Below are 144,179 nucleotides of genomic sequence, written 5' to 3' on the forward strand. Positions count from 1 at the left end.
TAGAACGTAATACCCGCGATAAGTGAGGGAATAAGTAGTAACTTCTTCCTCCGCCCCAGTCCCCACTTGCTTTCACAGTCAGAAGCAATGCAGCTCTATTTTCCCCAGTGCTGGAACCACAAGCTACACGGTCTGGTTTGGGGGCTGGGATTGCTTCTCAGGTTTAAACTGTATGACTGTGTTTTTCGCCATGGCTGCTGCTAGCTGTGCCCACCTGCTGCACTCCTGCCAGCTGCACTGCTTCTAACCTTGCTTCCTGCAGAGCACCACCCCCACAGCCACTGCTCTGCTCCTCTTTCTCTCCGTCCTGGCTCTGCCCCTCCTACCTTTTGGGCTGATTATTTCTTCTTTTTTTCTTTGTTGAACTTCCCTGTAATTTCTATTTTGGGGATTTTCTGGGTTTTTTTTTTAAGTTTTGAAGTGGTTGTAAATTTCTTCTTAATTGTGAGGAGATGCAGCGTGTGTGTTTATGCCTCTATCTTGGCCAGAGGTCTGCAGAATTTCTAAAAAAAAAATTTTTTTTAATGTTACTAGGTTGTATCTTGGGAACATATTTTAAATTCTTATGGAAATCTTTTTCAGAAACGATTTTCTAAATAGATTTTTCTGTAAAGAAAAATGAAGTAAATGCTCACTTTCTAATTTTTGATATTATTAATTGATACTTATGTGTTAATATGACTTGAATACCTTAGTTAAAATTACAACTCTTCTAAAATCCTGTCTGCCCTGCTTTATACTTTTCCACAGCACACATCACCATTTAAATATATATATTTTACTTATTGTCTTTTTTCCCCCATTCCCATGTAAGCATCAGAAAAGTAAATATTTACATCTGTTTTTATTTACTTTTCATTGCTTTAGTTTCAAGACATAGAACTTTAACTGGTTCATAATAGGCACTCACTAAGTGAAAAGATGAGATCCTAATACCCCCATTTGGGCTGTATGCTAAAGACATTTTATAGCTCAAGTGCAGACTATCTCTTAGATCCAAAAACATTAAGTGAAGACTTGTCTTCTAGGTCCTGATACACAAAAAATGCATCTCCTAACCTCTACATGGTAAACGGAATTCTAATACGATATTACTAAAGCTGTAATATAGGTCATTACAGAAGCAGAAGCAAGTGGAAGAAAGGCAGAGAAAGAAGGAATAGTTGATAGTATCTGGGAGCTTAATAGAGAAAAAAATTAAAATTTCCTCAGTTTGAGCTGCAGTGTAGGGCAAGGAGAGCAGAAGACATAAAGGAATAAGCATTTGTATTTAGGATATTGCAATTTCTTTGAAGTCGTTGGGAAGGTGGCTATTTGGATGTTTTAAGAAATGAGGTTACAGGGTGAAAAAGGTTGAAGGTTTAAGGCCTTTGTCTGACATTTGAGAGAGTTTGACCTATATATAAAGGGCCAAAGGCACCCATTATTTTTTGAGGGGGTGAGGTTTGTATTCATCTATGAGATGGTTAGTCAAATGTGGCCAAAAGAAAAGACAGGAGAGAGGCTCAGGAAAAACAAAAACAAACAAACAAAAATACCCCCTAGAGATAGTAAGTACAGCATGTTATGTACGGTCACATGGAAAAGCCACTAGGTGGTCAGAAAGCAGAAGACAGGTTTAGGCTATGACCTATATTAGCATTTTCAAGGAACAGGTAAGTCAAGGCAGAGTAAATAGTTTAGGACTGACTAATCTGAGTTATTTTGGTGTGCTCTAAGCTCTAAGAGTAATGTCCAATTATCTAGCACCTGACCCTGGGGTGCTTAAGGAGAGGAGTATCGCCTCCTAGGGTGCACAGGCCTGATAGAGGAGACATGGGTCTGAATTGTTTAGTTTTTATATCAAAGATATGGTCCCAGCTGGGCACTTTGCTGTTACTAAAAATGGGCTTGCCCAAGAAAGGGAAGTCTCTTCCCAGTCAGAAAAGTTTTTTACAATGTCAAAACAATCTTGAGTATATGTACCATTTATTGTGTTCAGAGATCTTCAAAAAAGGTAGATTACTAAGTGGGTGTGTAGCATTAGAGTCATGGTGACTATTCTCATTAATATCCCTGACATCAGGACCTGTTGGTCAGGTTACTGTTCCCAACACAACATTTTATGGGCTGAAAGATTATTCTTGAGCCATACTGCTATTCTTTCTGATGTTACCCCAGCCCTTCTAGAACTGTTTTTCCATACTATACTACTTTATTCAAATCTCATGAAGAAAAAAACAACAACACTGGCTTTAGGTATCCACTTACAATCAATAAAAATTAATAAAATAGCAGCTAACATTATCAAATGTTTGCCACATGCAAACATACCTTATCTCATGTAGTCCTCACAACTCATCAGATAGGTCCTATTCTTAAGTTTCACATTTTAGAAAACTGAAGTATTGATCACATGCCCTTTGGTGAGGTTTTTACCTCCCAGTTTTATTCCATAAAATGAGAAGAAAGAAAAAAGAGAAAAAGTAAGGGAAAGTCCCTAGGCATAGATGTGCTCTTTCTTGAACTCCTTTTATAGCATTAGGTCATTTTTTAGCTCAGAAAACAGAGGCTCAGGAAGTGGGACCTTGAATGAATTACAAGATTGGTCTTAAATTTCTGGTCAAGATGGCAGTGTAGGCAGACATGGCTTGCCTCTTTGCACAACCACAACAAAGTTACAATAAAAATATAGAACAACCATCACTCAGAACGTTCAGAAACTGAGTTCAATGGAAGTATGACAACTATAAAATTGAAGAAACCACATCCATCAACATGGGTAGGAGGGGCACAGATGCAGAACGAGCTAGTTCCTCGCCAACATGTGGTGGATAAAAATTCAAGAGGAATATCTCGAGAGCAAGGAGTCCCAGCCCTACACCAGGCCCCCCAGCCCAGGAAGATAAGTCCCCTCAAGTACCGGCTACAAAAACCAGTGGCGATTGAGTCTGTGGAAGACATTGCTGAAGCCCCAAGCAGTTCCTCTTAAAGAACCCACACACAGACTCACCTACTCAGACTCACCCCTGCTGAGCTCCAGAACCAGGGTAGCAGCTTGAAAGGCACCAGTGGCATACAAGGAGAAACTGAAGTGTCTGGCATCAAGGCAAACAGAAGCCACCATCCCTTTTTTAAACCCTCCCCTGACACAGCTGACAAGGTGGTGCCACATCTGATGCTCCATCAATCCAGTTAACACTGTCTGACCTGCCTTACAGATATCGAGAGACTCAAACCCACGCAACTTATGGGCCTACCCAAACTGCTATTCCATATAAATGGCTAGTCTTGGTTCATGCTTCACAACTTCCTAAATCATATCAAACAAGCAACAGCAGGCCTCTGTGAGTCCCAGGCCCACCACTAGCAGCAGCTGGCCTACATGTGCAGCTTGGCTTTGCCTGGGAAACTCCAAGCCCAGTACAAGTTGCAGCCATCTCAGATTGCTTTATAGCTTAGGCAGGGTGGCCCCAGGAAAAACACAGCTTGAGGCTGACCTTGGCCATTTGGGAACCCCAGGGCCAGGGCACCCAGTGGACAGCTACAGACCATGTCTGGGCACCACTATCCTGAGCCTGCACACCTGGTCCTCCATGGAGGGTGGAAGTTGGTCATAAGTGGTCACAGCCAATCCTTGCAGCTGACTGGCCTGGTTAAATCCTTCCCATTGAATTGCCAATAGCAACCAAGGCTCAACTACAAGAGAAGGGTGCACTCAAATCACATGAAGGGCACACCTCGAGTACCCAGCTTGGGTGATAGGGAAGGCTGTGACACTGTATCCTACAGGATACCTACTATGTTAAGCCACACTACTAGTGTTTTGACACTACAGAGTCAAAACAACTCTACCTAATAATAGAAACAAATACAAGAGGCTGCCAAAATGAGGATACAAAGAAATGTGGCCCAATGAAAGAACAGATCAAAAATCCAGAAAAAAGAGCTAAACTAAATGGAGATATGCAATCTATCAGAGGCAGCATTCAAAACACTGGTTATAAGGATGCTCAAGGAACTTAATGAGGACCTCAACAGCATTAAAAAATCCACTCAAGAACAAAGGAGACACTAAATGAAATAAAGAACTATTTATAGGGAAACAACAGTAGAGCATATAAAGCCAAGAATCAAAAAAGATATGGAACTTAAGGAAGCAGGAAACAACCAATCAGAACAAGAAGAAAAGAGAATCCAAAAATTGAGGATGGCATAAGCAGATTCTGGGACAACTTCAAGAAGTCCAACATTTGCTTCATAGGCGTGCCAGAAGGAGAAGAGAAAGACCAAGAATTTGGAAATCTATTTGAAAAAATAATGAAAGAAAACTTCCCTAATTTGGTGAAAGAAATAAATATGCCAGTCCAGGAAGCACAGAGAGTCCCAAACAAGATGGATGCAAAGAGGTTCACTCCAAGCACATCATAATTAAAGTGCTAAAGGTTAAAGATAAAGAGAGAATCTTAAAAGCAACAAGAAAAAAATAAGTTAGTTACATACAGGGGAGTTTCCATAAGATTGTTAGCTGATTTCTCAAAAGAAACTTTGCAGGCTAGAAGAAATTGGAAAAAAGATTCAAAGTCATGAAAAGCAATGACTTTCAGCCAAGATTGCTCTACCAGCAAAGCTATCATTTAGAATGGAAGGGGAGATAAAGAGCTTCCCAGACCAGAAAAACTAAAGGAGTTCATCATCACCAAACCATTAATATATGAAATACTAAAGGGACTTATTTAAGAAAAAGAAGATCAAAACTATGAACAATAATATGGCAAAAAATACAAATCTATCAACAATTGAATCTAAAAAACAAACTAAGAAACAAGAAGAACAAAGACAGAATCATGGATACAGAGAGCGTTTTGATGGTTGCCAGATGGGAGGCAGGTATGGAGGAATGGGCGAAGAAGTGAGGGGATTAAGAACTACAAATAGGTAGTTACAGAATGGCCATGGGGATGTAAAGTATAGTACAGGAAATGGAGCAGCCAAAGAACTTATATACATGACCCATGGATATGAGCTATGGTGTGGGGTGCTGGGTGAAGAGGGGCAAAGGAGTAAAAATCAGGACAACTGTAATAACATAATCAATAAAATATAATATAAAAGAGATCAGTCTCATATGATAATTTATTACCACAAAATGTCCAAATGTTGAAGTAGAAGAGGACCCTGGTCAAATTCTTTCACTGAATAAGGAAAACAAAGTCTCAAGAGGTATAGGGATTATTTTCAAGACTACATGTCCAGTTTTAAAGAAGAGTTCAAATTTCAAGTGAGTCAGGACAACTTTGGGTTTTGGTGGCTAATCTTATTATTATAAAGAAAAACAGAATAAAAGAACAAAGAATCAGGAGAAAGTGGACATTAGAAACACAAAACATGCATTTGCTATGGTCTCTTGGGCCCAGACATGGGTTTTGCAGTATTGTAAAATAGGGGTTATGATGGGAATAACATGTGGATATTAGGCTAGAATTACTGCATGAGTACCATGTGGATAGGTTATTTTTTTTAATTGTAATGCAAAATATTCAATATTCATTTAGTGCCCTCTGCAGTTCTCCTCAGTATCAACTTACTGTGGGTGGTTTCTTTTGGTGTACCCTCTCCCTTCATTTACCAAAAATCCACTTCTTGCATTCATTTCTCTACCATAACCAGGAAGCTAGTATCTTCTTTTTATACTCTGGGCGAAAGCCTATTCTGCAAGAGGATTACAGCCCGCTTCATTCATACACACACACACACACACACACACACACACACACACACGTGTATATTCATTGAAAATTTAGAAAATACAGAAATTAAAGCAAAACTTAAAAAGTCAACTTTAGTTCCACTACCTAGATACAAATACTGGTAGTATTTTACTGTATTGCCATTCAGTCTTTTGGAGGACTTTTTTTGTAACACACGCATACACACACACAGATACAAAATTTAAAAAAAAATTAGTTGGGACCAAACTATATATATTATATTATTACTTGTTTTCACTTAATGATGTATCACTACTGCTTTCCTATGTTATAAAATAATCTTCTAAAATATTATTTTAATTGTCATTTATGTTCTATTATTGTCTAAAGTACCAAAATTTACTTGTATCACTATTGCTTTCCCATGTTATAAAATAATCTTCTAAAATATTATTTTAATTGTCATTTATGTTCTATTATTGTCTAAAGTACCAAAATTTACTTAAATCTTTCACTAGTATTGGATATTTGTGATGCTTACAGTTTTTTGCTAATAAAAAAAAATGACACACTGAATGTCATTAGAACCAAGTCTTTGCACACATCAATGTTGATTGTTTACTCAGTATAAATTTCTAGAAATAGATCAAAGGTAAATATATAATTAAGCACAAATACATAAGAGTGTAGTTAAGCATTTTAATATATACTGTAAAATTGTACTCCAGAAGGTCTGTGGAATTTTATAGTCCCATTAGCAATATAGAAAAGCAAAAGCAAAATGTGTATGTGTATTTCTGTATGTTTGTGTTTGTGTGTCTATAATGTGTGTGTTTATTCTAGTAAGGTGAAATACTACTTAGCTGGAGTAACTTTAGCTGCTATAATAAATAAAATGTAAGATTACAATGGTTTAGCATAATAGAAATTTATTTTTTGCTCATGTTCCTAGTTGAAGATGGTTTTCCTCCATGGAGTGATTTAAGAATTCAGATTCTTTCATCTTATGGCTGAAAATTTTCTTTTCTTTCCTTAAGATTTTATTGATTTATTTTTAGAAAGAGGGTAAGGGAGGGAGAAAGAGAGGGTAAGAAACATTGATGTGAGAGAAATATTGATTGGCTGCCCAATGCAACCCAGGCACATGCCCTGACCAGGAATTGAACCAGTGGCCTTTTGCTTTGCAGGATGATGTCCAATCAGTTAGGTTTGTGTCCAGAAGAAGGGAAGAGTCAGGTGGACCAGTTCAAAGCCTTTATTGAAGGATGTTCAAGCAGGCAGCTGAATCTGAGCAGGTAACAGCAGCAAGGGAAGGGGTAGAGGGATTTTTAAGAGCAAGGAGCAGACCCCCAGGGAAGTGAGTCACCCTGCTGGTCAGCTCCAGAGTCCAGGATGTAGGTGAAACAGCAATGCCCTCTGGTTAGGGACGGTTGCTGTGGGAACAAAATGCCCAGGAGATATATGGCCCTTGTTCCTGGGAAATGCTCAAGGTGAGAGAAACCAGGTCTCAGCAGGATGCTGGCAGCTATGCCTCAGTTGCCTCTGATAATAGAGAACTTCATGATTGGGTACATGGCCGGTGATGGATACCTTCTTTGTTTTAGCACAGGTGTTGGCTCAAGTCCTGTGAGACTGTGAGCCACAGTTCCCAAGAACACAGTGACCGCTAACCATAGCCTGTTTTGCAAGTCCTGACACAGGTAGCAGGTTTCAGGGTGGGCAACATGGGGTCTCTAGCCCTAACACAACCAACTAAGCCACACTGGTCAGGGTGTGACTAGGAATTTTCTAGTGCCTCATCAGTGTTGTATCCACATGGTGGTTGTACAGAGAAAAGAGAAAGCATGATGGAGGCACACCCTCATATTCCATTGTTAGAACTCAGTCACATGGTCAACCTAACTGCAAGGAAATGTGGGAAATGTACTCAGAAAGAATTGTCACAGTGGCCAAAAATTATAAACCTAAGTAGAACAAAAATCAGATGCATGGAATAAAATAACCTAATGCTGACTATATTTACAGACGAGGCCAGTTGCAGTCATTAGCAATTTCCATGCACAAATTGAAGTTGACCTGTTTAATTTTAATTAAGCCAATTTAAATTCTCTAAAAACTTTCCACCTGCGTATATGCAAATATATAATAGGATTCTTTATAGCAATTTAATACTTAAGAAGTCCTTCCCATTCATATCATGTTGCCAGTTTTTCAATATAGTACATTTATGTAATAATGAAAAGATGTTAAAGGCCTAGTTAAAATAATCATGCACAGAGCATGACTTTTCATCTGACAAGATTTAGTTTACTTATCTGGTGTAGTGTTTAGAATAATACCCAGGCAAATTTACAGGTTTATGGAGCAATAATGAAGGCTGTCCTTTGATAACATAGATGTGTTTCCCTTTGTTCTCTTTGAAAGACAACCCATTACTAACCATGCTTGGTTAGGCAGGTCCCCACAATTCCAGCCTCATCAGCTGTGCCGCCGTGTTCTCCAGGCAGGTATCCCAGTGGGTCTCCTCTTTCTTACTCCAGACCTCATGGCAGACTCTCTCCAAACCACATGGCTTCCCCCGTACACACCAGACCTCCTAGCCAACTCCCATCTACCCCCTTCCAGACCATGTGGCTTCTCTCGCTATACTCTTGGCTCCTAACTTTAAATACTGACCTGGAGCACCATACATTATTGTTATGAAAAGTATCTTAAGCCTATCATCCACCCTGTTAACTGGGGGCAACATAGCTTCCCTTGAGGAAAGGCTCCGCTATCACCTGGTCATTGCTATGAAAAGTATTTTAAACCTAACATCCACCCTTTTGCCTGGGGGCAGCACAGCTATTATCTAGCTGTCAGCTTGCCAGATACATTCAAAGTACCTTAAAAGCTGTATTATCTCCTTTCTCCATCCCCAAAAGCAGGAGCTCCGGGGACTTTGGGGACCCCTCCCCCGCTCTGTTACAAGAGGAGGCCATATTACAAGGAGACATTAGAGGAGTGTTCAAAGGAGTGTAGGAGACATAGGAAATTCAAGATGAAGTATACTGTTGGAAGGCATGTCAAGACCTGTATTAGTTATCTATTGCTGCAAAACAAGTTATCCCAAAACTAAATGGCTTAAAATTACAATAAATATTTATTATCTCTCAGTTTTTGTGGGCCAAGAATTTGAAAGTGACTTAACTGGGTGTTTTTGGCTCAAGGTTTCTTAAGAGATTGCAGTTAATATGCCAGTTAAGATGCCAGATTGGGCTCTGAAGGCTTGGCATGTGCTGGAGGATCCAATTCTAAAAAGGTCACTAACATGATGCTAATTGTTGGCATAAGGCCTCAGTAGTTCTCCGTATGGGTCTCTCCATGGGCTTCCTGAGTGTCCTCATGACATAGTGGCTGGCTTCTCCCAGAACAAATAGTCTAAGATGGGGCAAGGTAGAAGCCACATGTCTTATATGTCCTAGCTTAGAAGTCACACACCATTATCTCTGCAAAATACAATTGTTTCACATGTGGATGGAGAAGAATTAAGGTTCTGTGGAAAGTAACCTCACAGGATGATCTGATCATAAATTCCTAACTGGGCAACTCATGCTGGGTAGTCACACTCCAGGCATATAACTTTTTAGTAAAGATTTATCTTTGCCTTAAGCAAGCCCTTTCTATTGTTTCTGTGCATACAGGTTAACACACCTTTGAAATAAGCATAACCACCTTCAAGAGAGCACATATTCTTCACTATCTTGTAATCCAATCCTTGCCTTGCTCTCTCCCAGCTCCTTATAAACTTCCTTAAGTTCTTTCATTAATTTCAATGCATAGAAGAAGACACAATACTGTCATTCTCTGGAGTATTTGAGATCATGTGCCCCAGTGTGCCTTCAGTTTGGCTCAAATACTCAAAAATTTTGTACAGATATGTATATTTTTTAAGTCAACACACAGATCAACCCTATTCAGTATAGGAGTGGACTATATATGGACATAAATACCATGAAATGGGGCTCATTGGGGATCTTCCTGAAGGCTGGCCACCACAAGGCTCTGATAAGGGGAATGGTTGGTAAGTTCAAGCAACACAAAGAACCACAGTGTGATTATAGTAGAATTATGAGGTGGAGCAAAGAAAGAGACAAAGTCTGAGGGGAACTGAAGGTTATGTTGACTTTATAGGCCAAAGTAGGGACTTCCAGTTGTCACTGAGTGAGAGGAAAAGCTATTGAAAGGTGGCAAGATAACTTATTGAATCATTAAATTCTGTTTGTTCTTCCAACATTTTCTCTTCCCACCTCATCCATTCTCTGCCTCAGGACTTATATTAGGCAGAAAGCAGAAACAGCCTAAGGTTAAGGAATTCTGCTGGGTTCGAGGAAACCTAATCTCTAGGTTCCCTTGAGGAGAGGAGGAGGAAATATTGCTTTAAGAAGCCCCAGGCTGGGAGAACATGTTCTCAGAGGTACTGAAAGCCATTTGCAATCCTGGGCTTTGGCTTTGCTCCCTTGCACACTAGGATAGCATGAGAATGACTATGGGCACCTGGGAGGGGAGAATTGAAGCAGAAGAGCCTCAATTTATGAGGTGAATGAATTAACAATAACGAGAGTGGCAATATGTCAGACCCAGGATCTTTGCATATGTCTTTTTGGGAGCTAGGTCCCCAAAGTCATTGAAGTTGAATTTCTCACCAATCTGGTAGGAGATAGGCTCATAGTAATTAGCAAGTTGAATTAAAGGAATGTAATATTTTGTGCTCACTTTGGCAGCATATATAGTAAAAAAAAAGGAACAGAGAAGATTAGCATGGCCCCTGAGCAAGGATGACACACAAATTCATAAAGCATCCCATTAAGAAGGAAATATAGTAATCTTAGTCACCTCATTTTATGCACTGATGTTACAGAAACAGGGGAGTCCAAAAATCCCCAGAGCTTGCAGCTGGGGGATGGGGAGAAGTAAGCAGCTTTTCAAATGCTTCCACATGCCTGAGGCTGGTGGCTACTGTCTTTCTTATGCGAATGGCTTTAATGCATCCAAAGCCTCAGGCAGATGGGAGGAGTCTTGAACCAGGGGATGGTATGGAAAGCACACAGAGCCTACGTAAGGTTCTGTGAATGGTCAGAACTGTTTGCAACGCCAACTGCGTCAGATGACGCAGTCAGGGATATATAAGCAGCTGCAGACATTTTAGCTCAGGGTCTCTCAAGCTCTCGTTTGGACTCCCTCAGACTCTCGCTCTGAGACTCTCTCTGGCTCTCGCTCGTGCTCTCACTCTGAGACTCTCACTCTCTGACTCGGGCTCTCACTTGCGCTCTGGCTCTGGCGCTCTGACTCTCTCTCACTCGCGCGCTCGCTCTCGCTCTCGCTCGCTCTCGCTCTCTCATGTGCTCCCTCCACATGGCTTGGTGAAGGGGCCTTCTCCATGTGGCTTGGAGAAGGGGTCTCCAGGCTGCTTTAAGAGGCTCTTGCCATGCAGTTTTGAGAAGGAGAGAAGATCCACACAGTTTGCAGGAAGAAGGCAGTTTGCAAGGAGGCTGAGAATCCAGGTGGTTCTGCATTGAGAGCTGGAGGGCACCACAGCACAGAAAGGACCTCCCCAATCAGGATTGAATGATTGGCAGCTTCTGGTAAAGCTGAACTGTGTTTGGAAAGTAGGGAAACGGTTTCTCTGACTTTCCTAAAACTAGCCTGGTTTGGTAGTGGGGAGGCAAGGATATGTGTTTGTGGGTGTTTTAAAGAGCATAAGACTTAACAACAGAAATCCGCAAATAACTAAATCTATATAACTGTTAAATAAACAATTCTTTTTCTTTTCACTAAACTCTGGTATTGAGAGTTATAATTTTGGCGGCGGGCAATCGGGCCCCTAACTAAAGAGCCCGTGGGTTTGTTTTCAATTGGAGCAGCCCAGGGGTTCTGTAACACTGATATTAATTTATAACACATAGCTAATGTGGTTTACCTAATTTCATCACTGTTAATGCTTGCTGATTGGGACTGAGATAAGGTTCTTGGCTTGCCTGTACACATACCACATTGGCACGGACACTTTGAATTCAGCTAGATTTCCATAAGAGCAGTTCATCTCTTTGTCTGCATTGTTGTAATGAGATGCCTAGTCTGCCTTTTTTTTTTTTGGTAACAGCTGAGTCTCTTTAACTTGGGCTTCCCAATGAAAGTACTACAGATGTTACCAGATTGAAGGGGTCCATTTGCTTGTGTGCATCAAAGCCCTGTAAGACATAAACAGGAGTTCGGAGCAAAGAAAGTAAGGGTTTATTAAGGAGATGGCACCATGCCTGGAGTCACAGGTACCATGCCTGGAGTCACAGGTACCTCATGCTCAAAGACCTGGCTCCCCGATGGCTTCCAGGGGATGAGGTTTATAGGGAAAAAAATCATTAATCATGATGACTAAGGAGTTAGGGTTGTAGTCTCTACTGATTGGTTAGTGCTAGAGTAGGAAGTAATTAATCATTGCCTCTGGTCAGCCACAGAGTTGTTCTGTCCAACTTCACTAGGATTTGTTTTGTGGAATAGTTGAGCTTCCCTGGGTCTGGAACTAAAACATGACTGAGACTAAAATTTTGTCTTTAGTTTGATTGGAAACTCTGTCTCTATAGTCAATAGACCCAGCACCTTGTTCCTAAGACTTCTAGATGCTGACCAGAATCTCATTGTCCTGAGGGCTTAAGGATTAAGTAAGGGAGAGGGAGGTGAGTGAGTCAGGTCTCTGAGTGAGGCCAGTTTGAGTCAAAGGAAAAAAAGTCAAAAGAAAGGACAAGTTAAAGAAATAAGGTTTCTGTGCCATTACACAGACATCTACCTAAAAATGACAACTTAGAACAAAATGCAGAACTCTGGGTTACAGAAAGCCATCTTTGATGTCCATACCCACTCTAGAGAGGCATTCTTGGGTCTGTGGATGGAGCATTGATTGCTGTACCCTCTGCAGTTATATTATCATTGACTCTGGCTGGCCAGTATAGCAGAGGCTCAGAGTATACTGATGAAGACAGCTGAGAAGGTGACGGCTACTTTTATGGGTCATTGCATGTTCTAGGAAATATTTTCCATGTTTGTACTGGTGAAGGTTATTGACATTGAGCTGCCTGGATTCACTAGCGTTGATGAATGACTTACACTTGGGAGGAGGAGCTTGATGGCTGTTAAGTCTGGCAAGAACTTTCAGAGATATTGATGGAAGGGTAACAGAAACAAGTGGCTGGATTGTCTTATTTGACATAAGAACCTGTGTGTTCTTTGTTGCAGGTTGTGTTCCCAGGGAAAACAGTGAGAATCTGAGATTTGCAAGTAGGGAGTTTATGGTGGGAAGGGCTGCTCTCTTAGTATAACAGCAATGGGTGAGTGAGGGAAGCAGGGATAAGCAGAGGTAAAAAATAAATTACTACCCAGTCACAACAAAGACCTCAACTGTTCACTTAAGGAGCACTGGAACGATAAATTATCCTGATCGAGACAAGGGCATCTTCATTCCCATCATCCTCCCACCCCATTTTTAGGTGAGGGCTGCCTCCAGGCCAGTGACCTTGGATGAGGCAGCTCTCTGGTGACTCAACTAAGAGCCTTCACTACTCCCAGTAGCTAGAGAAACAAGGGCTGTATTCTTGAGAATTGAGCACAGGGGGAAGGGAGAGATGGATCTTGCAGCACACAACCACATCCACCACAGTCTTTTTCATGTTGGAAAAAACAAATGAGATGTTTATTATAAATTTACAAAATTAGGCAACCCAGAAGACAAAGGAGACCTCTAGGCAGTTGATGTACTAACCATATGTAAAACCTAACATTATTCAGGATTCAACAATAATTGTGTTTCCCTATAAGCCTGTGGCTACCTCAGAAGCAGACACATTGCTCTTACTCTTGTGACTCCAACATAATTGCAATATGTGTTTTCTCTCTGTGTGTGTCTCCCTCCACCAGGCCTCCATTACAACTGTTTACTCTTTCCATTGTTCCAACTGCTCTTCTTTTTGCACTCATGTATTCCTGAGAGAATCTATTTGGGTTTATGAGTTGCCCTACAAAATAGATTGCCGCAGTTGGATTGATTTAGGGGCAGGGCTGCCCCAGCCTATAAACTGGTTGCCAGTTGGTCAATGAATCAATGTTTAATATCAGTAAATATATACCAAATACATAGTATCAGAGATGTTTCTGGTGGTCTTTTCTTTTGGGGGAAGGGGAGCTTAACCTTTATTTTTGTATGTTTCTTATTTTGGATACTTTCAAATATCTATGAAAATAGAATGATACAATAAACTTCCAGGTACCTATCATCCAGATCCAGCAATGATAAATTTGTGGCTTATTCTGTTTCATCTATATCTCTTCCTCACCCCAGATATTATGAACTAAATTCCAGACATTATACCATTCATTGGTAAATACTTTTGTGTGTACCTCTAAAAGATAAGGCATATCCTTTCAAAAACATCACCACTGTGGTAGATTATATATAATCCACCCACATTTTTAACCACACCTTCTATTGAGAGGTGGAGCCTAATTCCTGTCACCTTGAACCTCAGCCATATTGACTTGCTTGACCAGTAGAATGTAGCAAAAGTATCATTCTGACATTTTCAAAGTTAGGTCTTAAGAAGCCTTGAAGCTTCCATCTGGATCTGTTGAGACACACACATTCTCTGAGAACCCTCAGCTTCCACATAATGTCTGACAACCATATAACAGCCACACTGAAGAGGCCATTTGTAAGTGCTTTCCTCAAAAGTCTCAACTGAGCCCAGGCTTTCATTCTTCTCTCCAAAGCATAAGACATATGAATCAAACCACCTTGGACCCTCCAGATTTTCCCATCTTCCAACTGAATACCACCAAGTGATTTCAGGTGCTGCCACACGGAGCAGAAGAATCATACAATTGAGCCTTGCTCAAATTCCTGAACTACAAGGTTTTGAGTTTGCAGTTTTGAGCCACTAACTCTGGGGTTATTTGTGATGTTGAAATAGAAAAAAGTAAAACAATCACAAAACCATTTCATTCCTAAAATAATTGCAATAATTTCCTAAAATATCAAATAGCCAGTGTTCAAATCACAAATAATCTTTATTGTCTCATAATTTTTTTTTAACATTTTGCTTCAACCTGGATCTAAGTCTATACATGGCAATCGAGTTTTACATCTCTAAAAATCTTTCAATCTATGGTTTCTTCTTCCTTTATGCCCCAAACTTTTTGTTTACAAAACTAGATTATTTGTCTTCAGAGTTTCCAACAATCTGGATTTTAGTATTATTTAATATGTTCTCATATCACCTGTGTTTTCTGGCACCTGTGTTTTAGAGGCTTTGTCAGTTTAAAGTTTTAATTGTTGCAAAGCTGTTTCATAGGTGGTGTTGCATACTTCTCTCAGGAGATACATCATATTAGGTTGTCTCTTGTTTTGTGATGTGAGCAGCTATTGACAATCATTGCCCAGATCCATTAATTAATTTGGAATTAGCTATTACTATATAAGAAAGGATCAAAGAGTCTCAGCAACATATAATAAGTATTTATTTAGCTTATTTACCATCACTTGCATTTCATCTTGTTGACCAAAGCAAGTCATATGGCCAAATCCAAAGTCAAGATGTGGCAAAGTAGTTCTGCCTTCATTGACAGGTGAAGAGGAGGCTCCAGGCCAAAACACTCTTTTCAACCTTTAGGAATTTATCATAGGCAATTACAAGGCTTTGCCTGGCAGGCCTTTTGGGGGAGCAGCTGTCATTCCCATGTCAGGCTCAGTAGCAGGTACATTATAGTTAAGGACTCATGCCCCAACCAGCCATGCTCTTATACATGCTCACATTCCTAGCCTAGGTGCCTCTATAAGAGTTTTCTTTGAGACTTCCAGCCAAGATGGAGGCATATACAGACATGCTGCATCTCCCTCCACAACTGAGAAGGAATACAACTATCTCAAAACTAGAGACAACCAGAAGTTCTGGAAAATCGAACTGCATGGAAGTCCAACAAACAAAGATATAAAGAAGATATACTCATCCAGACAGGTAGGAGGGGTGGAGCCGGGGCGGAGAGGACTCGGTGAGGTGGTGGCAGCAGCGGCGACAGCGGCAGGCCGGCAGAAAAAACAGTTACACATTTTAAAAAGTTGGGAGGGACACCTGGGGAGCATTCCCAGCTCCTCACCAGACCGCGCAGCACATGGTCCCAGCACCATCGAAAACCAAGCATCATTGCTTTTGACTGTGCAAACCAGTGGGTGTTGGGGCAGAGGCAGAAACTGCCAGTCTATCAGCAGAGTTCAGTTGTTTATAGGACTCCCATAGTCCTAGAACATCTGCAGACCCATCCACTCTTGGAACGAAAGCCAGAGCAACAGCTAGAGAGGCACCAGTCCCATACGGAAGTGGGAGAAGTGCCTGGAAAAGGGGCGATCACTGGGTAAGTGGCATTGTTCCTTCTCTGACCCCTCCCCCACATACAGCGCCACAATGTGGTGAAACAGGTCACCCGTTACTAATGAATCCCTAAGACTCTGCCCCTTACAACATAACAGGAGCGACAGCTCTACCTAAGACACAGAGGCAAACACACACAGGAGACTTCTGGCCAAGATTGAGGCCTAGATTGGCACGCTCTGTCTCCCTTCACAGCTGGGAAGGAATACAACTACCACAAAACCAGAAATTACCAGAAGTTCCAGAAAATAAATGGGAGTCCAACGTATGAAGTTATAGGAAGTGGTGCTCATCCGGACGGGCAGGAGGGGTGAAGCCAGGGTGAAGAGGTCAAGCTGTGCTGTAGGCAGCAGCAGTGGCGATGGTGGCGGGACAGTGAAAATGCCACAGAGTGGTGAGAAGGATCTCCTGATTGTGACGAGTGCACGGGGTTCTGCCCCCTATAATGTAGGAGGTGTGACAGCCCCGCCCAGGAAGCAAAGGTAAACAAAACTGTCAGGATGGCACAGATCATGACAGAGATCCTGGTGATGCAGCTGACCAGACAGCAAATATCTAATCTAACTGACCAACAGATAGATAATCTTTCTGAGGCTCAGTTCAAAGCTTTGGTCATAAAAATGCTTACAGACCTAACAGCAGATATTAAACAAGATGGGGAAGAAATGAAGGCTAGTCCTGCTGAAATGAACAAGAACACATACAAAACTAGTCGTGAGGGAAAGAAAACCAGGGATCAAATCAACAGATCGGAACATAGGGAAGGAACAAACGGTCAACCAGTGCAGAAAGAGGAAATGAAAAGTGAGAGAAATGAGGAGAGGCTCAGAAACTTATTGGACAGCTATAAGCAGGCCAACATCTGAATCATAGGGCTGCCAGAAGGTGAAGAAGAACTAGAAATTGAAAAATTATGTGAAAAAGTAATGAAGCAAAACTTTCCTAACGTGGGGAAGGAAATAGACTTACAGGTCCAGGAAGCACAGAGAGTTCCAAAAAACTGGACCCAGGGAGAACCACTCCAAGATACATTATAATCAAAATGTCAAAAATTAAGATAAAGAGAGGATATTAAAAGCAGCAAGAGAAAAGAAGGGAACTATATACAAAGGGGTTCCAATAAGACTCTCAGCTGATTTCTCAAAAGAAACTCTGCAGGCAAGAAGGAACTGGCAAGAAATATTTAAAGTAATGAAAAGCAAAAACCTACAACCGTGATTTTTCTATCCAGCAAAGCTGTCATTCCGAATAGAAGGGCAGAGAAAGTGCTTCCAGGACAAAGTAAAACTGAAGAAGTTCATGAGATGCAAACCACTGTTATATGAAATGTTAAAGGGACTTGTTTAGGAGAAAGCTAGGGAACCAAAACAAAGGCAAACTAAGTAGGCAACGAGAGAGGGAAAAGAATTATAGGTATGGGGAACATTATGGGGGGAGGTGAGCAGAGAGGGGGAAGGGGAGAAAAGGAGGGAGATGGTACAGGAATTAAGAAGCATAGTAGGAGGGAATGAAGTAGACAGGAAGATGTTGAGAAGAACTATGTGCACAACCAATGGGCATGGAGGGAGGGGTGTCACTGGGTGGAGGGGAACAAAGGGAAGGGAGATTGGGACAACTGTAACAACATAATCAATAAAGCATATTTTTTAAAAAAGAGTTCTCTTTATTGGGGACCTCAGCTGAGGCACTTCCCAGGCTCATTCTCTAAGTTCTCTTTATTGGGGCTTTGGCTGAAGCATTTTTCTCCACTTTAACTCAGTATTCTTGTACTCTGAACCTTTCCCTTCCCTCCCTCTACCCAGTTCCTGTGTCCACACTCTACAAAGTGCCAGGAGCATTTTTTTCAGAGCTCCTCTGAGGAGAGATGATTATCCCTATATGTAATGCATTTACCACACTCTAGTCCAGTGTTGTTTCAGGGGGAAACTGGAACTCTGGGGAGCTGGTGGCTTTCTCTTTTCTTTGCCTGTATTACTGCAATAAGTGAATAAGGCTTAACTGTTGCTCAATAGGAGGGCATTGCAACATTACATAAAAAATGTGTGGTTACTGAAAGGATTGTAGAATTGGGTCAATAATGCAACCTATCAGAGTGATATTTCATTATTATTCTTCCTTTATTAATTAGCCAGTATACTTCAATAAAAAGAAACATGCTAGTCTTTCAAAAATAGTTAGATTCTTATAATTTAGAAATTGTAAAGTATTTTTTTTTAATTAACATGGATTTTAAACATATTTGGTACTTCAAAACTTATTGAAATTACTATTCTGATTTTGCTCAAATTCTCATCTTTTGCTAGTAGGAATTTTGTAAAATTGCTTCTGGATCTTTTTGACATGACCATGTAATCTTTGATAGCTTTTTTTCTTCTAGTATGATAGTATGCTCCAGACCTGAAATTAGGCATTCAACACTTAATTTTATGATAGGGAGACAGGTCTAGTGATGGAGGTTCAACTTAATTTTTAATGTATCTGAAGAGTTTACTTTTAGTTGTTGAAAGATTAAGTAATTTTGTTATGAAGACAACTTATATATGAAATAGTCTGTAAAAATTCAAATTGTTTAATATGGTGGTGTGATTGTTTTCACTGTATTTCCAAAGGAAAGCCAAGCCATGTTTAGAGAGGGCTGACTTCAGACTCTCTTTGAGGGAAGAAGATCACCACCATGTGTCATGTCAGTTTCATCTCTCTTCAGTCAGAAACCGAAGCAACATGACATCTGCTATAGATACCAGAAACTGGAATTTATTGGCTTTATCAAGCCCTAAAGACAGCTGCTACTTCTCTCCTGTAGTCAAATATATTTCATTCATTATTTGCTTTGATTCAGTATGTACCAACTGAGTTCTAGCATTGTGTAAAAGCAACCAGCTGGGCTCTGTGTAAAATATAGAAGAAATAAGTTAGAAAAATAAAATATATTCCCTGATTATACTGTCAAGCTAGAGACAAGATTAATTCAGGAAAAACTAGATTATGATGCAGGATAATATATAATTATGTGTTCAAATAAGTGGCACTAATACTTATTGCTACAGGATTTCGGAGAAGAGAGAGATTAGTTTAGCATGATTTGAAATGGATTTATGGAGGAGTTGTTCGTGGACCCAAACCCTGAAGAATGAGTGTTATTTCCATGGGCTGCAAAGGAAAGGGGTAGAGCAGTTACAAAGGTGAGAGTAAAAGTGACATGAAGCATAGTGCAGAAGCTAGCCACCTAGGCTAGGGAGTTGGGCAGATACATTTGGAACACATAGGCCAGAATCAGTCTCTCGGCAAGTCTGAATGTTAGGCTGAAGAGATTAGATTTCAGAGAAGCATCTGTGCCCTTCATCTCAGCTGCCAAGGTTTTTGCTATTAACCAGTTGCTAGCATATTTGTTTGTGGAAAAAATCCAGGCATACAATTTAATTAGGAAAAGAACTATCAGAGATTGAAATGGTAAGGGAAATATATGCAGAGTAGAGACTTAAGTGAATGGCAAGAAAATGAGGTAGTGAACTCAAAGAGGGGAATCTACTCATATATTTAACAAAAATTTATTAAATACATGTATGTTCATGTCATGTGCCAGGCACTAAGTAGAGAGAAAAGCATTATTCATTATGAACTTATTAATGGCCTAAATAATTGAAGAAGAATCAATACCTTGATGTAGATGACTTAATCATTTAATCCTTAGGAATAGAATTTCAGGCTATGAAATAGTTTAATAGAGAAGGTATTTTTTGTCACAGATGCCTTTCCTATCCTCTCGTATGATCCCATGTGTTTGGGCACCTACTCTTCCACCAATGTGCAATGCCAAACTTGAAAAGTGAATGAAACTCCTGGCATTTAAGAGCTTCCAGGAGGATAATGGAGCAGTAAAAGCAAGACTTCTGAAAATTTGAGGAAAATGGCTTTGACAACATTAACTGCTGGCCAGCTAATCTGGAGCATGGGGCTTCTTTAAGAAAACTTGTCAGGGAGAATGTGTCATGCATTCAATCCATCAATGAATATTAATTTAGTTCCTTTTATGCTTTAAACATTGATGGATAATGGGGATGCAGTGGTGAATAATATAGAGAAAGTTCTTGCACTCATCGAACTGATATTCTGGTAGAAAACAAACAAATAAATAAATATGTACTGTATTTTCAGTTAGCGGTAAGTGCTATGAAAAAAAATTTATAGTCAGGTAGGAGAAGAAAGAATGATAAGTAAGTGGGAATAAAGGAAGCATACCTCAACATAATAAAGGCCATATATGAGAAACCTGCCACCAACATCCTATTCAATGGCAAAAACTAAAAGCTTTCCCCATATGATCAGGAACAAGATAAGGGTTTCCACTTCTACTCAACATAGTTATGGAAGTTCTAGCCACAGCAATCAGACAAGAAAAAGAAATCAAAGGCATCCAAATTGGAAAAGAGGAAGTAAAACTGTCCTTATTTGCAGATGACATGATAGTGTACATAGAAAACCATATAGGCTACATCAAAAAACTACTCGACCTAATAAGTGAATTTGGCAAAATAGCAGGATACAAAGTCAATATTCAGAAATTGAAGGCATTTTTGTACACCAAGAATGAACTATCAGTGAGAAACTAGGAAAAAATTCCATTTATATAGCAACAAGAAAAATTAAGTACCTAGGAACAAAACTTAACCAAGGAGGTAAAATAACTTATAAAACTCAACACACAGACACCACAAATTCCCAAACCAAAGAATTAAAAAATTCAAGGCAAGGACATGAATAGACACTTCTCCAAAGAGAACATTCACATGGTCAGTGGACATATGAAAAGGTGCCCAATGTCACCAATCATCAGAAAAATATAAATTAAAACCACACTGAGATATCTCCTCACACCTGTCAGAATGGCTATCATCAATAAATTAATGAACAACAAGGGCTGGACAAGATGTGGAGAAAGGGAACCCTAGTGCACTATTGGTGGGAATGCAGACTGATGCAGCCACTGTGGGGGCATGGGGAATGAGGGGATGAAGGAAGGAACTGAGCAAAAAGGTAAGAGGACTCATGGACATGGACAATAGTGTGGTGATTCCTGGTGGGAGGGGGTACAAGGGAACTAAATGCTAATGGGAAAAAAAAAGATTAAATTAAAAAGGAAAAATTTAAAAAGTAATTAAAATTAAAAATAATTTAAGAGTAGGTTACAGATACCATAACTCTTTACCCTTTCTTGATGAACAAGGACATTGTCTTCCATAACTAAAGTCAATAAATTTAACTTTGATACCATATTGACCTCTAATGTACAGTCTATATACAATTGCACCAGTTGTTCCAATAATAGTCTATGTAGTGTTTTCCCTTCTGAACCATTGCATTGTGTTTAGTTGTCATCTTATAACGTATTTGATGCTACCCCTCTCTTCCCATCTCTATAGTCAGAGATGTTATATTAAGATATGGGTCTTTTCTTAAGTCACTAAATACAAATTATTCAGCACCTGTTAAGTGATTAGAATTTTATTAGGTCAGAGTGAGGAAAAAAAGAAGTAGGGATGAAAGTTCCTTTTGAGTCATCTCTTGGAAAGACAATATTTACATTTATGAAATGATTAGGCTATAGGACACAGAGAGGGGGGAGCAGGAAAAGAGGAAGGAGGGAAGGAAGGACAAAATAAGAAGGGAAGGAGGGAGGAAGAATGGAAAAAGTAAGAGACAGGAAAGGAAAGAGGAAGAAAAGGATGGAAGTAAAAGAAAGAAAGAAAGAAAGAGAGAGGGAGAGAGAGAGAGAGAGAGAGAGAGAGAGAGAGAGAGAGAGAGAGAGAGAGAGAGAGAGAGAAAGGAAGAAAGAAAAGGAGAGAGTAGGGAAGGGAGGGAGAACTACTTAGCCCACTGTAAGGGCAGAGTTAGCCTACAACTCTTTGTGCTGGACCTATATTTCTCTACCGGCTACCAAAGTAGGGGTACAATCTAGTCACAAGTTTTTAAAACTCTCCATGTGATTCTACATTGGTCCTAAGATTGATACTTATTGTACTAGAATCTGAAAACATTACAGTAAGCAAAACCTGCTGACATGACCTATTTCTGTTTGCAGCTTTGAGATGTCCAAATAGATCTAAAACACTTCATTCTAAGTTAGTGTCCCCAGAAGGTAGAATCCTCCAAGGAGGATTTAATTTCCTGTTCAGCAAATCTGGGAGTAACATATTTCTATTCATTAGACTGAGATATCTCAACCTCAGGACTATTGACATTTTGAGTTAGGGCTATTTTTGACACTATTGACATTCCTAGTTAGGGGACTGGCCTGTGTATTAAAAATATTCAGCAGCACCCCCTGCCTCTACTCACTAGATACCCGTAGCACCTGCCCCAAAATATCTCCAGATGTTGACAAATGTCTTTGGTGGGAGGGGTTAAACTCAGCTCATTGAAAATCACCATGTTATTCTGAGGTTTTCTATAGCTGAGCAGAAACTTTTTAGTTTGATGTAGTCCCATTTGTTTATTCTTTCCTTTATTTCCCTTGCCCTAGGAGATGTATCAGTGAAAATATTACTGTGTTGAATACCTGGAATTTTACTGCCTGTGTTTTCCTCTAGGACTTTTATGCTGGCATGGCTTTTGTTTAAGTCTTTTATCTATCTTGAGTTTATTCTGGTGTATAGTGTAAGTTGGTGGTATAGTCTCATTTTTTTGCATGTCCCTGTCCAGTTCTCCCAACACCATTTGTTGAAGAGGCTATTTTTATTCCATTTTATGTTCCTGCCCTCTTTGTGAAATATTAATTGACCAGAGACCTGGGATTATTTCTGGGCTCTCTATTCTGTTCCATTGATCTATATGCCTGTCATTATGCCAGTACCAGGCAGTTTTGATTACAGTGGCCTTGTAATATAGTTTGATATCAGATATTGTGATTCTTCCTACTTCTTTCTTCTTTCTCAAGATTACTGAGGCTATTTGGGGTCATTTTTGGTTCCATATACATTTTTGAAATCTTTGTTCTAGGTCTCTGAAATATGTCAACTGTATGGAAAAACATATTTGCCAATGATATCTCAGACAAAGGTTTGATCTCTAAAATATATAAAGAACTTATACAATTCAACACCAGGAAGACAACAATCCAATTAAAAAATGGGCAAAGGACCTTAACAGACACTTCTCCAAGGAGGACAGAGGGCCCATAGACATATGAAAGGATGCTCAACATCACTAGCCATCAGAGTTGCAAATTAAAACCACAATGAGATATCACCTCATATTAACAAATCAACAAACAACAAGTGCTGGCGAGGATGTGGAGAAACGGGAACCCTATTGCACTGTTGGTGGGAATGCAGACTGGTACAGCCACTGTGGAAAACAGTTTGGAATATCCTCAAAAAACTAAAAATGGAACTTCCTTTGATCCAGTGATTCCAGTGCTAGGATTATACCCAAAGAATCCTGAAACACCAGTTCAAAAGAACCTATGCAACACTATGTTCATAGCAATGCTATTTACAATAGCCAAGTTTTGGGAACAGCCTAAATGCCCATCAGTGGATGAATGGATCAAAAAACTATAGTACATTTACACAGTGGAATACTACACAACAGAAAGAAAGAAGGAGCTCCTACCTTTTGCAACAACATATATGGGACGGGAGAGTATTATGCTTAGTGAACTAAGCCAGGTGGCAAAAGACAAATACCATATGATCTCAACTAATATAGGAACCTAATGAACAAAACAAACAAACAAATAAGCAAATTAGAACCAGAGGCATGAAAACAGGGAACAGTCTTACAGTGACCAGAGGGGAGAGGGGAGGGGGAGAAGGAGGGAAAGAAGGGGGAGGATTTAGTCAAGGAACTAGTATGCATGACCCATGACGATAGACAACAGGGTGGGGATTGACTGTGGGAGAGGGGAGAGCGCTGGGGTGGGCAGGTTGGGGGGTGTAACGGGGGGAAATGGGACAACTGTAATAGAACAACAATAAACCAATTTTAAAAAGTGAAAGAAAAGGAAAGAAAATCACCACGTTAGACTGTACTCCTCAGGAATAGGGATCATTTCTGATTTATTCGCTATGGTGCAGCAAGCAGCATAGCTGGCACAGAGCAGATGTGTGATAAAAAGCAAGGTAACGAATCAAAGCACCAGATTTCTTCTAATTTGCTCTGTATTTCTATTATGTTTTTGTTGAATATCTTACAGATATTTCCAGACACTAAACGAGGAAGGGTCACATTGGCTCCATGTAATATTTATGATGAAAAGACATTTCAATCTAGCATGTTATGCAATTAGTTTTTTAAAAATCACTGTTTCATTTATTTAAGGAAAAGGATCATTGACAGTTTAAGTCTGGCAGAGAACGTGGGGAGATGAAGGCAACTGACACATGTCACTGGAAAGAGAAGGAGCTTTTCTAGAATATGCGGAGGTGCTGGTGTTAGTGACCCTGGAGGAGTGATCAACTTGGTCTGTAAGGAAAATTGAAGGGTCAATCATGCAACAAATGCATGTTGTGAAAAACAGTCTTTTAACTGGTTTATTTTTGTCAAACAAGAGAGGTGTGGGAAAATTGTGTGCATATAAAATCACCACACTTAAAATACTGTCTCCCGGTGTCGGGTGTTGGTAGAGGGGGAGGCTGAGGGTGGAGGACAGGGAATATATGGAAACTCTGTACTTTCTGTTCAGTTTTGTTGTGAACCTAAAAATGCTCTTAAAAATAGTCTATTGAAAAAAAAAATACTGTCTTAACATTTGCTAAAATGTTAATGCTTAGAGTAGTGGACTCCAACCACATTTTTCAAAATTTCCTATTTCATATGTTCTTCTCATACTTAATGATCTCAAAAATCACTGTTTCAGTGATAACAGCTGCTTCAAGGAAACAATGGAGCAAACTCCCAGAAGGAGGAAAAGCTGAAGTTAAGGTCATTCCAAGATGAGGACTTTCTGAGAGCTTTGGCTGCTTGGTCTTCTCACCACCCACAAATTTCTGATTTTGAAAGTCCCTAATTTGTATCTTAGTTGAACTGCAGTTCAAATGCACTGAAAGCACAACACAGAGGACTTTGGAAGGTGAAGCAGCATTTTAGGTATTTTTTATTTTGCAAGGCATAGCTTTAAAAATCTACCCTAACAATATCCACATATACAATAGCTCACTGCTTATTTGTGAGGCAAATTAAGAAAATTTTCAACAGGATTCATATTTTTCTACTTGCTGCGAGGCAGTTTTTGGTTGCTAAACCTTATCCGTAGTTGGTTCTTAACTCACCCCATTTCCCAGCATTGAATAGCACTTCGGTCTACTTTGCCCCATATTAACTTTATTTTATGGCTCCCCTGCCACCAGCCTAAAATAGCTGATGGTCACTTGTTCTATCTTTTATATTCTCTAGTGGATCTTATAGATAACATACAGAATTCTGAAGTAATACATTACAGAATACATCATAAATTCTAAATAATACAATACAGAATACTTGCCATAGTTCTTGTTTAGTTTTTCCATTTCTACATGCTCAGCCAATTTCATTCATTCAAGAAATATGTGCACATTTTGAGAACTGTTCTAGGCATGAAAGACACACAGATTGTCTCTGCTTTAGGGATGATATTTAATACTCTTCCTGTCAGTACCACATCCAATTTATCAAGTTCTATTTTCAAAATCTATCTCAAGTCTGTCCATTTCTCTACTTTTTCATGATTGCTTATCAAAATGAAGACAATTTCATTTCTCTTAGGGACCTTACAATAACCTTCTGATTCCTCCTTTTCCTCATTATCCACCATTCTGTTCATTCTTCATATGGCAGCCTGAGTAATTTTTAAAAGAATATTACCCAGAATATTGTCACCTCCTTGTTTAAACTTGATCAATAGCTTCCATTGCACTAAGAAGAAAATTCAAACTTTGTACCAAGACACTCAGGACTCTGTATGGTGGCTGCTACTTACCTCTCCACTTCTAGTTAATACTTCTTACCTATCAAAGCTTTATCCACACCTGGTCTTGTTTTTTAAACTCACCTATTACAGTATTTCCTCCATTGGATTGCTCTCCCCACAGCTATTCACATTACTGGCTCAATCTCCATCTTCACAACAAAAGTCACCTCCTTAGACAGACCTTCCCTGACAGATCCATTGAAAACTGGCCTCTCCTAGTTATTATCACATCTTCATGTTTATTTCTCTCAGAGCATTTATCACAATCTGTATTTACTTATTTATATATTTGTTTGCTTATTTATTGCTTATCTCCCCCCTCTACAAAATAAGCTCCAAAATATAAGGGCCTTATTTGTTTTGTTTATTACTATATCTCTAATGTCTTGAAGTTAAGATCATTCTAAGATGGTCCAGTGTCTGGAATGGAAGATGGAATGTAGTAGGCACTCAGTAAATATTTGCAGAATTAATGAATATATCCCCCACATGGTATAGCTCTGGTCCTACAAGAGAGAACTGATAAATACTTTTTGATCAATTGCCACAGAAAGGCCTATGCTAGGAATCAAATACCTTTGCAGACCTATAATATTAAAATATGCTTTGAGTTATAGTTCTATAGGGCCCTGGCTGGTTTGGCTCAGTGGATTGAGCATCGGCCTGCGAGCTAAGTGTCGCTGGTTCGATCTTCCAGTCAGGGCACATCAGAGAAGGAAAACTCTGACTCCAAAAAACCTCTGCTGCCTTGCGGCATACCTCTTCAGGGGAAAGGCTAAGGGAGTAAACCCCGACAGAAAATCCGGAGCCGGAGTCCCTAAGGCGGTTTGACGTTGTAGTCAACACTGGCAACTCCTGCGGCGCACCTGAAGCCAAGCTGTATTGACTCCGTCTTTCCCTTGGACCCTTCAGCTGCGAAGAGAGGGGGGTCTGCTGCATGGGCAACAGCAGACCCTCCATATCACCCTGCCCAGGCTCTGTAGCTTCAGCTTCACTGGAGAGGACACTCCAGCGTCATCGCAAGATGTCGATTCAACATGGGAGGAGACAGATACCGTGTCACTCCCGAGTCGGACTGCACAGCCATTCTCGGCGGTGCAGATAGACTCTTAAGAAGCTACACCATCGTCTCTCGAGACGGACGGCTGCCGACGACGAGATAGTTCTACAACATTTTGTTCTTCAGAATTACTAGGAATTCCATTGTTATAAACTTGTGGTGTAAAATATTCAGAATAGTAAATAACATATATACACACGTTTGTACAAAACTGTATTGCAACACTTTCTACAGAATGTCCTATGTGTAAAAAAGGCACTTTTAAATACTTTAAAAATATCACATCATGAATAAACTTCACTTGTTAGCAATTCTTTTTTAATTTAATTTAATTTAATTTATTTATTTTTAGAGAGAGGGAGAGAAACATCAATGTGTGGTTGCCTCACGCTTGCCCCCAACTGGGGACCTGGTCCACAACCCAAGCATGTGCCCTCACTGGGAATCGAACCGGCGACCCTTTGGTTCAGAAGCCAACACTCAATTCACTGAGCCACACCATACAGGGTCTTGTTAGCAATTCTTTTTGTGAGCTCTAGGGGCAAACAATGCCCTTGAAGTCTTGTCTGAAATAAAGTTCCCAGAGTCATCTTAAGATTTCTTAGAAATGTAACTCCAGCCACAGAAACAAGCCCCCTTTAATAGAGCCACTTCCTAGGAAACACCCTCTCACTTGGTTAAGAGTAAGATAGAGAGGTGAGATGATTTGTTTCCTATACCCACCAAATGCTCTTGGGAATAAACCAGGCAAATTAAAGTGAGGGGAGGCTAATGGAGAACTGCTAGCCATTAAGGAACAGTTATCAAGTATAAAAACCTCTTTTTTCTTAGGGTTCTTAGTGTTAGCAGGTAATCTTTTTATGAGGTAATTAATTTTACCAAAGAAGAAAGGGACCCTTTCATCGCTCCAAAACACAAATCTGCCTCTACCTGACAGATGTCTCTCAAAAGTCACCCAGACACTAGACAAATCCAGCATCTGTGACGTGAACCACTAAGCACAGACAACTCATATCTAGGTAACTTCTGAATTTTCTCAGGCTTCAGAGTAGGTACAAGTTCATAAAGCAGCTATACCTGTAGTTTCACTGACTTGTACTTCCACCTGCCTATGTATGCAATACTGGATTTCATGCCTCAAAAGATCTATTCTCCTGCCAGTGACTTCTGGAGTTTCTATTTGCTTCTCATATGTGCACATATATAAGCCTTCTCTCTCTCTCTCTCATTTTTAATTAAATATTTTTTATTGAGGTGAAATTCACATAACATTAAGTCAGCTATTTTAAAATAAACAATTCAGTGTCATTTAGCACATCCACATTACTGTGCCAGCAGCACCTCTTAGTTCCAAAACATTTCATCATCCCCAAAGGAAGCCCTCTAGACCCATTAAGCAGTTGCACCCCATTCTCCTTCCCCTTAGCCCCTGGAAAATCAATTTATATTCTGTCTCTAGGGGTTTACTTACTCTGGATATTTTATGTAAGTAGAATCACATAATATGTGACCTTTTGTGTCTGGTGTCTTTCGCTTAGTATGATGTTTTTGAGGTGCATCCATGTTGTAGCATGAATTAGTACTTAATTCTCTTGTCTGAATAATATTACATTGTACAGATGTGCCACAATTTGTTTATCCATACATTTGCTGATAAATACTTGGGTTGTACAATTGTTTGAATGTTTGTCCTCCCCAAATTCTTATGCTGAAATCGGAATGCCTGGTGTGATGGTATTAGTAGGTAGGGCCTTTGGGAGGTGCTTAAGTCATGAGGGTGGAACCATGATGACTGGGTTAGTGCTCTATAAAAGAGGCTCCAGAGTTCTTCCGGCCAACATGGAGGCCTAGATAGACAGGCTGTGTCTCCCTCCACAACTAAGAAGGAGTACAACTACCTCAAAACTATAGACAACGAGACGTTCTGGAAAACTGGGCTGCATAAAAATCCAACAAACAAAGATATAAAGAAGAAATACTCATCCAGACAGGTAAGAGGGGTGGAGCTGGGGTGGAGGGAAAGCAGTATGGTGGTGGCAGCAGTGGCAGCAGCAGGCTGATGGAAAGTGCAGTCACATGTTTTAAAAAGTAGGGAGGGACACCTGGGGAGTGCTCCTGCACCAAACCAGGCTGTGTAGCTCATGGTTCCAGCGCTGGGGAAAATAAAGCTTCATTACTTCTGACTGTGCAAACCAGTAGGGGTTGGGGAAGAGGAAGAAACTGCAGGTCTCTCAGTAGAGTCTGCTTGTTTAGAGGGCCTCAATGGTCCTAGAACATTCACAGACCCACCAACTCTGGGAACGATGGCCAGGGCAACAGCTAGAGGGGCGCCAGTCCCATATAGGAAGTGGGAAAAGTGCCTGGAAAAGGGGAAAGTGCTGAGCAAGTGGCATTGTTTCCTTTCAGACCCTTCCCCTACATACCATGCCACAACATGCTGAAATGGGTCGCCCTGTACTGATGAATACCCGAGGATTCACCCCTTACAACATAACGGATGTGATATCTCTATCTAAGACACAGAGGCAAACAAACAGAGGAGCCTGTCAAGATGAGGAGACAGAGAAGTATGGCCCAAAAGAGGGAACAGATCAAGATTCCAGTGGGAGAACTAAGTAACAAGGAGACAGCCAACCTAACCGAAGAAGAGTTAAAAACACTGGTGATAAAGATGCTCACAGACTTGACATATATGCTTAAGTATGGTAAATGCAGAAAGGAAGAAGTGAAGGCTATACTAAATGAAACAAAGAAAAATTCACACAAACAAACGAAGAGAAGGAAACGGGTTCAAATCAGTGTTTTGTGACATAAGGAAGAAAAAAACAGTCAACCAGTACAGAAGGAGGAAACAAGAATTGAAAAAATGAAGAGAGGCTTAGAGACCTCTGGGACAACTTTAAACTTGTCAATATCCAAATCATAGGGGTGCCAGAAGGAGAAGAGGAAGAGCAAGAAATTGAAAACTTATGGGAGAAAACAATGAAGGAAAACTTCCCTAATTTGGCAAAGGAAATGGACATACAAGTCCAGGAATAATGAAGTCCCAAACAAGCTATATCCAAAGAAGATCACACCAAGACACATCATAATTAAAATGCCAAAGGGTCAAGATAAAGAGAGAATCTTAAAAGTTGTAAGAGAAAAGAATAGAATTACCGACAAAGGGGTCATTTAGAATGGAAGGGCAGATGATGTGCTTCCCAGATAAGGTAGAGCTAAAGGAGTTCATCATCACCAAGACATTATTAGATGAAATGTTAAAGGGACTTATTTAAGCAAAAGAAGATCAAAACTATGAACATTAAAATGACAACAAACTCATACCTATCAACAACTAAATCTAAAAAATAAAAACAAAATCCAAATAAGCAATCCAGAATAGGAACAGAATCATAGGTATGGGGATCATTTGGAGGATTATCAGCTGGGAGATTGGAAGGGGGAGAAATGGGGAAATGGTTCATGGATTAAGAAGCATAATTGATCAACACAAAATAGACAGAGGGAAGTTAAGAATAACATAGAAAAGGGTGAAGGCAAAGAACTAATATGCACGACCCATGGACATGAACTTAGGTGGGTGTGCAGAAGGGAGCAAAGGGAAAAGAAACTGGGACAACTGTAGCAACATAATCAATAAAATATACTTAAAAAAAAAAACGATGCCTGGAAAAAATACAAAAAAAAATTTTTTTAAGGAAAAAAAGGGGCGGGGGGTCCTGCAGAGAGATCCCTTGCTCCTTCCACCACATGAAGACATAGCAAAAAAGTGCTGGCTATGACACAGGAGGTTCCTCATCAAAATGTGACCATGCTGGTGTTCTTCTTTTTTTTTTTTTTTTATTTATTTTTATTGTTTTTTTTATTACAGTTGTTCCACTTTTTCCCCCTTTGCTCCCCCGCCACCCAACCCACCCCTTCTCCCACAGTTAATCCCCACCCCATTGTTTATGTCCAGAGGTTATTTATACTAGTTCCTTTACTAAACCCTTCCCCTGCTTATCCCCCTTCTCTCTCTGCCCCCTTCCCCCCTTATAACTGTTACTCTGTTCCTTGTTTACATGCCTCTGGTTAAATTTTGTTCATTTGTTTGTGTTGTTCATTAGTTTCTTATATTAGGTGATATCATATGGTATTTTTCTTTCGTTGCCTGGCTTATTTCGCTAAGCATAGTTCTCTAGTTCCATCTATGTTGTCGCAAATGGTAGGAGTTCTTTCTTTCTGCTACATAGTACTCCAAAGCATAGATGTATCACAGTTTTTTGATCCACTCATCTACAGATGGGCACTTAGGCTGTTTCCAGCACTTGGCTATTGTAAATAGTGCTACTATGAACATAGGGGTGCATAAGTTCTTTTGAATTGGGGTTTCAGAATTCTTCAGGTATAATCCTAGCAGTGGAATTGCTGGTTCAAAAGGCAGTTCCGTTTTTAGTTTTTTGAGGAAATTCCATACTGTTTTTCATAGTGGCTGCACCAGTCTGCATTCCCACCAGCAGTGCATTAGGTTCCCTATTTCTCCACATCCTCACCAGCACTTGCTGTTTGTTGATTTGTTGATGATGGCCATTCTGACTGGTGTAAAGTGGTATTTCATTGTGGTTTTTAGTTGCATCTCTCTGATGGCTAATGATGTTGAGCATTCTTTCATATGTCTATGGACCCTCTGTATATCCTCCTGGGAGAAATGTTTGTTCAGGTCCTTTGCCCATTTTTGAAATTGAGCTGTCTGTCTTCTTGGTGTTGAGACATGTAAGTTCTTTATATATTTTGGAGATCAGTCCCTTGTATGAGGTATCATTGGCAAATATGTTTTTTCATATGGTTGGTTTCCTTTTCATCTTGCTGATGTTTACTTTCACTGAGAAAAACTCTTTAGTTTGATATAGTCTCATTGTTTATTCTTTCCTTTATTTCTCTTGCCTTAGGAGATGTATCCGTGAAAATATTGTCATGTGGGATATCTGAAATTTTCCTGCCTATGTTTTCCTCTAAAACTTTTATGGTGTCACAGCTTAAATTTAAGTCTTTGACCCATCATGAGTTTATTCTGGTATGTGGTGTAATTTGGTGGTCTAGTTTCATCTTTTTGCACATCCCTGTCCAGTTCTCCCAGGACCATTTATTGAAGAGGCTCTTCTCACTCCATTTTATGTTCCTTCCCCCTTTGTCAAATATTAGTTGACCATATAGACCAGGGTTTATTTCTGAGCTCTCTACTCTGTTCCATTGATCTATATGTTTGTTCTAATGCCAGTAACAGAATGTTTTGATTACAGTGGCTTTTTAGTACAGTTTGATGTCAGGTATTGTGATTCCTCCTACTGCATTCTTCAGTCTCAAGATTGCTGTGGATATTTGGGGTCTTTTTTGGTTCCATATAAATTTTTGAAGTATTTGGTCTAGGTCTGTGAAACATGTCATTGGTATTTTAATAGAAATAGCATTGAATCTAAATTGCTTTGGGTAGTATGGCCATTTTAATGATGTTGATTTTTCCCATCCATGAACATGGTATATGGTTCCATTTATTTGTATCTTCCTTAATTTCTTTCTTCAGTGTTAAGTAATTTTTAGAGTACAGGTCTTTTATCTCTTTGGTTAAGTTTATTCCTAGGTACTTTATTTTTCTTGTTGCTATAGTAAACGGTATTTTCTTTTTTGTTTCTGTCCTGATATTTTATTGTTGATGTACAGAAATGCCTTAGATTTATGAATATTGATTTTGTACCCTGCTGTTTTGCCAAATTCACTTATTATATCGAGTAGTTTTTTAGCGGAGTCTATAGGGTTTTCTATGTATACTATCATGTCCTCTGCATGTAATGATAGTTTTACTTGCTCTTTCCCAATTTGAATGCCTTTTATTTCTTTTTCTTGTCTAATTACTGTGGCTAGGACTTCCAACACTATGTTGAATAGGAGTGGTGAGAGTGAGCATCCTTGTCTTGTTCCTGATCTCAGGGGGAATGCTTTCAGTTTTTGTCCATTGAGTATGATGTTGGCTTCAGGTTTCTCATATATAGCCTTAATTATGTTAAGGTATGCTCCCTCTATTCCCATTTTGCTGAGTGTTTTCATCATAAATGGGTGTTGTACTTTATCAAATGCTTTTTTAGCATTTATTGGTATGATCCTGTGATTTTTGTCCTTTGTTTTGTTTATGTGGTGTATTATGTTAATTGATTTGCAAATATTAAACCAGGTGGTCTATATGATCAGAGAAACTTCTCTAGTAACAAAGTATAGAAATGATCCCTGAAAATATAGTCTTCATGCTGGTGTTCTGGTCTTGGACTTCCCTGTCTTCAGAACTTGGAGAAATAACGTTCTGTTATTTATAGGTTCACCCTGGCTGGTGTGACTCAGTGGTTTGAGCATCAGCCTATGAACCCAAAGATCGCTGGGTCGATTCCCAGTCAGGGCACATGCATGGGTTGCAGGTCAGGTCCCCAGTTTGGGTGAGAGGGAACCGATAGTTGTATCTCTTGCAATTAATGTTTTTTTCTCACTCTTTCTACTTGTCTTCCCCTCTCTCTAAAAATAAATTAATTAATTAATTTAAAAGTCCTTAGGCTCTTCTCACAAGTAAATTAAAAGCCCAGACTCCCTGACCTATTTTTCAGAGCATACTGCAACCTCTCCAGAATTCATTTCTTCTGTCTTATTTCTCATTGCTTTGCTACATACACTCTGTGTTCTGCCAAATCAGTTTCATAACTTGCCCCTTGACACACCTTTACCTATTGTTCATGTTGGGGATCAGAATATGCCACCCCAAAACACCCACTTTGGCATAAGGACTATTTTGAGCTGGAGGCAGATGATAATCAATAGATGCAGAAAGAAGCCTTCCTGGAGCTCCCCTAATTTTACTAAAATTAGAAACTTCTGAAAAATGAGGACTGTCACAAATCCCCTCTCCTGGGGAAGTTTTATGGCCATGAACACGGTGGAAAGTCAAGAAGAATCTGCACAAATAGTCCTTATTCCTTCAGTCTCCTTCATGTATGACTTGTCCACAGTTTCTAGTTCTTAAAAGTCTAAAACTCTTTATCACATCTCTACCAATTATTGTTGTTTTGTGATTATGCTATATATCATCGGCAGCCGTCCGTCTTGAGAGACGATGGTGTAGCTTCTTAAGAGTCTATCTGCACCGCCGAGAATGGCTGTGCAGTCCGACTCGGGAGTGACACGGTATCTGTCTCCTCCCGTGTTAAATCGACATCTTGCGATGACGCTGGAGTGTCCTCTCCAGTGAAGCTGAAGCTACAGAGCCTAGGCAGGGTGATATGGAGGGTCTGCTGTTGCCCATGCAGCAGACCCCCCTCTCTTCGCAGCTGAAGGGTCCAAGGGAAAGACGGAGTCAATACAGCTTGGCTTCAGGTGCGCCGCAGGAGTTGCCGGTGTTGACTACAACGTCGAACCGCCTTAGGGACTCCGGCTCCGGATTTTCTGTCGGGGTTTACTCCCTTAGCCTTTCCCCTGAAGAGGTATGCCGCACCTATTTGAGTTACTCTTTTTTGCGTTTTCTCCAGAATGGTGTGAACTCTATGTGTTAATAAATTGTTTTTCTATTGTTAATCTGTCTATGGCAGTCTAATTTACAGGGCCCCTGCCAAAGAACCTGGGAGGCTAAACAAATTTTTTTTCACCCCTACACTCTTATTCTCTTAAAAATATTATCCTTCCTCACCTCTGCCCCCATCAAAATCCTAACCATCATTAAAATGAAGCTCAGATCCACCTGTTTTCTAAAGCCTTCTCTAACTGTATTTATCTGAAGAGATCATGCCCTCAGAACTTGGGTCCATGCCCTCAGAGGCATGACTATGAGTGGCCATCAATCAATCAAGCACCGTCTTGGGATGCCTGTTCTGTAAATATTTAGAACTTTTATTCAAATCCGTTGCTATTTTGCTCCCCCAGCCTGCCTCATGACATGGTCATTTATAATTTTACCAAGGCTTGAATTTGAAATGTATCTTTGACATTGGTGTACAGAAGAGTTATTTAGCTAGTGACTGCTGTTTACACACATACAACCATGTTTTTATATTCATATTGTGGCATATGTACTTTACTGGAGAAATTATATTGTCTGTATTTCACGGGATTTTTAAAGCTGTCAGACTTCATACCTGATGAATCTTAAGGGTCTACTATCGAGAGATTTCAAAAGGACGTGAAGAATAATTGACTTCGAAGAGTAAAAAGAAAATTAATGAAAACAAAAGATTAAACTTCTAAGCCTGTGAGACTAGGAAAATAGTGATACTAACAGAAAGAAAAACATGGGAAAAGGCCCTGGCTGTTGTGGCTCAGTGGACTGAGTGCCAGCCTATGAATCAAAGGATCGCTGATTCAATTCCCAGTCAGGGAAGATGCTTGGATTGTGTCCCCAGTTGGAGGCACGCAAGAGGCAACCACACTTGATGTTTCTCTCCCTCTCTTTCTCCCTCCCTTCCCCTCTATCTAAAAATAAATAAATAAAAATTAAACAAAAAGACATGGGAATTAGGTTTTAAAAAGTCAAGAGACAACAGGATGTTCAAGTTCATTCAACAAATATTGACTGCCAGCACTATTTTAGATGCTAATGATATAGTGGAGAACAATATAGGCAAAAATCTTTGCTCTTGTGGAACTTTATTCGTAGACAGTTGGGATTTGGTAGGGAGAAAAGAAAAAGATAAGACATTCACAGAAAGAGGAGTAAAAGTTATCAGATCAGAAAGCAGTTTTCAAAGACTTTAAAGTTACTGAGGACTTAGCCTTGGGCAAGATATACGGGGACAAAAGAAAGGAATGACTGAAGTCTGGATTGTGTCATAGCACAGAAAGCACTCCAAGTCCTGTTGTCATAGAGCAGTCCAATGGAATTTCCATGAGTGCTAGGAAAAAAATGTTAATAGAAAATTAATCTAGGATTAGACACTACTTGAAGACCGTCTGTCTAGAATAACTTTATTCATCACAAGAATGTCACAGCATTGTCCTTTAATAGATACTCTGGAAATAGGTGGTAGTAATGGTAATTTATATTTATATACATTTTCAAAGTAATATCATTTGCATTATTTAAGAATAACAGTATCTGCATATTTATATATGGAGAATTGAGGTACAGTATAGAGAATAATAAGCTTCAAGATTACATAACAAATTGTGATCAGATTAAAAATTAGAACCCAGTGTTCCTATTAGATACTGAGAGTTACTCATAATGCTATTATTTTTTCAGTTTACATATCATACATGTAGCAAAATAAATTTAAGCATACGAGTATTATAAGCTTGACATCTTAAAGGAAGTTAATGAAACAAAAGAATAAAGCAGATGCTGAAATAATTTGATTAATGTCATACAACCGCATTTTTCCTAAGTAGTAATTTCAAGTAGATGGTTAAGATTTTTCTATTCTGCATGATAGGTTTCTGAATGATTTATTAGCAATGCTTCATGCTGATAATTTATTGCAAACAGATAATTTATTGAGTCAACACAGAAGTCCAGCGGTATTTCTTTTTAATGATAATGTGTCTCATAATAATTAAAAACATTGTTTTTTTGTTTTTAATGATGTTAGGCCTCTTTGAGTTCCTCTTGTTTGGGACTCTCTGCGATTTCTGGACTTATGTGGATTTTTCCTTCACCAGATTAGGGAAGTTTTCAGTCATTAGTTCTTCAGATAGGTTCTCAATCCCTTGCTTGCTCTCTTCTCTCTCTGATATTCCCATGATGCAGATGCTGTTACATGTTATCCAAAATGTTTAAGCTCTTTTCATTTTTTAAAATTTCTTTTTCTTTTTGCTACTGTGCTTGGGTGTTTTTTTCTATGTCTTCTAAAGCACTGACTTGATCCCCTGCATTATCTAACTTGTTGTTTATTCCTTCCGGTGTATTATTTATCTCACATATTGCATTCTTTATTTCTGACTGGTCCTTTTTTATTGTTTCTATGTCATTTTTCATGCTGTTGAGTCTTCTTATAATGATTACTCTAAACTCTATCTGATCAATTATTTGCCTTTATTTAATCTAGTTCTTCTGAAGAACTCTCTTGTTGTCTCACTTTGGGGTCTGTTTCTTTGCCCCATCGGTATGGTTTTGTCATTTCTGTATTTAACTACAGAAAAACAAGATATAAAAGGTAAGAAATGCACTACATAAGCAAACTTAATTTTTTCCTTTCATCTTATAAAGATATTATAAATGGTTAAGTTACAGAACTTTTTTTGTCTCGTATTTGTTTTCTAAATATAAATCAGGACGTTGGCCAAGCCTTTTTTCTTATGGGATGTTCAAAAGCTGGTTAAGAAAAACCTATAGTTTAATAATTACTATCATTTGTGGAGTTCTTACTATGTGTCACTAATTAAGCCTTTCACACATGTACACATGCAATATTGGCATGTACACAAGAAAAAAATGTAGATGAGGCAGGTATTATCAGTACGCCCGCTTCTCAGAAGAGGAAACTGTGGGCCAGGGAGGTGAAGGAGCTTGCCTTATAGGCACGCAGCTTCTTACTCCAAGAACTGGGATCTAGTTTACACACAAAAGGTTCCAGGAAGCAAAAATCCTCCAAAGCCATTTTGCTTTTAGGTCCTCTCCTGAAGAAAAGCATATGGAGTTTCGCGGCGGAACTCTGTAGAAATAGTGTCGCTGGTTCTTGCTCTGGTGTGGGGTCTTCCGGCAGCTCGGCCACTTCCAGAGTCCTGCGCTCCCCTCAGCCACCCACACGCACCCGTTTCCCTCTTCCTCCTTCCACCACGCCCTGCTCCATTTCTTCTCCAGCGTCACCGCCGTTCCTACTTTCCCCGAGCCCAGCGACGGGCAGTACGCAGCTCAGCAGTGCGGAATCACCCGGGCGACACACCCCCAGAGATCCGCTGTGGCGTCCCGTGACGTAACCCTTGCGCCGTCGCGGTGGGGCCGGGGGCGGGGCCGGGGGCGGGCGGGCTGGCTGGCAGGCCGGCCGGGGGTGGGGCGGGCACCAGGGTCCAGCTCCGGACCTCCGCGGCCATCGCTGCCTGCGCGGTCCCTTGGCCTCACCGGCCCCCGCCCTCCCGGGCTGAGTGGAGCAGGGTGGCGTTGGCAGCCTCGCCCAGAGGGGCACCGTGGCTTCAGGGCCTGTGCCGCCAGCGCAGCGCAATGTCAGGCGTCGCGACAGCTCTTTGAGTCCGAGGCCGCGGCCGTGGCGCTGTGAGGCGGCAGGGCCGGCCGGGTCCGCTCATGGTGCCGCCACGAAGTCATCGCGGGGCAGGAAGGCCAGGTATGTAGGCAGAAGAGGGCCCCGAAATCCACTGGAGCCCACACTGGGTGGGACCGAGCGGCCACGAACAGCCCCACCCCCAGCCGTTGGTGACAGCCTCAGGACCTAGACCAAAATGGTAACTGTCTGTAGGGGCGGAGTGTGGGGGCGGCTGACGGGGCGTGCGAGTCTGGCCCAGGCTCGGGTAGTTGAAGTACTCCTGCACCGCCACTGTAGGACTTGAACTCACGCCCCGGGGAGGCGTCATTGGCTTAACAATCCCCCCACCCCCCAAAAAGAGGATTCCCTTTAACAGCTGTTACCTTACAGCTCTCGTGAATTGCGATTTCTGTCTAAAATATCTAGCTACAGTGACAGCGGCGGGTGGAGGAGGGTAGAGGAGGGTGGAGGATCCTTTCCCTTTGCCACGTAAGTGATTGAGAACATGCCCCCAGGACTCACAACAAATTACTTCCTCTCAGTCGAACCCTACTGGAGATCAGGGACAGAGAAGACACTTAGAACAGGCACGAGTCTAGACACGGTCCCAGGGGATGGACTCCTGGAGAGAGAGGCGAATGGGGTTCTGTATTTATGGGACTTGGAGAAGCCCTTTTCCAATAGTTAGTGGAATATTGTGGAATATTGCTTTTTCCCCCCTTTTTCCTGTGCCATGTATTTCTCTGAGTATAATTTTAAGTCTAGAGAGTATTGTCAGTTATGCTAAACACACTTTGGCATCTTTCGTTCATTTTAAAGACGAGTATAAAAATTGTGATGAATCTTATTTTAAGCTCTTCACCTCCAATTAGGTGCGTTGAGTTCTCCACCTCCATTTAGACTCAGATCTGCCAAGTTTTCGGGCATTACTCTTGAAGATCTCAGAAAGGCCTTTAAAAAGAGGTAAATTCTGCACCTTTTAATTACTGTGTGACTTTCAAGCCAGAGATTAGATAACAAATGTCAAGTGTTTCTGTTATACTAATTTTCTCATTTTTATGATTATTTTTTAAATCCTCTCTGCATTTTCTAAAAAACAGACTGCAAATGGTGTGTGTATTTATCATGAACCGAATGAACTCTCAGAGCACTGGTTTCACTCAGCGCAGGCGAATGACTCTTGGGATTGTTATTCTCCTACTTGTTGATGTGATATGGGTCGCATCCTCAGAACTGACTTCGGTATGTAGCTCTTGTCTTGGAATGATGTTGCATTATAATAATAATATTCCTGTTAATCTATAGTATCTCTGGTCAGTACTATCTCTCTTGCTCACGTAAAGCTGTATTTTGAATATTGTTGAATTATTTATATTTTCTTGGACATTGAATTAGTGTCAGTTTGTTGAAACTGAAAGGATATTCTTTATTGTTCATACAGTTTTCTTGTATCTTTCAGGGATAGTTATTTAGAAAGTGAGTATCTGCACATTTTCTTAATAATTAGAGGTGTTTCTGTTTTTTCCTCTTTCTAAATTCAGCTTCATTCTCTATAAATACTGTTTTCTAGAGGAACAACCATCTAGGATGCAAAACCATTTGTCACCATTTAGTAGGAAAGTAAGAATGCTTTTGGACAAAGAGTGAAAGTGATCAGAGTTTTCATGTACAGGTCATTATTGTGCACATGTGTGGTTGCATACACATTTGTTTACTATTGTATAAGTACAGTGAATGCCTTTAATTAAATTTTATTTTGTCTTTATTGATGACCTGTTGGTAGTAATGTGATATTTTTAATTAACAAGTTAATTTTTCTTTCTACTTATGTAGTTACCTTATTCTGTTTGTTTAATGATCCCTATAAAAACACGAGCAATTTTATTTTCATAAATTACTGCATTTAAACTTACATGTTGCAATCTTAAGGCAAATATATAAAAGTAAACTAGCATTTATTAAATGACCTTAATTGTCAAAAGAAGCAGTTTGTATTGCTGGTCATCTTGCATGATAGCTAAGTAAATAATTGACATTGACATTGTATCCAATGAATAAATAAATATTTAGTCTTTTTGGAATTAGGCTCTGGAATACAACAGGTTATTTTTAACACTTCTATAATCTTTCACTTTTCTATAACCTTTTTTTTTTAGATTAATATTCTGTGTTGTAAATACAAAGAAATTCTTTATGTTGACAGAGAAATAAGCCTATCTTTAAATTTTTATTTTAGTTTTAAATAAAGCATTTAACTTTTTAATTTATCAAGCAATAACATTTATGGTGAAAGAGCACACAATTAAATTATAATTTAGCAATCCATATCTAAGCAAAGAGAAAAAAAGAAACTTGTTCCTGTTTTTAAAAAAGTAAAATCTATTAGTAAGAGGGTATTTTATAATTTCATTATCCAATAGCATATGTATTGTGTCTAATTCTCCAGCCACATATACTTATCATACTTTTGAGATTAATTGTGTATTTAAAAAAGAAGTCAATCTTTCTATTATGGAAAACATCTAAAAATACAAAGTAGAGAGAGTAGTATAATGAATTTTCATGTGCCCATCACTTACAACAATTATCAAATTTTGCCAGTCTTATTAACCCCTCCCCATTTTTTTTCCTGGAATATATTTTTTAAAGATTTTATTTATTTATTTTTAGAGAGGGGAAAGGAGAGAAACATCAGTGAGTGGTTGCCTCTAACATGACCCTAACTGAGGACCTGGCACACAACCTAGGCACAAGCCCTGACTGGGAATCGAACCATCAACCCTTTGGTTCTCAGGCCGGCACTCAATCCACAGAGCCACGCCAGCCAGGGCTTTTTCCTGGAGTATTTGAAAGCAAATTCTGGCTACTTGTCATTTCATGTAAAAATTTCTTCATATTCATCTCAAACTGAAAAGGACTTAATTTTTTAAAAATATAATCACCACCATTAGCATATCTAACAAAATTAATTATAAATCTTTAAATATGGATATCTAGTCCTTATTTAAATTTCTTTGGTTGTGTCAAGGACATCTTTTTAGTTTAAGATACAGAAAAAATTACACATTGCATTTGTTATTACTTTTTAGTCATTTGTATTCTTTAACTTTATTCCCCCACCCCCCACTTTTACCATGCCTCTGGAATATATCACACTGTCTCAGTCTACTTGAGGTGCTTTAGCAAGACTGGGTGACTCAAACACAAACATTTATTCCTCATAGTCCTGGAGGCTGAAAAGCCCAATATCAAGGCACAGGCTGATTCTGTTTCTGATGTAGAGCCTCCTTCTAGTTCTTAGATGGCAGCCCTCTCACTGTGTCCTCACACGACAGAAGGGGTGGGAGACTCTTTGGATTCTCTTTTATATGGCACTAATCTTTTTTATGAGGGCCCTACCTACAGGTTCCCCCTCCTAATACCACTACATTGAGGGTTAGTTGGGATTTTAACATATGAATTTGGGGGGGACCCCAACATTTAGTCCCTACCACACACATTCTGGATTTGGCTGTTTCCTTGGGGTGTCCTTTAACTTACTCCTTTTTCTCTCTTATTTCCTGTACAGTGGAACCTTGGTTCTTGAACTTAATTCATTCCAGAGAGCTGTTTGAGAAGCAATTTGTTCGAAAACCGAATCATTTTTTTCCATTACAAATAATGTAAATTGAATTAATTTGCTCCAGACTCCCAAATGATTCCGTTTTAACCTTTCTTAAATACAATACATGTCAAATTTACTGTTTAATTTATAAATTAACACTTTAAAAGAAGGACATGAAATATAAATGAAAAAATAACAAAAAGGAAATAAAATATTCAGTAAAAAATGAAAATTTACATACACACTAGAACTTACCTGTAATGTTGAGAGCTATTGGTGACTGAATATGGGGTAGAGGAATGAAGGAATGTTATTGTTTGGAAGAGGAGGCCCTTTCCATAATAATGTAAGGTAGCTGTTTTTCTGGGGTTCTTTCTCTCTTTTGTCTCTTTGTTCTACTAGAACTTGCTTCAGGCTCACTAAAAACCTGTCCAATAATTGTTTTTGCCTGCATTTTAACACTTGCCTGAAGTTAAACACCACCCTGTCATTCAAAAAGTTTATGGTATGGTTTGCTACTTCCTTGTCAGGGTGACATTTCGCAATAAAACTTTGCATTTCTCTTCATTTCCCAAGCATTTTCTTGGTTAGTGAAGTAGGAATATCCTCCCTTTCCTCTTTTTCTACCTTTTCAATTGCAAATTGAACAAATTAAGTTCAAGAACCGAGGTTCCACTATATCAGCCTATAAGTGTTATCGGGTTGAGACCGAAAGTTTTGTCTAACATCCAAGGCATTTTTCCATCAACAGCTTGGTTGAGAACCAAAATATTTGAAATAGGAGATGTTCAACAACCAAGGTTTGACTCTAAAATGGTAGTTAGGTGTAAAGTCTTAATTTGATTCAGTTTCAGTATTTAGGAAAAAATTCACCTTGGTGGTACTTGGCACTTCCTTTCATATCACAACATGAGGCACATAACGGCTGCAAATCTGTCTCTGGGTGATGCCAATTTGAGAACTATCAAGTTCCTTATCGACCTGTAGGTAATAGTTGAATATCCTTCTGATTATTGCCCACATAGAGTATTTCATTATAGTGGTGATTTTTTAAGGGTAATTTTTTCTGCATTTATTAGTTGGAAAGGAATTCCTTAAGGAGAACTTTTCCACAACTACTGTTTGGTTATCCTGAAACATGGTTAATATAGGAAAGATGGGATAAATCTTGATTCTTTTCCTTTATTTATTTGAATGATGTTGCCTAGCATCTTCCAGAAGTAACCATTGAGGGGTTTTTGAGTATTACTATACATTCATGGATTTTTGTATATTTGATTTTTCAAACAATTGTAGTTATTTCTTTTGATGTTTAAAGTGTTCTATCGTTAACATCCTATTTGCTCTCTGGTACAGGATACCCCAGGTTTATCTGGTGCATTTCCTACGTCATAGCTGGGTGTAGTCATTTCTTCAATAACCCATGGTTTCTTTTATGCAAAATGGTTCAGATCACTCTAGGGATTCTAGCATTACCCCGTGGCTGTCATTTTTTTCTGGGTTTTTCAGTACACATAACTAGGAAATTTTTTTTTTAGGAAAGAAAAAAATTATGAGTTCATACTGACATTTCCAGTTTTGTACACTTTCCCAATAACATTAAATTTCATGCAGTTTCCTTTACACGCCATTCTGTTTCATTGCCTTTTACTCTGTTTAGGCTAACTCTTCAAACAGCTGAAGAATAGCTTCTCTTAGGAAGCTTTCCTAACCTTCAAAATAGTCTGTCTGTCTTTGAAACTCCCATGGTGCCCTCCATAACCCTCTCATGGTATTTAGCACATTATGCTGTGCACTCTCCATATATATATATATATATATATCTCCTTTCAGGAAAGCCTGTCTTTTTTTTTTTTTTTAACCTCTAGCATAAATACTGATGTATAATAAGTTTTCAGTGAATGTTGAACAGAACTTTTTTTGCAAGTTGTTCCTGCTTTGTTTGGGTATATTGTCCATTTTATGCAAAACAAATACAATATTCAGAAATGAATCTAAAATATTTTTATAATCCCTTTAGAGCTTTCCTTTCCAAATGAACTTCTAGAGTTAAAAGTCATGTAATGGCCTTGTTTTATTGGACATAAGTAAGAAGGTTTAAAGTCATCTCATAGTTCATGTAACTTTTTTCTCTACAGTATGTTTTTACTCAGTACAACAAACCATTCTTCAGCACCTTTGCAAAAACATCTATGTTTGTTTTGTACCTTTTGGGCTTTATTATTTGGAAGCCATGGAGACAACAGTGTACAAGAGGATTTCGAGGAAGGCATACTACTTTTGTGAGTTTTAAATTTTAAGTGTTTGTTGGAGAGGGGGTATATTTTTTTCAAAGTTTAAAGTGCATCAGTTTCTTGAATCAGAGTCCAATTTTAAGTGGTTTGGTTAAGTGAGTGAAGATAGCATGTTATAAGAAAAACCTATTTTTATCCAAAATTTTAAATGTATATTTTAATCACCTTAGTATCAGAATATTTTGTGAGAAATCAAAGGTACATAATCACCTTTTTCTTATCTCATGGCATTCTCTGAGATAAAATTTTTTGAACTGGCCAAAATCAAAATTAATGTGGAGAAAATGAAAGTGAGGAATAAGACTATCTGGATATTTGATCATTTGCAGACTGGATGAGTATAATCATCTAATTGGTTGTAAAGTTGATTGCAGAAGCAAAATAATTCAAGGTTTATATATCAAAATGATGATAGCATATATCAGGGCATGTTTCAAATGTTTGGCTAATCAATCAAATTATATTCTTCCAATGATATAACATGGTAGTAGAAATAGAAACTGAATTTTTGAGAATGAATAATATAAAATGATCTCTTATATCCTTTTTCCATTCTGTCATTCCTTTACCTACTAATCTGAAATCTTATAATAGTATTGTGAAAGTTTTGGAGTTAGACTAACTTGGGTTTTAATCCTAACTCTGTTACTTATATGAAATCTCTCAGCCTCAGTTTCTTTAAAATGAAGATGATAATACCTACCTTGCTTGGTTGAATACTTGGCATTAGCTGCTGTTATTATAAATAACAGTTATATTCTTATAGTTCTACTCTGGATTTTTTATTCTATTCTTTTGAGCTGTGACTGACACTAGTCCTACTTTTAACATGAGTTTAATTGAAGTTTTGTCCTGTTATCTCTAGTTTGCAGATACTGAAGGTTATTTTGCTGCTTGCACAACAGATACAACTATGAATAGTTCTTTGGTAAGTGCTTCTTTTGTCATCAGGAATGGAGTGCGTGGAATTGAGTCCCAGTGGGAAGGACTGAAATAGCTTTGGTAACACCACAGCTATGTTAGAATATGAAAAAAAATATGTGTGTGTGTGTATATCTATATCTATATATATATATATATATATATATATATATATATATATATATATAGGGTGCCCTCTGTGATTATTTTAATTTGGTACTGTCTTTCCTTAGGGATACATGGGACCAAAAAAGGTAAGCAATTCAGCCACCAAGGGGGAGAGAGGGGAAGGGAAATAGTGAAAGAGTGAAAATAGTAAAGGGCAGTTCATTGTCCTTTGTTTCTTACCAACTTTGTCACTAATGTTTGTATTATTATCACTTAGAAACAAATGTATTTGCTTGACACTGGGAGTATATAAGTAGATTTTTCATTTATTCCATGAATTTTTAAGAGTGCTTAATATGTATTAACCACTTACTTTTGACTAGAAATACAGCTTATGCTGTAGAGTGTGAGAGCGTGTTTGTGAAGGAGAAGGAGACAGATGATAAACAAGAAAATAAATTAGTTAATATATTCACTTATTTTAGGGATTTATAATCTCATTGGAGAGATAGTATATAAAAATCCATTCTTTTTAGACCATCCCTAAAACATCTCTCTTTAATGTATTGTTCAAAGTGTAGTATTCTATCTGAGAAGAATTTGAAAGTTACTCTAAAATTTAATACCAACTTATGAAGCACTAGCTTGGTGACCTTACTGACAATTCAGTTTTTTGTTTGCTTGGCTTCTAGAACTACGTTTGTATGCCAGGTAGGTTGCCAGGTGCTATGAAGAGTTTGTGAAGCTTAGAGAAAATGTCATTTCTTTTCTCTGGGATCTTAAACATCAACAAGATTATTATCAGTTGTCTCTTTCATTGTAAAAGGCAGAGCTGAGATTGCAGCCTACTCTTCTAATGACTCTTCTACTAATTTATTGCTACTATCTATAAGGTGCATATGTCATATCATTCTGGGCCAAATGGTGTAATGAAGAGTTCCATGTAACAAAGAGACTACGTGTATTTCCAGATACTATTGCCTCTTCATTTACTGAATATTTTTCATTGATGGAGTTCTATACTGGGAGTTAAAAGATAAATCAAAGATATAAAACACAGCTTTATGTTAATTTAAGAGATAGCCTAGTTGGAGAATTGTTTCTTAAGTGCAGATCATCTGAAGAATACGTATTTGCAAAAATGAACGGTTGAAGAATTTAGAACCACTTGAAAATATAGACCTTTAGAACATGGGTAGACAAACCTGGCTTTAATTCCATTGTCTATCACTGGGTTATTATATCTCAGCTTTTAGAAAAGTTCCTTTAAAACACTATTTTATAAGGTTGTTGTAAGGGCTAATGAGAAATGTATGTTTAACTGCTCTGGGCTTGGTACCATGGTAAATAATAAGAATTGGTAAGTGGTAGCTATTTTTTCTTATCTATTAGTCCTATAAAAGTTTTCAGGAATTTTTGGTTTTAGTTGAATCTTACGTAAAGAAGTATTTTGGCAAATATATATATATATATATATATATATATATATATATATATATATATACACACACACACACACACACACTCACGCACGCACACATACATACATATAATATAGGTGATTATCTGTTCCTTGTCTGCCTTTCCCTTCGGACTACGTGATCACTGAAGAGGCTTTGTCTTTATGCACTCTTATATCCCCGGGACCTACAGTAACACCTAATATAGTGGGACTCAATATGTATTTGTTAAAATAATGAATGAAAATGAATGAGAGATCATGTGTTAGTTGAGAGAGAGGTGTGTTTTTATGACATTTAAATGTTAAGTATCATAATGTAGCAATGCTGTATTGATAGTTACACTTATAAACTTTAAACTTATTCTTTTCTGTCATTGAATCTGTGTGGATCATTTGAGATTAATTTTTAAGTCTTGAAAATGCATTTTGTGAAAATTACACTCTATAAACATGCTGGTGAACAGCCATGTTTTGGGTAGTATCTCTGCCTAAAACCATCCACTTAAATTTTAGCCAATATATCAACTATTATATTTTTGTTTATATTTGTTTCTGTTTCTGTGTTCCAGAGTGAACCTCTATATGTTCCTGTGAAATTTCATGACCTGCCCAGTGAAAAGCCTGAGAACACAAGCATTGATAGTGAAAAAAGTATGCAAAACTTAGAATTTCATATCTTAGAAATGGGTAGAAATCTTAGCTTCATTCAAGCCATCTCAAAACTTAGTGATTTTTGAGATCACCTGGCAGTTCTGTTCCACGTGGTATTGGTTTGGCCAGTAGTCTTCCAGAAGTTTGACTGGAAGTTGGAAATAATTGCCAAATATCAGAAATATCTGTGCTATGTGTGTGTGTGTGTGCATGTGTGTGTATTCTTTTTTTAAAAAGAATATTCTCTTCAACCATGCCATCAAAAACTTGATAGTAAATTACAGGGATTTTGCTGCTTCTGTGAATTGAGTAAAGAATGCCAGTTTCAACATAAGGCACAGTATTTATCTGATGTTCTCTTGCAAGAAATGGATCTATAGTGGAGTATTTCGCATGCTTGACTGTAAAGTAATTCTCATAAATTGAGTGTCTATGAGGAAAAATCTGAAGTTTCATTATAAATGCTAAAATAATAATCATGCTATAATCCTGAACTAGGCAGTTGTGTATGTATACAGTTGCAGAAATCTTGTTTGAATATTGGTCTTACCTTAAGCCTTTAAAAGATTTTTATAGATGAAAATGTTACTGTTTTTCATGAGCAAGCTGCCCCAGATAATGCTCTAACTGGTTTTTCTTTTACTCTTCAAGTCTGATCATAGATGGATTAAATACACTTATCAGTAAATTAAAACTTGTGACTTTTGTTAAATGCAAGGGGAAACATTTAATAATTTGTACTATACTTTTTCTTTTAAGCTCCCAAAAAGTCTCGTGTAAGGTTCAGTAATATCATGGAGATTCGACAGCTTCCATCAAGCCATGCTTTGGAGGCTAAGTTGTCTCGCATGTCATATCCTACTGTGAAAGAACAAGAATCCTTACTCAAAACTGTGGGGAAACTTACTGCAACTCAAGTAGCAAAAATTAGCTTTTTTTTTTGCTTTGTGGTAGGTCTTCTTTTTATTATATGTTTGGAACTTGAATTTTAAGACAGTATACATTCCAACTATATGATTGAAATGTAAGACCTTTAGGTTGTTTAATCATGACATTAAACTCTGTTATCTGGTGTAATTGGGGAATTAGAGTATCAGACTTCATAAATGCTTGTCATACCTCAAAGAATTTAATAAATACTTTAACACTACAGCTATTCATATCTATTCAGAATTGGGCATTGCCTCATGGTCAGAATAATGAATAGAGTTATTTTACACTATGCTATATACAAGGGCTAGTGAATATCCAAATAAGAGTTTACTGTATATATTGATTTCTTCAAATAGTGTTTACAATTTTATATTAAATTCATGTAAATATGGTCAAATGTTTTAGCAAGTACTCATAGTTAACATTTTAATGGAATTTTTAGTAATATTGTTGATAGCTTCTCTATTATTTTAATATAAAAACTGAATACATGCTTAAGATTTACAAAGAATGATCATATAGCAAATAAAATATTATTTTGGGTTAAGCTGGGATCAGAGACTTGTCTGAGTTTGTGAAATCTCTGAAGTTTAGAATTTTAAAAGTGTATATAAATATTTGAAAGTAGCCTAATACTAGTTTATTTAGTATGAGCCTTTAAGATTTAAATTTATACTGAGCATTTTTAAACACTAAATAATGCAGTGCTAATTTTAATATTATTAACCTGATTATAAGGTTTTTTACTTCCCAGTTTGCCTCTTGTACTTACTGCATGGCCTATTTTTCTCCATCCTCTGTCTGAATAAACTTTATTTTAGTGATACCTTGATTAATTATATTTAGTAATATAAATAAAAAAAAACCTTTGGGAATTGGAATATGATAATTATATCTATATTAAAATTAATTTAAAGGCTCATATTTTGATTACACTGTTGTGATTTCTTTTTGCTTGTTTAAATGAGTCTAAGACAGGACTAAGATTTATTAATTATATATAACCTAATTTTCAAAGGAAACGAGTTGAAACATAATAAAGATATTTATATAGTAAAAGATAAAGAAAAGGGGGGGCGAATAAGAGCCAGATTAAACAGGCAATATGTATCTGGGAGGCGGGGCATGTGGAGGCAGGTGGCTGTAGGATAGGATGACTACATTAGGTATGTTGATTTAAAGGAAGAAAGCTTTTCAGGTGAGCACATAATTCATCTCTAGTAGGCAAATTGACAAGAAGGCAAAAAGGAAAATTTCCTGAGTCACACAGCTTATTGTCTATTAAAAGGAAGTATATCTCTTCATGGGATAAAGCAACCATTTTCTTAATTCAAAGCTCTTGAGAGGATATATTGAGGCACTATTCTTGATAGCACATTTACAGATAGATATGTGCAAATAATAGTCTTTTAAAAATATTGTGGTAAAATATGCATACCATAAAATTTAACATCTTAACCACTCTTACGTGTAGAGTTCAGTGGCATTCAGTACATTCACATTGTTGTGCAACCATCACCACCACACATCAACAGCACCTTTCTTTGGTCTTAGAAAACAAACCGTATACTCATTAAATGATAACACCCCTTTCCAACCTCCCCGACCCCCTGACAGCTACCATTCTACTTTCTGTCTATGAATTTGGCTACTCTTAAGTACCCCACACGAGTGAAATCATACAATAGTTTTTTCTTTTGTGACTAACTTATTTCACTAATCATAATGTCCTTGTAGCATATGTCAAAATTTCCTTCCCTTTCATGGACGACTAATACTCTATTGCATGTATATACCATATTTTGTTTATCCATTTGTTTGTTGATATCCACAAGTTTGTTTCTACCTTTAATAGTCTTTTAAAAAATCAACTTTAAATAAGTTACAAGAGCAGAGAGTTGTGATAATTTTTAGTAAAGGCATTTCTATAGAAAGTTAGAGTAATATAGTCCAAGTCAATAGCTTTTTTGGAGACCTCACTTAATGGACTGATAAGCTTACATGAAGTCTAGAGCAGTGTGGTTCAATAGAAATACAATGTCAGCTTCAAGTGCAGGTCACCTGTATTTTTAAATTTTGTGGTAGACAAGTTAAAAAGAGAAACAAGTGAAGTTAATTTTCATATGTTATCTTTATTTAACGCACTATATAAAAATATTTCAACATATTATTAATATAAAAATTATTGATGAGAGAGTTTACATTCTTTTTGTACTAAAATTATAAGCATTTTAATTTATTTAATTTTAATTTCAGTTATTTCAATTTCAGTTTCTACTTTTTTATTATTGGGGTGACATTGGTTAATAAGATCACATAGGTTTCAAGTGTACCTTTCTATGAAACATGATCTGTATGTTGCATTGTATGCCCACCACCCACAGTCAGATCATCATCTATCACCATATATTTGGTCCTGTTTACCCTTTACTACCCCAGACTCTCTTCTCTGTGGTAACCACCATACTGTTGTCTGTGTCTGTGAGATTCTGTTTTATATCCTGCATAATAGTGAAATCATATGGATCTTAGCTTTTTCTGATTGACTTATTTCACTTAGTGTAATCTCCTCAAGGCCATCCATGGTGTTGTCAAGGGCAGTATTTCATCTTTTCTTATGGCTGAGTAGTATTTCATAGTATGTATGTACCATAGCTTCTTTATCCAACCCTCTATTGAAGGACACTTTGGTTGTCTCCATGTCTTAGCCACAGTGTATAATGCTGCAGTGAACATAGGGGTGTACATATCTTTGTGAATAAATGTTTTTGAGTTTTTCACGTAGATACCCAGAAGAGGGATTGCTGGGTCATATGGGTCATATGGCAGCTCGATTTTTAAATTTTTGAGGAACTACCATATTGTATTTCATAGTAATTGTACCAGTTTACATTCCCACCAGCAGTTTTCTCCACAACCTCTCCAATACTTTTTATTACCTGTCTTGTTGATAATAACCATTCTAACAGGTGTGAGGTGGTATCTCATTGTAGTTTTGATTTGCATTTCACTAATAGCTAGTGAAATTGAACATCTTTTGATATATCTGTTGGCCATTTGTAAGTCTTCTTGGGAGAGGTGTCTGTTTAGGTCCTCTCCCTGTTTTTTAATTGAATGGTTTGTTTGGTGTTGAGTTGTATGAGTTCTTTATATATTTTGGATATTAACCTTTTGTGGGGGTTGTTGTTTGCAAATATCTCCCATTTGGTTGGCTGCCTTTTGTTTTATTGGCAGTTTCTTTTGCTGTGCAGAAGCTTTTTAGTTTAATATAGTCCCATTCATTTATTTTTTGCCTTTACTTCTCTTACCTTTGGGGTCAAATCCGTAAAATGTTCTCTAAGGCCAGGGTCCATAGGTTTAGTACCTATGTTTTTGTGTATGTAATTTATTGTTTCAGATCTTATATTTAAGCCTTTGATCCATTTTGAATTAATTTTTGTACATGGGGACAGACTGTAATATAGTTTCATTCTTTTGCATGTGACTTTACAATTTTCTCAGCACCAGTTATTGAAGAGGCTTTCTTTTCTTCATTATGTGTTTTTTGCTCCTTGGTCAAAATTATTTGGCCATATATATGTGGTTTTACTTATGGGCTCTCAGTTCTGTTCCATTTGTCTGTGCATCTGTTTTTCTGCCAATACTATGCTGCTATGATTATTGTAGCTCTGTAGTATAAGTTGAAGTCAGGTAGTGCGGTAGCTCCAGCTTTGTTATTTTTTCTCAAGGTTACTTTGGCTATTTGGGGCCTTCTGTGATTCAATGCAAATCTGATTATTCTTTGTTCTATTTCTTTAAAAAATGACATTTGGATTTTGATGGGGATTGCATTAAATCTGTATATTGCTTTGGGTAATATGTTCATTTTAACTGTTGATTCTTCCAATCTGTGAACATGGAATGTCTTCCCATTTCATTGTGTCTTCTTCATCTCTTAATAATGCTTTGTAGTTTTCAGTATGTAAGTCCTTCACACCCCCTGTTAAGTTTATTCCTAGGTATTCTTTTTGTTGCAATTGCAAAAGGATTCTTTTTTCATTTCTTTTTCTGAAATTTCATTGTTAGTATACATATAGGTAAGCAGTGGGTTTTGTATTCTGAAACTTTACTGTATTTGTTTATTGTTTCTAATAGTGTTTTGGTGGAGTCTTTAGGGTTCTCTGTATATAGAACCATGTTATCTGCAAGGGTGACACTTTTACTTCTTCATTCCCAAATTGGATGCCTTTTATCACTTCTCTTGCATGATTGCTCTGGCTAGGACTTCCAGGACTATGTTGAGTAAGATGGGGAGAGTGGGCATTCTTGTCTTGTTTCTGATTTTAGAGGAAAAGCTTTCAGTTTTTTACCATTGAATATATGATACAGACTGAGGATATCATGTTGAGGTACTTTCCTTCTATACCCATTTTATTGAGTGTTTAATCATAAATGGTGGTTGTATCTTTTCAAATGCTTTTTCTGCATCTGTTGGTAAGATCTTATGATTTTTATCCTTTATTTTGTTGATATGGTGTATTACATTGAACCATTTGCCCATTTTGAACCATCCTTGTGCCCCTGGAGTGAACCCCATTTGATTGTGTTGTATTATTTTTTAAATGTACTGTTGTATTCAGTTTGCTAGTATTTTGTTTAGGATTTTTACATCTATATTCATGAAAGAGATTGGTCTGTAGTTTTCTTCTTTTGTTATCCTTGACAGGTTGGTACCAGGGTCATTTTGGCCAAATAAAATGTGTTGGAAAGTATTGCCTTTTCTTTAATTTTTTGGAATAGTTTAAGGATAGGTATAAAGTCTTCATTGAATGTTTGATAGAATTCACTAGTGAAACCATCTGGTCCTGGTCTTTTATTTTTAGGGAGAATTTTGATGGTTGTTTCAATTTCCTCAGTGTTGATGGATCTATTTAGATTTTCCAGTTCTTCATGATTCAGTCTAGGAAAGCTATGTATTTCTAGGAACTTAACCATTTCTTCTAGGTTATTGAACTTGGTGGCATATAGCTTCTTAGAGAATCATTTTCCCCCTTTTCTCATTGAGTGTCTATGTCATTACAGATTTTATGTGTCTCCGAAAGGCAGCATATGGTTGGGTTTTGTTTTAGATCCAGTCTGCTACTCTGTTTCTCTATTGGTGAATTCAGTCCATTTATGTTGAGGATAATTACTGATGTATGAGGATTTCCTATAGTCATTTTATCTTTTATTTTCTAGTAGCTTTGTGCCTCTGCCTGTTCTTTTCCTTTGTCTATTGTTTTTGTTTGGTGGTATTCCATACTTCTTTCCTGTGTTTTTTTTTTAAGCTGTGTGTCTCAGCTTGGGTTTTTTTGTGTGGGGTTACCATTAGGTTTATGAAAAAGAAAGTTTTATGTATACAGTAGTTCAAATTTTTCTTTTGAATGCATCTGATCTCTATCCTACTTTACAAATTCAGACCTTTATCCCCTCCCCTTTTATGTTTTTGTTGTCTTAAATTATCCCTGTTTATGCTGTAAGTTTGTTGGTGATCTTACTTGTACTATTGTGACTTTTTACTTTTTGTTTCAGGTAGAATAATGCCCTTGAGTATTTCCTGCAATGGATGTCTTCTGGTGATAAATTCCCTCAGTTTCTGTATGTCTGTGAATCTTTATTTCTCCTTCGTATCTAAAGGATAACTTTGTTGGGTATATTATTCTTAGCTGGTAATTTCTCTTTTTTAGTAGTTGGAATATTTGATTCCGGTCTCTTCTAGCTTGTAGAATTTCTGCTGGGAAGTTTGGTGATAACTTAATGAGCTTTTCTTTATAGGTTACTTTCTTCTTTCCCTGGCTGCCTTGGGATTTCTTTCTTTGTCAATTTTTGACAGTTTTGATACAATGTGCCTTGGAAGAGACCTTTTGGGTTGAGGTAATTAGGTGTTCTGTTTGTTTCTTGGATTTGAGGATCTAGCTCTTTCCATAGGTTTGGAATGTTATTAAGTATTCATTTGAATAGGCTCTCTTTTCCCTTCTCCCTCTCTTCTTCTTCTGGTATGCCTGCTATTTTTATATTGCTCCTTCTGATGGAGTCAGATAGTTCTAATAGAGTTCTTTCATTTTTTTTATGCTCAAATCTCTCTCTTCTCTCTGCATCATTTCTAGATCTCTATCTTTGATATCCCTAATCCTTTCCTCCATCTGGTCCACTCTATTTCCTGTGCTCACTAGTTAATTCTTGATCTCTTTTTTTTTTTTTTTGAGTTCTTCATCTCCAGAATTTCAGATTGGTTCTTTTTAAAGTGTTAATATTTTTGGTCAAGTACTCATTTTGTTTGTTGATTTGTTTTCTGAGATCATTTAATTGCCTGTCTGTATTTTCTTGCATCTTACTGAGATTTCTCAGAACTGAAATCTTACGTTCTCTGTCATTTATATCACATATTTCTATGTTTTTAAGTTTGTTTTCTGGAGATTTTTCATTTTCTTTCTGAACTTCCTTGCTACCTTGCTTATTCATGGTATTTGATGGATTCCTTCTCTGTCTAGGCATCTATGTATGAGTGGAACTTCTTCAACAGATTTGCACAAAGAAGTTTTTCTATTATTTTCCATTAGGTGGCACTGGATCACAGATTTTTAGCTCTCTTGCACTTCTCTAGCTATTCAGACCTTCATGGGGTGGTGTTTCCTTGGTAGAAGGTTTCCTCTCTTTGGCTCTGGTCACCCCAGTTCCAGGGGTCCAACCTCACAGAACAATGTGGTGGGCAATGGGGCCCCAAATCTGCTAAATCCTAATGCTGTCCTCTGCAGCCAGACACTGCTGTAAGTGTAGCAACGATGTATAGGGATGGGGTGGGCTGGGGGAACCCAGTTGGATTCTTTGTTGCTTTGCCTTCCTGGTAACGGTGCCCTTGAACCTCCATGGGATCCACCCTGTACCCTAACCCCAGGACCAGTCACAGAGTGCATGCATTGCCTAGGGAAAGAAGTGATTCTGTAGTACTGGTTCTTGGGTTTGCAGATATTGTGCTCTGCAACCTGACACCAAGGGCAAAAGGAGATGAGCTCTGGGAGATTATGGGGCAGCCAGGGTCTCTGGCTTTGTTATTTTTATCTCGTATTTGGACTGTCTGACAACTGCGGCCACAAGGACTGCAAGGTCTCTGGGCTCAGCTGCAGCTTGTACTGTCCACTTCTACAGGAATGCCCACCCAGTCTCTTTGCTCCTCTTGGCTGAATTCCTCCCCTCTCTAGCCTGAGCCCTGCCATGAGTTCCCATTTTTAGATCTGCATCCCTGGCTCATCTCAGCTTTTCTCCCTTCTCGCCTCCCCAGTTTTCTCCCACTTGCCCACCTTTAGATGTTTCAATGCATAGATTTCTCAGGTGTGTTTGTGTGTTGAGCAGGGAATCCTTTTTTGAGTTATAGCTGTTCAGATTGTTGAAACTTCAAGAGGAGAGACCAAAGGGATCTTTCATGTCACCATTCTTCTCAATTTCAACTTACAAACATTTCAGTTTAGACTAGACATATTTCAGTTGCTCAGTAGCCCATGCGGCTATCGGCTAATGTAGCGATTTTCAATATTTTGCATCTCATGCCACACATAAACTAATTACTAAAATTGTGCAGCACACCAAAAAATATTTTTTTGCTGATCTGAGAAAAATGGGTATAATTTTGGTTCATTTACAATGGACGGCTATTGTTGTATTGGCTGTTGTCATTATTATTATTTTTTTAAATTTGACAATGTAAGGGAAAAGAGGTCAGTACCTTTGACTAAATAGTCAAATATAGCATGTTTTAAAAATTCTTGAAGCACACTGGTTGAAAATCACTGATCTAGGCAGTCAGAAGTCTACAGGTAGAATCAGAATGACTTTGCTATAGTTTTATTCTGACTTTAGCCTGGAGGTACAGTTTAGACTGACTGGAGATGACTAGACTCTCAGCTGTATGCTCAAAAATCATGTGTCTATACTGCTTCATTGAAATGAAATGTAAATGTTAATAATTACCCACAAGTTCTGAGAGAGATTAAGAGATGTCCCTCTCAATAGAGACAAGTTATTCTTCAATGGACTATGATTATCATTATCCAATCAGTATGTTTCAGTAACAGAGATGCCAAAAACAGACAAGTCGTTAACTTACCTTGATTGTGTATATATGCCCCAGGAGGGATACACTAGAATGTTCATAGCAGCGTTGTTTGAGATAGTCAAAAAGTGTCCATCAACAGAAAAATGGATGAATTGTGGTAATATGCATTAGAATATCTGATAGCAGTGACAATAAATGAACTTTTGATCACACACATGCAAGACACGCACAGAAAAACACACACATACATATTAGGCTTCATTAAAAGAGGTCTTATTTCTTATTCTCTAAATCAAACTAGGCACAGGGCTGGGAATTAAGAATATCCTAGCCTAGACGAACAAAAGGGAAAAAAGAAGAAAAACTTCTCATAACTGAGAAACTTCCTTTATTATATCTAAAGATGTGAGAACTCTTTGTATTGTGTCTCCAAACAGAATCAGAGAAATGATCACAGTTAGCCAGTAAATTCACAATTTTTTAATTTTCAAAGTAAATATAGCCTTTTATCCAGCAACCTAGCTAGCTAGCTAGATTCATCTATCCCCATAGGCATCATCAAGTTCATTTCTCGTCATGCTGTGTTCATGTGTATATATTTTAATGTTTGAGAATTTCTCCCAACTTAAATTTGATTTATATAAGCTTAATAGAGTACAATCAGTGCTTGGATAAAGAAAATTTTAAAGTTGATTTGATATTAAATTTAATCCTCATTTTAGAAAAGACCTGAATGTTAATTTTTAACCAGCTATTGTTAATTTTTTAAGGAAAAATATCTTAGGTCTGATAATAAACATTTATCCTCTCTCTGGGCTCATGACTTTTCAATACAAAGCAGATTTTAAAACCTCTCATGATAACAGTGTTTAGGGGAAGAAAAAAGGAGGGGGACTATAAATTCTAATGGCAAATATAAATATGTCATTCATTATGTTTCACTTTGTTTTCTATTTCTTTAGTGGTTTTTGGCAAATTTGTCATATCAAGAAGCACTTTCAGACACACAAGTTGCTATTGTTAATATTTTGTCTTCAACTTCAGGTAAGGAATGTATCTCCAAAATCTGCATTATGAATCAAGATCTATTTCTAATATGCACATATATATATATACACATATATATGTATATATATATGTGCATGCGTGTGTGTACATATACACACATTTTTATCTTGTTATAAATTATTTGTTCTCATTAGGTTAGTATATTTTAACTACTTTTTAATCTTTATAGTTTTATGCCATAGCCTTGTGCTATTATACTTTATAATATTTTTTATACCATTGTGCTGGCTGTTTGTATTATAGTTATCCTTTCTTTCACATATTCTTTCCAAAAATATTTTCTAGACCCTTTGGCTAAATGTAATTGCTTATCTTAGAACTATAATTTGTCCTATAAAAGGTATTTTATTTTTAAATTTGAATCACCTTCCAAATCTAGAAGATAAAAAGAGTGCTTTGTAAGTTGTAAAAATAACTTTAACATGCAAACTTGATTATGATGAGGTCAGAATGTTACTCTGATTGCTCAGTTTAACTCTCTTAGTTTAAAAAAATGGGACTATACTTGATCTGTATTGCTGAAATAAACATGGTTTAGTTTAGAGGCTGTTTTTATGTATGGTGTTTTAACATTTCAGCCTAGGTAACTACAGTCTTCTTAGTTTTTTAAAAATGACAAAATTAGTTTAAAAGTTAGGTGTATAATTTACTTATTTAAAAATCACATTGGTAGTAAATAATTTTGACAGTATTTAAGCTAATGTATTTTTTTTTTCATCTTTTTCTATCCGTAGGACTTTTTACCTTAATCCTTGCTGCAGTGTTTCCAAGCAACAGTGGAGATAGATTTACTCTTTCTAAACTATTGGCTGTAATTTTAAGGTAAGAATATAGTGTAATAGCGGGTTTACTCTATTTAACAATTTTCTGGTAGTGATGGAGGATAACTTATAGTACACTGTATAGGCAAAGAAAGATGAGGATAGAAGAAAGCTTTAAATGGACAGTATGCTGCTCAGCCTTGTGTTGCATCCCTGACTAATTTTCTAAACCCTGTTGGGGAGGGTAACCTGAGGGAAGGACCCCAAGGCAGCTTTAGTTCCCATTCATGTGATTGCAGATTTACTAAGTATTGTACTGACATTTACATTTAAGTTACTGTGGCAGCTTAATGCTCATAAGCTCCCAAATGTCCATTTCCTTTTCTTAAAACAAGTTCCCCTTTTGTTTTGGGTTTTGGTTTTTACTTTTCCCACTTCTAGAAATCTAACATGCAGTCTTCTCTGATTGTATCAGCCTCAGTCATTCATTTTGTGTTACTATATAGCCTCAGTATTGTCAATAACTATATTTCAATCTTTTATTTTTGTTTAACTTTGTGTATGTTTGTCTTATCTTCCCTATGAGATTCTAATCCCTTGAAGGCCAAAAGCTTTGTGTCACAAAAGGCCTTTGCTCACCAACAGGACTCAAAAAAGATGGGATGGTTTGATAAAGCAATTGTTTTTGTGAGAGAAAATCAGAAATTAGAGGAGGTAGCAGAATGACTTAATAGAGAGATTAGTATTAGCTTGTTAGAAGTGTAAATCACAGCTCTGCTCTGTGTCCATGGGCACTCCCCTTAAATCCTCTGAGAGGACTTCTTAGATCTCAGCTGTGTGATTTTGATCAAGTACTTCCTCTCTTTCTCCCCTGGCTGGTTTGGCTCAGTGGATTGAGCGTCTGCCTGCGAGCTAAGTGTCGCTGGTTCGATCTTCCAGTCAGGGCACATCAGAGAAGGAAAACTCTGACTCCAAAAAACCTCCGCTGCCTTGCGGCATACCTCTTCAGGGGAAAGGCTAAGGGAGTAAACCCTGACAGAAAATCCGGAGCCGGAGTCCCTAAGGCGGTTTGACGTTGTAGTCAACACCGGCAACTCCTGCGGCGCACCTGAAGCCAAGCTGTATTGACTCCGTCTTTCCCTTGGACCCTTCAGCTGCGAAGAGAGGGGGGGTCTGCTGCATGGGCAACAGCAGACCCTCCATATCACCCTGCCCAGGCTCTGTAGCTTCAGCTTCACTGGAGAGGACACTCCAGCGTCATCGCAAGATGTCGATTCAACACGGGAGGAGACAGATACCGTGTCACTCCCAAGTCGGACTGCACAACCATTCTCGGCGGTGCAGATGGACTCTTAAGAAGCTACACCATCGTCTCTCGAGACGGACGGCTGCCGACGACTTCCTCTCTTTGTGCTAAGTTTTCTCACAGTAAAATAGGAATGGCAATAACAATAATATCTTCCTTTAAGGTCATATTGTGCATTTTGTGTGGATTAAATGGGTTAATATTATAGCACTTTACACTATACTGATAACGCTGTTAGATATTAATTAAATCATGAATTCTTTGACAGTTTTATCCCAAAATTAGTCTTGATCACATTTAAATAATTTTTATCTTTATGATTAGTCACTTTAAGGAATTTATTATTTTGCTCATCAGTAATGACTGTTATTCTCATAGCATTGGAGGTGTCGTACTGGTAAACCTGTCAGGGTCTGAAAAATCTGCTGGAAGAAATACAATAGGTAAGTATCTGATGCTGCATTCTTTCTGTTAGGGTATATGTACAAGGACGTTTTGTACTTATTGTCATCACAAACCCACACAGAGGGTGGGCGCTAACAGGGCCTTATTAAAAACAAAAACAAAAAAAACCAAGAACTTTTTACCCACATTGGTGTGGCTCAGTAGGTTGAGCCCCAGACTGTGAACTAAAAGGTCGCTGGTTCAATTCCCGGTCAGGGCACATGCCTGGGTTGTGGGCCAGGTCCCCATTTGGAGGTGTGCAAGAGGCAACCACACATTGATGTTTGTCTCCCTCTCTTTCTCCCTCCTTTCCCCTCTCTGTAAAAATAAATAAATAAAATCTTCAAAGAATAAATAATTAAAAACTTTCCTTTGGAAATAGTGTTAAAAAAAATTCAGAAATAGTTTACAAAGTTCTCATATAGCCTTTGCCCAGATTCTTTGTTAACTGTGTACGTAACTACAGTACAGTTATAAAAATGAGGAGTTAACATTAAAGAATTATATTACGTAGTCTGTTAGTCCCTTTTAAACTTCACCATTTTCCCATTAATGTTCTTTTTCTGATTCAGGATCACTTATTGCATTTACTTGTCATGTCTCCTAAGTTTCCTTTAATTGTGCAACTATCCCTCAATCTTTTCTTTTCTTTTTTTTTTTTTTTTTTTGACTGTCATAACCTTAACAGGTTTTGAAGTATACTGTCCAGTTGTTTTGTAGCATGTTCATTTATTTTGGATTTGTCTGCTATTTCCTAACAGTTAAATTCATGTTGTGCATGTTTTGGTAAGAATACCATGGAAGTGATATAATGTTCAGATCAGCACATTGTATCAGAAGACACATGATGTTGATGTTACTAGTGATGATAATAATGACATAATTTTAAGGTGATATCTGCCAGTTGTTTCCTTGTTTTTGATTCACTGCATAGATTTAACAAAAACAAAGTTAATGTTTTTCCTCTGGGTACTTTAGTTATTGGAAGTTTATTGAATAAAATAATACTTCTAAACTATTCCTGGTTACTGTCCAGTGAGCTGTGTCTTGAATTGCCTCAACTCTTTCTCACCTAGAGCAGTTTGTATGTGTAAAACAATACACATATTTGTTGTGTGTATGTGAGATTTTGTTGGCATGCTTTCCCATTGCTGTTTTAAAAAGTTTGATAATAAACATATTTAATAAAACATTGGATTTTTGATAATTGATTAAAGTATTGAATATGGTGACTTGGTAGGCAGCACATTATTTAGCTGTTTTTAAAGATTTACTTAAATGTTTATGAAAATGGATTAATACATTAAAAGAGATTCAGTGTTTGTTATGCATATACTGTGAGCCCTGTGTTATTCTAGATAATTTTGGGACACTAAAAAGTATAAATTACCTAATTTGCAGTTTTCAAGGAATTCTTGATTGTAATGAGTATATGAGATTTACAAAATGCAGCAAATAGAGAATAAAATACTACCGCATTTAATTATAGTAAGTATAAATTGTCTAAAATAGAAGGTAGGAAATTCAGCAGAGTAGAAAAGAGGATACTTTATGGCTGAGATGGGACTTTTACAGGGCCTTGAAGATAGTAGTGGGATGTATATTAAAAATGACACATGCAGGCCCTGGCTGCTGTGGCTCAGTGGATTGAGCATCAGCCTGTGAGCCAAGTGTCGCTGGTTCAATTCCCAGTCAGGGCACATGACTAGGTTGCACGTCAGGTCCCCAGTTGGGGGCGCCAGTGAGAGGCAACCACACAGTGATGTTTCTCTCCCTCTCTTTCTCCTTTCCCCTCTCTCTAAAAATATATAAATAAATAAACAAACAAATAAATAATTTAAAATGACACATGCAGTTGGGAGAACAATATAAGCAACAGCTTAGAGAGGGAAAGAAGCATTGTTAAAGTTGGACTGTGCCAGGTGACAAAGTTGTTTATGTAGGGGAAATAGGTATGCATTTCAAAATTTAAAAACAAAGTGTTACTTATATGAGTTTTAGTATTATCACATGTATAAGTGTTTGGTTAGATCATTGAGGTGAATGTTTTTGCATTTATTTGTTTACACTTTAAACTCCTTCCTATACTCCTGGAGGACAATGATCAGCGGGCTATACTTTATCTTTTCATATATGTACACTGTTTCTTGAAATAGGATCTGACAATTGTTAGATTTTGAATAAGTGTGTGTATTGAATGAGTTAATGAACAAGTGCTTTAAATCATTATGTTGATCTTTACAGGTTCCATTTGGTCTCTTGTTGGAGCCATGCTCTATGCTGTCTATATTGTTATGATTAAGAGAAAAGTAGACAGAGAAGATAAGTTGGATATTCCAATGTTCTTTGGTAAGAATATGTTTAACTTGTGATGTATTTACTCTGAATGATTAACTTAGGATTTTGTTTTTGGTTTTTAGAGGGAATAGAGAAGCCTTCCCCATACCCCCATCAATATGGTTCTTGGAAACCTTCAGATTTTAAAGATCATGAAGTCCTATCTCAGTGTTTTTCTCTTACCTTGTCCTGCATAGTTGTGTACCTATGAGGGATTGCCCATTTCCTCAGTGTGAGGTAAAGAAAGAAATTCCTTCTAATTCCTTTTTTTGCATTAATGTTTTCAGCCTGTGAATCAGATATTTTCCTCAATGATATGACAGAATCATGGTATTATAAGCAGTGAGAGTATACCTGTTATATTATACATTTTGCCATTTTTGAGTTGTTAGAAACATAGGATTGGGAAACTGCCCCCAAATGACATATATAATACTGTTCCAGACTATGTATTTATTTTCATTAAAAATTGTGGGCCATTTAAGGTTTTTTTCATTTGTACTTTGAGAGTTGGACTCTTTATGACATAGATTTTTCAAATTACCCAATTATAGTTTCTGGCATTAGTTCTTAATTTTGGTAAATAAAATACCTGGTATATTTATAAATTCTCTTTTGCCAAAAAACATTTCATTAAAAAACTGTGTTATCTGTAGGATATCTGTGGATATCTTTCAAAAGATATTGGAATACCAATAGGTAAAGAAGCCTAGTGATGAGGGTTTAAGGTACAGCTTACAGGGAATCAGGAGACCTGGAATATAGCTGTTAATAACTTCCTTTATCTCATATTCATCTGAAAAATGAGGAAATTGAACTAGATAAGTAGCTTCCAAACTGATTTACAAAGGATCCTGGGAAGTTTGGGAGGATGTGGAGTTGTATGTGCGGGTCTGTTTCTTGGACTCCTTTACCACTTCAACTGGACAGCTCTGCTTTGTAGGCATTTTTGCATTATCATTTAAGTTGCAGGAAAAGATTTTTATGCTAAAAACAGTTTGAATATCTTTTCCTGAAGATTAACAAAAATACGTTTGTCATTCAAGTTCCTTTTAAGTATAAAATTCAATAAATATACCTTAAACATGAAGAGCATTTTAATAATGTCTTATTTTAGTCATAGAAAATTCCATCTGTGATGGAATAAAATGCTAATATTTAATTTAATAGAGAAAATTTGCATAGACAAATAACTTGATTGGTCTTGTTCATATATGATGTGATATAGAAAGCAATATGGATTTGATCTGAGCTTTATAACAGACAGGATTAGAAAAAAAGAAGTTATGACTGGAATGTGTAGGGTTCTTTAGGCATGGGTAAGTGAGAACCTAGTGGGTGGGCATGGTGAGTAGATCTGTGTCATTGTGCTGAGCATTCACTTCAGGGAAAAACAAGAAGATATGCAGGCCAGATTCTGAAGGGCGTGGAAAAAAGATGAGATTATTTGTAGGTCCAAACACTTCATTTATGTGGGTTTTCATAGGCTTGATAGTTCAGGGACCAGAAAATAGGTTTGCTTCTTGATAATGCCAAATTTTGGCATTTTAATCACAACTTTTTAATGTTATGCAAGTCTTTTAGATCATGAGCCCCTTCTGTATATGTGTCATTTTGTTTCATTTTATTTGTATCACTAGATGTCTTAAATTGGGTTTCCTAGATTTGGGGTATGTGACAGGGATTTAATGTAGATGATTTATTGAGGGGGTGCTTTGCAGGGAAAACTGACAAGGGACTGAGAGAAGCAAGATAGAGCAGGCGGGAGGTAGAGCCTAGTGTCTAGGCACTCCTCTCCTCTGAGATGTCCTGGCCTTGAACCATTAGGATCTCAGCCACAGGGCCAGCCTTGTGAGTGCAGTCATTGGCTGCAGAGGGTGTAGGGTAGGCAGGTGAGAACTTCCTGGGAAAGGCAGACATGTTTGCTGTCCAAGACAGTTCTTTAGAGAAGGCCGGTGAGAGTGGGTACTCCAGTCTTGTTTAGATTTAACCAGGTATCCTAAATACTAGTTTATTATTTAGCAACCTATATAAAATATGTATCTACTATAATTTAACTTAAAAAAAAAAGTTCTATAATTAATGTATCTCATTGTAAATCCGTGATGTTTACCTGTATAGAAAGTGCAATAAAAATTACTATAAAATTTAAATAATTTTTCTTTATAGTCTTTACTATAGTCTTTACATTATATAGTCATATATAAGCTTGCATTGTTATAATAATAGCTAGCCTTTATTACTGTTTACTCTTTGCCAGGTACTATGCTATATTTTGTGTTTTATGTAATATTTCCAATAACCTAATTAAATATTGTTTTACATGTATAGGCTGAAAAACTGATGCTTAAAAGAGGTTCTGCTCTTGCCTAAGGTTTACACTACTAGTGAATGGTAGAGCCTGAGATCAGAACCCGGTCAGTCGGGCTGCAGAGCATACACTTCTAACCACTAAACACTACAGCTTTCCTTATAAGTAGTCTGTGCTTGGTTTGTACATTGAATAAGTATTTATGTATATGTTATCTCACAAATTAGCTGTTGAGCTCTGGGAAGATAGGAATGAAGAATTTTATCCTTTTTTGGACCCTTCCTCCATTATTTCTAGTATAGCACAGATGCTTTAAATATAACTATGAGTTGAATCAGAGAACAAACTGTAAATTTCTTATAATTAGGTTGAATATACAAACACACACACATACACTAGTTATTTCTTTAACTTCTAGGACAATACAGGGTTGGGCAAAAGTAGGTTTATAGTTGTTCATAGGGAAAATAATACAACAATTAATAAAAACACAAGAACAAACACTTTTGCATACTTAACAACTGTAAACCTACTTTTGCCTTACCCTGTATATTATTAGTGGGTAAAGTTAACAACCCTTCTTTCTGAATTGTTTTAAGTGGCTTATTCTGTAGTAGTTGCTCCATGCACTGTGGACATTTGAACTTTGAAGACTCAGTGATCACCAGTTGTTTGATACAGTTTTTTTGGTGTTATTTACCCAAGGATTGATTTAAAAACAAAGAAACAGAATTTCCAGTTAAGGAAATCTGTTTGAGCTCTTTGTACAAAATCTGTTTTCTAAGTATAGAGTTCTAAGTTTGGAAAATTTAAATAAATCACAGAAACTAACTTTTGTCTCTTTTATCCATGTTTAGGTTTTGTAGGTCTGTTTAATCTGCTGCTCTTATGGCCAGGTTTCTTTTTACTTCATTATACTGGATTTGAGGACTTTGAATTTCCCAATAAAGTAGTATTAATGTGCATTATCATTAATGGCCTTATTGGAACAGTTCTCTCAGAGCTCCTGTGGTTGTGGTATGTACTATTTATTACCCTGTGATTTATTAGTTATCAGTTTATGAACTTCACGATAGTTTAAGCTTTTATGTTTCTTTTGTCTTCTGATGGCCCTTCCTCTGCACCTTCTCACCCCCCACACTTAATAATTTTAATACAGTAACTCCATTAAAGTGTGAACTTTGTTTTTTATTTTTAACTTCTAATTATCCATTGTATGGTGCAGTGTTTTACACATAAAAGAAGTTTAATAAATACTTAATGAATGAATGAATATGAATAATCTAAATTAAATTGTAAAGTGTTTTTGGAATTATTGTTATGCAAATGATAGGTGTCATCTATTGGACATCCAGACTTACAAGATGTGTATCCTAAGCATTAACGACGTGAGTTCTGAATGAGAATATGGGGGGGACTTGGCTTGTTTAAAAGCCTTTGCTTATTTTAGAGTCTTTGTCTATTTGGCTATTGATAGACTTTTTTGTTTTGTTTATTCTCAGGACTTTTAATGTGAGTAAGACACATATGTAAACCCTTAACCCTGGTTAGACATGTTAATATACCTTGAAATGTTATAATATCAAATATGTTGATATGTGATAATAATTCTAAAGTGTTGGAAGGCAATATCATGTATGGATTTTAAGAACCCTTTCAAATATAGAGCTTGATACTTAGTCCTACTTCCACCTAATAGGAACTTAAAAAGAAACACAAATTGTACTTAAGCTCCTAAATAAATTTTAATATATGACAATTAGGACTACTGATTAGTTTTTTCTTGCAAAAGACTGCAACAAAAATAGCTTTTGTATGAAGTCTTTTTTTATGCTCTCCCTACACTTCTTTCTCCTTCCCAGGTAAGAAAATACCTATTTTCTTGATATTCTCAACACTCATTCTCTTTCATGTAGTACTTAAAGATTTACTTTGTATTGTAGTAATTCATGTACTTATCTTAAGTTCCTTTGCTGATCTGAAACTCTTTGATTTCAGAATTCATTTACTAATTCCTTTTTCCATATTTACATGCATTTTAGGAGTTCACTTTTTAACCAAAAAGTGTTACATATTTTATTTTATAAATATATATCATATCCCTCTTGTCCTCTTGCCTTGTCACTTCTTTTGTTCTGCCATTTCTTTTGCCTCTCTTTACTCTTGGTTCTGAGCAGATGAAACTACTTACCAGCTGTGTGGTGATTTAACTTAGTTGAACCATAAGGAATTGTTGATCTTCAGTCATTTTTGATGGCAGTTTCATATGGTTCAACCCAGTGAACCATATGCTTTAAATAATTATTCATTCATTGTATTTTAATGTGAGTTCAAATTCTCTAGTTTTCTAAGTTTAGTTAAAATTGGAAAATTAAAGCAAAGTAGTTTTACATGTTTGAGAGAAATAATTAAATTTGTCTTTGGATATTAGACTAAAGAAGGGTTTAGTTTGGTCCTTGATAGGTTATTGTAGTGAGACTCATAGTAAACATGGATTGTGCCACCTACAGATATTAAAATGCTCATTCATTATTGAGAGCTTTATTTTTAATAAACATATACAAGAGTTTCATTATATTCAGCAGAATATATTATAGGTTTTCAGAATGATCGTACATGAGTTGTGACATGTAATCTCCCTTGGAAAATTTTACATTTAAAGAAATAACAAATAGCATGTTTTTCAATAACTGAGTCTCTTTTTTAATTAACTTTTTTAAAATTAAAAGAGTAATACATACAAAAGTGTACAAAAGGGTTTACAATCCAAAGGAAATCTCCCTCCTGCTATAAACTTCTATTCCTTTTACCCAGAGGCAACCACAATTAACTTCTACACCTTCTACAATATTTTCTATACATATAGAAGTATGTCTCAGTCTCTTAATTTTCCCCTCAATTTGTTTTATTTTTAACACACAAATGGGAGCATGCTATGGATATTGTTCTGTACTTTACTTTTTTCACATTGTCTTATAAATCTTCACATAACAGCACTTAGATTCAATTCACTTTTTTAAAAGCCTGTATTTTAAAATACTGTACTCTAATCTATTATTTTATATATGGATAGAATAAAATGTTTTACCAGTTTTTTATTGAGAGACATTTTAAGTTTTTAGTCTTTTGCTTTGTGAATAATACAATATTGAATATCCTTATATATGTCTTTGCATAAATATGTTAGCATTCTGTAGGATAAATGCCTCTCAGTGGAAAAGACTGAGTCAAGCAAGTAAACTTTGGGTTTTGATAGAGAATTGCAAAATCATTTTCCACAAAGAGAACACAATTTATATTCCCTACTGTGTATTATGAGTGTTTATTATTGATTAGTTAAATTGGACACTGAAAGCCATAATATGATCAAAGTTATGTTTATCCTTATCTGGGATAGATTTTTCAGATACAAAGTTTATTTTTCAGATATATTTCTATACTCAAGCATTTAAGGTATTTATAGTAATAGCTCAGTAGCAGTAAAGTTAGTAAGTAATGAAACAGACATATCCCTTAAATTCTAGATGTTGGTAACTCCAAATAACTGTAAGAAGCATATAAGATTTTTTATGATTGTACTCTACTTTGTGTTATAAATCTCTAAGAACATATGTTACGTTATAAAGATATACAGTCATACCTCGGTACTCGTCAACTTTAGAACTCATCAAACCCTGTACTCGATGCATTTTGATGAGAAAAAAATGTTTCAGCACTTGGCACTTGCTTGGGACTTGTCTCATTTGCTAGAACTTGTGTGAATCATGACATCACCCTGCAAGAGAAAATGCTTCATTGTTCAGTACTCGTTGGTTTTGACACTTGTCATGAGTTCTGGAATGAATTAATGATGAGTACTGAGGTACCACTGTGTGTGTGTATATATGTATTTAACCACTGAACCTTCATTTCACAGAGCAGCTCATAAGTAGTAGAAACTGTTAGTACTTGAGTTCTCTTTACTGCATCAAGAAGAACTAATTCTCCAGCCATGAGGTTAGTCCTTGACTTCCAGTCAAGATAGCAGCATAGGTAAATGCAGTACTCAAATTCTTCAACAACCACATCAAAATTACAACTAAACTACAGAATAGCCATCATTCAGAACTGCCTGAAATCAAGCTGAATGGAAGTCCTACAACTAGGAATTTAAAGAAGTAGCCATATCAAGAATAGTAGGAGAGGTGGAGACACAGAATGGGCTGGTCCCATACCCATGTGTGGCGGTATAAAATTGAGAGTATATCTTGGCTGAAGAGGTCCCCCTTGAGGAGCAAAGGGTCCCAGCCTCACACCAGACCCACCAACCCAGGGTTCCTGTGCCAGAGAGAGAAGTCTCCAAAACTTCTGACTGAAAAAAAGCAGTAGGAATTGTGGCTGAGTGAGTCGGAGGGCTTCTGGAATCCCAGGCAGTTCCTCTTAAAGGACACCCACACAGAGTTACTCAAAATCACTCTCTCATTGTCTGGCAACAGAGCTAGAGTTGAGGAGGGACAACATTCTCCCAGAAAGAAGTGCTGGCAGAGGCCATTTTTTCTCTTCTGAGACCTGACAACATCCCCCACCCCCAAGGTCAGCAAGTAGGTGCCATATCTGAGTCTCCATTAGCCTGGCTAACACTATTTGTCAACCCTGGTGATTCCCTGATACCCCCTCTCACCAACTTGGGGGCCCACCCAATCCATTTCCAGTAACTTTTTCATATAAATGGCTTCTCTTGCCTCATGCTTTGGACTTTCCTAAAATTGCTCAAAGAAGCAGCATCTGGCTTCAGTGTGACCCGTACCTCTCACTAAGTGGCCCCAGGCCTGGCACTAGCTGCAGCCAGCCTTGGTCCGCAGCTTGGCCTCTCCTGGGCACCTTCAAGCCCAGCACAAGTAACAGCCATCTACAGTATGCTCTATAGTTCTGTCAGGTAGACCCAAGAAGGGCACAGACTGGCTGAAGTTGTACCTCTAGGGAGGCCCCAGAGACAGTGCACCTGGTGGACAACTTCAGACTACACTGGATTATAACTTGTACCACCTCCATAAGTGACACACTCAAGGGGTAGACACAAGGAGCACCAAAGCCCCACTGAAGCAGATCCTGTTCTATAGGTTTGACTCTTGCACAGCAGCTCCTCTGCTGTAGTTGCAGCCAGACCTTGCAGACAGTTGCCCTGGCAGTCAGTTCTTCTCAGTGATACCAACAGCAATCAAGGCTCAACTACAACAGGACAGTGCACAAAACCCACATGGGAACACACCTGAATGCCCAGCTTGGGTGACTGGTGAGGCTGCACCACTGGGTCCTACAGGTTACCTACCTACCTATCATGTCTGGGAGACATAGCAGCTCTGCCTGATACATAGAAGCAAACATAGAGAAGCAGATGAAATGTGGAGACAAAAAAAATAGATCCCAAATGAAAGAACAGTAGAAATCTTGAGAAAAAGAAGTGAAATGGAACCAAACAAACTACCAGATACAGAGTTCAAAACAGTGGTTATAAGGATGCTCAAAGAACTTTGTAAGAACTTCAACCACATGAAAAAGGACATAGAAACCATAAAAAAGAACCAGTCAGAAATAAAGGATACACAAACTGAAATAAAGAATAATTTACAGGGAATCAACAGTAGAATGGATAAAGCCTAGAATCAAATCAGTGATTTGAAATATAAGGAAGCAAAGACACCCAATCAGAACAGCAAAAAGAAAAAAGAATCCAAAAAAAATGAAGGTAGTGTAAGGAACCTTTGGGACAACTTCAAGCATACCAACATTTGCATTATGAGGGTGCCAAAAGGAGAAGAGAGAGAGCAAGACATTGAAAACCTTCTTGAAAAAATGACAGGAAACTTCCCTAATTTGGTGAAGGAAATAAATATACAAATCTAGGAAGCACAGAGAGTTCCAAACAAGATGAACCCAAAGAGGCCCATACCAAGACACATCAGAATTAAAACACAAAAGGTTAAAGACAAAGAGAGAATCTTAAGAGCAGCAAGAGAAAAGCAGTTAGTTACCCACAAGGGAACTCCCATAAGACTGTCAGCTGATTTATCAACAGAAACACTGCAGGCCAGAAGGGAGTAGCAAGAAATAGTCAAAGTGATGAAAAGCAAGGAGCTACAACCAAGATTACTCTACCTAGCAAAGCTTTCATTTAGAATTGAAGAACAGATAAAGAGCTTCCCAGATAAGAAAAGAAACTAAAGGGGTACATCACCAGCACACCAGTATTACATGAAATGTTAAAGCATCTTCTTTAGGAAGAAGAAGAAAAAAATAAAAAATATGAAAAATAAAATAACAATAGATACATATCTAGCAACACTTGAATCTAAGAAACAAAATAAGTGAACAAACAGAACAGAAACAGACTCATATATACAGAGAACATTTTGAAGTTGCCAGATGGTATTTGTGGGATGGATGAAAAAGTTGAGGGGATTAAGAAGTACAAATTGGTTGTTACAGAATAGTTATGGGATGCAATGTACAGAATAGGGAATATAGTTAATAATATTCTAATAACTGTGGTGTCAGATGAGTTTGAGATTTATTGGGATGATCAATTAGTACACCTGAAACTAATACAATATTGCATGTCAACTATAAGTGAAAAATTAAAAATGATTTTAAAAAAAGAACTAACTGTCCAGCCTCTATTGAATACTTCAAGTGTCACTTTCAAGAGATAGCCTCTTTTATCGCAGGAGAGCATTATTAATTCTAACACATGCTGAGCTAGAATTTGCTTGCCTGTAATTTCCATAGGTCTGTAGTCCTACCGTATTACATTATATTTGGGCTATAATTTATTTTCTTCTTATTCTCCTAAGTTATTAGTCTTTATAAATGGCTCATCTATATGACATAATGCTTTCCTTCATTGTTTCTTCAGATGAACATAATTATATGCAGATTGATATATTAAAATTTGATACCAATATTGGTGAAAATAAAATAGGTTTTGGTTAGGACAATTCCTAGAAAAATGGAAAACAACAAGGAAATATTGTTTAAAAATACTCAGTTTTTTTCTTTTCAGTGCTAAGCCAAAGGAAAAGAGCAGCACATATATAAATACTTTTAGTTCTCATGAGGGTGAGATATTTTTTGGTTTGATGACAGACTCACATGTTGACTTATCACTTTCTTAAAGTCTTTGTTGTGAGGTGTTGTCCTACAGTTTTAATAAAGCTTCCTGCTTTGTTAGTATCATTATCACAACTCTTTTTGACATTTTTTAATACAGTTTTTTTTTAAAGATTTTATTTAATTTTTTAGAAAGAGGGGAAGGGAGGGAGAAAGAAAGGGAGAGAAACACCAATGTGTGAGATATACATCAATTGGTTGCCTCTCAGATACCCTCAGCTGGGGACCTGGCCTGCAACCCAGGAATGTGCCCTGACTGGGAATCAAATCAGTGACTTGTTCACAGGCTGGTGCTCAGTTCAATGAGCCACACCAGCCAGAGCTCTTTTGACAGTATTGTAAAAATATTAAGGAAAAATAAGCTACACATTCAAAGTAGAAAATATCTGTAAGCAGATTTTAACAATAGCAGAAAATACCTCAAATTTTTATACTTCTATGTGGATTTTCAATATTTGAAGATTTTAAGAATTATCTTAGTAACTTTATTATTTATTATGTCTCAGTCTATCCTGAGCTTTTATTTTTGCTTTTGATTTCTCACAGCTATATTTTAGGATAGATAGCCTTTAATTAGTGTTTTTCTTTGGTTCTTTTACTCTTGTAATATGGAAATGTGTGTTTTCCTTTTTTCTTTTTAGGGGCTGCTTTCTTACCTCATCATTAATAGGCACCCTTGCACTAAGCCTTACAATACCACTATCCATAATAGCTGACATGTGTATGCAAAAGGTAAGGCAAACTACTTATTAGATATTTTTAGGTATATTATTAAAAACAGCTAATGAAATTAAGGGATATGACTAAATTATAAAGGATACCCACATGAATAATCCTTTATGCCTTCTCCCCCAAGGTGCTTTACTACATAGAGATATAAAAAGTAACGAAAGAAATGGATACTCTTTTGCATTTTTAGCTTTTCATTTTTTTATCTTAAGAACAGTAGTTCTCTCAAGGGGGGAGAGGGGAGGGTGAGAAGGGAGGAAGAAGGAGAAGGGTCTAGTCAAGGAACTAGTAAAAATGACCCATGGACATAGATGACAGGGTGGGGATTGACTGGGAGAAGGGGTGGGAGGGGTGGGGGGAAGCAATGGGGGAAAAAGTGGGACAACTGTAATAGAAAAACAACTTAAAAAATGATGGAAAAAAAAGAAAATGAAACTGGTTCTCCAGTTTGAGAGCTGATTATGTTGCATAGGTTCTTTGATAAGTCAGTGTTATGGACTAGGAGATATATTTTATCATATAGGTTTTAGTGTTTTGATTTCTAAGATAAACTCCTTAATGCTATGCTCATACTACTATAGATCTGAGAGGCATATGAGCAGTGTTGTTTCTCAGCAAATACTCTTTCCTGTCTGGACTCAGCAGGGCAGGGGCTTCTTCCCTCTTCTATGAAGTTCTGTTCTGGATATGGGGATCTTGTGGTAAATGTTGTCATTATTGCAAATATTGCAAAAAAAAAAAAAAAGAATCTATGTCCTTCCCAGCAGCCTGAAGGGAGGAGGTTATTTAATATTCCTAGGGGTTAGCAGAGAGAAAAGAGATGTGCCATTGGCTAATGCTAAAAGATGTAGTGGAACCATGTATCAATTCAATATTTGTAAGCTTTTAAGTAACAAAATGGTGTGTGTGTGGGGGGGAGGGGTTGGTTTAATATAATTGGAATAGGAAATACTTCAAAGCCCAAAGGCTTATAATGTGTAGAAGTTATAACCAGATTTTGAAAGCTGTTTTTCTTTAGATATTTGTGCAATTTTTAGGGTAAAGGCAAAGTACTCTCAATGATATCTAACTTCTTTATTTGAAAAAATTCTGTACTGATATTTAACTTTGTTTTGTGATTCAATAAATTCTTATTTGTCATGGTTAAAAATAGAGATCTCCTTAATTGAGAATTAAATATCTTATAAACCATACATTTTTAAAGAATGTGAATGTTATAAAATACATATAACACTAAAATTACACATACAAGATTTTTTTATAGATTACATAATATCCAGGTCCTTCTGCATCTCAGGGTCGTAATCTTGAATGTCAACAAGAATTGTGCTAGTGAAACTGGGAAAGTGCTGCTTATTAGAGGATTTTGGTAGACCATTGTGTAAATGAACTTTACTGATATTTTGAAAACATCAGCTTTAATACATTTGCAAAATAAAAATTGATGGTTAAGGGAATTTTTTAAAAAGAATTGTCTAAAGGGACGTGATTTTATCAAATAATTTTATAATTTGTTTAATCAAATATTTTTATATAGAATTTTTATTTTGTTTTTCAATTACAGTTGTCCCATCTTTTCCCCCATTGCTCCCCCCCACCCAGCCCACCCCTTCTCCCATAATCATATCCCCCTCCATTGTCCATGTCCATGAGTCATTTATACATGTTCTTTGACTAAACCCTTCCCTTACTTATCCCCCTTCTCTCCCTCCCCTCTAATAACTGTTATTCTGTTCCTTGTTCTATTTAGTTCATTTGTCTGTGTTGTTCCTTAGTTTCCTGTAAGGTGATATCATATGGTATTTTTCTTTCTTTGCCTGGCTTATTTCACTAAGCATAATTCTCTCTAGTTCCATCCATGTTGTTGCAAATGGCAAGAGTTCCTTCTTTCTTTCTGCTACATAGTATTCCATTGTGTAAATGTACCACAGTTTTTTGATCCACTCATCTACAGATGGGCACTTAGGCTGTTTCCAGCACTTAGCTATTGTAAACAGGGCTGCTATGAACATAGGGGTGCATAAGTTCTTTTGAATTAGTGTTTTAGGATTCTTTGGGTATAATCCTAGCAGTGGAATTACTGGTTCAAAAGGCAGTTCCATTTTTAGTTTTTTGAGGTAATTCCATACTGTTCTCCATAGTGGCTGCACCATTCTGCATTCCCTCCAACAGTGCAGTAGGGTTCCCGTTTCTCCACATCTTCGTCAGCACTTCTTGTTTGTTGATTCGTTGATGATGGCCATTCTGACAGATGTAAAATAGTATCTGTTTGTGGTTTTTATTTGCATCTCTCTGATGGCTAGTGATGTTGAGCATTTTTTCATGTGTCTATGGGCCTTTTGTATGTCCTCTTTGGAGAAGTGTTTGTTCAGGTCTTTTGCCCATTTTTAAATTGGGTTGTTTGTTTTCTTGATGTTGAGTCATATAAATTCTTTGTATATTTTGGAGATCAGTCCCTTGTCTGAGGTATCGTTGGCAATTATGTTTTCCCATATGGTTGACTTCCTTTTCATCTTGCTGATATTTTCTTTTGCTGAGCAGAAACTCTTTAGTTTGATGTAGTCCCATTTGTTTATTTTTTTCCTTTATTTCTCTTGCCTTAGGAGATGTATCCATGAAAATATTGTCATGTGGGATATCTGAAATTTTCCTGCCTATGTTTTCGTCTAGGACTTTTATGGAGTCACAGCTTACATTTAAGTCTTTGATCCATCTTGAGTTTATTCTGGTGTGTGGTGTAAGTTGGTGGTCTAGTTTCATGTGTTTGCACATCCCTGTCCAGTTCTCCCAGCACCATTTATTAAAGAGGTTCTTCTCACTCCATTTTATGTTCCTTCCCCCTTTACCAAATATTAGTTGACCGTATAGTCCTGGATTTATTTCTGGACTCTCTATTCTGTTCCATTGATCTACATGTCTGTTCTTATGCCAGTACCAAACTGTTTTGATCACAGTGGCCTTGTAGTATAGTTTCATGTCTGGTATTGTGATTCCTCCTGCTGTGTTCTTCTGTCTCAAGATTGCTTTGACTATTCGGGGTCGTTTTCGGTTCCATATGAATTTTTGAAGTATTTGTTCTAGGTCTGTGAAATATGTCATTGGTATTTTAATAGGGATTGCATTGAATCTGTAAATTGCTTTGGGTAGTATGGCCATTTTAATGATGTTGATTCTTCCCATCCAAGAACATGGTATTTGCTTCCATTTATTTGTATCTTCCTTAATTTCTTTCTTCGGTGTTACGTAATTTTTAGAGTACAGGTCTTTTATCTCTTTGGTTAAGTTTATTCCTAGGTACTTTATTTTTCTTGTTGCTATAGTAAATGGTATTTTCTTTTTTGTTTCTGTCTCTGATATTTTATTGTTGGTGTACAGAAATGCTTTAGACTTCTGAATATCGATTTTGTACCCTGCTATTTTGCCAGGTTCGCTTATTATATCGAGTAGTTTTTTAGTGGAGTTTATAGGGTTTTCTATGTATACTATCATCCTCTGCATATAATGATAGTTTTACTTGCTCTTTCCCAATTTGAATGCCTTTTATTTCTTTTTATTTTCTAATTACTGTGGCTAGGACTTCCAACACTACGTTGAATAGGAGTGGTGAGAGTGAGCATCCTTGTCTTGTTCCTGATCTCAGGGGGAATGCTTTCAGTTTTTGTCCATTAAGTATGATGTTGGCTTCAGGTTTCTCATATATAGCCTTAATTATGTTAAGGTATGCTCCCTCTATTCCCATTTTGCTGAGTGTTTTCATCATAAATGGGTGTTGTACTTTATCCAATGCTTTTTCTGCATCTATTGATATGATCATGTGATTTTTGTCCTTCATTCCGTTTAGGTGATGTATTATATTTATTGATTTGTGAATATTAAACCATCCTTGCATCCCTGGGATGAATCCCACTTGATCGTGGTGTATGATCTTTTTGATGTATTGCTGGATCCTGTTTGCCAATATTTTATTGAGGATTTTAGCATCTTATGTTCATCAGTGATATTGGCCTGTAGTTTTCTTTCTTTCTTGTGTCTTGACCTGGTTTTGGAATTAAGGTAATATTGACTTTATAGATAGAGTTTGGGAATCTTCCCTCTTGTTGGATTTTTTGGAATAGTTTGAGGAGGGTAGGAGTTAGTTCTTCCCTAAATGTTTTGTAAAATTCACCTGTGAAGCCATCTGGTCCTGGGCTTTTGTGTGCCGGGAGATTTTTGATTACTGTTTCAATTTCATTCTTTGTTATTGGTCTGTTGAGACTTTCCACTTCTTCTTGATTCAGTTTTGGAAGGTTATATGTTTCTAGAAATTTGTCCCTTTCATCTAGGTTGTCAAATTTTTTGCCATACAGTTGTTTATAGTAATTTCTTACAATCCTTTGTATTTCTGTCGTATCAGTTGTGATTTCTCCTATTTTGTTTCTGATTTTGTTTATTTGCGCCTTCTCTTTTTTTCTATTCATGAGCCTGGCTAAAGGCTTGTCAATTTTGTTTATTTTTTCAAAGAACCAGCTTCTACTTTTGTTGATCTTTTGAATTCTTTGTTTAGTCTCTATGTCATTTAATTCTGCTCTGATATTGATGATTTCCTTACTTCTTATTGCCCTAGGTTTTGTTTGTTGTTGTTGTTCTATTTCTTGTAGCTTTAGGGTTAGATTTTTTATTTGAGATTCTTCTATCCTTTTCAGATATGCCTGTATTGCTATGAACTTCCCTCTCAGGACTGTTTTTGCTATGTCCCATAGGCTTTGAGCTGTCGTGTATTCATTATCATTAGTTTTCAGAAATTTGTTGATTTCTCTTTGACGTCATTGTTAACCCATTCATTATTTAAAAGCATGTTATTGATTCTCCATGAGTTTGGGTGTCTTTGATTTTTTTCTCTGAAGTTGATTTCTAGTTTCAAGGCATTGTGGTTTGAAAAGGTGCTTGATATAATTTCCATTTTTTTCAATTTGTTGAGGTTTGTTTTGTGTCCTATCATGTGGTCTATCTTTGAAAATGTCCCATGTGCATATGAAAAAAATGTATATTTTGCTTCTTTGGGGTGAAAAGTTCTATATATATCAGTTAAGTACATGTGGTTTAGTGTGTTGTTCAATCTCTGTATATCCTTTATGTTTCTTTGCTTCGAAGATCTGTCTATTGTTGATAATGGAGTGTTAAAGTTCCCTACTGTGGGTGTGTTGTTGTTAATATCCTTCTTGTGGTCTTCTAGTATTTTCTTTATGTATTTGGGTGCTCCTATTTTGGGTGCATATATGTTTATCAGTGTTATATCTTCTTGATGGATTGTTCCCTTAAGTATTATGAAATGTCCTTCTTTGTCTCTTTTTATGGCCCTTGCTTTGAAATCCATTTTGTCTGATATGAGTATTGCTACCCCAGCCTTTTTTTCATGTCCGTTTGCTTGGAATACTTTTTTCCATCCCTTCACTTTCATTCTATGTAAGTCTTTAGTTTTGAGGTGTGTTTCTTGTAGACAGCAAATATGTGGGTCCTGTTTTCATATCCATTCCGCTACCCTATGTCTTTTAATTGGAGCATTTAACCCATTTACATTTAAGGTTATTATTGACATATATTTATTCATTTTCCTTTGTATCTGTGTTCCTTTACCTCTTTTTTTTTTTCTTTTTCCTTCTCTTTCTTAGATCATTCCTTTTAGCATCTCTTGCAATGCTGGTTTGGTGGAGATGTATTCTTTATATCTTCCTTTGTCTGAGAAACTACTTATTTCACTTTACATTTTGAATGAGAGCCTTGCTGGGTAGAGTATTCGTGATTGTAGGCCTTTGTTTTTCATTCCTTGACATATTTTTGACCATTCCTTTCTGGGTTGTAGTGTTTCTGTTGAGAAATCAGTCAATAGCCTTATTGGAGCTCCCTTGTATGTTATTTGCTGTTTTTCTCTTGCTGCTCTTAGGATTCTCTCTTTGTCTTTGAATATTGCCATTTTAATTATGATGTGCCTTGGAGTGGGCCTTTTGGGGTTCCTCTTCGTTGGGACTCTCTGTGCTTGTTGGACTTGCATGACTTTTTCTCTCACCATGTTAGGAAAATTTTCTGTCATTTTTTCTGTCAACTTTTCTATCCCTTGTTCTTGTTCTTCTCCTTCATTTATTCCTATGATTCAGATATTATTTTGTCTCATGTTGTCCTGTAATTGCCTTAGACCTTCTTCATACTTTTTCATTCTTTTTTCATTTTGTTGTATTGTCTGGGAATTTTTTCTACATTGTCCTCTAACTCAGTAATCCGATCCTCTGCCTCATTTAGCCTGCTTTTGATTGATTTTACTGTGTTTTTTAGTTCAGAGATTGTATTCTTCATTTCTTCCTGGTTCTTGTTAATAGTTTCTATGTCCTTTTTATGCTGGTGTAGTTCTCTGCAACTTCCTTATAATTTTCTTGGAGCTGTTGGTGATTTCCTTGGAGATTGTCGTAGGTATCTTTGAAGTTGTCGAGTATATTGAGCTTCTTCATCACCATTATTTTGAATTCCATGTCTGACATTTGGGTTATGTCTATTCCATCTACCTCTCTTTCTGGGGACTCCTCTTTTCCTTTCATTGGGAGGTTGTTTCTGTGTCTTCCCTTGTTGGATTCTTCTTGTTTGTTTTTGTTTTTTGGATTTGTCTGCTTTGATTTTCTGCCTTTGTGGTATGAGATTCTTTATAGGAGATCTGGGGGTTTCAGTGGTGCAGTCTCTTTGTTCTCCTGAGCCTGATGTTCTTGGGATACTCTTTACGTTTTTTGATTATGCTGTCTGGTTATAGTTCCGTTACTCTTTGTTGGGACCTTCCGTCTGGCTAGTTGATTGAGAGTCTCTCTGCCCACCTTGTCTTGAGTTCTTTTGTGGAGATGTTGTTAAAAACATAAACACACAGCCCAGGCAAGAAACCCACACCCTCAAAAATATCCCCACCCTCTATTCCCACTATCAGCATCAAATGAGCCAGTATTAATATAAATGTAGAGAGGTTAGGGCTATTATACTTTAGGAGATGATAGAGTAATAATAGTAGCAAGTAGTGTCAAGACTATGCAAGACAGTAATATTTACATTGTATGTTAATAAAAAAAAGAGAGCCGACCAAGATGGAGGCTTAGACGGACACGCTTGGTCTCCCTCTACAACTAGAGAGGAATACAACTACTTCAAAACAAAAGATAACTAGAAATTCCAGAAAATAAAACTACACTGAAGCCCAACATACAAAGTTATAAACCAGCGGCGCTCTCCTGGCAGGTAAGAAGAGCGAATTGGGCGGTGCTGTTTGCGGTAGCACCAGGGACAACGGCAGGGAGAGCAATCCCAGCTGCAGTCGAACTCCGGCAGCTCGCGACCCCAGCGCTGGGAAAAGCAGCCACCACATCACCTCCAACAGTGAGGCCCAGAGGGCAGGAGGATGGATCCCGGTCTCCTAGCAGAATAATGGCAGGAATCCATCTTGGACACCCGCCCCCACACAAAGCGCCACAGCACTGCAAAATAGGTTGTGGATCGCCACCGGTCACTGGGCAGTGACAACAAAGCGCCACAGCACAGCGAAAAAGGTTGCGGATTGCCGCCGGTCGCTGGGTTGTGACGAAGTACACAGGCACTGCCCCCTATAGCCGGCCCAAGAAAACAAAATGAGGCAGACAACTATAGAAATCCCCGTGGCGCAGCTCCCTAGGCAACAGATGAAGAATCTGACAGATGAACAAATAAGAAACCTGTCGGAGGCTCAGTTCAGGCCATTGTTATCAGGTGGCTTACAGAATTAACAAAAGATTTGGAAAAAGATGAGAAAGGATTGAAAAACACTGGTGAGGAAATAAAATCCAGAGTTCAAATCAACAAACCGGACCATAGAGAAGAAACAAACAGTCAACCAGTGCAGAGAGAGGAAACGGGAAACAAAGAAAATGAGGAGAGGATCAGAAACCTCTGGGACAGCTATAAAAGACCAAACATAAGAATAATTGATTTGCCAGAGGGCGAAGAAGATGAACTAGAAATAGAAAAATTAAGTGAAAATATAATAAAGCAGAACTTCCCAAACTTGGGGAAGGAAATAGACTTACAGGTCCAGGAAGCACAGAGAGTTCCAAAAAAACTGGACCCAGGGAGAACCACTCCAAGACACATTATAATCAAAATGTCAAAAGTTAAAGAGAGAATCTTAAAAGCAGCAAGAGAGAAGAAAAGAATCATGTACAAAGGGGTCCCAATTAGACTATCAGCTGACTTCTCAAGGGAGACCCTACAGGCAAGAAGGGACTGGCAAGAAATATTCAAAGTAATGAAAATCCAAAACCTACAACCACGAATACTCTATCCAGCGAAATTGTCATTCAGAATAGAAGGGCAGAGAAAGTGCTTCCAGGACAAAATAAAACTGAAGGAGTTCATTAGATCCAAACCACTATTATATGAGATGTTAAAGGGACTGGTTTAGAAAAAGGAGGATCAAAACTATGAACACTAAAATGAGAACTCTATCACAAGAAACAACAGAAGCTAGGAAATTGAAACAAAGGCAAACTAAATAGGCAAGGAGAGTAGAAAAAGAACTATAGGTATGGGGAGCATATTGGGGGGAGGTCAGCAGGGAGGGGGAAGGGGGAGAGGGAGAGAGATGGTGCAGGAATTAAGAAGCATAGTAGGAGGGAATGGAGAAGATAGGAAGAGGCTGAGAAGAACTATATGCACAACTAATGGACATGGACTAAAAGGAGGGGACAACTGGAGGGAGGGGGGCCACCGGGTGGAGGGGAGCAGAGGGAAGGGAAACTGGGACAACTGTAACAGTATAATCAATAAAACACATTAAAAAAAAGAAAGAGGGAAGAATGCAGGATAAAATAAGAAAGTGGTAGTGTATAGTATTAGATTTATATAGTAGTTATATGCTATATATTTAGTGTGAAGGGGAGGCTAAGCAAAACAGACAAACACAAAAATTAAAGATGAAGGATGGGAGGGAGAGATGGTATGAAACAGATTAAAGAGATAGTTTAAAGAAAAAAATATTTATAAAAAAATTAAAATTAAAAAGAAAGTTTTTACTCAGTTCAGCCTTTGTGTGCAATCTTCTTTTTCTGGATCCACACCTGGTCAAAATTACATGCGTTTCAAATTTTTTTCTGGCTGGCTGTCTGTGAAGAGCTCTGGCTGGTTTCTGTGGCTGCTTTTCTCTCACTCAGGGGCCTGCAGAGTTGGGTCTCTCCCCACTTGTCCTGCAGCGCCCTCCAGCAGTCCTCAAGCTTCTCTAGTAATGCTGTTCTGTTTGCGCACCAGTGCACATGTTCCTGGTCCCTGCCCTGCCTCGGATCCTGCCTCCGCTCCTCCTCCCAAGAAGTCTCTGTGTTCCAAGCTGCAGCACCGGGCTCTATCCCTGGCCAGCAGCGCCTCACCGTTCACCCGCGTGCTCTGCCCGCCGGCTTTGGGCCCTGACCGAGACCGTGTTTCTAACGCACTTTTCCCAGCCCAATTCTACTCTTTTCTGATCAGTGGCACCGCGATGTATGCGCGTGTCCGGTATGTGGTTCCACCAGCACCAGACTCAGTTCACACAACTTCCCATGTTCTGGGTCACTTGCAGTCTCACGGTTCGGCTGCGCGCCCTGCACGCCGGTCTGGAGCTTGGACCCAGACTGTGTTTCTATCGCAGCTCTCCCGGCCCAGTTCAGCTCCTCTCTTTTAAGTGGCGCTTCGATGCGCGCACCCGGGGTGTGGGGTCGCGATCCCAGACCTGCCTGTTTGGGGGATCTCCACCCAGATTCAGATCATACAGCTTCCCACAGTCTGGGCTGCTCGCTGTCCTCCCACACTTCTGGCTGTTTCACAGAAACCTTTCTTTTGTTTCCCTACGGGACTCCGCTGGTCCCCGTGCCCACAGTAGGCTGCAGTCTCCAAGCAGATTCCGGTCGGTGAGCCGGTCTGCAGCTGTCCCTCTGCAGCTGTCCCTCTGGGGTGCGGTAGGAGTGTGGGGCTTGGTGGGTCCAGCGACTCCTCCCGAGAGTGCTGGTGAGCCTTCTGCCCTTTTCCACTCCGCTCTCGCTCTCCCTTCCCCATTCGAGCTGTCCGAAATTTGTACTCACTCACTCATCTCCCTGTCTCCCAAGCTTTCCACTATAGGAGCAAGCAGACAACACAGCTACTTACCCCGCCACCATCTTCCACCTAATCGAATATTTTAAGATGAAGGCAAAACACAAGAAAAAGGAAAATCATATATGTCATTAATTAGAAAAACATAACCAAGTAGTCTTTTCTTGATTGTCTTTATGTTTATTATTAGGCAACAATTTAAGTGAATAGGCTGAGTCTCTCGTGGGAATTGAGGATAGGAAGATACCTTCTGAAAAAAGTAGCAGGGTATACCCTGGAGCTGTACTAGAAGCATGACAGGAGAAATCTATTTTCATGGGTTTTTTTTTTTTTTTTTTTTGTTTTGTTTGTTTTTTTTTTTTAAGTATATTTTATTGATTATATTGTTACAATAGTTCCAATTTTTTTTCCCCTTTGCTCCCCTCCGCCCAGCACCCCCCTTCCCCAACAATCCCCTCTCCAAGTCCATGCCCATGGGTCGTACATACAAGCTCTCCCGCCTCACCCTTTCATATATTCTTCTTCTTCTTTTTTTAAAATTAATTAATTAATTAGTTAAATATTTTAACAATAAAAAATAACAATTCCTCCCTCTCAGACTTAAGACCCTTTACAATCTTATAAAGGACAATGGATGAAGGTCTCGAGCTCCTCTAGCTGCTTCAAGCTGGACATGGTCGTCGTCCTACCTACCCGTGGGTCAAGAAATCCCTAATAAGAGTGGGGATGTGGAGGGGAGGGTGGCCTTCCCACAAGGGGAAGGATCGTGCAGACTCCAGGTTGGTTGGCTGTCTCTGGACAACGGCATGCTTGGTTTGACAGGCTGGCATCCTTGTTGTATTCTGGAGGCAACAGATTTGGCAACAGGGTTAAAGGACATCATTTAATCCGTAACCACTAGATGACAAAAGACAGGTATTAATTTTTCAATGTCCCACATTAGGGAAAAGAAGGGCTTCTTTGGAGGAAGGTGTGCCAGGTACATCTCACCTGTCCAAAACCCTTTTGCCCATTATACTTATTTTGGACTGAGGGAAATATTTTAGGTTTCCCCCATCTCAGGCCTCTGGGCTTTTTCTGTCCAAGCCATTAGGATAGAAAAGAGAAACCAGTTTTAAAGTGAAGCCCACAGACCACCCCGTTCTTCACCAACCCAGCCACTTAGTTCAGCCAAACCATTGAGTCTCAGGAGGCAGCAATGCAGACAGGATTAAGTGAGGCCTATGCATACAGATAATCACTCAGGTAATGAGATTGTAGGCTTATGCCCTTTGAAAACAGAAAACACATGTTAATTTATGTAACATAACCCACATACAAGTCTCTAAATCTGTAGGACTGTCTTATCGGAAGGAAAATCCTTGTCCTTCTAATATTCACTGAACTTGCATTTCTATTCTTTATATTTTTATTCCCCCCCCCACTAAAAAATTTTCTGTTTGTTTGTTTTTCCACTACAGTTGTCTCACTTTTTTTCCCCCTCTTGCTTCCCTGCACCCTGCCCCCCCCCACAGTCAGTCCCCACCCAGTTGTCCATGTCCATGGGTCATTCATACATGTTCTTTGACTAGACCCTTCCCCTTCTTACCCCTTCTCTCCCTCCCATCTCCCCCTTTGTTACTGTTAGTTTATTCCTTGTTTACATACCTCTGGTTCAATTTTGCTCATTTGTTTGTGTTGTTCATTAGTTTCCTGTAACAGGTGACAGCATAAGGTAATTTTCTTTTGTTGCCTGGCTTATTTCGCTAAGCATAATTCTCTCTAGTTCCAATCATGTTGTTGCAAATGGTAGAAGTTCCTTCTTTCTTTCAGTACTTATTCATTGTCATTTTCCCCCTTTGTACTCGTGTTCCTCTCTGTCTCTCTGTTTCTTCATCTTCTTAAAGCAGACCCTTTAGCATCTCTTGCAATGCTGGTTTGGTGGAGATGTATTCTTTTAGCCTTCTTTTGTCTTGGAAACTCCTTATTTCACCTTCCATTTTGAATGAAAGCCTTGCTGGGTAGAGTATTCTTGGTTGTAGGCCTTTGTTTTTCATTGCTTGGAATATTTTTTGCCATTCCCTTCTGGCTTGTAGTGTTTCTGCTGAGAAATCTGATGATAGCCTTATTGGAGCTCCCTTGTATGTTATTAGTTGTTTCTCTCTTGCTGCTTTTAGGATTCTCTCTTTGTCTTTGAATGTTGGCATTTTAATTATGATGTGTCTTGAAGTGGGCCTGTTGGGGTTCATCTTCATTGGGACCCTCTGTGCTTCCTGGACTTGCGTGACTCTTTCTCTCGTCATGTTAGGAAAGTTTTCTGTCATTAGTTTTTCAAAGAGGTTTTCTATCCCTTGCTCTTCTTCTTCTCCTTCTGGAATTCCGGTCACGTTGTGATGTAGCGGCCTTTTCTGTCTCTCCGTGGTTATAAGACTTCTCTCCAGCTGGTGTTCGGTTCGTTATTCCAGATGATTTCTCCAAAATTACATTGTAAATCCAGACTAGTTCTAGGAGGAAGTTAGTGTAGCTTCCACTTACTCCTCCGCCATCTTGTTTCTCCTTCATGGGGTTTTTTAATTCTATTAGCCAACCATGTTTATATACAGTTTCTGAAATTTTAGCATTTATTAATAATACTTATTGTGCTTAAAGCAAAGAGATTATTTTCACCTATTTATAAATGATATTTTGTATTATTAGTCACCATCCCTGATTGTATTCAGATTTGTATTCAGATATATTTAAGAATTAGACATTTTTTTTGTTTATGTAGGCAATTTTCTTTGTTAATAAATGTTAAATGATTTTAAAAAGTTGTCTTTATAGCTTCTTGAAAATCAAATTAGAAGTTTTTTTTATTATGTGGTAACACATAACTGCATTGTTAAACGTGAAATTTGCCTTTAAAAGTCATTAGGGTTTTACCTACTTTTATAGAGTTTGCTTTAATTGTAAAATGGGATTTTTAGTTGAATATTCATGAAGTCATTCTGTCAACTAGATCTCCAGTTTTAACTCATTAGTCTTAAGTTTTTCATACTTTTCTGGTCTTGGGTCATTTTAAGTGCATCATGGTTTTTCTAGATTATTAATTAGGCTGGCAAATGTTCGAAGAATTTGTTATACCAGTAATTTTATGAGAACATGAAGGCTTTTTATTTTCTCTTACTGGCTGATCTTTCCTGGGTGTTCTTAGGCTTGCTCAGCCTGTATGTATGCACCATACAAGCAGGAGGTGCGTGTTAAAAGTTGTCAGTGATAACTCATGTCTTACACATTGTGAGTCCCTCATAAAAACATTATTCTCACAAAAACCCCTTTGCTCTAATGGTGCTATGAAATGAGATAGTGTATGTTTCCCACCAGAGGGAGTCTTGTATGTGATTCTAAACCTTGTTGTTTTTTTTTTACCCTTTAAGACGACAAGCACTGTTTTTCTCCCCTATTTTAAAGACTGGAGTTGCTATTTTTGTCATTATTTTGAAATCAAACCATCATTGTGTTGTAGCTAAGTATCAGTAGTAGTGCATCAGCTCAGGCTTCTCTTACAGAATGTTTTTTTTATCTTCATTGAAACTAGGTGGTAAAGGTAAACTACTAAGAGAGAAGAATGATTTTTTTTTTTTACGGTAACTTTATGGTATCTCTTATTTTCACTTTCTTGACAATTCTGATACAATGATGGATTGGCGGGTCGGAAAGTGTTTCAATTTATAGTTTTTACTTTAATTAGTCATAATTTCCTTTTAAATTTTTTCATTTATTACTAGACAGCAAGCTTGTTTTAAGTGTAAAGGTTAGAGTTTGTTGCAATTGTTAATAAAAGGTTTATAAAAGTTGCAGTTAAGAGTTTCATCTGTTTTTAATACTGTCACGAAAAGAACTGGAACAACACAACATATCACAACTAGAGCATAACATGTTTGTTTAATGTGAGTTTCTGACAATGACTTCAGCAACTGAAGGGAGAGCTCAACTTGAGAAAAAGCGGTGATCAGTAAAGAAAACATGGACAACATGATGTGTAACACAAAAACTTAAAGTTTCATAGTTCTGTTCTTGGCATACTTAGCCTAGAAATGAAAAGCGGGCCTTCCTGGCTTTCCTTTCGGCTGTTTTCCAAGTGAGAAATATTTTTGTTGGTAATTTAAGCAAGTAGTTAGTATGTTGAAGTCCTGAATCTTTATATTTAATAATAATTTATTAGTAATGTATTGTTAGTGCTTAGTATTATTTTCTTGGTATTTTATTTTATTCCTGCATCTTTTCCTGAATGGAGAACTTATATTAAAGGAGAAAACTATCTTCATGATAACTGTGGGTTTTTTCTCATATCTCTTATTTTTAGGTGCAGTTTTCTTGGTTATTTTTTGCAGGCGCTGTTCCTGTGTTTTTATCTTTTTTTATTGTAACTCTCCTATGCCATTATAATAATTGGGATCCTGTGATGGTGGGACTCAGAAGAATTTTTGCCTTTATATGCAGAAAACATCGAATTCAGAGGTAGGTGTAGTTATAATATATATTTTTAAAAGATAATTTTTGTTACATAAGCTGGGAATCATATGCTGGCCTAGCTTTTAGAGATTTTGTGAAGATTTATAAATGTACTGTGCCAGGTAAAATTAAAATAATTTATTCAGATTATTTGGGTGATAAGATAGTTTTTTCTTCACAACTACTTTTTTTAAAAAGTATTTTGATTCACAGGTAAAACCAAAGTTTTTACTGTTTGCTATAACAGATTTAAATGTAGAAAACTTTTATTGGTTTGAATAAAATTCATAATAAAATATAACATTGCCTTAAATTTTTTTCAATATTTTTCAAGAGAGAAAGCTTTTCACATTCTGTTATAAAAATGACTTGGGACAAGTTATTGGGAAATTTTTCCCTAGTCTTAGTTCTGACCACACAGCTTCAGACATTTGAAGAGATCATTTTTAAGGGTTCCTTTCAGCTCTAAAGCTCTTCTTAACTATTGTTTTGTTTTAAAGGGTTCCAGAAGACAGTGAACAGTGTGAGAGCCTTATTCCTATGCATGGTGTTTCTCAGGAGGATGGAACTAGTTAGCTGTTGTCAGTAGTCCAGGTTTGTATGTTTGCTGGCATTAGCATTGACTAAGGTTCTGATTTTTGTATTGCTTAAATACAGAAATGAATTTCCATAATTACTTGTTTGAGAGTTTATTCCTATGCATGGTGTTTCTCAGGAGGATGGAACTAGTTAGCTGTTGTCAGTAGTCCAGGTTTGTATGTTTGCTGGCATTAGCATTGACTAAGGTTCTGATTTTTGTATTGCTTAAATACAGAAATGAATTTCCATAATTACTTGTTTGAGAGTCAATACAGCTTAAAGGCTAATGGAGTCAAAGTGCCTAAATTTCAATTCTAGTTTCTCCGTGTATTAGCTGTGTGACTTTATATAAGGTTCTTAATGTCTGTGCCTCAATTTCTTATTTGTGAAATGGGGTTATAATAGAACCTCTTTCATAATATTGTTAGAAGTATTAAATACTTCATAAATTTGAGGTATGTACAATATTAGTGCCTGACCCAAACTAAGTGATTCCAAATTTTAACTATCACCTTTATTCATGCTAAGATCATACTTCAGAAACATAATTTTTTCCGAGTATAAAATTCAGAAAAAAATGTAATACATTGGTGTATAGTCAGTCTCTTTCTGTGCATGTGTGTGTTACCATAACTGTTATAATGTATATCCTTATTTTCTGACTATGCTTTTTCACTTAACGTTTCAAGAAATGTTACCTTTTATGTTTCTTACATGACAAAGTACCTGATATTTTATATTTCACTGAGTGAATGCTTGAAATATATATGACATATGTCTTTTGCAGGTACGAAAGCAATTGTTTATTTAGAATGAGAGATCACAATCAATTAGTGAAAGTCTGGAGATTCAGGCCCCTTTCCTCTGAGATAACTTTAGGCAATTTAGGTAGAAATATTTCCAGATTGCAACTGGGGCTCCCCTCCCGACCTAGGACATTGAAAAACTCCTGTCAGCTCCTTGCAATCACACTGACCTTGAAGCTTCAGTAAATACTTCATGATAAATTCATATTTAAAATAAAGCTAATTGCCTTGGTTTTGTGTTTTTCTGTGATTAGTCATTTTTCCCTCTGCTGTGCTGGTTATATCTAACCTCATTTCAGAGTTCTACAAGATTCCTTATACAAAGCAGCTACTCCTACTCTGCACCAGCCATCCTGCTTTCATTCTTTTCCCATTCTCGGGAGTCACTTAAAACTCTTGAGTCAAGTCTTTTGGTATTTTTCTCCCTCACACTCTTAAGTACCATGCTTATATTTCTGTTTCTTGATTTCTCAGTTTTAGGCATACTCAGTTGATTTTCCCACTATGGTAAGTGAAGATAGATTATTTTCAAGTGTCCCTGTCCTCTGCTCCCACTGTACTTGCCTGTTTTCCAAAACTGTATCATTCCTTCCTCCTCATGAGTCCAGTATAGTTGTTGCATAATTTTGGATAGAGTTATAATCAGTATTTACATTGTTATGACTATACAAATACTACTTTTACCTGAGCCATATAGGATTGTGCTTATTTCCCCCATCCAGAGACCCTCATAGTTACTACCTTTTCTTAGGAAATAAACCTCAAATTTTCTCCTGGGACAGAGCAGAGCACCATCTATGAAAAATAAGGGGAAACAGCTGAGTGTCTTAACTGCTTTTTCTATAAAGTTTATAACAATCTGCTTGTTTTTAGTTGAGTCTTCACTTTAGAGAACTATCTGGTCATATTTCTTTATCGCTAAGTGTTAGCTGCTGTTTTCCTCTCTCTGCCCTTCTCTTTGTCCATGCGGTTTATTTCTTTTTTAAAAACCCCTTTATTGCCTTTTTCACTGAGGTTTTTGGGAAAGAGTGGAACTAAATATGTGTTTATTTGACATCTTTAAATTAAAAAACATACACACAGTTATTCTTTAAGGCTTTTTATTGTTGTCACTTAGCATTTTCCCTCCCTAGTATGTGTGCATTATTCTCATACATGCATGGACACCCCCTACACAGGGGAAGTTTCAGTATTTTTGGAAGTGAGAGCTGGTTAAGGGGAGATAGTAAAGGCTAAAGAAAGTGTACTACAATAAAGTAGGATAGGTTGGGCAGGAGTCTGTTTCAACGGGGGTAATTGTGAAATATGCCATGATTAAACTTTCTGCATGATCTTTGAGTAGTATTGCATATAAGCCTTTGATATGGCTCTAGAACTCACTTTCATGAGTTCTCAGTATTCACCTCAAATTCAAATATCCAATTATATATCATTTATATAGACATATACTGTGTTTGATATATATTTTAATGTTAATTTTCTTTTTAAAATATAAATGATAGAAAATTAAAGCTACAGCAGTTTTTACCTAATGATGATTTTGTGTTTGTTTTGTTTTCAGCTTGACAATGGAACATTATATAGCGAAGAGACAATCTCTGGAAAGATTTTGGAGAAAAATGTTTCTGTGCCTAGTCTGAAAAATAACAGTTTCAGTTCTTTGGAACTCTAAAGTATACTTTCCTCATATTGGTTTTTTTCATTTTCATAATGAAGTACTTTGCTGTGTAGCTGTGTGTATATCACTATAGTTATAGGAAGTTTCAGTCCACAGCCCATCTAAAGGACCAACCTGCCTTACACATCTCAAGAAATTCAGCTAATGAAATAATTTGAACTAATCAAGGGATAAAATCCTAATGTTTTGGAGACTATCCTCACTTATTATTTGTTAAATGCTGGACTATATTATGAAAATGTTTTTAAGAAATCATTTAGTATATAGATCAGTATTTCTTACAGGTAAAATGCTAAATTAAGCTGCCTATAATAGGTACAGATTATATTTTTGATTTTTGTAGAATATTGCAAATTAACACAAAAAATTTTAATTTATGTAGAAGTATGTTCATGCAAATTTGGTTGGACTTCGGAAAGCATATTTGAGAAAAGATGTGGTTCACTTACACTACATTATCCTTTATTATCCTTTCATAGCATTAGGTGCCTTGTATTTTAAATCTGTGACAAACCATGACAAATTTTTAAAGAGGAAATACTGTAAAATGAAGAATCATGTATTTCTAAATGATGTATTGCTGTAAATTTAATTGATAAAGCTCTGCTTAATTTAGAGTTTTGAAGAAATATTCTCTCTTCAGTTAAGACATTTTCATAATGGAATGATTTAAATTGAAGTGATAAAGAGTATTATTAAAATAAAATGTTTATATATTTGTGTATTATAGATTATCAGTTGGTTTGTGAGTTTTTTCACATATAAATGTGCCCAATTACTATAGAACTGGATGTCTCTTCTTTAAATAATTCAACTTTTTTTAATGGATAAAATACGAAAGAAGGAAGGCAAGAAGAAATTCTGCTTTAAAACTTACATTTGAATTTTTCCTCTACCAAGCTTAAATTAAATATAAAACACTCCTAATTTTAACTCTTAAACTTAGATCTTATACATGTATCCTTTTTATGCAGCTACTCCTGAACTCTATTCACTGTAGACATCAGGATGCACATACGAGGTCTGTCCAGAAGGTACCCAGCCATGTAATATGAAAAATAGAGACATTTATTGAAGATGATACAAGATACAAGAAACATTGTACATAAGACAAAGATGCCTCAGTCCCCTTCAGAGTAGGCACCTTGGGACTGCACACAGTTCTCCCAATTGCCATTAGCTGCCCCCTCATATTTTCCTGAATCTTGTCGACAGTCTGAAATCTCTTTCCTTTCAAAAGTCATTTTAGTTTTGGGAAAAGTCAGAAGTCACAGGATGCCAAATCTGGGCTGTAGTGCGGATGAGTCACCTGGGTGATTTGATGTTTTGCCAAAAAAACTCTATACAAGATGTGATGCACAAGCAGGCACATTGTCATGATGAAGCTGCCAATCACCAGTTGCCCACAGCTGCAGTCTTCTGAATCGTCTGAATAGTTTCTGTGGAGGAATATTAAAGCTTGCTGCAAAATTTGATGCAGATTTGTTGCTCTACTCAGTCATTTTGAATGCGACGGCCACACAGTACACATGCTCACTCAACAGTGTCTACCACCCCACTGACTAGTACAGTGAAGTCATCATTGTTCACACATGCACATTCCAGTCCACTCTCCTTGGCTGCCAGCTTACATCAATGTCATGCAAACCATTATTGTTACATTAACAATGGCTGGACTTTTTCCGGACAGACCTCGTATGTCACAGGATTCATCCAGGTTTTTGATTAATCAGAACCAATTTCTTTTTCAAGTTTGTGAAGGTAATTCATTTCTCTTCGAAATTTCTTAACATCAACTTTTTAAAAGTTCTTTTTGCTATGTTTAGCTTCAGTTTGTCTTATTGACATTCTTAAAAATGCTTTGGTGTTACCATTAGTCTAAAATGATGTTTAATCATCTTTCTGCTTGGCTTAAGAACTTTTATATTTTGTTAATTTAAAAGATTGTTTATAATATTGTACTTAAAGAACAGACAATTGTTCTCATATTTGGTGCCACCAATAATTCTTGTTAAGCTAAAAGTAATATTGATTTTGTTAGCTTGTCACAGGGTAAAGGCATATAAAGAGTGTTGACATCTAAGGAATTTTCTCCTAAAAAGAGCTTAATGAGGTAACATGTCATACAGATCATGTGTTGTCATTTGGGTAGATCTTGAGGAGGATTTCTTCTAGGCAGCTGTTCAGCTGTCTTTTTAATTGAAGAACAACCTCTGTAGAAGGAAGCACCATTAAATGGATTAACCGAAGTAAAAATTACTGCTGCTTTGCTCACCCACCTATTATCTTCCCTCAGGTTTTATTCATCTGAATGATTTTTGTATTTGGTTACTGTTGCCATAGAGTGAGCCACTGAGGACTTCTTTCTGCACCTTTGTAGTTAAGGGTACATCTTCTCAAGAAATAAAGTGGTGATAGATTACTTGCACTCTGATTACCCAGAAATCTAGGTATCCAGGCCCCAGGATCACAGCAACCATGTGACAGGCTTTTGAATATATTGGGGAGAGATTACGTATCTTAAACAGTGTTGGTTCATGTTTATTTTTTTCTGAATCTATAGACACAAATAGGGATTCCTAATACCTCATTGCATTCTTCTACTTTTCTTCCCATACATAATTTAAATCTCATTGTCATATAATATTTCAAATTATGACCTTGATTGAAGGAAGTCTGTTTTGTCAGACTGTTAAATGAACATCAGAATCTCTACTAAAACCAAACTAAAGATGAGGCAGCCTTAAAATTGCTTAGATGACTGCTCTTTGGAGCTTAGAAAGGTCATTTAGATGTATGTAATGCACCTATATGTATTACTTTAAATAAATTTTGATTTAAAAAAGCCCTGAAATATTAGCTATCAGCCTGACTTAATTAATTCTAAATTAAACCCATTTCTCCCCTGGCAGGTGATGAATAAAGTTTATTGTTGCCATGGTTGTGAGCTCACGGGTTAAACGTGAATGTTCTGAAAGGTATGAAACCTTGTTTCAGGAAGAATGTTAATGATTCCTTTATAGTCAATCGTGCAGAGCCAATTTGGGGTTGACTTCAGTGGAAGCCAAGGTTTTCCATAATGCACAATGGGAAGGTCTGTAGCACTAATTCTCCATGTGCTGGTTGAAGAAACAAAATATCTTTAAAGAGGATAAAGTAGGTATTAGAAATGTTTTTTCATAATCATGCTAGCATATAAATGAAATGTTTTAAGCATTTCCAGTTGTTATTATCCTTGATGTTTCTCTTCTTTTGAGATACTCTTTATTACAAAATATTTTAGAAAAAATTCACAGAAATAAGAGATGAGTATTACCTGTGACATCTGCAGATTTAACATATAGCTAACATATTGTGTGCCGATATTTTTAATGCTGACATGGCATATATGAGCTTCTTAGTTTACTGCATTTGAAGTTAAGAGTTCTATTTTAATATGTTTGTTAAGTACCAAAAATTCCATTTAGGTAAGTTGAAGTACATTTTTACATAGAGTTACAATAGTTAGACCCACATTTCCTATTTAAAAAATATATATTTTTTATTTGTTTATTTTTAGAGAGAGGGGAAGGGAAGGAGAAAGAAAGGGAGATAAACATCAATGTGTGGTTCATTCTTGCATGCCCCAACTGGGGACCTGGCCTGCAACCCAGGCATGCACTCTGACTGGGAATCGAACCCGCGACCCTTTGGTTTGCAGGCCAGCACTAATCCACTGAGCCACACCAGCCAGGGCTTCCGTTTTTGTTTTTTGTTTTTTTTAATAGTGTCAGCCTCATGCATCTGTACAAAAATTAATAATACAGTGCTTCATAGTTTGTGAACTGTATGTATACAGGGAATTTCCCTTTAAATCTTAAGGGTCTGTCATAAACTAGGGGCAAAGAATGAGTTTGTTATAAATTAGAAATAAATAACGTCTTTCAGAATTTATTGTTCTATCAATATGAAGCTTTTTTGTTTTGCCATTGTGCATAAAAATCGCATGGTAATTGAAATTTTATTTTAACTTAACTTACTAGGTTACCTTATTTTCATTCTAATTATCTAAAAAATTATAGCTTATGTATCTTAAAGTTAAGTATTATTATAATACTATTGCATTTAAAGACCAATGGTTTTCTATAAAATTTTTTATATGCAATATACATTATCAAATGTCAAATAAATTCATTGACATATATTTAAGGAAAAGTGCACATGAAATGTAATTAAGCATATTTTCCAAGATGCTAATTGAGATGACAGAAGTATCCAGTGAGAACATTTTGGATTTTTGGTAACATGAATGTGATTTTATTTTTGAATTGGGGATTTGGGTTGAGCCAAGTCAGATGAAGACATTTCCTTCATGATATTTTAAAGCTGGGAAAGAAAGACTTCCAAATTGGAACTTTTAAAATAAAACTTCCAAATTGACTTTTAACAAGGCACTTTATGAAATTTTTAGTTTTTTATTTAATTTTAACGTGATTTCTTTTTTAAGAGCTGCTTTTACTAACTTTGTTTTATTTTAACTTATTTTCTGTTGTACTTTTTCCATTACCGTTTATCCCACTTAGACCCCTCCTCCCGCAATCATCACACTGTTGTCCCTGTCCATGAGTCTTTTTTTCCTTTCTTCTTCTTAGGTCCTTGTAGACTAAGCATTTAATATTTCTCTGCTTGGTTTCCCTATACCTGGTTTAATTATAGCAAGTAGTAATAAAGTCAGTCAGGCAAGAAGAGTGTTTGTTAATTTCACTGGGTCCTTCCAAGGTTTGCAGATTTCTGTTTCAAGAGTCTTATTGTTGACACAATGCGAAAATAGTTCCTTATAATCTTATTACCAGTATTTGCTTATTCAGAACAGCTTTCACATCTTATTTTCTTATGAAAAATACCCATTGTCAATCAGTTAAACAACGTAACATCAAAAGTAAAATTTTGTTGAAGGATGTCCTTGTCATAATTATTCTGGTATAAATATTGGTTAGCCAAAAAGTCTGTTATGCTTTTTCCAGCTCTAGTAGTGCTTAGTTATCTTTAACTTTTTTGAAACAATTTTGTTGCATTATATTGTGACAGTTGTCATATCTATGTGCATTTAAAAAAACATCAAAATTGGTGAATTTCTGTGCAGCCATTTTAATATTGAAGATGGAAGAAAATACAACATTTTTGGCATATTATGCTTTATTATTTCAAGAAAGAAACACAACTGAAATGCAAGAAAAGATTTGTGCAATGTATGGAGAAGATGCTGTGACTGATCCAATATGTCAGATGTGGTTTGGAAAGATTTTTAGTACTATTGACATTTTTGCTAAATAATTCTTTGCTGTGGGGCTGTCTCATGCATTGATGTTTAGCAGCACCCTTGGCCTCTACCCACTAGAAGCCAATAGCGGAAGATAGGCGACATACTCAAAATATACAAATCAATGAAGTTATTGGTGAAAATGAAAAATGTTGCCTTTTCCTGGAAAAATGTAACAAAGTTTTTGGCCAACCCAATAATACACTCAGTTCTTTTGACTTTTGTGGTAGCTTAAATGTAAAAGTATTTCCGTTTTAATATACACACTCCAGGTAAAGTTTGAGAGAGACAACATGCAAAAGATTGGCAGTGGCTCTCACACTTGAGTGTGCATCAACATTCCAGGAGGATTGCTGGCTCCCCCTAGAGCTTCTAATTCAGTAGGTCTGGGGAAGGCCTGGGAATTTACATTTCTAACAAGTCTGGTAATATCTCTGCTGCTGGTCCCTGGACCATACTTTGTGAATCATAAGCCTGAGGAAGAAGCGCTAACTTTAGGGTTGATATTTCCCTGTTTCCCAATGGTGTGTTTATTTGGGGGGAATTGTTTAAGTAGGCCTACATTTCCTTGTCTGTAAAATGGAGGTTAATGTTACCTACCTGGGACTGTGAGAAATGAAGTAGTTAAGTTGGAAGTGCCAGCTCCATATGCCTGTGTACTTGATAAATGCTTATTCCCTTGGTCAGTCCTCCCCTCGCTATTCTGAAGTGGAAAGTGAGGGGCTAAACATATTGTCTTCCAAGTTCCTCCCAGCTCTCATTCTGTGCTTCTGAAAGTTATCTAGTTCAAGAGGCAACGCCAAACACCTTATGTGTTCTAGGTGTTCTTATACAGAAAGCATAGTAGTAACATTGATACCGCATAGATCATACTTTTGTTTTTGCTTTTGTTAGGGCTTAGCTTCTAGACTAAAAAGTTTTCAGTTGGACATATAAAGCAGCACTGAAGAAGTTATATTTGAGCACAGTTAGAATCCATGACAGTTCTCTGGACTCTTGAGTATATCAGATAAATGGATTAACCTTTCTAAGTTATTGGCCTTTAATTAGTCTCCACTACATTGCCTCTTACCCTGGCTGGTTTGGCTCAGTGGATTGAGCGTCGGCCTGCGAGCTAAGTGTCGCTGGTTCGATCTTCCAGTCAGGGCACATCAGAGAAGGAAAACTCTGATTCCAAAAAACCTCCGCTGCCTTGCGGCATACCTCTTCAGGGGAAAGGCTAAGGGAGTAAACCCCGACAGAAAATCCGGAGCCGGAGTCCCTAAGGCGGTTTGACGTTGTAGTCAACACCGGCAACTCCTGCGGCGCACCTGAAGCCAAGCTGTATTGACTCCGTCTTTCCCTTGGATCCTTCAGCTGCGAAGAGAGGGGGGGTCTGCTGCATGGGCAACAGCAGACCCTCCATATCACCCTGCCCAGGCTCTGTAGCTTCAGCTTCACTGGAGAGGACACTCCAGCGTCATCGCAAGATGTCGATTCAACACGGGAGGAGACAGATACCGTGTCACTCCCGAGTCGGACTGCACAGCCATTCTCGGCGGTGCAGATAGACTCTTAAGAAGCTACACCATCGTCTCTCGAGACGGACGGCTGCCGAACGAACGAACATTGCCTCTTAGAATACATATTCAAAATAATGTAGTTTCCATTACCTGCTTGATTGTCCAACAGCATTAAATAAGCTCTGAAGCAAATTCAAACTAAAATTGTTAATTATAATTTTTATAGCATGTAAATAGTATTTTATTTAAAAACAATCACTAGTGTATTCACTATTGCGAATTTGTAATCTTAAAATTTGGGGATGCTAAAATACTATTAGAGTTTCTCATCTTTAATTCCATTGTGTTAAAATAATTACCACTAGTGTCCTCTGGCCTTTCCTGCGCCATTTAAATCTGCTATACTGTAAATATGGAAAAGAGCACATACCATAAAAAGTCTCTGTTAACTAATTGGCTTGAATATAACATTTAAATCCACCAAAAATGGTCAAAAGTACTGACTGTTGAGTGCCTGCAGAGACAATGCAATTGCATTTGAAATATCTCTTTATAAAAAACGGAGCAGAAAGAGGCTAGAAAAAAAAAATGCGGGTAGACACTGAAAATGGTAAGTCATTTTATGCGTACAAGGTGAAATACCTGATAATAGCAAAAAAAAAAAAAAAAAAAATCAAGTGCCAGGATACAATGTAGGGTAAAGTTCAACTACTATAACCTAAAGTGGGTCTTAATAATCAGATTACTGTTAGAGGTTAGGCAGCAATATTTGTGTAGGGCCAGGTATAGAGAGGGTGGGGCAAGGGTAGGTTTATAGGTGTTTGTATGGAAAATAATACAATAATAATATAAATATAATGGCATACGGATTAAGAAGCATAATTGGTAGGAACAAAATAGGAGGATGTTAAGAACAGTATAAGAAATAGAGAAGCCAAATAAGTTACATGCGCAACCCATGAACATGAGCTTGTGGGGATTGCTGGAGGGGAGAGGGATACCAGACGGAGGGATGCAAAGGGGGGAAATTTAAAAAAAAAAAATTTCCACTAATTCTTTTATGCCTAAAACCTTGTGGAACAACATGGTTCAGTGCTGAATGACCAAAATTGCACAATGAGTTGCATATTATGCATGTTAAAGTCCAAAGGTAATGTAAAGGGTGAAATTTTTGAAGAATTATTCTTGGGAAAGTTTTCCTTGGGAGATCAACATTTCTTCTCACAATAAGGCACGTCTGGTGAGTTTTCCTCTAAGAACAGCTCACTCTTTTATTGAGTATTATAACAGTCAGGGGTCCACCAAAAAAGGAGAAAACTGCTCTTGAGTATTTCAAACAGGAGGGATTTAAAAGACAATTGGTTGCCAGTATTAAAAAAGCTGAGAGGGCAAGAAGACTGAGGTAACTCAGAAATTAGCAATAACAGTAATTGTCTCCTGTCTGGTTTATTTCACTTAACATAATGCCCTTTAGGTTCGTCCATGTCACAAATGGCAGGATTTTCTTCTTTTTTAAGTCTGAATAATTTTTCATTATCTATTATCTATCTATCATCATCTTTATCCATTCATCCATCAACAGACATTTAGGTTGCTTTCATACCTTGGCTGTTGCAAATAATGTAATGCTACAATGAACATGAGAATACTGATATCTCTTTGAAATAGTGTAGCTGTATACCCAGAAGTGGAATTACTGACTCATTTGGCAATTATATTTTTAATTTCTTGAGAACCCTCCTTACTTTTCCCATAGCAGATGTATCTGTTTACATTCACACCAAGAGTCCTCTTTTCTACCATCCTCACTAGCTTTTATCCATCCTGTTGACTGTCATCCCAACAGGTGTGAGGTGGTGTTTCATTGTGGTTTTAATTTGCATTTCCCTTGTGATTGGCGATATTGAGCATCTTTCACATAACTGTTGGCCATTTATATGTCTCCTTTGGGAAAATGTTTTTGAATTGGGTTATTTGTTTTTACTATTGAGTTGTATGAGTTTCTTATATATTTTGGATATTAATTTTTTTTTGGACATATGATTTGCAAATATTTTCTCAGTCACCTTTTCATTTTGTTGTGGTTTCCTTTGCTGTGCAGAAGCTTTTCAGTCTGATGTAGTCCCACTTGTTTGTTTTTGCTTTTGTTGCCAAACCAAAAAATTACTGTCAAGATCAATGTCAAGGAGCTAATCGCTGTATTTCCTTACGAAAGTTTTACAGTTGCATTTCTTACACTCAAGTTCTTAATTGATTCTGAGTTCATTTTTTTTGAGTGTTATAAGATAGAGGTCCAATTTCATTCCTTTACATGTGGATATTCAGTTTTCTCAACAGCATTTATTGAAGGAACTATCCTTTCCCTGTTTGTATATTCTGGGTAACTTTGTCAAAAAAAATTAGTTGATCATATGTGTGTGGGTTTATTTCTGGGCTCTCTATTCTGTTTCGTTATCTATGTGTTTGGTTTTATGCTAATACATGCTGTTTTAATTACTATAGCTTTGTAATATATTTTTAAATCAGGAAATGTGATATCTCTAGCTTTGCTCTTCTTGCTCAAGATTGCTTTGGCTTTTTGGAGTCTTGTGGTACCATACCAATTTTAGGATTATTTTTTTTCTATTTCTGAGAAGAATGACATTGGAATTTTAATAGAGATTGCATTGAATCAGTAGATTATTTGGAGCAGTGTGGACAATTAATTCTTCCAGCCCATGACTACAGAATATCTTTTAATTTATTTGTGTCTTCTTCAGTTTCTTTTATTAATATCTTATAGTTTTTGGCATATAGGCCATTCACCTCTTTGATTAGGTTTATTCCTAAGTATTTTATTTTTTGATGCTATTATAAATGGAATTATTCTCTTAAAGTCTTTTTTTCAACATTTTGTTGTCAGTGTATAGAAACAGAGCTGATTTTTATATATTGCTGTTTTGTTTAATATGTTCCTGAGACACACTGAGTGCTGTGTCCTCTCAGAAGTAGGTGCTCTGTGGGCCTGTCCCTTGTGTAGCAGCCATAAAAGTTGGGGCACTAGATGTGTGGTGCAAACCCTTTGTTCTTTAGGGAGAATCTGGGAGTCTGGGGTTCTCTCCTAATTGTAAGGTGCTGTGCTGGAGGTGGGGTTTATGGCAAAAGTGTGTTCCAGCCTTTCCTACTCATTTTGATGTGTTTTCTCAATCATTAATATGCAGGGCATATTGAGTGTAGAAGTCACTCAACTAGTTCTGGATTTCACTCGGATGGAACCGATTCATGTGTAGCTGTATATTTGGTGTTTACAAAGGGGGAGTGAAAAGTCACGAACCTTCTATCCAACCCTCTTGGTGATCCTCTTGGCATAACATGCTTATATAGCAAATATCTTGTCCTTTGGCTTGTGCGAGCTTCCTCTTATCTGAGAACCCTCATTTGAATCTTACTGAATACCACTAGTATTTGGTTTTAAATTGGCATTGAGGAGAAACAGCTAAAATCAAATCTAGCTCCATCAGCCCAAATCACCTGCTAAGAAAATTTAAAACATACAATGGATACTGCTTTCATATTAAGGACAAAGCCTTAACAGGTAAGTCACTGTAACTGTACCTTGAAACAGAAAATAGCAGATAACCATGCTTTTGTTAAATGACCAACTACCACACCATCTCTTAGTCTCTTGAATTCCAGGAAGACCTGAAGCCTTATCAAGATGGTGAGTCCTAAAAAATTAATAGGACTTTGGAGGGTGGGTGCATTTTAAAATTGCTGTAATGAGGAAGAAGTTATTATTTCCTGGAACAGAAATCATTTCTGGCATATACCAAAAAAAGAAAGCAAGTACTGTAGTTAGGCCTATGTAGGGAATAATAAGTTATGTGAGCATAGGAAAAGAAAGAATACAAGGTATGTATCAGTGAGCAGTGTGAAAATGTGATCAGGTGCTTTGAAAACATCAATTATGAAAGTTCTGTAAATGTGATGGAGAGAAAAGAAGACTGACCTTGACCAACAGCATTAGCTGGACCTGAGAAAGATTCTAGAAGTTCAATTAAGTGCATTGAAGCACTTCAACAATTAAATAAGGGCATAACTATGAGACCTTTTGGATGCATTTAATTCAGAACTATAGTATTAGCTCTACTTTCTTGGATAGTGTTGAGAACCCACTCAATCTTGGAGGTACTTGTGTGAATCTGAATTTTCAACTCAGATAATTTTTTCTTAACACTTAGAAGGATTATTTAACTTTACTTCCCTGAAACTATTTCTCAGTTCAAGTCCTGCTGAATACTAGTGTTCCATGAAATTAATTTAATGGATGTTCCAATACAAAACAAAATAAAACATAAAAATAAAAGCAGATTCTATGCTCAAATAAATTGGGAAACATGCTTACATGTTCCCGTTTCACCTTAGGATCATGTGAAATATTTAATATCCTCTATAAACAATGATTCCATAAAGGGGATGAGGCCCAATTTTCAGCTTTCTTCAAATTTATTGGATCACTGATTTCCTTCCCCCTGTAAGCCCTTGCTTTTTTGCTAAACATCTATCCATATATGTAGAGACACCATTGTTCCACAAATTATGTTTAGAATATGGTGGTATTGCAGATGGCAAATGGCTGACAAAAGGAATCTTTATGTATTTTTGTGTCACTTTGAGTGGGGAGTGGAAGAAATGTATCCTCTCCTGAGATAATGAAGAGGCTGAAGGGATGATGTTTTCCCAGCGCAGAGGGCCAGAGTCAGGTGCTGTGCAAGCAAGTTTGCATCCTTAACGAATACAAAGTATTTTCACCCTCAGCTTGTAGTAAAACATCACATGTCATGAGATTTATAAGCAGTACAAAACTCATATCTCTTATCCTTTTAAAATTAGATTCAGGTGAACCTAAAGAAGCTTTGCAATTACTGCCAAAATGTTTCAGAGGCTGTTAGGTTTAATGGAGGCTAGGAGAGTGCTAGGAAAGGAGACGATGCCCATCACCAGGAGTAAGGGCTCCATTTGCTACAAATGCGTTTTTTGAAATTGGAATTATATTTTGTTGATTTTTAATTATAATCAAAGTATATTCTTCTAAATATAAGAATACGTGTCAGCTAACATGAGCCATGCTTGTAAAAATTATTATCCTTACCAAAGGGACTGTAACAATAGAAAGAATAACTTTATAATACATTGTTTTTCTTTGGTGAAGTGTTGCTGGAAGACCTGTTGGGCTTAGCAAGGGAGAGAAAGTGATGAAGGTCAGACCTGGTTGGGGGCGGGGGGAGTTTGTTGCAGATGATTTTAAGACATACACAAGTTAATTATACTTTTAAGTTATAATTTATTCAGCAAGAACCTTAGCTATTAGAAATAATTCTACTTTCATCTTAATTTTGCTTCTTCAATAAGTCTTTTAAGCATTCTTTAAAATCTACCTTTAAAAATACCATAATTATATTAAACAGCAGTTCTCTAATTGAGAGTGCTAATCCAATTCAATAACTACTTGTATGAATACCTACTATTTTTATTTCAGTGAATATATTCATGAACAAGATTGCCTTTACTCTCAGGAGGTTTATGATCTTTTGGAGGGAGATAAAATTATGTAAAACAAAAACAAGACAAATAAACAGCCCCAATTAGTGTGGTTCAGTGGGTTTCACAAACCAAAAGCTTGCTGGTTCGACCTAATCAGGGCACCAAATAAACAAACAAACAAACAAATAAATAAAGTTACAATAGTTGCCGTTACAGAGGGTTGAAAGAAAAAGGTGTTCCTAACCCAATAAGGGATGAAGAAAGCTGCACAGAAAGTGGCATTTGAGATGGACTTTGAAGGTTGAGGTCAAATTTTGAGAGATGTGGTTGGTAGGCCATAAATAGAAAGCAAACAACTGCATAGAGTTTGAAAAAATTGTGAGTGTGGAAAAACAAGTCATCCAATTTGGCAGGAGTTGGAATTAGTGTTAGGGAGTAATAGGAAATAATTAGAAAAGCAAATTGTGAAGAAATTGGTATCCGTCAGCTTAGTCAATGTTAGACTACAGGAGCAAAAGAATCTCCAAATCACAATGATATGACAAGTCATTTTTCATTTATATTTTGTTTCCATGTGGGTTGTCTGTAGCTCTGTAAGTGGACCAGGCTGCAGAAACAGCCCCTCTACCCCCCCACCCCCCATGATACCATTAGGTCTGTGTCTGAATGAAAGTGGCAATGTATTACTTCTGCTCAGGTTTCATTTGCCAAAGCCTGCCATCATTGGAGTAGGGCTATATAATACTCTTAAAGGAAGGGACTGCAGATACTTTGAACACTTTACCAAAAACTTATGAAGCCAGCACAAATCTTTTACATTTGATTCTTTAGATGGTTGGGAGCTAGGGCAAGTATATAGATAAGAGCATATGGTTTGGTTTAAAAAAGAAATCAGGACCCTGCCCAGGTGGGTCAGTTGTTTGGAGCATCATCCCATGCACCAAAAGGTTGCGGATTTGATCTGTGGCTAGGGTACATACCTAGGTTGTGGGTTTGATCTCGGTCAGGGCACTTACAGGAAAGCAACTGATGGATGTTTCTCTCTCACATCGATGTTGTTCTCTCTCTCTCTCCCTCTCTCTAAAAATCAATATTAAAAATATGTATTTTTTAAAATCAGGGTGGTTTTTGTGTGTGTGTGTGTGTGTACATAAGAATTTTCAAGGGTACTTGTTATAAATGTAGGTTCCAGGATTCCAGGAGATCTGATTCAGGGTGCTAAGGAATCTGCATTTTAGCAAATAGCCAATTGAATAGTATGTAGATCGTCTACAGGACTCATTAAAAAAAAACAATAAAACCTACCTGGCTGCTGTGGCTCAGTGGATTGAGCGTCGGCCTGTGAGCCAAGTGTTGCTGGTTCGATTCCCAGTCACTGCACATGAATAGGTTGCACGTCAGGTCCCCAGTTGGGGGCGCGACTGAGAGACAACCACACAGTGATGTTTCTCTCCCTCTCTTTCTCCTTTCCCCTCTCTCTAAAAATAAAAACAAACAAACAAAATTAATTAAAAAAACAAAAAACAAACAAACCCTTATTAATGAAAAGAAGGGCAGTGAGCAGTCACAGGTGAGATAGGACAGTGAGCGAGGAACTGGTAGGTTGTCTGTGGGTGGGAGGTCAAGGTGCATTGTGAGCACAGGGTAATTCGCCAATACTGAGCAGATAGATACACTGAAGGAGGAGAACAGGTAGAAATGGAATTACTGAAGAAGGAAGGATATGGCAGAAAAAAACAGGAACCCATAGTGAAAGGATCAAATCTCCTTTGGAGGTGAGATTATGAACATCGAAGGATCTCGATCTTCACTGAGGAGTAGTAGGCAAGCCAATTTGATGCAAGAAATCGCTACGAACTTGAGGAGAGCAAAGGTAATAATCAGGAAGTCTCAGGAAATGAAATGAGTTTAGGACATTTATCAAAACCTACCACATAAATTAGTTTTTACACTGTGACAGCAGGGGGCGCTATGGTAGCACATACGTTGGTTATTTGGCCTTGGCTTCCTAGGCTCGGTAATGCTAGCTCTTATTGAAGAGGCTTATAAACCCACCTACAATGCAGTATTTTGGGAGCTTCATTTATTACTTTTATAGCTATGAACCTTCACAGAAAGAACTTTGAAGGTTTCTCTTTAATTATTAAGGCACATAGTTTTTTTGTTTTTTGTTTTAACTGCTAGTTTTTATAGTCAAAATAAATTAATTTGTAGCGTTTAAGGGAATTAGTACCCATTCATTGATTTCAATTGAGGCATAGAGTGGAAATTAAGAGAGAAGTGACAAAAAAAAGAGAAAAGGGCACCAGAAGCATGACTCCTAGCGGAGGACTCTGGGTCACAGGATACAGGCACTGTACGTTTTGTTACATGCTGTTCAATTGTCCTCCAGAAAGTCCATGGCAATTTACTTATGCACCAATAACGCATTAGGGTCTCATTTCTTAACACTTCTGAAAAACCACCATCTGTGTAAGCTTTTTAATATTTGCTACAGTGACAGGGAAAATATGGAATTTTAAGGTAGTTTTAACTTGCATTTTTCTCTTGTGGGAGGATGTGCACTTCTTCACATTTAAATCTTATTCTATTTTTTTTTATTTTTGATTTATTTATTGTTTTTCTATTACAGTTGTCCCACTTTTTCCCCCATTTCTTCCCCCACACACACACAGCCCACCCCTTCTCCCACAGTCAATCCCCACCTCATTCTACATGTCCATGGGTAATTTATACTAGTTCCTTTACTAAACCCTTCCTCTACTTACCCCCCTCCTCTCCGCACCTCCTCCCCCCGCCTCTCCCCCCAATAACTGTCAATCTGCTCCTTGTTTCCATGCTTCTGGTTCAATTTTGCTCGTTTGTTTATGTTGTTCTTTAGTTTCCTGTATTAGGTGATACCATATAGTATTTTTCTTTCGTTGCCTTGCTTATTTCATTAAGCATAAGTCTCTCTGGTTCCATCCATGTTGTCGCAAATGGTAGGAGTCCCTTCTTTCCTTCTGCTGCATAGTATTCCATTGTGTAAATGTATCACAGTTTTTTGATCCACTCATCTACAGGTGGGCATTTAGGCTGTTTCCAGTACTTGGCTATTGTAAATAGTGCTGCTATGAACATAGGGGTGCATAGGTTCTTTTGAATTAGGGTTTCGGGATTCTTTGGGTATAATCCTAACAATGGAATTACTGGTTCAAAAGGCAGTTCCATTTTTAGTTTTTTTAAGGAAGTTTCATACTGTTTTCCATAGTGGCTGTACCAATCTGCATTCCCACCAACAGTGCACTAGGGTTCCTGCTTCTCCACATCCTCACCAGCACTTGTTGTTTATTGATTTGTTGATGATGGCCATTCCGACGGGTGTGAGGTGGTATCTCATTGTGGTTTTTATTTGCATCTCTATGATAGTTAGTGATGTTGAGCATTCTTTCATATGCCTATGGACCCTCTGTATGTCCTCTTCGGAGAAGTGTTTGTTCAGGTCCTTTGCCCATTTTTTAATTGGGTTGTCTGTCTTCTTGGTGTTGAGCCGTATAAGTTCTTTATATATTTTGGAGATCAAACCCTTGTCTGAGGTATCATTGGCAAATATGTTTTCCCATATGGTTGGTTCCCTTTTCATCTTGCTGATGTTTTCTTTTGCTTAGCGGAAACTCTTTAAAAATATGGAACACTTCACGAATTTACATGTCATCCTTGTGCGGGGACCATGTTAATCTTCTCTGTCTTGTTCCAATTTTAGTATATATGCTGACGAAGTGAGCACTTATTCTTTTTCTTCCTGTGAACTGTATTTTCATGGATTTTTTCCCCAGTGGGTTACTGGTCTGATAGTTATTTTTATGAGGTCAATCACAGATCTAGTTAATAGAATAAATAAATTGTGGTTTTCCATAGATAAGTGAATGAATGATGAATGGCCTTCAAAGCAATATCCTCCCCTATTGCACAACTGATCCACTACACAAAATTTATTGGCATGTGTCTAAGACTACTATTTTAAATCACCTTTGGGTATTCTGCTGTGTAGAATTGTCTGCCTCGAGAGTGCCTAATTTCTTTCAGTTCATAGTTCATTTCCATATGGAGAGTTAAATGGTGATGAGTCATGTGAATGTGGTGGTTGGCGCATTTTTACAGCTCTAAAATGACTGAATGGCAGGTGGTGCTCTTGGGTTCCCAGTGCTTCAAATGGATTATTTTCAGAAAATGTCCTGGATGTGCTAGACTGTGATGACTGTCAAGGTTCAATAGGTTCATGAGCGCCCATCCATTGATATCCCCGCTACTATTAGGCATTCACTCCTTAGTAATTACATTTGTTTCGTATCGGCTTGAGATATAATTTGTATACTACACACTACCCATTTAGAGTGTAAAATTAACGTTTTTTCATGCATTCACAGAATTGTGCAACCCTCACCGCAGTCAATTTTAGAACTTTTTTATCACTCCCAATTTTCATCCACCCCCTTCACTGTTACCCCCAACCTCCCCTTCCTCCCAGCCCTAAGCAACAAGTAACCTATTTTCTACTTATTTTATAGCTTTCTCAGATGCATAAAAGTTTTAAATTTTGATGGAGTTCAATTCATATATATTTTTTCTTTTGTCGCTTGTGTTTTTGGTGTAATTTCTAGGAATTCACTGCTAAATCTAAGACAATGAAGAGTTGCCCCATGTGTTCTAAGAGTTTTATAGTTTTGCTCTTACATTTAGGTGTTTGTTTCACTTTGAGTCAATTTTTAAAACGATGTAAGGTAAATATATGTTTTTTTAAAGACTTTCATGTGACTATTAAATAAATAAAGCAACCCGTATGGAAAGCAACTTGGCAATATCTATTACAAATGCATATCCCTCCCAATTCCACTTCGAGGAATTTATCCTCAGAACCATGCTAAGAATGTATTTAAAATGTTATTTATTGCAATTTTTTAATGCAAAGCAGTGTGAATAATCAAAAATGTCTACCAATAGAGACTATGAAATAAGTTGGGGAACACATGAAATACTATGAGGCCTTAAAAAAGAATGAAGCTCTCTAAGTGCTGATTTAAAAGGCTCTCCAATAAATGTTGTTCAATGAAAAAAACAAGGTTTAGAACACAAAAATTTTAGTATAAAAAAATGTGAGAATGAGTATCTATTGTATATACATATTTCTTACATATGTATAAAGAAGTTCGGCAAGGATTCATAACAAATCAAGAATAGTAGATTCCTCCAGAGCAGGTGGAAACTGGGTGCATAAGGCAAGTGAGGGAGACCTGTCCTGTCTGCATTTGAGTTACTGTGGTTAAAAGATGGAATTTATCACCAAACAATTGGATAAATATATATTAAAATTTCAAAATTACTTTCTGAATTAAAAAAAACAAAACAAAAACCTGGGGTTGGGGTAACAAAGTCACTCTTTAATAAATATTGCACATATTTTTTCCCAGTTGAAGCACAAGTATTCTTAACTGATTTTCTCTTGACTACTAACATACCAAATAGAGTCACACCATTATTAAGTGAGGTTAGAGTTGTGGTCTTTGGCCATGGAATAGAGCAGCAAACTGGTCCCCGCGATGCTGAACTAAAGGCCCTGGCCTCAGTCACACAGTAAAGGAACACCACATGGGAAGTTTTACACATTAAGGATTCTAAAGAAAAAGCCTGTTCTAAAACCTCTCTCACTGAAGGAGCATAAACCTGTATGAAAACAGTGTTCATTGCTTTACAAATATGGACCTTGGCACTAAGTTACTTGCATTTTTATCCCTGGGCAATGAGTAGTAGGTGTCCATGAAAGGAATAACCCTCCTTAGCACATTTGTAACTGTTCTCTAGTCAGCAGAAAACAGAGACGAGAACCCCGGCCCCAGTATTTTGCTCAAGTTGATGCTAATGGCAACTTTGGAGAGCTTGTTCTTGTCTTCAAACGTTTCTAAAGTTGTCTTTGGCAGTTTTTTCTCAACTCTTTGAAAATCAGTTGTGGTTGTAGCCTGTTTTTGCTGAAAGAGTGCTCTCCTCCTTGATGCAAAATTCTCCATTGAAAGTATATTTCCCCTTTCTGCCTCCTGTGGTTAACACTGCAACAGGAGCAGAATGGGTCTCAGACATGGGAACTAAGGCAGGAAACCTAAAAGCCCACTGTGGCCCCCATACTAGACCAGAGACCTGTGTTCACATGTGATTCTGGGGGCTACCCAAATGGGAGTGTCATTCTGAAAACAAATGTCCTATGTTCAAAAGATGGAAGCTCACAGTGTGAAGAAGGAGGTGAGCTGCATTCCTTCTGTTTTATCCTCCTTTGCATATGAACTGAAAATATCAACTCCATAAGTGGGAAACCAGGAAGAAGCACAGTCCTTAGAGAAGTGGTTGAGGAAGGGGGGTGGGATTGGGAAAAGAAAATATCAGTATAATAAAAACAAACTTCAGAAAGCAAAATAACTTGAGCAAAAAGAAGAAACTGGTCTTAGAAATACAATAAACTACACATATTATAATAAAATGCTACCCAGTCCTTTTCTAACTGGATAAAGATGTCTTCAAAAAGACAAACTCCAGAACAAAACAGTCACCAGAACAGCTCTCAGCAAATTCATGGATTCTTTAAAAGACCCGAGTCCAGGTGTATCAGATGCTGAAAGGAAAGCTGTTTAGCTAAGTCCGAAGCTGCTGATGTTCTCTAGGCTGAAGCACTGGACACCCTCCGCTCCCCTCCATGGGGCAGTGAGGGTCAAAACATTGGCAGGAGACTTTGATGTCTTGGCTTGCTGGTGCTAGGAATCCCTTTCTTCTCTAACAGTGAAGGAGCTATGAAGGAAAAGAGCACTGTGAGCCAGCTGGTAGTTTGAAGCTCCTTTTTGAAAACTGGGAATGAGTTTTGGATGGAAGTGAGGCAGGCACCCTACTGCATTGCTCCCGCCCCGTGGTTGGTGCGAGACACTGCATGCATCATTTCCACTTCGCCTGAAAGTAGGATCAGACCTTCTACTTTGTTTAAAAAAGGACCAATCTCCACCCTGTTGTCCATGTCTATGTTCCTTCACTAGATCCTTCCCCTTCTTTCCCCCATTATTCCCCTTACCCCCCTCCCCTGGTCACTGTCAGTTTGTTCCTTATTTCCATGCCTCTGGTTCTATTTTGCTCATTTGTTTGTGTTGTTCATTAGGTTCCTCTTATAGGTGAGATCATATGGTATTTGTCTTTCATTGCCTGGCTTATTTCACTTAGCATAATGTTCTCCAGTCCGTCCATGCTGTCACGAAGGGTAGGAATTCCTTCTTTCTTTCTGCTGCAGAGTATTCCATTGTGTAAATGTACCACAGTTTTTTGATCCACTCATCTACAGATGGGCACTTAGGCTGTTTCCAGCACTTGGCTATTGTAAACAGTGCTGCTATGAACATAGGGGTGCATAAGTTCTTTTGAATTAGGGTTTCAGGATTCTTCAGATATAATAACAGCAGGGGAATCACTGGATCAAAAGGCAGTTCCATTTTTAGTTTTTTGAGGAAATTCCATACTGTTTTCCACAGTGGCTGCACCAGTCTGCATTCCCACCAACAGTGCAGTAGGGTTCTCTTTTCTCTGCATCCTCTCCAGCACTTGTTGTGGATTGACTGTGGGAGTGGGAGGGGGAGGTGGTTGGGGGTTGGGGTGGGGCAGGGGAGAGCAACTGGGAAAACATAGGGACAACAGTAATTGAACAATGAAATTAAATGAAGAAAAAAATAAGTGAAAACGAAACTATATTTTTACCCACTTAATATCGCAATTGTATTAATATACTTTAAATTTTAAAACTATTATTTTTTCTGAATAAATTATAAACTTATTAAGAGAATGAATAGTAAATTTTCTGTGAGCCAGAAAAATTACTTTTGTCACCTAAAAAAAAAAAAAAAAAAAAGGACCAATCGCTGGCAGGGTGGCTAAGTTGGCTAGAGCGTCATCTCATACATCAAAATGTTGCAGTTTGATCCCTGTTCAGGGTGCATAGGATCAATGTGATGTCTCTCTCTCTCGCTCCTTCTCTCTCTCTCCCTCTCCCTTGCCCTCCCTCCCTTCCTCTCTATCTCAAATCAATAAACATATCCCAGGGTGAGAATTTTTTTTAAAAGGGAGCAATCATTAAGCTTTCACAATGGAGTCAGTTTTGCTAACTGCATTCCCTCTTGTGAGTTTGAAAACTTGAAAGCCATTGAAAGCATTTCTTGCCCTGGCTGAGTAGCTCAGTTGGTTAGAGCATCGAACCAATATGCCAAGGTTGTGGGTTTGATCCCCAGTCAGGGCACATACAAGAATGAACTAATGAATGCATAAATAAGTGAAACAGCAAATCGATGTTTCCTTCTCTCTCTGAATATCAATCGATAAAAGTACTTAAAAAAAAAAAAGAAAAGTAAAGAAAAGAAAACACTTCTTCACCCTGATCTCCAAAAGTCACTAAAATATGGCCAGTTCCTTCCTGGCAGAGTTAAGCTTTCCTTTTCATTTTTGCAGAAGGCTTAAAAGAGAGATTAAAGGAATTCTAGTTTAACCTTCTACTCATTGCTGGCTTCTTCTTATCTTTAATAAGAAACCACTAGTCTCTTTTTAAAAATCTCTTAATATGTGAGCTCACCTCTGACAAAGGGATGTCCAGTTCGTTGTTCGAAAGCGATCTGGTTTAATGCGTTTTCTTATATTTCACTGACATTTGCTCCTTAATAGCTTGGTGCTGCCCCACTGAGCAAGGCCAATTCCTCTTTCTCATGATAACCCTTCAGATGGGAAGCCTGGCCCTCATCTTATGTCCACCCTGTGAGCTATTTGCGTTCTGCACACGTCGCGCCTCTTCTCAGGATGGTGGCCCCATCTGCCATGCTGGCCTTCAGGCTGCCATTCTCACCGGTAGTCAGTCTTGTCCTTTGCTGCTAGATTTATCCAAAAGCAGCTTTCACTTTGTCACTCACTTATTGAAGAATCACCACAGGGTCCCGGTTTTATTAAAACTAATTTTAAACCAAGTCTTTTTTCCCAGCCAGTCCTAATTGGTCTATGAAACTTTGTGTCTCTCTTTCCCAACAAAGCCATCCTGCTTTGGTAAGGCCAACCTTAGCAAAACTTCTTCACTCACATTGCCCATTTTTGCTTCTAACCTTAGGCTGCCTGGTGGTTTTTTATTTGGCAAGCTTTAAGTGGGCTTCTTCAAAATCATAACTCTGCGTGGCCTTAACTTTCAACTTCTCCATAAAGTCTACCCTGGACAATGTTGGCTTACAATGATGTGACATGTATTTTGAATTCTTTCTGGTAAGTGAATGTTTCAGGTCAGGCCCCCTGGGAAACAAACTTTAAAATGGACATTTGTGTACGGGAAGTTTACAGGGGAATATTCTCAGATACAACATCTGGGAGGAACTAGGAGAATCAGTATTGGATAGAGGGAAAATTTGAACTGTGATGCAGCTTCAACAGAGACTTCAGTCAAATCATGGAAGCTGTGGGAGGCCTTCAGAGTTGCCCTCCAATGAGGCAGGAGCCAGACTTTGTATCCCTGTGTGGACCAGTCATTGGATGTGGGCTGCCCTGAGAAGGAATATAACTTGGAACAGACAGCTTTTTTCTGCTGAGGATAATTCCTGCAGGGGGACTCTCTTGAGTCCTTAACAGGCAGCACTTTCAGAGGCTGAGAAAATGCTTGCACTTGTCTAGATGCACAAGAGTTTAGGTTACTCTGATGTATCCTCCTTCTTGGTAAGACCCACTGTTCCAGCCTTTTGAGGTGGCTCTAGGGGCCAAGGGTTGGGATGGTCTTCATTAATTAACAAAGTAGTGCAGGTTAAGAGAACACAGGTGGATATGGGTCAAAATAGCGGAAGAGCTTAAAAATGAAAATTCTATTAATATTGTATGCAGTTTGGATATATTTTTTGTCTTAAAAATTAGAAAATTCCTATAATCTGATCGTGACAAAAAAAAAAATGTCTGAATATAGTTCAATTGGTTCCAAGCTTTGGAGAGTTGATCAGTTTAATTTTATTAGTAGTATTACTATGTATAATGTATTTATTAGTATACTGCAACACATACAGAAAAATCCACAGATCCTAAGGGCACAGCTTGACAAACTTTCAGTTAGTGAAGACACACATATACTTAGCACCCAGACTGAGAAAGAGAACTAAAACGTCCCCATGTACTCTTCCAGTCCCTATTCTCTGAGAAGAGTAACCTATCCTGACCTCAGCATGACTAGTCAGCTTGTTCTTGCTGTTTTTATAAAATTGTGTAATCTTCTGTGGCTGGCTTCTTTTTCTCAACATTATGTTTGTGAGAATCATCCTTGTTGTTATCTGTAGCTATGATCCATTTATTTTCATGAATGTATAGTAGTCCATTAAAGATATACCACAACTAATTTAGTCCTTTTACTGTACATGGACATTTGGTTGTTTCCTGTTGGGGGCTGTTATAAATGGTGAGGCTATAGACATTGTTCTACCTATGGCTCAGTCAACATGTGTCTGTACTTCTGTTGGTGATATACCTAAAGAGAACTGCTGAACTCTACCTATACATATGTTTAATCTTAATAGATATTGCCAAACAGTCTTCCAAAATAGTACAACCAATTTATAATCAACCAACAATTCTAATTGCTTCACATCCTTACCACCACGTGTCCTTATCTATCTCTTTCATTTTAGCTATGCTGGTGAATGATTGTGATTTTAATTTGAGTTATCCTGATGACTAATCAAGTTGAATATTTTTTAATGCTTATTGGGTATTAACCCCCAAAGATTACTAAAGTTTCTGCCCATTATTCTCTTGGGTTGTCTTGGTAAAGGCTTCTATATGGTATGATGTCACTGATATATATTTATATGTAAATATAAATATAAAGATATATAAATATATAAAAATATACTATATACACATATTTATATGTAAAGATGCCCATGATACAATAAAGTAAAGATTATAATGATTATAATGCTGCTAGGTTATAAAAAATAATTGTACTTTTATTTGTAATTATATAAACTTGAAGGACAATACTCTAAAATATGAACCAAATCTCTTTTTGGTTGGAACAATTATGTATAATTTTAACTTCCTACTTTATAGCTACCCTCATTTGTTTTTGTCTAAATTTGTTTTAATATCAAGCATGGATTACTTTCATAATCTGGAAAAACAGTGAAGCTGTTTTCCTTTGGAAAAAAACAATCAAAGCCTTCCATGAAACAAAAGCTTGTCTGCATGTGCTGGTTTGGCTCAGGCATCAGCCTCTTTCCATTTGGGACACTGCATGGCACTGAAGAAAAGTGTCCTCTCTGGGCATGCTTTGAAAGTCTGTGTTAGAAGAAGAGAGTGTAAAAATGAAGAATAGCTTTTATTGCATAACAGCCATGTGCTCCCTCCCTGCGCCCTGCGGAGTTCGGAGATGATCTTGCCATAAAGACTGCCTAATTACTTCAATTGGCTTTCTTTGTAGGAGGGATCCTTCCCAGCACCACTGACTAGATTTATTTGGTCAGGATTACTGGAGTCCTGCTGTTAGCTGGGATGAGGAAAGCACATTACTACACTATGTAAGTGTAATGTCTTTGTTTACATTTTGCAAGGCAAACAGGGTTACTTTAGGTCTTACATAACGGAAAATATGGAGTTCTACAAAAACCAGGACTGGAAACCATGTGACACCTGCCTTCCATTCTCTCTTTCTTTCCCATTTTGTTTTGTTAGTCCCACTAAGCCATAAAGCAAAACCAACCTACTCACTAACCTACAGCTTTAAAAAAATTTTAAACCGTTTCAAATTTATAGAAAAGTTCTGAGTATTGTACAAAACTCCCCCTTCCAGCCATTTGAGGATAAATTGCCCATGTGATTCTCCATCACTCTAAATGTTTTTGGAGTCCCTAAAAAGAAGGGACTAGGAAAACTCTGATTCTAAAAAACCTCCGCTGCCTTGCGACATACCTCTTCGGGGGAAAGGCTAAGGGAGTAAACCCCGACAGAAAATCCGGAGCCGGAGTCCCTAAGGCGGTTTGACGTTGTAGTCAATACCGGCAACTCCTGCAGCGCACCTGAAGCCAAGCTGTATTGACTCCGTCTTTCCCTTGGATCCTTCAGCTGTGAAGAGAGGGGGGGTCTGCTGCATGGGCAACAGCAGACCCTCCATATCACCCTGCCCAGGCTCTGTAGCTTCAGCTTCACTGGAGAGGACACTCCAGCGTCATCGCAAGATGTCGATTCAACACGGGAGGAGACAGATACCGTGTCACTCCCGAGTCGGACTGCACAACCATTCTCGGCGGTGCAGATGGACTCTTAAAAAGCTACACCATCGTCTCTAGAGACGGACGACTGCCGACCGACCGAGTAGTTCCCGCAATACAACCACTAAAATTGGGAAATTAACATCAACACATTACTGCCATCCACATTCAGGTTTCTTGAGGTGCAAGCTTAGATTATTAATTGTATATGTTTCTTCCTCCTGATTTAAGCATTTAATGCTATAAGTTTCTTCTAAGCATTGTATTAGCTGTACTTGCACATTTTAATAGGGTTGGTTTTGTTTACACTCAGGCTGAAGCATTTTCTAATTAACCTTGTGGTTTCTTCTTTGACTCATGGGTTATTTAGAACTGTGTTTTTTTAAAATTTGGACTGTTTTCCAAATATTTTTCTTTTTAAAGTATATTTTATTGATTATGCTGTTACAGTTGTCCCAATTTCTTTTCCCTTTGCTCCCCTCTGCCTAGTACTCCCCTTCCCTCCAGCAGTCTCATTCTTCTTACTTCATGTCCATGGGTCATGCAAATAAGTTATTTGGCTTCACCCTTTCCTATATTATTCTTAACTTCCCCCTGTCTATTTTGTATCTACCAATTACACTTCTTAATCCCTGCACCATTTCCCCATTTCTCCCCCTTCCCCCTCCCAGTTGATAGCAATTCAATCATTCCCATACCTATGATTCTGTTCCTATTCTGGTTGTTTGCTTAGTTTGTTTTATTTTTATATTTTTAAGTTCTGTTGTTGATAGTTGTGAGTTTGTTGTCATTTTAGTGTTTATAGTTTTAATCCTCTTTTTCTTAAATAAGTCCCTGTAACATTCATATAATAAGGGCTTGGTGATGACGAACTTCTTTAGTTTTACCTTGTATGGGAAGCTCTTAATCTGCCCTTCCATTCTAAATGATAACCTTGCTGGATAGAGTAATCTCAGTTGTAGGTCTTTACTTTTCATTACTTTGAATATTTCTTGCCAGCACTTTCTTCCCTGCAAAGTTTCTTTTGAGAAATCAGCTGATAGTCTTATAGGCATCCCTTTGTAGGTAACTCTCTGCTTTTCTCTTGCTGCTTTTAAGATTCTATTTTTATCTTTAACCTTTGGCATTTTAATTATGATCTGTCTTGGTGTGGTCCTCTTTGGGTCTAGCTTGTTTGGGACTCTGTTCTCCCTGGACTTGTATGTCTATTTCCTTTACCAAATTAGGGAAGTTTTCCCTCCTTATTTTTTCACATACATTTTCAATTTTCTGCTCTTCCTCTTGTCCTTCTGGCACCCTTATGATTCAGACATTGGTACGTTTAAAGTTGTTGCAGAAGTTCATAAGCCTCTCATTGAATTTTTTCAATTCTTGTTTCTTCATTCTGTACTGGTTCACTGTTTCTTCCTTATGTTCCAAATCATTGATTTGAACCCCAGTTTCCTTCCCTTCACCATTGGTTTTGTGTGGATTTTTCTTCGTTTCACTTTGCATAGCCTTCACTTGTTCCCATCTGTGTTTGCTATACTCAAGCATGTATGTCAAATCCATGAGCATCTTTATCACCAGTGTTTTGAACTCTGCATCTGTTAGGTTGGCTATCTCTTCATTGTTTAGTTCTCCCACTGGAACCTTGATCTGTTCACTCTTTTGGGCCATACCTCTCTGTCTCCTCAACTTGATAGGCTCCTGTGTTTGCCTCTGTGTCTTAGGTAGAGCTGTCACACCTGTTACATTGTAAGGGGTAAAGCCTTAGGTATTCATCAGTACAGGGTGACCCATTTTCCCACATTGTGGCTCTGTATGTGGGAAGGGGTCTGAGAGGAAACAATGCTGTTTTCTCAGCACTCACCCCTTTTCTAGGCACTTCTCCCACTTTCTGTATGGGACTGGCATCTCTCTAGATGTTGCCCTTGCTGTGGTTCCCAGAGTGGGTGGGTTTGTGGGCATTCTAGGACCATGAGGGCCCTCTAAACAAACAGATTCTGCTTAGAGACAGACAATTTCTTCCACTACTCCAATCTACACTGCTTTTCACAGTCAGAAGCAATGAGGCTTTATTTTCCCTAGCACTGGAACAAGGAGCTGCATGTCTAGTTTGGTACTAGGAGCAATCCCCAGGTGTCACTCCCTACTTTTTAAAAATATGTGACTGCACTTTCCACTAGCCAACCACAGCCATTGTCACCTCCACTGCTGCCACCACCTCCACACCATGTCCTCTCTGCCCCGGCTCCGCCCCACTACATGCCTGGATGAATATTTCTCCTTTATTTCTTTCTTTCTTGGACTTCTGTGCAGTTTGATTTTCTGGTACTGCTGGTTGTTTTATAGTTTTGAAGTAATTGTATTCCTTCTGAGCTGTGGAGGGAGACACAACAAGTCTACCTACACCTCCATCTTGGACAGAAGTCCTCCAAATATTTTTCTGTTATGATTTCCAGTTTATTTTGATCATGGTTGGAGAATATATTTTGTATGATTTTAATCTTTTTAAGTTTATTGTGATTTGTTTTATGTTTTAATATTGTTAGAAATAGTAAAAACCGAAACCAAGGAAGCTGTGATGCAAGATTTATTAAGAGGAACCTGCTGGGCTGTCTCAAAGGAGAGAACAGCAGCTGGCGTACAGGCTGACAAGGTTTTAAAGGGAGGGATAGAGAATGACTGGAACAGGGTATTGGGGCACCTAGTGATTGGTTGAGCCTGGGGGTAACAGCGGACACAATAGTGGGAACAACGAGGTACTTGGTGTTTTCTTGGGTATATTGCTCGGGAGAAGGTACTTGGTGATTTATTGGGCATGTTGCTGGGGAGAAGAATAGAATAAGGGAGTAAAAAATTTTCTACCCCCTACTGGTGTTTTGCAAGATTTGAGGATCTTTTCACTGGACTCCTCAATAGTCATTGTTTGTGGTTTTTACTTCCTGCTAATCAACTTATTGGGTGGGGGATTTTGAGGCTCTTACTGAACCTAAGAAATACGATGTATTCTAGAAAATGTTCCACGTGCACTTGAAACAATTGTGTAACCTACTATTGTTAGAGGAAGTGTTTCAGTGTTTGAAACAATTGTGTAACCTACTATTGTTAGAGGAAGTGTTCCAGTGTATATGTTAGTCAGTTAGGTATAGTTGATTGGTAGTTGTTCAAGTCTTCTATATTCTTTTTATTTTTAGTATATTTTAATGGTTATATTGTTACAATAGTTTCAATTTTTCCCCCTTTTCTCCCCTCCGCCCAGTATCCCCCTCCCAAGCAATCCCCCGCCCCCCCACCCCAGTTCATGCCCATGGGTTGTGCATACAAGCTCTCCAGCTTCACCCTTTCCCATATTATTCTTTTTTTTAAATGATTAATTAATTAATTTTTTAAACAATAAAAAATAACAATTCCCCCCTCTCAGACTTAAGACCCTTTATAATCTTATAAAGGACAATGGGCGAAGGTCTCGAGCTCCTCTAGTTGCTTCAAGCTGCACATGGTCGTCGTCCTACATACCCTTGGGTCCAGAAATCCCTAGTAAGAGTGGGGGTGTGGAGGGTATGGTGGCCTTCCCACATGGGGAAGGATCTTGCAGACTCCAGGTCAGTTGGCTGTCCCTGAACAATGGTGTGCTTGGTTTAACAGGATGGTATCCTTCTTGTATTCCAGCCACTTAGTTCAGCCAAACCGCTGAGTCTCAGGAGGCAGCAATGCAGACAGGATTAAGTGAGGCCTATATGTACAGACAATCACTCAGGTAATGAGATCATAGGCTTATGCCCTCTTGTTCAATTTTGCTCATTTGTTTGTGTTATTCATTAGTCTCCTGTAATAGGTGATAGCATAAGGTATTTTTCTTTTATAGCCTGGCTTATTTCGCTAAGCATAATTCTCTCTAGTCCATCCATGTTGTTGCAAATGGTAGAAGTTCCTACTTTCCTTCTGCTACATAGTACTCCATTATGTAAATGTACCAGTTTTTTGACCCACTCATCTACAGATGAGCGCTTAGGTTGTTTCCATTTCTTGGCTATTGTAAATAGCGCTGCTCTGAACATAGAAGTGCATAGGTTCTTTTGAATTGGTATTTCAGGATTCTTTGGATATAATCCTAGCAATGAAATTACTGGTTCAAAAGGCAGTTCCATTTTTAGTTTTTTTTAAGGAAGTTTCATACTGTTTTCCATAGTGGCTGCACCAATCTGCATTCCCACCAACAGTGCACTAGGGTTTCTGTTTCTCCACATCCTCGCCAGCACATGTTGTTTATTGATTTGTTGATGATGGCCATTCTGACTGGTGTGAGGTGGTATCTCATTGTGGTTTTTATTTGCATCTCTATGATAGTTAGTGATGTTGAGCATTCTTTCATATGCCTATGGACCCTCTGTATGTCCTCTTCGGAGAAGTGTTTGTTCAGGTCCTTTGCCCATTTTTTAATTGGGTTGTCTGTCTTCTTGGTGTTGAGCCATATAAGTTCTTTATATATTTTGGAGATCAGTCCCTTGTCTGAGGTATCATTGGTAAATATGTTTTCCCATATGGTTGGCTTCCTTTTCATCTTGCTGATGTTTTCTTTTGCTGAGCAGAAACTCTTTAGTTTGATGTAGTCCCATTTGTTTATTCTTTCCTTTATATCCCTTGCCTTAGGAGATATATCAGTGAAATTGATGCTACGTGGGATATCTGAAATTTTCCTGCCTATGTTTTCCTCTAAGACTTTTATGGTGCTGCAGCTTACATTTAAGTCTTTGATCCATCTTGAGTTTATTCTGGTGTATGGTGTAAGTTGGTGGTCTAATTTCATTTTTTTCCATGTCCCTGTCCAGTTCTCCAAACACCATTTGTGGAAGAGGCTCTTTTCACTCCATTTTATGTTCCTTTCCCCTTTGTCAAATATTAGTTGACTATATAGACCAGGGTTTATTTCTGGGCTCTCTATTCCATTCCATTGATCTATATGTCTGTTCTTATGCCAGTACCAGACTATTTTGATTACCGTGGCCTTGTAGTATAGTTTGATATCAGGTATTGTGGTTCCTCCTATTGTGTTTTTCTTCTGCAAGATTGTTGTGGCTATTCGGGCTCTTCTTTGATTCCATATAATTTTTGAAGTATTTGTTCTAGGTCTGTGAAATGTCATTGGTATTTTAATAGGGATTGTATTGAATCTATAAATTGCTTGGGTAGTATGGCCATTTTAATGATGTTGATTCTTCCCATCCATGAACATGGTATATGCTTCCATTTATTTGTATCTTCCTCAATTTATTTCTTCCATGTTATGTAGTTCTCTGAGCACAGGTCTTTTACCTACGTACTTTATTTTTCTTGTTGCTATAGTAAATGGGATTTTTTTTCTAGTTTTGATCTCTGATATTTTATTGTTGGTGTATAAAAATGCCTTAGATTTCTGAATATTGACTTTGTACCCCGCTATTTTGCCAAATTCACTTATTAGGTCGAGTAGTTTTTTCGTGGAGTCTATAGGGTTTTCTATGTACACTATCATGTCATCTGCAAATAATGCCAGTTTTACTTCCTCTTTTCCAATTTGGATGCCTTTTATTTCTCTTTCTTGTCTGATTGCTGTGGCTAGAACTTGCTGTGTTGAATAGGAGTGGAGAGAGTTGACATCCTTGTCTTGTTCCTGACCTCAGGGGAAATGCTTTCAGTTTTTGCCCATTGAGTATGATGTTGGCTTCAGATTTCTCATATAAGGCTTTATTATGTTGAGGTATGCTCCCTCTATTCCCATTTTGCTGAGAGTTTTCATGATCAATGGGTGTTGTACTTTATCAAATGCTTTTCTGCACCTATTGATATGATCATGTGTTTTTTGTCTTTCATTTTGTTTATGTGGTGTATTATGTTTATTGATTTGTGAATATTGAACCGTCCTTGCATCCCTGGGATGAATCCCACTTGATTGTGGTATATGATCTTTCTAATGTGTTGCTGGATCCGGTTTGGCAATATTTTGTTGAGGATTTTATCGTCTATGTTCATTAGTGCTCTTGGCCTGTAGTTTTCTTTCTTTGTTGTGTCTTGACCTGGTTTTGAAATTAGGGTAATACTGACTTCATAGAATGAGTTTGGGATTTTTTCTTCTTCTTGGATTTTTTGGAATAACCTGAGAAGGATAGGAGTTAATTCTTCCCTAAATGTTGTGTAAAATTCACCTGCGAAGCCATCTGGTCCAGGGCTTTTGTGTGCCAAGAGTTTTTTGATTACTGCTTCAGTTTCACCAGTTGTTATTGGTCTGTGCAGGCCTTCTGCTTCTTTTTGATTCAGTTTTGGAAGATTATGTGTTTCCAGAAATTTGTCCATTTCATCTAGGTTGTCAAATTTCTTGCTATACAGTTGTTCATAATAATTTCTTACAATCTTTTGTATTTCTGTGATATCGGTTGTGATTTCTCCTCTTTTATTTCTGATTTTATTTATTTGGGTCCTCTCTCTTTTTCTCTTGATGAGCCTGGTTAAAGGTTTGTCAATTTTGTTTATCTTTTCAAAGAACCAGTTCCTACCTTTGTTGCTCTTTTGAATTGTTTGTTTAGTCTCTATGTCATTTAATTCTGCTCTGATCTTGGTGATTTCCTTCCTTCTACTCACTCTGGGCTTTGTTTATTGTTGTTCCTCTAGTTCCTGTAGCTGTAGGGTTAGATTTTTTATTAGCAATTTTTCTATCCTTTTTAGGTAGGCCCGTATTGCTATGGACTTTCTTCTCAGGACTGCTTTCACTGTATCCCATAGGTTTGGGGTTGTTGTGTGTTCATTATCATTTGTTTCCAGAAACTTTTTGATTTCTTCCTTGATATCATTGTTAGCCCATCCGTTATTTAATAGCATGTTATTCATTCTCCATGAGTTTGAATGTTTTTGAGTTTTTTCCTTAAGGTTGATTTCCAGTTTTAAGCAATTGTGATCTGAGAAGATGCTTGATATAATTTCAGTTTTCTTGAATTTGTTGAGGCTTGTTTTGTGTCCTACTATGTGGTCTATCTTTGAAAATGTTCCATGTGCACTTGAAAAGAATGTATATTTTGTTTCTTTGGGGTGAAAAGTTCCATATATATCGACTAAGTCCATTTGATCTACAGTGTTGTTCAATGCCTCAATATCTTTGGTGTTTCTTTGCTTTGAAGATCTGTCCATTGTTTACAATGGGGTGTTAAAGTCTCCTACTATGAGTGTGTTGCTGTCTATATCCTTCTTGGAGTCTTTCAAAATTTTCCTTACATATTTGGGTGCTCCTAAGTTGGGTGCATATATGTTTACAAGGGTTATATCTTCTTGATGGATTTTCCCCTTAAGTATTATAAAATGTCCTTCTTTGTCTTTTTTTATAGCCTTTGCTGTGAAATCTGTTTTGTCTTATATAAGTATCACTACCCCAGCTTTTGTTTTATGTCCATTTGCTTGAAATAATTTTTTCCATCCCTTCACTTTCAGTCTGTGTAGATCTTTTGTTCTAAGGTGGGTCTCTTGTAGACAGCATATATGTGGGTCATGCTTTCTAATCCATGCAGCTACCCTATGTCTTTTGATTGGTGCATTTACTCCATTTACATTTAGGGTTATTATTGATAGGTACTTATTCATTGTCATTTTCCCCATTTTGGACTTGTGTTCCTCTGTCTCTCTGTTTCTTCATCTTCTTAAAGCAGGCCCTTTAGCATGTCTTGCAATGCTGGTTTGGTGGAGATGTATTCTCTTAGCCTTCTTTTGTCTGGAAACTCCTCATTTCACCTTCCATTTTGAATGAGAACCTTGCTGGGTAGAGTATTCTTGGTTGTAGGCCTTTGTTTTTCATTGCTTGGAATATTTTTTGCCATTCCCTTCTGTCTTGTAATGTTTCTGTTGAGAAATCTGATGATAGCCTTATTGGAGCTCCCTTTTATGTTATTAGCTTTTTCTCTCTTGCTGCTTTTAGGATTCTCTCTTTGTCTTTGAATCTTGCCATTTTAATTATGATGTATCTTGAAGTGGGCCTGTTGGGGTTCCTCTTCATTAGGACCCTCTGTGCTTCCTGGACTTGCATGACTCTTTCTCTCATCAAGTTAGGGAAGTTTTCTGTCATTAGTTTTTCAAAGAGGTTTTCTATCCCTTGCTCTTCTTCTTCTCTTTCTGGAATTCCTATGATACGGATATTATTATGTTTCATGTTGTCCTGCAGCTGTCTTAGAGCCTCTTGAGTCTTGTTCAGTCTTTTTTCATTTTGTTGCATTGTCTTGGAGTTTTTGTGTACGTTGTCCTCCAGCTTGCTGATCCGATCTTCTGCTTCCTCTAGCCTGCTTTTAATTCCTTCTACTGTGTTCTTCAATTCAGAAATTGTGTTCTTCGTTTCTTCCTGGCTCTTATTGATAGCTTCTATGTCGTTTTTCATGCTGGTGTAATTCACCATAAGTTCCTTGTAATTTCCCTGGAGTTCTTTGTAGTTTTCTTTGAGCTCGCTGATCTCATTGAGGTTCCCTATAATCCATGTTTTGAGTTCCACGTCATATAGTTTGCTTTCCTCTATTTCATTTAGCACTCTTTCTGGGGATTCTTCCTTTCCTTTCAATGGGGGGTTGTTTGTCTGTCTCCCCATTTTTGTAACTCTTCTTCTTTGTTGCTGCTTCTTAGAATGATCTGCACTTCCTGGATATGCCCGTGGTGGCATCAGATCATGTACCTATAAGGGCCTAGGCAACCTGTTGGAGACTACCAGAGATCTACTGCCTTTGTCTGTCTCCTTTAGTTGTTAATCTCCTATATTCTTATTAATTTTATTTCTGGTTTAATTGCTGAGAGAAGGGACTTGAAGTCTCTAACTATAATTACTAAGTTGTGTATTTCAATTTCGTTCATTTCATGTATTCAGTACCTTGTTATTATATTAGGTGCCTCTGTATTTATAACTGTTATAGGTTCCTAATGTTTTGATCCTTTTATCGTTATATGATGCCCCCTTTTATCTCTAGTAATATTTCTTTTCTTAAACTTTATTTTTTCTGATATTAATATAGGTACTTCAGCTGTTTATAATAACTGCTTGCATTATATATATATATATATATATATATATATATATATATATTTCTCCCATTTGCCTACTTTCAATCTATTAGTGCCTTTTAATCTAAAGTGTTTTTCTTTAAGACAGCATATAGTTACAACTTGCTTTTTTATCTAGACTGACAGTGATTGACTTTTTATTGAAGTGTTTAATCTATTTACATTTAATTTAATTATTGATATGGTTAGGTTTATGTATGCCATTTTGCTGTTTGTTTTATGAATGTCTTGTGTCTTTTTTATTTCTCTATTTGCTACCTCTTTTTGTGTTAAACACATATTTTTAGTATGCCATTTTAATTGCTATGTTGTTTTATTAACTATTTTTAAAAATTAATTTTCTTAGTAATGCTCTAAGTTACAATATATATCTAAACTTATAGCTTCCTTCAGTTTAATAATGACAATTCTTGTAAAATATAGCAGCTTTGTTCCAATAAAGCTTTATTTGTTCTTCCCTCTTCTGTGCTAATATTGCCATATATTGTATCTTCATAAGTTATAAATCTAACAGTACAGCATTATAATTATTGCTTTATGCAATTACTTATAAAAGAAATTCAGAGTGAAAAAGAGAGTAATACCTATTTATGTGTTATCTTATGTTTACTCACATATTCATCACTTCCAGTGCTCTTCATTTTTTTCTGTGAATTCAAGTTACTACCTGATATCATTTTTTTTTCCAGTCTGAAAGTCTTCCTTTAGTATTTCTTAGGGGACAGTTCTGAATGCTACAAATCCTCTCAGTTTTTGTTTATCTGTGAATGACTTTATTTTGCCTTCATTTTTGAAAGATAGTTTTGCTAGATATACATTGGTTAACACTCTTTTCCTTTCAACTCTTGGAATAGGTCATTCCACTGCCTTCTGGCTCCATTCTCTCTAATGGAAAGTCAGCTGTTGTACAGGTGGTTGTTGTCCTGGACATGACAGTCATTTTTCTCTTACTATATTCAAGATTTTCTCATTGTCTTTGACTTTAAGCAGTTTGACTTGGATGTGTGACTTTCCTTGTGTTTCTCCAACTTAGGTTTGTTTTCCAGCACACTTGGAAAGTTTTCAGGAATTATTACTTCAATTTTTTTCCTACTCCCTTTTCTCTCTTCTCTCTTTCAGAGAAACCTTTTATGTTGCCCCAATGTTACAGAGTGGGGGTCTACAAAAATCCCCAGAGCCTATGTGTTGGGGGATGGGGAAAAGGGAGCAGCTTATAAGATGCCTTTGCATGACTATGGCTAGTAGCTTTAGTGCATCAGTTATGCAAATGACTTTGGTTCTTCCAAGGCCCCAAGAAGATGGGAGGCGGTTGACCATGGAATGGTGCAGAAAGAGCACACAGAGCCTGTGCAAGGTTCTGAGATGATCAGAACTGATTACCTTGCCCACTGTGTCACAGGACGCTGTCAGGGATTTAAAAATAGGTGGCAGACATTTAGGCTAGAAGAACACCATCCAGCTTTGAAAGGAAAGGGAGAATTCCATGTGGTTTACAAGGAGGCTGGGAACTCCATGTGGTTCTGCATTAATAGCTGGAGGGCACCACAACACAAGCAAAACCTTCCCAATTAGGCTCGAATAATTGGGAGCTGCTGGTAAAACTGAACTGTGTCTGGGAAATAGGAAGACTGTATCTCTGACTTTTCTAAAACTAGCCTGGTTTGGTAGGGGGAGGCAGAACTATGTGTTTGTGGGTGTTTTAAAGAAAATAAGACTGAACAGCAGAAATCCACAAATAATCTAAATCTATATAACTATTAAATAAACAATTCTTTTTCTTTTCACTAAACTCTGGTATTGAGAGTTATGCTTCTGGTGGCGGGCAATCGGGCCCCTAACTAAACAGCCTGTGGGTTCTGTTTCAATCGGAGCAACCCGTGGGTTCTTTTAATCAACGATCTGTGGGCTAATTTATTTTTGTTCAATCTGTTTCTCTATATACTTCAGAAAGAGTAGTTTGTTTTAATCTTCTTCAAATTTATGGATTTCCTTTTTTTTTTTTTTTTTTGCTTTTAATCTTTTTTTATTTTTTTCTCCAGGTTTTCTTTATTGATTATATTGTTACAATAGTTCCAATTTTCTTCCCTTTACTCCCCTCCACCCAGCATCTCCCTCCCTCAGCAATCCCCCCCCCAAGTCCATACCCATGGTTCGTAAAAATTAACTATCCCTCCCTCTCGGATATTAAGACTCTTTGTAATCTTATAAAGGGCAATGGGCGAAGGTCTCAGGCTCCTCTAGCTGCTTCAAGCTGGACGTGGTCGCCGTCCTACCTACCCTTGGGCCCAGAAATCCCTAATAATAGTGGGAGTGTGGAGGGGAGGGTGGCCTTCCCACATGGGGAAGGATCGTACGGACTCCAGGTCAGTTGGCTGTCTCCGGACAACGGCGTGCTTGGTTTAACAGGCTGGTATCCTTGTTCTGTTCTGGGGGCAACAGATTTGGCAAAAAGGGTTAAAAGGGTCATTCAATCCATAACTACTAGATGACAAAAGGTAGGGATTAATTTTTCGATGTTCCACATTAGGGGGGGAAAAAAAAGAGGGGGAGGGCTTCTTTGGAGGAAGGTGTGCTAGGCACATCTCGCCTGTCCAAAACTCTTTTGCCCATTATATTTAGTTTGGGCTGAGGGAAATAGTTTATGCTTCCCCCCTCTCAGACCTCTGGGCCCTTTCTGTCCAAGCCATTAGGATAGAAAAGAGAAACCAGTTTTAAAGTGAAGCCCACAGACCACCCCATTCTTCACCAACCCAGCCATTTAGTTCAGCCAAACCATTGAGTCTCAGGAGGCAGCGCTGCAGAGAGGATTAAGTGAGGCTTATGCGTACAGACAATCACTCAGGTAATGCGATCATAGGCTTATGCCCTTTGAAAACAGAAAACACATGTTAATTTATGTAACATAACCAACAAACAAGTCTCTAAATCTGTAAGACTGTCTTATTGGGAAGACATCCAGTTGCAAGGCACTTGACATTCTACTTGCCTGCAACTTGAATCTCTTTGGTGATATCACAGACATGGTTTAATTTTCAAGTGAAACCATATTTTAAATGAGAAGAAACTTTTAAGACAGTTAGCTGACCTACTTTACAGTCTACTACTGATCATTGTGATTTTCCTTAAATAATGATTTTACTCCCTAAGATTACCCTCCTTGTCTTTAAAGGGACTACATTAAGTCCATTTTTAATTTATCCTGTTCATTTGCATAAACATAACAAGAGCAGCAAATGATCACTTATGATCTTTAGTTCTGCTTTGCTGGAACTTACCCAAGGAACATTTAGGGTGACCCTCAATCTGCTCTTCAGGGCACAGAAGCTGGGCCACATACCTGGCATTCATCCTTGCCTGTACACACCTGTCCTTTCCAAGTCTTTCTGGCTTTTCATTGTGCATTAAGGTCCCTTCTAGCCATCTTTCAGGAAAACAACCTTCGTTCCTTCCCTGGAGAGATTGCTGTGGACCACACAACCAACCATGGTAGCAGACCTTTTATCTCGCGGGCTTTTATTACCTTTGAAAGTCATTCCCAGTTCCTCAGGGCTTTTTGGTAACAACTTGAGCCCAAGTATATCTCCTTTAGGCTTGACATTCCAGTCAAAGACTTGGTCAAAAAAAAGGAACCTCTATTAACAACTGGTCTTATTAGGTCTATGCAAAGAAACTTAAGTCATTACTTACTTGTTTAGAATGCCAAACTCTGGAGAGATCAAATAGGGAGAAAAATATACAACGTGAAGGACAATCTTTGACCTAATATTCACTGAACTGGCATTTCCATTCTTCATATTTTCATTTTTCCCCCACTAAAAAAATTTTTTTGTTTGTTTTTCCATTGCAGTTGTCTCACTTTTTTCCCCCTCTTGCTTCCCTGTACCCTGCCACTCCCTTCCCCCACATTCAGTCCCTACTCAGTTGCCAATGTCCGTGGGTCATTTATACATGTTCTTTGACTTGACACTTCCCCTTATTACCCCCTTCTCTACCCCCAACCTCCCCGCTTCTTACTGTTAGTCTACTGCTTGTTTACATACCTCTGGTTCAATTTTGCTCATTTGTTTCTGTCGTTCATTAGTTTCCTGTAATAGGTGACAGCATAAGGTATTTTTCTTTCATTGCCTGGCTTATTTCACTAAGCATTATTCTCTCTAGTTCCATCCATGTTGTTGCAAATGGTAGAAGTTCCTTCTTTCTTTCTGCTACATAGAACTCCATTGTGTAAATGTACCACAGTTTTTTGATCCACTCATCTACAGATGGGCACTTAGGTTGTTTCCAGCACTTGGCTATTGTAAATAGTGCTGCTATGAACATTGGAGTGCATAGGTTCTTTTGAATTGGTGTTTCAGGACTTTTCGGATATAATCTTAGCAATGGAATTGCTGGTTCAAAAGGCAGTTCCACTTTTAGTTTTTTGAGGAAATTCCAAACTGTTTTCCATAGTGGCTGCACCAGTCTGCATTCCCACCAGCAATGCACCAGGGTTCTCATTTCTCCACATCCTCTCCAGTACAAGTTGTTTCTTGATTTGTTGATTATGGCCATTCTGACTGGTGTGAGGTGGTTTCTCATTGTGGCTTTTATTTGCATCTCTCTGATGGCTAGTGATGTTGAGCATACTTTCATATGTCTATGGGCCCTCTGTATGTCTTCTTTGGAGAAGTGTTTGTTCAGGTCCTTTGCCCATTTTTTAATTGGGTTGTCTGTCTTCTTGGTGTTGAGTCGTATGAGTTCTTTATGTATTTTGGAGATCAGTCCCTTGTCTGAGATGTCATTGGCGAATATATTTTCCCATATGGTTGGTTTTCTTTTCATCTTGCTGATGTTTTCTTCAGCTGAGCAGAAACTTTTTAGTTTGATGTAGTCCCATTTGTTTATTCTTTCCTTTATTTCCCTTGCCTTAGGAGATATATCAGTGAAAAAGTTGCTACTTGGGATATCTGAAATTTTCCTGCCTATTTTTTCCTCTAGGACTTTTATGGTATCACGGCTTACATTTAAGTCTTTGATCCATTTTGAGTTTATTCTGGTGTATGGTGTAAGTTGGTGGTCTAGTTTCATTTTTTTTGCATGTCCCTGTCCAGTTCTCCCAACACCATTTGTTGAAGAGGCTCTTTTCACTCCATTTGATGTTCTTTTCCCCCTTTGTCAAATATTAGTTGACCATATGAACCTGGGTTTATTTCTGGGCTCTCTGTTCTGTTCCATTGATCTATATGTCTGTTTTTATGCCAGTACCAGACTGTTTTGATTACCGTGGCCTTGTAATATAGTTTGATATCAGGTATTGTGATTCCTCCTACTGTGTTCTTCCTCAAAATTGCTGTGGCTATTCGGGCTCTTTTTTGATTCCATATAAATTTTTGAAGTATTTGTTCTAGGTCTGTGAAATATGTTGCTGGTATTTTAATAGGGATTGCATTGAATCTATAAATTGCTTTGGGTAATATGGACATTTTAATGATGTTGATTCTTCCCATCCATGAGCATGGTATATGCTTCCATTTATTTGTATCTTCTTTAATTTCTTTCTTCAGTGTTATGTAGTTTTCTGAGTACAGGTCTTTTACCTCCTTGGTTAAGTTTATTCCTAGGTATTTTATTTTTCTTGTTGCTATGGTAAATTGAATTTTTCTTTCAGTTTCTATCTCTGAGTTTTTATTGTTGGTGTATAAAAATGCCTTTGATTTCTTAATATTGACTTTGTATCCTGCTATTTTGCCGAATTCACTTATTAGGTCGAGTAGTTTTTTTGTGGAGTCTGTAGGGTTTTCTATGTACACTATCATGTCATCTGCAAATAATGACAGTTTTACTTCCTCTTTTCCAATTTGGATGCCTTTTATTTCTCTTTCTTGTCTGATTGTGGTGGCTAGCACTTCCAAGACTATGTTGAATAGGAGTGGAGAGAGCGGACATCCTTGTCTTGTTCCTAATCTCATGGGGAATGCTCTCAGTTTTTGCCCATTGAGTATGATGTTGGCTTCAGGTTTCTCATATATGGCCTTTATTATGTTGAGGTATGCTCCCTCTATTCCCATTTTGCTGAGAGTTTTTATCATAAATGGGTGTTGTACTTTATCAAATGCTTTTTCTGCATCTATTGATATTATCATGCGGTTTTTGTCTTTCATTTTGTTTATGTGGTGTATTATGTTTATTGATTTGCGAATATTAAACCATCCTTGCATCCCTGGGATGAATCCTACTTGATCGTGGTGTATGATCTTTCTAATGTGTTGCTGGATCCGGTTTGCCAATATTTTGTTGAGGATTTTAGCATCTATGTTCATCAATGATATTGGCCTGTAGTTTTCTTTCTTTGTTGTGTTTTGACCTGGTTTTGGAATTAGGGTTATACTGGCTTCATAGAACGAGTTTGGCAGTCTTCCCTCTTCTTGTATCTTTTGGAATAGTCTGAGGAGGATAGGAGTTAGTTCTTTCCTAAATGTTTTGTAGAATTCACTTGTGATGCCATCTGGTCCAGGGCTTTTGTGTGCTGGGAGTTTTTTGATTACTGCTTCAATTTCACTAGCTGTTATTGGTCTATTCAGACTTTCTGCTTCTTCTTGATTCAGTTTGGGAAGACTATAGGTTTCCAGGAATTTGTCCATTTCCTCTAGGTTGTCAAATTTCTTGCCATACAGTTGTTCGTAATAATTTCTTATAATCCTTTGTATTTCTGTGGTATCAGTTGTGATTTCTCCTCTTTCATTTCTGATTTCATTTATTTGGGTCCTCTCTCTTTTTCTCTTGATGATCCTGGTTAAAGGCTTGTCAATTTTGTTTATCTTTTCAAAGAACCAGCTCCTACTTTTGTTGATCTTTTGAATTGTTAGTTTAGACTCTATGTCATTTAATTCTGCCCTGATCTTGATGATTTCCTTTCTTCTACTTGATCTGGGCTTTGCTTGTTGTTCTTCCTCTAGTTCTTGAAGCTGTAGGGTTAAATTTTTTATTAGAAATTCTTCTAGCTTTTTTAGGTAGGCCTGTATTGCTATGAACTTTCTTATTAGGACTGCTTTCGCTGTATCCCATAGGTTTTGGGTTGTTGTGTGTTCATTATCATTAGTTTCCAGAAACTTTTTGATTTCTTCCTTGATGTCATTGTTAACCCATTCATTATTTAATAGCATGTTATTCATTCTCCATGAGTTTGAATGTTTTTGAGTTTTTTCCTTGAGGTTGATTTCCAATTTTAAGCCATTGTGATCTGAGAAGATGCTTGATATAATTCCAATTTTCTTGAATTTGTTAAGGCTTGTTTTGTGTCCTACTATGTGGTCTATCTTTGAAAATGTTCCATGTGCACTTGAGAAGTATGTATATTTTGCTTCTTTGGGATGAAAACTTCTATATATATCGACTAAGTCCATTTGATCTAGAGTGTTGTTCAGTGCCTCAATATCTTTGGTGTTTCTTTGCTTCGAAGATCTGTCCATTGTTTACAATGGGGTGTTAAAGTCCCCTACTATGAGTGTGTTGCTGTCTATATCTTTCTTGGAGTCTTTCAAAATTTTTCTTATATATTTGGGTGCTCCTAAGTTGGGTGCATATATGTCTACAAGGGTTATATCTTCTTGATGGACTTTTCCCTTAAGTATTATGAAATGCCCTTCTTTGTCTCTTTTTATGGACTTTGCTGTGAAATCTGTTTTGTCTGATATAAGTATTGCTACCCTGGCTTTTTTTTTCATGTTCATTTGCTTGAAATACTTTTTTCCATTCCTTTACTTTCAGTCTGTGTAGATCTTTTGTTCTAAGGTGGGTCTCTTGTAGACAGCATATATGTGGGTCATTCTTTCTAATCCATTCAGCTACCCTATGTCTTTTAATTGGAGCGTTTAATCCATTTACATTTAATGTTATTACCGATAAGTACTTATTCATTGTCATTTTTCCCCTTTGTACTCGTGTTCTTCTCTGTCTCTCTCTGTTTCTTTATCTTCTTAGAGTAGACCCTTTAGTATCTCTTGCATTGCTGGTTTGGTGGAGATGTATTCTTTTAGCCTTCTTTTGTCTTGGAAGCTCCTTATTTCACCCTCCATTTTGAATGAGAGCTTTGCTGGGTATAGTATTCTAGGTTGTAGGCCTTTGTTTTTCATTGCTTGGAATAATTTTTGCCATTCCCTTCTGGCTTGTAGTGTTTCTGCTGAGAAATCTGATGATAACCTTATTGGAGCTCCCTGGTATGTTATTAGTTGTTTTTCTCTTGCTGCTTTTAGGATCCTCTCTTTGTCTTTGAATGTTGCCATTTTAATTATGATGTGTCTTGAGGTGGGCCTTTTGGGGTTCATCTTCATTGGGACCCTCTGTGCTTCCTGGACTTGCGTGACTCTTTCTCTCCTCATGTGAGGGAAGTTTTCTGTCATTAGTTTTTCAAAGAGGTTTTCTATCCCTTGCTCTTCTTCTCTTTCTGGAATTCCTATGATACGGATATTATTATGTTTCATGTTGTCCTGCAGCTGTCTTAGAGCCTCTTGAGTCTTGTTCAGTCTTTTTTCATTTTGTTGCATTGTCTTGGAGTTTTTGTGTACGTTGTCCTCCAGCTCGCTGATCCGATCTTCTGTTTCCTCTAGCCTGCTTTTAATTCCTTCTACTGTGTTCTTCAATTCAGAGATTGTATTCTTCATTTCCTCCTGGCTCTTATTGATAGCTTCTATGTCCATTTTCATGTCGTGTAATTCTCTGTGAGTTCCTTGTAGTTTTTCTGGAGTTCCTTGTAGTTTCCCTGGAGTTCTTTGTAGTTTCCGCTGAGCTGATTGAGCTTCTCCATAATCCATGTTTTGAATTCCATATCTGATAGTTCGCTCCCCTCTATTTCATTTAGCACTCTTTCTGGGGATTCTACCTTTCCTTTTGATGGGAGGTTGTTTCTCTGTATCCCCATTTTTGTGACTCCTATTGTTTGTTGCTGCTTCTTAGAATGATCTGCACTTCCTGGATCTGCCCCTGGTGGCGTCAGATCCTGTACCAGTCTGGGCCTAGGCAGCCTGTTGGAGACTTCCAGGGATCTACTGCTGTTGTCTGTCTTCTTTAATTGTTAATCTATTCCATCTGTGATTACCTGTCAGGCTTAAGGACCGTGGGTGTGGCAGCTTAATTCCTGTAGGCAGGGCTTTTGCTTCCCCTCAGGCTGATGCCACTTGGAGGGGAATGGTCTACCTGCAGTACTGGGGATGAGTCAGCACTGGGACCCAGTCAGCTGCTCCTCCAGTTCTCCCCTCAAAGCCACCGTGCCAAACTCTCCCCAAGTGTCTCCAGTCCTCTCTGCCTTCCCTCTGGTTGAGCCCAGGGTAAGTGGTGGCCAAAATATTTTCATATGTGATCCACTTAACAGTTCTTTTTCTCCTGCTTTTCCTCTCTGGCTAGCAAGAAACCCTTGGCTTTTCGTTTTTCACAGCTGATACTATTTTACTTTCCACTCTGTTGCTGTAGGCTGGGAAGCCCAGCTGGGGGTTTAGACCCTGCCCTTCTCAGGGGGAATCCCCAGCTGCTGAGCTGTTTCTCAGTCCCTTCAGCAGCCTCCCGTGTGAGCCCAGCCAGCCCTTCCGCGTCTCCGCACTCCCTACCGGTCAAGTTGTGATGTAGCGGCCTTTTCTGTCTCTCCGTGGTTATAAGACTTCTTTCCATCTAGTGTTCGGTTGGTTATTCCAGATGATTTCTCCAAAATTAAGCTGTAAATCCAGACTGGTCCTGGGAGGAGGTTAGTGTAGCTTCCACTTACTCCTCCGCCATCTTGGATCTCCTGGATTTTCTTTCTCTGTCATCTCACATCTGTCCTCAAACCCACTTTTCATTTTGCTTGTTATATTTTCCAACTTTAATTTTTCTTTGGTTCTTTTTATAGTTTATATTTCTTTATTAAGTTCCCTATTTTCAATGGCTATAGCATTTTTATTTAATTCTTTAAAAATAGTTTGTAAAAAATTCTTTTCCCATACTAATAATGGATGTGTCAAGGTAAGAGCATCCAAACATGAAGACATTTTTATAAGAGTATTAGAGCCAAAGAGAGTGTATACTTGTGTAAGAAATGCTCACAATAAAAACTGGGACACAGGACTTGAGCAGCAAAGCGAGGCGTTTATTCATGAGTCTGCAGAGTTGGGTGCACCCGCAGCCAGAAAAATGTGCACACCAAGTAGACGAAGAAAACTGGTTTATAGTAATGTGTTTAGCTCCCCCTCCTAACGCAATTAGCTCCCCCACACCTCACCTTCCCCCCCACCCCTCACCTTCTCCCCCGTTTCTCCATTACTGGTTACTCCTGAGTTACAATCTAATGCCATTATCTAAATACCCCTTTTGTGATTTGTAAATATGCTAATGCTGTCAACTCCCTTCCCAGAGATCCTCTAATTACATTTGCCCTTGAGACCCTCTAATTACATTTCCCCTTTGTTACTAATGATTTTCTACTGGTTGGGGAGTCACTATTTTCTTGTTTCCTACACCTGGAAGCAAGCTCTCAACACAGAGAAAAATGCTTCCTAGGATGACAGTTTGCAGTTTCTTTTCTGTATTTGGAATTAAAGAAGATCAAATAAAGGTGGGAGAAAACAAGGTGGGGATTGGATTACAGGATAGTGAACAAGATTATGTACTCTTGAGAGTAGTTACATTTTAGGAGTCTGAGAAAGAGGATTACTCTGGCTTTTCAGATGTTTGTTAATCTAGGTGCACAAGAACAATGGACAAGGTTTACTTAAAGCAAAGATAAACCTTTTATTTAAAAAGTTATATGCCTGGGCTACTCATCATGGGGAATTTATGATCTGATCACTCTGTGAGGTTACTTTCCATTACTGGGCTTATTGTTACAGAAATATGGGTGTCCAAAAACAAATGCCAGAGTTTGTGGCTGGGGGATGGGGACAAGGAAGCAGCTTTTAAGATGCCTTTGCATGCCTGAGGCTAGTTGCTAGAGTCTTTGTTATGCAAAATGGCTTTGATACTTCCAAGGCCCAAGAAGATGGGAGGAGTCTTGAACTGTGGGATGGTACAGAAGAAGCCTACAGAGCCTGCGTAGGATTCTGTGAATGGTCAGAACTGTTTGCAACACCCACTGTGTCAGAGGATGCAGTCAGGGGTATATAAGCAGCTGCGGACATTTTAGCTGGGTCTCATGCTCGCTTGGTCTCACGTTCTCACACTCTCTCTGGCTCTCTTGGTCTCCCTCTCGCTCTCGCTCACGCCCCCTCCATGCGGCTTGGTGAAGGGGCCTTCTCCATGTGAATTGAAAGAAGCTCAGTTCTCCATGCGGTTTGGAGAGGGCTCTCCAGGCTGCTTTAAGAGGCTCTCGCACCATGCAATTCTGAGAAGGAGAGGAGATCCATGCAGTTTGCAGGAAGAAGGCAGTTTACAAGGAGGCTGAGAATCCAGGCGGTCCTGCATTGAGAGCTGGAGGGCACCACAGCACAGAAAGGACCTCCCCAATCAGAACTGAGTGATTGGCAGCTACTGGTAAAGCTGAACTGTTCCTGGGAAGTAGGGAAACGGTGTTTCCGACTTTTCTAAGGCTGGCCTGGTTTGGTAGGGGGAGGAAGAACTATGTGTTTGTGGGTATTTTAAAGAACATAAGACTCAATAGCAGAAATCTGCAAATAATCTAAATCTATTTAACTGTTAAATAAACAGTTCTTTTTTCTTTTCACTAAATTCTAGTACTGAGAGTTGTAATTCTGGCGGCGGGCAATCGGGCCCCTAACTAAACGGCCTGTGGGTTCTGTTTCAATCGGAACAGCCCAGGGGTTCTGTTACATTGTCAGTTTTATCACAGAACTCCCTTTTTGTCCACAGCGGTTTTAATGTCTTTGTCTGCTACTTCCAACATCTGGGCATAGTCAGAAAAAAGCAGAACTAATTTCTGCTTTTTTTCCTGGAATATGATCACATTTTTCTAATACTTTGTATGTTTCATAATTTTTGTTAAAATTGATATTTTAAGAAATATATTATTGAAACTCTAGACTCTGATTCTTACCACCAAGATTCTCTTTTCTTTCTTTTTCGTAACTTTCCTGTATTTAAACTGTAGAATCTGTCTCCTTTGGTATGTGGCCACTGATGTCTCTGCTCAGTTTTTTTTACACTGATTTTATTTTTTTTAGCCTAACTTCCTAGGGGTCACTGCTATGTTTGCATAGCTTAGTGATTAGCCAATGATTTAGGCAAAAGCTCTGCCTAAATATCTTTAGTTGATAAAAGTTCCCCCCTCTGCTGATCGGTCTGTGGGCTGGGGAGTGCATTCAAAGTTCAGACAGTTCTCATGTCTACCTCAACTTTCACTTTACATCAGGCTCTTCCAAGTCTCTCCTGCACATGTGTGTAGTTTCCAGTCAGCCAAGGATGTATGGTGAGTTTATCTAGCACTTCTCTAGCTTTCTAATTTCTAGGGTCTCCCCATAATTTTCTGGCTGGTCTGCAACTTGCCCCAAATGGGACCACAACCTCATGCTAGCATAACTAAAGGTTTTCCCAATTCCTTTTGTACTGGCTTTGGTACTTTAATAATACTACCAGTCAGAGTTTTTGCTCTCTTCCCCAAATCAAGTCTTCCCTCTGGCAATAAGGCCGCTGATTTTCTGAACCAGCCCTGCCCTGGAGTAAAACCTACTGTCATTGCCAATTGAGCTGGGTCAAGAACTAAAGCTCCCCAGGCAGAAAGCCTCAGAGTTCTGCTGTTCTTATAGGAAGTTTGAGTAGGTTTTCATGAATAAACTCTTAAGTTAATTGTTTTTTTGGGAGATTTCCAGGCTTTTCAGGTCACCATTGCTGGCGGTTTCATCTCTAGTATTTTTATAATTATATATATGTATTTTAAAGATTTTACTTATTTTTAGAGAGATGGGAAGGGAGGGAGAAAGAGAGGGATAGAAACATCAATGTGTAGTTGGCTCTGATGCACCCTCAACTGGGGACCTGGCCCACAACCCAGACATGTTCCCTGACTGGGGTTCAAAATGGCAACCCTCTGGTTCACAGGCCCGCACTCAATCCACTGAGCCACACCAGACAGGGCTTAATTTTATATTTTTATGTTTCAATCTTTAATCTTCCTAGAATTTAAATTTTATTTGTAGTTTGAGATAGGAATCTAATTGTATTTTTCCTTCAGATAAATAGACACTTTTTCAAGCTCTTGGCTGATTGAACCCAATACCTTGTTGGTTTGCATATATTTTTTGAGTGAGACTAATATTGTTTGAGCATGTGTATATGCATGTTGGAGCAGCTGTGGAAGAAATGGTATGTAGGTCCTCAAAACAAACTGAATCACCTCAATATGCCAAGATAAAGCATTAGAATCTGTATGTAAGAGATGAAATTAATCTGTAGCAAACTTCTCAGAAATTATGAATATTTAGACTGGAATGTTTAGACTGTTTCATGACTGAATTTGACCTATTTTTGACTCTTTGTACTTGGCTTTTACATCTGTCTACATCTTTTCCTGTATCTAACCTCAGTCCAACATTTGGTTTTAGCTTTTCTGCTATCTTGGTATACTTTTGACAACAGTGCTGGGCCCTCAGCATGAATGAATCCAACTTTGTCTCAGCTAGTTGAGCTTTGTTTGAATTATTTGCTCAAGCAGGAGGAATGAGGTGGAACCTCATTGGGCCTTTTCAACTCTTTGACCAGCATGTTAAATGTTTTCATATATATATATATATATATTCCAAGTGTTTCTAAGGCTCGAGAGCCAGAACTTGGAAATATTCTTTCTTCAGAGGGGATAGGAGGATGGATTCACACTGGCACTTTCCCTCTTGTTTACTTAGCCATCTTTTAATACCTTGGCATCTACAAGAAGTGCCCTGGTTCACTTCTTTGTCATGATCTTGCCTCACAGAACCATCCTGAAAAGGCTAAATGTGGTGAAAGAGTGGGTAAATTTTTCCCAGTAAGTTCTTGCCTCTATTTTTTTTTTTTTAATTATGTTGGTCTTGGTTCCTCTTGTGGATGAAAATGACAGGTTGGTGCCACTGTATAGTAAGATGGAGTAAGACTCCCTTGGCTTAACATACTGTTTCATTCCCAAAATACCAGGATAAAAATTGTCCAAATCAAGCCACAGTAGAAGAGATCACCTAAACTGCTTAAGTCTTCTCAGAGGTAATGTATCATGATGAGATTTGTAAACATGTTATCACATGATGACACAGACATGATTTCTCAAAATCTCACCAGATTGTCATCTTAGACATCATAGCATAAGGAGTACCAAATATATATGTGTATATAATTAGTCCAGGTTTAAGTATTGATTATATAACCAGTTCTCATTTTACACTAAGCCTGTCAAATACTTACAATTTATATAAGGAAAATCAACTTTTGGCAATGATTCTTCACCACAGGTTATTTAACAGATCACTATAGAATGAGGTAAGACCCTCACCTCCTCCTGTAATAATTCCTTGTTCACATCCTTTAGGATATTCTTAAGCACCATGACTCAACATGAAGATCTGTTCTGAATGGAAAACGGGATTTATCTCTAGGCAGATAGGTTTATCTCCACAGTAACTGGAAACAATAGACATAAAGCACACCATATGTAATATATTCTCAATAAATGATAGTTTGAAAATCATTATTATCATAATTTTTATGATTATTATTTTGTGAAATGGCTAATATGAATTGGTTTTTAAGAACATGAACCACCCCTAAATAAAACCTGATAGGGTCAGATGTTTTACTCTGATAATCTAAGACCCAAACAGACACTAATGCAAGGTCACCTCATTTGGCACCACTATACTGAGAGCTCAGCCCTACCTGGAAGCACAGCTGACTCTTACTAGCTTCACTGTCACAAGTGTTCTCTTGCATACAATAGGCTTGCTGAGGGAGAGTGTATTGTATGCTGTATATTTGGGTTGGAAGAACATCCACGGTTAGCTACATGGGCATCATTGCAGGGGGTAAGATACAGGCTTTGAGATTTGAACCTAGTCCTATCATTTCCTAGCTTATGAATTTAGCAAGTTGCTTCTTGCTCAGAGAATCAAGTCTCTCATTTGTGAAACAGGTATGATGATACCTTGCAAGATTTTTGTTAAAATTGGCAATGACATATAGAAAGTACTCTGTATACTGTAAGTCATACATAGTGCTATTATTTAAACATTTTAGGGGCATTCATTAGTGATCCCTATCTGGGAGGTTTTATGTGAGGATTAAAGGAAGAAAAGAATAAGGAAAAGGAGAAGATCAAAACTGTGAACAGTAAAATGACAACAAACTCACAACTATCAACAACTAAATCTAAAAAACAAACAAAAACAAACTAAGCAAACAACTAGAACAGGATGAAAATAGTAGATATGGAGAGTATGTGGAGGCTTATCAGCGGGGAGGAAGAAGAGGGAGAATGGGGGAAAAGGTACAGGGATTAAGAAGCATAATTGATAGGTACAAAATAGCCAGGGGGATTTTAAGAATAGTAAAGGAAATGGAGAAGCCAAAAAAATTTATATACACGGCCAATGGACATGAAATAAGGGGGCATAGCCAGAGAGAAGGGGGGTACCAAGTGGAGGAAGGAGAAGGGGAAAAAATTGTGACAAGTGTAATAGTATAATCAATAAAATATACTTTAAAAAAACATGTAAAGGACCTAGTACATAAGAGACCCTTAATAATTGGTAGACTTTTATGTAAATTTCAAGGAATGCAGTTATTTAATAGGCTGCATTAAGTATAACTCTTGGTGTTAAGAGACATTTAGTCTTGGCTCTAGAGTTAATTAGCTGTGTGCTCTTGAGCAAAACAGTGTGGGCCTCAGTTTCCTCACTCAAAAATTATTTATATATACATATATATACATATAAACACACACACATATATATTTATTTTAAGATTTTATTTATTTTTAGAGAGAGGGGGAAGGAGGGAGAAATAGAGGGAGAGAAATATCAATGTGTGGCTGCCTCTCACATGCTCCCAACTAGGGATCTGGCCTGCAACCCAGGCAAGTGCCCTGACTGAGAATCAAACCAGCGACTCTTTAGTTCACAGGTTGCCAGTCAATCCACTGAGCCACGCCAGTCAGGGCCAAAAATTATATATTTAGATAAATGAGAAATTAAAATATCCCCCTCTTTATAAACTAAAGAAGATACTGCTATATGCTTTATAAGGAAGGACCTTTGGAATACTGGGGAACATTGCAGATGTTCTGCTAACTAACATTAATAAATTAAGTCATTAACTTTGCCAAATGAACAAATTCATTACAATTGAAAATGGAAGCAAAATGTTTTATGCACAACAAAGTTAATTCACTGAGATATATTTGCTGTACACCCAAGTTCTGGAGAAAATTGCAATGGGTTCTTCTGAGCTCCTTTAAAGGAGACTTTTGATGGAGTCTTTCATGTTTTGCTTTCTTCCCACATCAAAACATTCAACATACTTTAAATTTAGAAGTAGTCTTTTCTCCTGGTGTAAGGAAGCAGTGAACACATCACTTCAACCTTTTTTCTAACAATATTAGAAAGCCCACCTACTGGTTTCACTTCTTTATTTTTAAGAAAAATACCTTTTTGGCTAGTCAAAAGATCAAGTTTGCCTTGAAGGCATCTTTCATTTTGGTAGAAAAGCTATTAATGACATCTTTGTCAAAGCATTTCTTTGAATTCTGTATTGATCAGGGTTGGGTAGTGGTGAATGAGAAAACTCTGCTTTGGGGATTTTTAAACATGCTATTAATGAATTACTTAGATGCCTTACCCAGCAAATACACTCTTCATTCATTTATTCATTTAGGTATGCCTAGTGCCTGGCACATAGTAACTGTTGAGCTGTTTGTTGAACAAGTAAATGAATAAAAGAAATACAGTATTCCCTCACTTATCATGGGTATTACATTCTAGACACCCCGCCCAACAATAGGTGAAAGTTCGCAAAGTAGGAACCTTACATTTATTTTAGTATTTATATATATTTTAAAGCTTTATAAACCCTTCCCACACACTTATAAACCGTTCCCAGTCCCTTATTAACCTTTTCCACACTTTTATAAACACTACTCATGTTCTTAAATATATTCTACACTCTTAAACCTATGTAACTTTAACAACATACATATACAGTACTGCAAAATCCTGCAATATAGCAAAAAATCCATGATAAATATTAAATATAATATTTTTCATAATCCTGCGATACAGTGAGGCTGCAATAAGTGAACCGTGATATAGAGAGGGATTACTGTATATTCTCATGATCTCTGATGAGAATAGCATAAACGATCTTGCATGTGTTAGTGGTAGATCCTGTTTTTTTACTATGGGAAATTGGGTTTGGAAGTAGTTAGGGAAGGAGAGAGCCTGGCTTGGCACTTGCTGGGCCTCTTCCTTCAGTGGATAAAGGATGTATGGATTGAGTAGTGTGGAGAAGAGGTTAACACCCATTGCTGTGGGCTTTAGCATTGAGTCTCCCATCTGTATAAGGCCTGGTCACCTCCTTCGTTAGTGGTTTGCTATTGGGTATGCACACATTGAGGGAGCTGGGTAGAAATATGTGATCCATGCCTGAGCTATTGGGAAGTGGTTGCAAAAAAAAAAAAGTCTGAGACTAAAAATGCTTTTATATAATAAAACTCTCATTTAGGACTTCATTCTGCTCTTTACTGGTGACTTTCCTAGAAGAGAAGACACACTGTCCCCTCTAGGGGACCAGTAGCTTTGTTTTATCCCTGGCAGTCTGCATTGCTCGTGGCAGCATAATAGAACCAGAGTCCAAGGGCATAAAGTAGAAGGAAGAGTATTGGACTAGAGGTCATAGACCAACCAGTAAGCAGGCAAATTGTTTAACCTCTCTGGGCCTCTGTCAAACATTTGTAAGGTGAAGAGTTTGGATTAAATTAGGTCATCTTCTTTATTTAGCAACATACACTGTGCCAGGTGCCAAGCACTAGATGCACAAGATGCAGAGTTGACTCACACCCAGTCCTGGTTCTCATCTGGCTGAAACAGGCTGTAAGAGGGGTTAATGCAATAAGCCAGCAGCTAAAGAGAAGGAAATGACTAATACTATTTGCTAGGCTTGGGAACTGACATTTGAAGAGCAGAAATTCACCAGAAGCTTATTAATTCTGTCATCATTCATTTATTCCACAAATATTGGCTAGGTGTCTACAGTATACAAGAAATGGAGAATTAGCCATGAAGAAAATAGACAAGATCTTTACCTTCATTCAGTTTAATTCAAGCTAGGGGGTGAGGGGGAGTAAGGGGAGGGTTGGAAAGAATGGCTATACTATCTAAAATTTAGTGAATATTTAGAATTGTCTCATTTAATTCTCCCAATATACCCACAGCATAGACTTATCCCCATTGTACAACATGAAAACTGAGGCCTGCAGGAATAAAACCATTTGCAAAGCTCACACTAATAGGAAATCTTAAGGACTCAAACCCACCTCTGTCTTTAGAGTTTCTGCGTTTATTTGTGATCCAGTTTTGTGGAAGGGGAGGTTTCACAGACAACTGAGTGGACGCTTGTTTTGTCTACCCAGAATGCCTTCTTTGGTAACAGCTTACCTATTTTTCTTGAGAGATCTAACCCTGCCCACTGTCAATCCATGCATTTAAAATGGAGCTCTGATCCCTTCCCTATAGGCTTCAGAGTCTTGAGCCTGCTTCAGACTTGGCCTATCAGAGCACACATCCTTCTGGACACAGTAATTAGCCAAGGGACCTGCACACCAACCAACTGTCTGAAATGGAATCAACACCTGGACTTTTGCTGGAAATATTGAAAAAAGTCTTGCTTTTTTCCTTTGGATTGTAAACCTAGAGAAGCTGCCAGGCAGCCATTTTTGCCCCACATGGGGAGTGGGCACTGACTGAATGTAGCTACCAGAGAGGAATACAGGCCCCAGCAACATTTTCTAGGCAACATCTTTTAAACCCTTGGATCTAATTTTGCCTGAAAAGAGCACTATTCCTATACTTTCCAGTTCTGTGAGCTAATAAATTACGTTTTTCTTCTTAAGGTGGTCTGGGTTACTGTCACTTAAAACCATGGGTTCTGAAGAATATAGCCTCCAAGAGTGCATGGAAATGTTTTATTTATCTTCTTCCCCACTGTTTCAAAAGTCGTCATTAATCTCACCTAAATTTTGCTCTAGTCGGTTAACCGGATGTGGTCTATGTGGTCTTTTGAATGACTGTTTTGCACTCTGCTGTGTTGCAGACCTCTGTCCCCAGGGTCATAGATTTCTGCCCACTTAGTGATGCAAGCTTCACACACCCAGGTATGATTGGGCTGCCTTCCTACTGAGCGTTAACCAACATCTCTCCCTCTGTCCACTCCAGGGCCTCTGTCACCCAGCTCTGGCTCCTTTTCTCCCTGTGTGGGACCCTAGACATAGCCTCTTCTGACTGGAGATGTCACAGTGTGACCTCAAGGTTGGGTAGAGGTTGCAGGTGATCAGAGGGGACAGTTTCTTCCATGGCCGTCGTTCCCAGTAATGTCCTCTCCAGGGTCTGAATCCCAGAATCCCACCCCAAGGGAGCCTGCCTGGCACAGTCCTGGTCATTAGCCTGAGGAGCAAAGCAGCAGTCCTTCCTGCCTTAACCAGAGTAGCTTGGATAGGAGTCTCAGCTGTTAAAAAGAAATTACTCTGACACTTGTTAAAATGGTAATATTCAAGATTAATTCACTGGGGTCTGCTCTATGGCAATAAGAGAGAGAGAAAGAGATTGAGCTCAACTCTGAATAAAACAAGAACAAGCGGAAATTAGCCAATGAGCAGAGTGGTAAGGGTTAGTAGATGGAAAATTACTAGGAGGAGACATCAAGGTTAGAGGGATTCTTGCTAAACTGATCTAACAATATTCTTGCTAAAGACAGGCCAAGTTCTTAGACATCAAAGGTGGGTGATGAGGAACTTGGTTAGAAATCAGGAATGGGGAAGAAATTTAGCAGGATTCTTTGCTCAGTTGGGCTTAGGTAGGCCAAAGATAGAATCCAAGGAAAAAGGTCTAGCTGAAAAGAGGGTTTAGAGGAGCCTAATTGTTACCAAGCAAAGGGGGGCTTGTTCATGTGGCTTCTTCATGCAAGACCCAACAATTAGTGTTGAGAAAAATGTCTTTATTTACAGTATTCCAATCTGGGGAGTGAGGGCTGAGAGCACTTCAGGTTGGAGCCTCATTCCTCCACAAGACCCGGCACTTCCCTTGCTCCCCAAAAGCCTATAAACCAAACCCAAGCTCAGTAGTTCCCCATTCCTTATCTGTCAGTTCTCTCCTTCAGGATCTGGGGTATGTTGTCTTCAGCCTTCGTATAATAGTACAGAAAAGCATGTGCCATATAACACTGGATCAAGGTAAAGTCCAGGAAAGGCACAAGTTCTAATAGAGTGTCCTCTCCACATGTCCTGAGT

The 144,179-nt window shown here is 37.8% G+C and overlaps 1 protein-coding gene, 2 non-coding genes and 1 pseudogene across 5 annotated transcripts; 2 read left to right on the plus strand and 2 right to left on the minus strand.

Moving 5' to 3' along the window:
• Positions 1-10,437: 10,437 nt before the first annotated feature.
• LOC150021910 (U6 spliceosomal RNA) lies at positions 10,438-10,542 on the plus strand. The gene has a single exon (XR_016513496.1). It is a non-coding gene; the product is annotated as a U6 spliceosomal RNA (small nuclear RNA).
• A 22,808-nt stretch (positions 10,543-33,350) lies between these two features.
• LOC150021911 (small nucleolar RNA U3) lies at positions 33,351-33,424 on the minus strand (annotated as a pseudogene).
• A 4,705-nt stretch (positions 33,425-38,129) lies between these two features.
• On the plus strand, positions 38,130-90,859 carry SLC35F5 (solute carrier family 35 member F5). 3 transcript variants are annotated; one of them, XM_090279411.1, is made up of 15 exons: positions 38,130-38,432; positions 39,224-39,314; positions 39,452-39,593; positions 44,094-44,237; positions 45,115-45,177; positions 47,310-47,391; positions 48,151-48,341; positions 57,355-57,436; positions 58,195-58,282; positions 59,906-59,970; positions 62,216-62,320; positions 65,477-65,636; positions 72,407-72,497; positions 86,914-87,068; positions 90,009-90,859. In XM_090279411.1, exons 1-15 carry the CDS (start codon positions 38,393-38,395, stop codon positions 90,085-90,087), a joined length of 1,578 nt encoding a protein of 525 aa, XP_090135537.1. In that variant the 5' UTR covers positions 38,130-38,392; the 3' UTR covers positions 90,088-90,859. The 3 variants fall into 3 exon arrangements, with proteins under 3 accessions (XP_090135537.1, XP_090135533.1, XP_090135535.1); XM_090279407.1 differs by lacking the exon at positions 90,009-90,859 and adding an exon at positions 87,563-87,665; XM_090279409.1 differs by lacking the exons at positions 39,224-39,314; positions 90,009-90,859 and adding an exon at positions 87,563-87,665.
• Positions 90,860-106,108: 15,249 nt separating this feature from the next.
• On the minus strand, positions 106,109-106,215 carry LOC150021913 (U6 spliceosomal RNA). The gene has a single exon (XR_016513401.1). It is a non-coding gene; the product is annotated as a U6 spliceosomal RNA (small nuclear RNA).
• Between the last annotated feature and the right edge of the window lie 37,964 nt (positions 106,216-144,179).

The sequence above is a fragment of the Furipterus horrens genome, unplaced genomic scaffold (genome assembly GCF_987537825.1).
Source record: "Furipterus horrens unplaced genomic scaffold, mFurHor1.1.pri manual_scaffold_1, whole genome shotgun sequence".
NCBI lineage: Eukaryota > Metazoa > Chordata > Mammalia > Chiroptera > Furipteridae > Furipterus > Furipterus horrens.

Excerpts from the sequence above, each read along its gene's own strand:
- SLC35F5 (XM_090279411.1), top strand. The coding sequence starts at position 38,393 with ATGGTGCCGCCACGAAGTCATCGCGGGGCAGGAAGGCCAG. Across the intron at positions 47,392-48,150 it reads AAGCATTGATAGTGAAAAAA|CTCCCAAAAAGTCTCGTGTA; the intron begins GTATGCAAAACT and ends TTTTCTTTTAAG. Across the intron at positions 57,437-58,194 it reads TATTTTGTCTTCAACTTCAG|GACTTTTTACCTTAATCCTT; the intron begins GTAAGGAATGTA and ends TTCTATCCGTAG.